This window comes from Diadema antillarum, unplaced genomic scaffold (genome assembly GCF_040938485.1).
Source record: "Diadema antillarum isolate AM-2024a unplaced genomic scaffold, OU_Dant_1.0 seq00000216_RagTag, whole genome shotgun sequence".
NCBI classification, from domain to species: Eukaryota; Metazoa; Echinodermata; class Echinoidea; order Diadematoida; family Diadematidae; genus Diadema; species Diadema antillarum.
In genome coordinates, this window is record NW_027271271.1 from 4,134 (window position 1) to 148,312 (window position 144,179).

Sequence of the window (144,179 nt, forward strand, 5' to 3'; positions counted from 1 at the left end):
TTTATTCCTTTTGCTTTCATTACTTATCTTTCAGTTATAAAAATTAGATCGTGTTACTTCCTTATGAATCTGATTTTCTCTCTTTGATTATATCTTATTGTTATGCGCAGTTGAGTATATACGCTTCATAGAAACTGCGCAATATAAATTCACAATTATTATTATTATTATTATTACATGAAATCACTTTTTTTTCTTCTTTTTACATACTCCTCAGATATGTAACAACACTTTGGACGATAACTACTTACGTATCATCGCCTATCTAAACAGCCCTGAGACTTCACGGGCTCAAAAATATCACAAAAAAAAAAATGATGATCGCATCATATGAACGAGCTTTCAAAACTCTGTCAAATCATGTCATCAACAAAAATTCGATTTGGGGATGAAATTTCTTGCAAAAGGGTCCTTCTGCCTGTATTCATTGCTCGTTGCTGGCCATGAGAATATCTTGTTAATTTGTTCAAGAAGACAATATTTCTATGGTTCAAAGGTCAAATACATTTAAAAATACATACATATATGCTTGCTTTGTGCTGCGTTCAGTTTTTTTTTCTCAGCAAATAAAGAGCTCAGTTAATACTGATTATGATTACCCTCCTTTTCTCTTCCCTCCCCCCCCTTTTTTTTTGGGGGGGGGGGGGGGGGGGAAGGGACATTTCCCATCCTCTCAGAATTACATGCTTGAAGGGCATCACAGACCTTCATATTTCACAAATTAAAAATGGGAACAAACAGTAACCCTACACACACATATATATATCTTGTCACATGCCAATATAAAAAATGGAGTCCTTGTCTAAATCTCAAATAACGAGTACTGCTAACAAACAATAAATCTATTTTCTCGGCAGCTCTAAATATATACACGGAACCATAAAAATGTAAAAGCTTGTTTATCAGTACTGAATTTCTTTGCTATACAGCTATACATATACAGTGCACCAAGAGCACAAAATGCAAGTAAAAAATGACACATACACAAATATTCGGCCTAAAAGTTCAGAGTTCAGTAAATTTGCCGGCTCACTACGAGGAAACAGTATTGAACTTTGGCTCATTTGTTCAGATGAAATCATATAAAGCTGTTTAAATGAGACAAAGAATTACATTTATTTTGTGAAGTCTCACTAAGCCACAGAAGCTACAGTGTCAAGAAATCTACAAAGCAATGTGAATGAGAGCTATACATGCCACACATTATTTGCATCATTAATGTCATTTTGTATTTGACTTCTCAAAGCATGATTTCAATATCAAATACCTCAGAGTGGCAACACAGAAATCTAACTTAAGCAGGGCACCATTGCCCGGGAGAATAAGGCAAATGAATAGCCACAGACTAAAAAACACTTCTTCTTGTGCCAATCATCAGCATCAGCTGTGAGGGTTAAATCATGGCCTTACAGCCTGCCTCATGCAACAAATGTCTCGGGTCATGGGTGATTTGTGTTTATTTGCTTGTTGTGTGCATCCGTATATCATTAAAAAAAAAAAAAAAACAAAAAACATTAGCAAAAAGGTCCAAACTAAAGATGCATACATGTATGTATGGATGACATAGGAGAGGCTTGAATGATTAGAGCTGTGTATTGCTTTCATAACTGCTCATTTCTGCAGCTCCTAAATGAGTGGCAGTCGTTGATCATTACATCAACTGTGTCATCTGTCACGGTACGATATGAGTCCCTGAATGTAAGAATGGCCCAAGTCCAAGTTTGCCCATCCCTCTTTGAAGACTCGTTGAAAAGTAATGCAATTACAGATAATCATTCAAATGATGGTTTTTACATTTCAGTTTGTACACAAAACATTTCCAAAACTGAAAAATCGAAAGTATTAGGGTGTTATTTGTTGTCTTTTTTCCCCTTCAGATTCCTCATAATTTTCTCTAAAAGACCTGCTTTTTTTTTCTTAGAGTCAAGTATTCAATTGTAACTTAGGCCTATGAACACTTATTAAGTTGGGTTGAAGATTGGTATTACTTTTGTATGTTTTTTGTTAATCATAGTGTAGGCCTATAAATTTTATTATTCACTGATACATATGAAAAACATGAACAATTTATGTGACTATTGAGTGTATCCTAATACAAGATTCAGCACCACAGTGAAGAACACATTTCAAGCTCTTGTTCCAAGTCAAATATTGCTTTTGCAACAAAGCAGAGAAAGCATGGGTTGTGACATACTATCTAACAAATGTAGAAAATGTTTAGCAAGGTTGTAGAGAATTCCTGGCATCCGGGCCTGGCAATGACCTGGTGAAGATACCGAGTTAAACCATGCACAGGGGCGGATCCAGGAATTCTGTAAAGGGGGGGGGGGGGGGGCAACTAATATTCCTGGTGCCACTTCCGGGTTTCATTGAATTTTTTTCTTTTTATTTCTTTTGTTTTGAACGAAAATAAAGGGGGGGGGGGGGGGCGTGCGCCGGTTGCGCCCCCCTCTGGATCCGCCACTGGTGCAGGTGTCTTTGGGAAATGTGTGTTACAGCAAAATCAGCTTGTCCTCAAGTTGATACCGGATAAACTTACTTTCAAAGTAACCAAGTAGGGTCTGCTGGAATGCTTCCATGAATTGGACTACCTGAAGTGTTTTTCAAACAAGTAAGCTGATAGGGAATGTTGATCTGCATGACAGCACATAAAATACCACAGGCAGCAGCTTAGTGAAGATTTGGGGAAGATCTGATTCCTACTGTGGAAGTTCTGACAGCTGGAATGAAAGCAAGCTGTCTACCATTACGTGAAGGGACTACAACATTCCTCTAATATATTGATAAATTGTTCACTTCCCTCCCCCTCTTTGTCCCTTTGTTTTTTGTTTGCGTGTCTGTTTTGTTTGTTTGTCTTTTGTGGCACTGCTTGCATTCAAGTAAACATTGTCATTGGAGTGCACTCTTCTTGACCGCCGTCAACTTTCCATTCAAAGGGAAAGGGTCATGCCAATACAGTGTGTCATATGGATACCTACTCAAACTATAGAGGGCAGACTTCATCAAAAATCGCTGTGCCATCATGGAACAAAGATATGCAGCAGAAGTGAACCGCCTCATTGTAAGGATTTGTTTAATGACCAGAGTGAACTGAGAATTAATTTGAACGTCTTTCGGGGGAAAAAAACCCAAAATATCGAAGCAGGACAACTTCATGCAGTACATCTTCTTGCACTGACACAACATTTTGAAATTTGGAAGCTGGTGACTAAATGAAAAAAAAAAGGGGGTGGGACTTCAGATTCCATTACTTGTACAACATTAAAAGGGGATGGCCTCACATTTCCTCAATCTTAAAAAGGATGGGCAATCTTCCATGGTTAAACAGAGCCATTATATGAGAGCTTATTGAGAATTATGATCTGATTCTAGAAGAACTCTTAATGCAATCAACATACTTTCATCAGATTTAATATGTGTAAATTCTTTCCATCTCCCTCCCCCTCCCCGAATCAAATACATTAATAAAGTAATACTCATCCTGAAGAGTTAATTTTGCCCTTCACATTGATCACGTTCTGTTTAACAGTTTTGCAAAATTTAGTACAAATGGAATGTATCTACACAATGCAAAATGGGTTATGTACTTTCATACAAAGGTTGGAAAAACCACACTCACTATGAAAAAGTAAGTCATCATCAGCCCAAGGCGAACTTCTCATATAAGTTAACCACAACTGTCTGATCCTCATCATCATACAAACATCATGTGAACATGATGAACAAGACTTTTTCAAGTTACCTTGCTTTTAAGAGCTTATTGAAAATATACAAAGCAGAACACACAGTACATCATCTGAAAACATGCTGAGACATGGGTGAAATACTGGCTAGCTGTACCTATTGCACCAGGAACAACTTTTGACTTCTCAAGTTGAATTATTACGGCTGGTTCTGGTCTAGAATGGCAGTATGACAAATGGTGAATACTGATGAATATTTATTTATAAGGAGGAAGAGATCTAGAGAAAGCACAACCTAAATAGGTAATACGTATGCATTTTACAGGGGCGGATCCAGGGATTCCGTAAAGGGGAGGCGCCTTGAGAAAATTAAAGGGGGTGCACGAGCCCCCCATTTTTTGATTTATTTCTTTTGTTTTAGCAAAAAATAAAGAGGGGCGCGCCTCCCAGTGCACCCCCCTCTGGATCCACCATTGTTTTATGCAATAAATACTTGAGGAAGAAAGCATATTAACCTAATAGGCTGTTTTTGTAATGTATATTCAACTTTATGGCTGTTTCATTCCTGGGAACACAGAGATGATCTATGCCATTAACCTGCTCTTTTTAAATGAAATTCAATTGCTGGAATCCAGTTTGCACACATTAATTGTTGCTATGTTGGACAAGCCTCAGACAAGCCTTCAGGTTGTTAAGAGGAACCTCTGTTTAAGAGGTATGCGTAAAGTTTGAATATGTTCGAAAACTGCCCATCAGGTAACATGCATTTTATGCAAAGTCAAATGCATTTAGTTTCTCATAAAGAGGCATTTGAAGGAGCATAGCTTCCTCCACAGTACTTGCATCCACAATGTGAACTTCTATGCCCTAGCACACTGGCATTTTCATACCTGTGCAGTTATCATCCTCTCCTGCCCTCGATATTAACGACATATTACCCCTTTTCATATCATTTCATTGTGCAAAGTTTGATGAAAAATGATTATTTCAAATTGTTTCTTGTATTGCTTCTTCAAGAGAAAATTTCATCACCATTTCAACACCACACCCTGGTCTCCCCAAGACTATTTCTAAAAATCTCAAAAGTCCATTTCTCAGCTATAATACATCCATGTAACCTGTTTCATTAATCTCTGATCTCTTGTGCAAAAGTTTAATGAAAATAATTATTTCAAATCATTTCTTGTATTGCTTCTTCAAGAGAAAATTTCAGGCATCGACACCACACCCTGGACTCCTCAAAACTGTTTCTAAAAATCTCATATGTCCATTTCTCAACCATAATACATCCAATGTTCCCTGTTTCATCAATCTCTGATGGCCTCTACTTGAGTAATCACATCAACGGAACAAAAACCAACAACAACCTGGATGGATAACTTGAGCAGAGCATGAAAACTTCCTTCATGTAGTTGTAAATTCAGTCTGACACTAATGATAAATCTACATTGCAGCCCAATGCTGGAGCTACTTTGAATCATTTCATGAGCCACAATGAAAGACAGGTCACTAGTCCATGTACATACTGCCTAGTACACTTCTCAGTGAGAATCTAGCTAGACTGTTTCTATTGGGGCCTCTTAGATCAATCACGTTCACCGGTTGAATTATATCAAACATAAAATATACAACATCGTACACTGTGCACCAACAGACAGTAGGCCTACCACTAGAAGCACTACCTTACTAGAGTTGACTGAAGGAAAGATCATTTCCTGTATCGAGGGATTCAGACCAAGCAAAAAATGGCTGGAACCATCTTTTAAATCATCTCCTATAGGTTGTGCAAACTAATGAGTTTTCAAGCTTGCCTTTGTTGATTCAACATCCTTTGCACTGAGCATAACTATTCCTATGCTTAAGAAAGGGAGTTGCACTAAGTGTAAGTGGGTTGTCAGCTGATGTAGTGACTCACAGTGAAACACATTCATTATTTTATTTTGAATTATAATTGGCTGCAGTTTCCTATTGCCATATCACCATTGCTCCATATAAGCAAAATGTTTTTGCATCACTTTGCAGGAGGAAAGTATTTTGAAATGAACTAGAAATGTCGCTATGGCGACTGGTATGCCTCCGCCATAATGCATGGTTCTCCAAATAGGTCTATAATACAACATCTTTACAATGTGTGATGACAGTTTCACATAATTGTGGCAAAATCTTAAAATGACAGGTTTGTCACAAATGTGTTGAATGTTCACTTTCCTTGAACTAGGTTTGATTGGATGGATGGCTATACTGCCTAAGAGTGCACTCGCAGGTATTTGGGGATTTGAGGATCTTTACTTAACTTTTGACTCTTTCATAAGTCTATGCATTGAATAATTCACTTTCAAGGTATGGAGAAAAAGTGAAATTTCAGTATCAAAGAGTAAAATTTTTCCATTTTAACTTGGTCTTTGACCCTGGACCTTTGACCCTAAAATTCCTGAGAGAATCACTGTCTGGTAGAACATGCATAAATATGTACTAAGGTTCATGATGATACCTTGAGTCACTTTCGAGATATGGAAATAAGAAGTGAAATTTAGCACTTTCACTTAACCTTTGACCCTTGGGCAAGAAACTTCCCAGAGAATCTCTATTGGGTGATACATGTATATATCAAGTTTCAAGAAAAATCTGAAAAGTATTGCATAAATATGAGGGGAAAAGTGAAATTTTGAGGAGTTGACCTTGACCTTTGACCCCTGACCCCTACATTCCCTAGATAATCACTGCTAGTCAGTACATGCATATGTACTCAGTTCCATGAAGATATCTTGAACCATTTCCAAGATATGGAGAAAAAAGTAAATTTTAACATTTTAACTTGACCTCTGACCTTTGACCTTTGACCGCATGACTCGAAACTCTCTCTGGAGAATCTTTATTTGGTATTACATGAATACACCAAGTTTCAAGAAAAAACTTTCAGGCCTTGTATAGATATGGGGAAAACAGTGAAATTTTGAACGTTTGACCTTGACCTTTTGACCTTTGACCTTGAGTATGAGCACCCAAAGTTGGTAGGCACAACTTTGTCCACTCATGCATATACATATCAAGTCTCATTAGGATACCTCAAACAGTTTTTTAGTTATGCTGTCCACAAAATTCATAACGGACGGACGGAAGGACGGACAACCCGAAAACATAATGCCTCCGGCATAAAAAGACTAAAATCAAATATTCTGCACATGATTCAGTATTGAGAGCACTGGTCTGGTGTTCACAGTATTATTCATTCTCTTCTCGCCATGTTTGTACAACACTACTCTTGGCATCGTATATGAATGATCCTTTCCAACCAGCAGCAGACCACATCAACCACTGGAAATGTTGACATAGTAAAACTAGTATCTTCAGTGATATGTTTTCACCCATTCGTGATAGTCGGTCTTCTCTCAAATCAATCCCAGGGCTTCAAATCCTCTCTTAAAGGGATGGTATAGTATTGGTGGAGATGAGGATTGGGCTTTTAACTTTTTGCGAGATACTGAGAAAACACTAGTGAAATGTAAGTACAGAGCATACCATTTTAAGAGGAATTCAAAGTTTATTTGACGAAAATTGGTGTTGGAATGACTGGAACATCCGAAACAAAGTAAAACAAAGCGATTGTAATAAAAGGTGGGTCCCACCTTTTATTACGATCGCTCTTGTTTGGGTATCTCAGCCATTTCAAAACCAATTTTCATCAAATACATGTTGAATTCATCTTGGAATAATATCGTCTTTCACATTTCATAAGAGGTTTCTCATTATCTCACAAAAGAAAAAAAATGATAGAAATCTGAAGTTAGGTCTCAACCAAAAGTATACCATCCCTTTAAGATATTAGTCTTCTTTTGTGGTGTTTGTCTCGATTACTCCACAGACTATTACTTTTACCTTCGCCCTCCAGGATCCCACAGTGACATTCTGGCCTTGAGTGTCTTTTAAAGTTCACAAGAGAGGCTGTTCAAAATAAAGCTGTTCACAAAGGCTTACAAAATGCATAATTGTGTCTCAAAACTGTCGATCAAAAGTGTACAGATAATTGGGATGACCTCACTGCTGCAATATCCTGATTCAATACGTGAAATGATAATGGTATTGTACTGGAAAAGCCACATCTGGGGAAAACTGCATGAACGTACTGGCCTACACTTAATGCTGAAGTGCACATCTACTTACACATTCAAATACCTCCATGGCTCTTTAAACACAAGTGTATGCATCAACATTCATTGAATGATTGAAATTATGGTGGAATATGGGGAACAGCTACAAGAATATTTTCATATATTCACTGATTCTCTGATAACATTTTCATACCAAAGGTGTTGTCAAACTACTCAAAATAAACACTTGTTAAGGGACAGACTCCCTTGAAAATCTTTGTCTCTTAAAATCCAAGGAAATATATGTCACCACATCACAAAATATCTATCACCAAGGTATCTGGTCACAGACATGTGATCTCATTTTGTATAATCTTGTTAATCTTGCACAGATTTTTTACAAGACTAGAGAGAATGATTGTCAATGAGTAACAATCACATTTTAATCAAGCTCAATAACTGCCAAGTATTGCTACTGAACATTGAAAGGACAGGGTTGGTTGAAGGAAAAAATCTTGATACGTCAAGCCTTATCTTCAAGCACTGTAGAAAAAAAATCAATCAATCAATCAACAGCAGCATAAATATTGATTTACAGAAAATGTGAGCTGCAATAGATTCCCAAAAGTCAGGAATCAATTTTCGAAATGAGAATTCTCAAACTGTTGAGAAATGCCACTACCAATTACAGCTACACCTACTGACACAAGTCTCAATAGTTCTATTGTAGAAAGAAATAAATCAAACCTTTTTCATATCTTACACTTTTGCACAATGAAGCGTTCTTTCAATTTTTACACTTGCAAAAACAGCTTTTTTACACACTCTTCATGAAAAACAACACTTGATCTCTATATTTCAGGAAAAAAAAACAGCAATGCCAACGAAAAGAGATGCATATCATTATAGATTTCAAATTTGAACATTGGTCCCTCTAACTCTGCAAAACACAGGTGCAAAATACTGCCTCAACCATCCATACAAGCTTTCTTTAATAATGCTATGAAACAAGAAAGCTGTAAGCTTTAAATGTCAGCCCCACCTAAACAGGCTGGCCTTCCAAAGTTTATCTTAGAAGTACTACATAAAATATCCTTTGGTTCCACATCAATGTCCAATGCAGCGACTTATTTCTTCCAACTTTAGCCAAAACATCTGCACTGATCACGTCTAATCTTGGTCCCACATGTTGAATGTTACGAGTATCCACGCCATCAGCATAGAAAGTTTAAAGACATTGGTCCAGCGGGGGAACAATGAAATGGGCATTCGTGTCTGTACACAGGGCCTGGCATTACAACAGGTAAAATAAGCTGAATTCAAAGTGTAGTCCCTTGGTTTCTCTCTCCCTTGCACCAACCCATCGCTGAGCTTTTTACGGGTGAAGACGCAATCGTCTCACTTGGGATTTTGTCACCGCTGTGCCACCGGCTAGCCGGCCTTGTAGAAAATGTTCCAGAACACCACAAAGAGAATGAAGATGATGTAAGCGACCATAAGGAGCCACATTCCCAGTCGTTCGTGGAGGCGCTGTTCATAGTTCTGCAGGATGAAGAGCCCTATCGTCACTCCCATGATCACGCCTACGATGTGGGCGACGTAGGATGCGGCTGTCCGCAGACCGGAGTACCGCCGATAGACGGCCAGACCGAAATCTGCGCTTACTGAAACGGGGACAGACAATTCATGCACAAACTACTTTACTGTCAGTGTCCACACTGGCTTTTAAATATAAGGGAATGTTTCTACAACAATATGATGTGGGTATTTTAACTTTAAAACTTGCTACATTCTCAATGTCTTCCCAAAATAATAATTAAAAAAAAAGATTTGTATTTGATCTACACATGTGACTGGTCCTTTAAAAAAAGAAAGAAAGAAAGAAAGAAAGAAAGAAAGAAAGAAAGAAAAAAAAAAACTTTTTACCAGCCAAAGTGGGACTCGGTTAAAAAGGTTAAAAAATGCAGCTTAATGGTATATTTTGCAGTGTTTTTTTAATATCTGCAATATAATTGGGAGAAATTTTGCTTCTCATAACAATGAAGACTTTTACATCGGATCCAAGGTGATAAATCGCTAATTCATCTCTTGAAAACTGGTAAAATAATTCTTTCTCACTCTGATGACAAGGTTTTAGATCACATATTCAACCACCTCCACAACTGTCTTATAACTCCTAACTGGAAAAATATGTGGCATATAGGGCTATAGGGCATAGACTTCTATGCTACAAAATCAGATGAAAAAATTCTAATTTTGTGATGTAATTCACTGGGCTGGTGCCGCTGACGCAGTCACCTGCCTTAAATCAGCATGCCAGCATGGATCTTATACTGAGCAATCAAAAGTTGTAACCTTTCCTCGTCAAAAATTTTCTCTAAAAATACACTGATATTCATAATATATGGTCCTAATTCACACGTCCAAAGCCATACTCATTTGCACCTGTGCAGAGTGTATTGAAGACCTGTACCAGTACTTCACTTTACACGCATGTAAAACAAGACTTCTTGAGGATAATACAAAACATTAGCTGTTGTGATAACACTGTTATTTTCTCACATATCATTATAATGAGCCAACATGGGGAGTCCGTTTGAGACAAACCAAATAGAACAATAGGACACTCATCGGAATAAGTGTACCTTCGTTACACTGTGAAACACTTACCACATACTATTACAACTGCTATTCTCTGTGGACTTAATTTAGAATCTGGAAAATGCTGTAGAAGAAAACAAAGAAAAGGACCACAAATGTTGTGAAAGGAAATAACTCAGTAATATGTAAACATAAATGCCCCCGCCAAAAAAAAATAAAAAATAAATAAAAGGAACTACTAGTACACTATTAGATTCCTTTTATGGTTGAAGTGAAGTAAATCACATTACTTGCAAGGTATCATACTACACGTATTAGTTTCTCAACAGCACATCAGTTAGTAAAGCAGTCAATGTGAAAGTACATATCAAGTGCCTTTACGGGGGCCTGGCACACTTGAGTTCATGTATTCGAATGCCCTGTGTTTGAGGACAAAAAGCTTCTTTGCAACTTATTAACAAATTGCCCTACATCGACGTAAATAAGCTCTTGTAGTCAATTGTTCACCTGGTGGTGCTTAGAGCATTCTTTATGATCTTGTTGGGATTTTTTTTTTCTTATTGCCTTTCAAAAGGCTAAATTTCTGAGTAGTTCACTCTACATGCAATATACAATGTAGTCAGAGCTGTGTCAAGATGGTCATAATTACTCTTTTATGATTCCTTTTGATATTTCTGGTGCAAGGAATCATGTAAAAGTAGATCAATGTATTTTCCAATCTGTTTAAAGGGGATGGCTAGTAACTGATCACTGGGAATCAGTGGGAATGCTGAGGGATGATTGTTCCAATCCTTGTGGGATTCATTTAAGAGTACATTATATATCTATTCTTGTGTGAAAATTATTTGCTTCAGAATGGTCTCATATTTAAGTAATGTGCAGTTTAATGTTTCCAGGTAAGCGTCCCTGGTCAGTGATGGGGCATTAATCTGCACATTACTTGAATATGAGACGGTTCTGAAGCAAATAATTTTCACACAACAGTAGATACATAATGTACTCTTAAATGAATCCCACAAGGATTGGAACAATCATCCCTCAGCATTCTCACTGATTCCCACTGATCGGTTACTAGCCATCCCCTTTAAATCCCCCCCCCCAAAAAAAAAAAAAAAAAATTCTCAGCATTTCCCTAAAACAATTGTTTTCATTACCCTAACCATGTTGTGCCAGCCAGTGATCAATACACCATTCTTAACCCGTTGAGGATGGTTTGATTTTGCTACAACACGCATTTCCCATAGACGCTTGCCCGAGTATACTTGAGACTCGTCCTCAGTGGGTTAACTTCCCGACTCACACAATGTACTGGTACTACCCAAGAAAATGAAAAAGGCCTTATTATACTTACAAGACCTACATTGGCAAGGTGAGCAGATAGAAGGGCGTAGGAACCAGCCGACGCCCCAATCAGAAAACTTTTCCTGTCTAATAAGGATGTGCCCATGGAACCTATAGGAGAGAAAAAAGAAAGGGCAATGTGATACAAGAGAGGTTCTTTTCCCTGATACGATTGCAATCTTTTTTGCCATTGTTGCGCAATGCATTATGATTCATTCAGCAGATTACTTATTCCATTTCAATACAGGGCGCTCCCATGAAAATGAAAATGGCCCTGGTCATTGTGTTCGTGCAAAAATAACAAAAAACAACAACAAAAACCCACACATACACCTGCAAATACATACAGATGCACATAAATATATACACACACATGCTCCTGCATACACCTAATGAGTCTCGTATGTCCATAGTGTGTCCCTGACTGTCTCGTAGTGATATTACGACATCATCCAGTCACTACACAAAACACCGCTAACCAGCTGCTACCACCATGATTCTACGTTTGGGCATCATCTGGTTACCATGGAAACGCTACTCACCAGCTGCTATGCTAATGAGGTAGAGAGTGCCGATGCGTCTGGTGCCGTGGACCATCTCCAGGGGGACTCCGAGGAGCATTTGGACAGAAAAGTTGAAGATTATATGTTCGATTCTGGCGGACACGAGTGACAGACCAGGAAGGAGAAGAGAGAGACAGAAGCAAACAACATTAAACCTTTAGCAACTGAAGATTCCGTACATAATGGCCTATTGTTCCCTGAAAGGTCTACAGTAATATTACTCTCAATTTGACAACTTTCTAAATTATGCAAAATAGATCACTGCATGTATATTTTTGTGTATTATAAGTTACGTTTATTTGAAAGCCTATCAAGACTTTACCAAGAGACTTGTGTGTCACAGAAATAATTCTGACATACTTTTGACCTTTGTCCTCTTTCAAATTACATTATTATATATTCTATATAAAAGCAATAAAAATAGTAAGGCACAAAACTATAATAAAGCAGACGGGCGTTTTCTGGCAGTTTTGGGCAGTTCAGTTACTAATGGGTTAAAGGGATGGTATAGTTTTGGTTGAGATAGGGATTCAGGTTTTAATTTTTTGCGAGATAATCAGAAACTACTTAAATGAAATATTAAAGAGCATACAATTCTAAGAGGTATTAAAAGTTTGTCGCAAGAAAATTGGTTTTGAAATGGCTGAGATACAAAAACAAAGTAAAACAAAAAAGTCCTAATGAAAGGTGAAACCCACTTTCAGTAGGCCCATTTTGTTTTGCTTTGTACTAGAATACCTTAGCGATTTCAAAACCAATTTTCATCAAATAAACTCTTGATTCCTCTTAAAATTGTATGCGCTTTAAGAATTCATATAAGTGGTTTCTAATTATCTTGCAAAAATTTAAAACCTAAATCCCTATCTCAACCAAAACTATTCCATCCCCTTTATGGTTTCATGCATATGAGAGTATGGTTAAGGTGAACATTATTGCTATATAACCTACAAAATATACATAAATTTTGCATATTTCAATAAAAACTTAACATTAAGCACAAGAAACTGGATTTTTTTTTTGTTCACTTGTTTTTGTCTCCATAGAGCCTCATGTCGGTAGGTTATATGGAAAATAGGCCAAAGCCCCCAATCACATTTTCCCTATTTGAGGAAGACTTGCAATCTACGTAAGATGATAACTTAGTAAAGAAGGGAAAAATTTCCCTCCTCGAAATTGAACAGCAATTTAAGTCGATGGATGCATATTTTTGAACAAAATGATGCACAATTCCATGTAATGAAGTTGCTAAATGAATGACATTTTGTATAGCAGTCATAACAGAATGCATAGCGAATTGTTTCATGTGTGTGATACCAGGAAAATCATTCTCTGTAGTGTGTATATGACAGTGACAAAGGGCAAAGAAAACCTAGAGTAAGTTTTTTCTGGGAGATATAATTGCGTAACAAAATGGACATTTCCATTAAAGCAAGGAAATAATGTTTGATCCAGATGATTCTGACATTTGGCGTGAAGAGCCTAGAATATAATACAGGATGATGAAAATCAAGTACAGTTCGACCTCGATTATCCGGCCATGTCGGGACCGGCGCTCATCCGGATAAGCGAATTGGCCGGATATGGGAGACACAATGTTAATGTATATAGCTGCCGTCCAAGCTGCCGTCCCAGTGCACTGGCAGCTATAAGGCAGGTAGCGTACCCCGCAACGGTGGTGTAATCTATGCTAGCCTGCGCAAAATTGTAGTCCCTTCTTCACAAAAATAAAGTATATCTTTATGTGAAAATCATACATGTTTTACCTCGTTAGATATTGAGAAACCTATCATGCACATCTTATGAAATTAGTGAAATAGATCCAAGAAAAGATGTTAAAGTCACTGTTTTTTTCTCAATTTTTGGATGAAAAAAAAAAGTCCTTCACTGCGTGAACGCGTCCGGATAATAGAGATTTCCGGATAAAAGGAGGCCGGATAATCGAGGTCGAACTGTATACTGGAATGGTAGATCTGTAACTGCAGGTGAATGTATGATGAACAACAATGATGTATTTCCATAATTAGATATATTCTCTGGATACAGCACACTGGTTTGTACAGGATATTTTTAACATTACAGAATCATGAGAAGGAAAACCACTCACCCCCCATGCAAAAGAACGTAGGATAAAAACCTCCAAAACTCGAGCTTTTTCGCTGGGTTGTAGACCAGGGCACTTTGCTTTGGGAGTGGACCAGTCCAGATGTCTACCGCCACCGAGGACGAGTTTGCGTCGGACCGAGTCGCGTTCACCGTCACTCCAATGTAGAAACCTAGCTACGGAAGGATGGGGGGATATATTGAGGGCGCTGTAGAATATTATCTCTGAACTTTTCAAGGTTCACTTTTTAGTAGAGACTTTCACTCCAATTGCTTTCATACTTTCAGTAAACTAGGCAGTCTTCTTTCTGCCAAAGGTATCTATCTCATTTTCAAATATGACTATTAAGAATCAATTTACACAGAGGAAAGACAAAGGAAAAATTGAGAGGATACAAGGAAGAAAGGAGAAAGATAATGAGGGACAGATATATGTAAAGATAATATGCTAGCAAGCTACATTCAAAAGCAGATGATTCAATAGATATGGAGGTAGGAAGGTAGATGGATAGACAGATAGATAGAACAAGAAAACAAGATAGGAGAAGACCAATAGAGAAAACAGCAAGCTTGCTAGCTACATGTACATAGATAAAGACAAATGAATAGACACATAGAGAGATCAGAAGATAGATGGATAGGTAGATAGGTAGATAAGTAGATAGGTAGATAGATAGATAGATAGATAGATAAATAGATAAAGAGAGACAGAGAGAGAGTGAGAAGAATATCAACAGCAGCCCTAGGTCACTAAGGGCATGTCCGTGTGCATATATATCAAAAGAGCGAGACCATCTTATGACCGTTGAGTTATGGTACATTAGGTTCAAAGCTATAAAACAAATGAGCTGTGCAAAGTGGGTGAAATTAGGTTCTGATTAGAAACCAGGGGCACATTTGTTCAACGCCAGCCTCAAATTCACTGGAAGTATGATTAAGGATGAGGGGAAAAAATGACCACTGCTTTCACAAGGATGTGTCAGAATTAAGATTTAAAAAAAAATCATAGAACTTATGAGTTTATTAGAATGAAAGCAAAATTTCATTTCCCCAAGTAGAGTTTGCACAGTTGGCTACACCATTATACTAAACTAACAGTGAGCAAGTTAGACAGAGAAAGTTGTCAAAAGAGAGGATTAGTTTAAAAAAAATCCTCTGCAAATATTGATTTAAACTCAAGTTAATTGTCATAAAAATTATTTTAACAATTATGCACAGATTTACTTGATATATTTTTGTAGTATTGGGTTGAAGTTAGAAGAGAAGATCACTTTCTCTTGGTAGATTCAGCCATGGTTTTATTCAGGACTTCTTTTTCTTCATAAGCCACAATACATGTATGTGCATGTTTGACACCATTTGCAAACTGTACCTGATAATCACCTGGTGAGAACTACAAGGTGCATGTAGCATTTTAAAGGTCCGTAGCATGGACATGTCATGGAGAAGGAAGGCTAGCCTGGTGTAGATATATTCAAGAATCCCCATAACAGATATTGTGTACAGCTTTATCACAGCTGTCTATGTAAAGCTACGGTCACAAAGATTCGTACGAATGTCTGGAGTTCGTAGAGATTCGTAGACGGGGCACAGATTCTTACAGCCTTCTTACGAATTTCGTACGAACGCTGTTTAGTTCGCAAGAACAAATTGTGTACCTACGCCTTACGAGTCCCTTACAAACGCCTTACAAACTCGAAGAGTTGTTCGTAAGAACGCCGTACGAATCTCTGTTCGTAAGGCATTCTTACGAAAGACGTAAGAGTCCTCTATGAACAACTTAAGGCGTTCTTACAATCATTGTAAGAATTTAAGGCTTCAAGAATTGTCTCTCAACCCTGCAAAATCTTGCGTAGTTGTTATGATGTTTGTACGTCGCCTTACGAAGAGAGGGTTTCGTACGAAGTTTTAAAAAAAATCTTGGACAAGACCATCGACCAGGCTACGAACTTACGAACGGTCTACGAACGGTCTACGACTGCTGGTTTCGTACGGCCCTCTTAAGAAGATCTTACAAAATTGTCTACAAATCGTTCGTACAGCGTTCGTAGCAGTTCTTAATGGTATTTGTGACCGAGCCTTAAGTACATGTACACAAACAGCTGAAAAATCTTGACTGGGGAGTCTACTGTATTAAGATACTCTTTGATGCTCACATTTGCTGACTGGTGCTATTTGTTGTTTTTGAATGTACCCAGTAGGCAGCGAATGAGGATTGATTCTATCCTCCATGTCTCCAAATGCTATTTAGTCTTTCAATTCAAAGTGTGTGTGGGGTGTGAAGGGATGGTAAATTCAGCATGGTTTCATCTTGCTCTTTGGGGGAGGTGAGGAGGGTCAATTTATGCTTGTAATTTGTGACTCTCTCAAACACAGGACCTCTCTGAAATAATCTACCAGTATACCAGGCCTCACAGGTTCTGGTTGAAAGTATGTGCATGACTGGAGGTGACTTCAATAGCACCATTTTCTGAGGGGCACAGCCCCGAAGAAATTAGTGCCATTGAAGTCACCGAAGTCACCGTAGTGTGACGTGATACGTCTCATGGACTAAAAATACACGCTTGTGTTCCTTAGGGAAATAGTTGGACTAGGATTTTCATGGTGGAAATATGTTTTGTCATTTTCAATGCCCTTGACCAATCAATTGACAAGAAATAATTTGTGAGGGATATAATAAATCCTATCTAAAGGTCAGAGTGTTTTGTCTCTTACTATAGAGGGGACAGAAATTATAACATTTAACTCCTCTACGCTGGGCTCACTGGGCCTCAAACATGAGTACTCTCAATTGCAGCGCAGGTACACTATGACTCAGCCAACCCACTACCGACAGCACGATGCCGTGTTCTAAAACAAGATAAGACTCATCCCTCACTTCTGTCGACTAGCATCAAACATTGAAAGCACAGCCTTACGGGTGATTTCATTCGTATCCATCAATCTTCGACAATTCAGATTGCAAGGCAAGAACATGACGAAGGGAGAAAGTTTGTCAAAATTTAAGAAAAGAAAGAGAGTAAAATTGGATGGTGCATATGGTAAACATGTGTGTGTGATACATCATTATGAAAGCCATGAATATCTCGGGAAAATAATTTTTGGTTGTTTGGCAGTTCTGTTAAGCTTGAAATTGATAGACAATTTGCCCTACTTCATTCCAAGGAAAATATCATAAAAAAGAATCAAAAGTTAGAATACTGTAAGGGTTACATCGCCAAAGTGGGCTTTAGGCACATTCCCCCCCCCCCCCCCCCTTTTACAATCTCCAACTTCATATGGGTGAGATTATGATGCACCACATATATCATGAAAAATGTCTTCACAGACAGATCGGGGGATGATCTGAAAAAAAAGGAGAAGAATGTAGCATTTCAGGTGAAGAGGTACTGCAAGGGGAAAAAAAGGGGGGGCAGGAGCATTTATCACCTCAACCCAGGTGACCAAGAAGATGAGGATGGGGGGAAGACACCAGGAGAAGTTGCAACGGAAGTAATTCCTATCCGTCTCATTGGTCAGGATCTCGTCGGCCACCATTTTCAGGAAGCGCTGTCTGTACGTCAGGTTCCGGTAGTCGCTCTTGCCGTAGCTGGACCCGCCCCCACCACCGCCGCCGCCGCCTCCACCGCCGCCGCCGTCCACTTCACAATCCTCGTACCGTGACCGCACAGCGATGGAAAAACTCAGCGATCTCTTGTCGCTCATCTGTGAGACAAAGTGAAGAAAGAGGAAGAAGATTCATTTGGGATTTGGGGACAAACTGTGAGATTAATGAATACCTTTGGCCAAGTGTTTTCTTGTTTTTTGTTTACTTTTCTTTATTAGCCTTGCAATCACGACGCTTTTTTTTTTTCCTGAGCAGCAGCAAACCATTTGATTAGCCTACTTTGGTACTCTCTTAGGCAGGACCATCTGAATTAGCTATTATTTGCTTTTGCACAATATATACAACCCACCCCCCCCCCCAAAAAAAAAAAAAAAAGAAAAGAAAAGAAAAAAAAAGAAAGGTACAATTAGCAACTTGATACAGACAGGATATGATTTACAGAAAAGCAAAGCAGATTTATAGTAGTCGTGTATTTGCTTTAATATCCAGTTAGAGTGTCATTGACCAAACCATCAATGACTTACGTGCCACTCTCATGAGAAAACATTGTATCCTTCTATTGTTGATGGATGCAAAAGAATGAGGAGTACTCATTGTGCTCAATGAAGATAGAGGCAATCACTTCTGATTAAAATCTCACTAATTTTGTGTGTGGCTCATAAAAAGTATATCATTTTATTGAAACCCACTGTGATCATGTTCAGATGAATAGAGTCTTGTACAGTATATGATTGTTGCAAGCCACTACTGACTCTGCTGATGGTGGTTTTAGAAATTTATGGAAATACTCTACCACCATGACCCAATTGGGGAATTCCTACAGACAGAAGGTCGGATAGACTGAGGATCCGAAGGACCAAATATTTAAAAGGGAACCATAGACTAAAGGTCCAGTAGACTGAAGATTTCATTGAATATCGCACTAAAATATGTAACTTAAAGGACAAGTCCACCTTCATATACATGAGGATTGAGAGAATGCAGCAATATTAGTAGAACACATCAGTGAAAGTTTGAGGAAAATTGGACAATCCGTTCAAAAGTTACGAATATTTTAAGTATCTGCGCAGTCACTGCTGGAAGAGAAGACTACTACAGTGTATGATGTCACATGCGTACAACTATATAAGGAAAATAAAAAGAGAATTTCACAAAACTTTACTTTCTGAATAAAGTGCACATTTCTTTGACTTGCTACTGACATATGTTAAGGGTAATATTATTCCCCCTGCCTTCTGAAAGAGAGAAGTCGAGTGTTCTTTTGTTATGCGAGAAAAATTGAAATATGTTGAATTTTCTTTATTCTCTCTTTATATCGTTGTACTCATGTGACATCACAAGCTATAGTAGTCTTTTCATCCAGCCGTGACTGAGCAGAAACTTCAAAAATTCATACCTTTTGAACGGATTGTCCGATTTTGCTCAAATTTTCACTGATGTGTTCTACTAATATTGCTGCATTCACTCAACCCACATGTCTATGAAGGTGAACTTGTCCTTTAATTTGTACAAACAGACACACTACTCACCCCCCCTCCCCTTCCCCCTCCCCCCGTCACACATTCAAAACCTTCATCACAGAATCTGGTGCACATCATTAGTAGTCTGCCCTCAAGCTTACAAACCAACATAAACATGCACGCCTACACACACAAACAAGCACTCATCTCCAACATATTATATGGTTTAAATCTACACATACACACCATACAACTCATAATATGTGAGTGTAGCACTTTGTTATAGAATTGGGGACATATCTAACAGTACGTCATTACTATTCATTTATTGATTAATTCTGTTTGAACATTTGATCTCCTGAAAAAATGTAATTTAACCAAAATTGGTGGATTGCATTTTCCTTTGCCAGTACATTGTATTCTTGGAAAAAAAAAGGTGCAGAAATAAATTGAAATTGAAATTGAAAATTGAACAAAAAAAAAAGTATTTTGCCAACATCGGTCTGTAACAGAACCTAAAGTCTATCAGACCTTCCAACTAGGGCTGTAACCATGACGACTGACTCACGATGTTGACAAACTCCTGGTAGCTGATGACCCCGCCCGTGTTCTCCTCGATCGTCGTCTCCAGCACCTCCCGTTTGTGGGGGTCCAGGTCCTCGCGGAGTCCGTACTTGTAGAGGATCACCTGAAAGGCCTCCATGCTGATAACCCCACTGCCATCCACATCAAACTGGACACAGGGAAAGATTGGAAAAAAGAGGCCAGAGCTTGGTAAGAATGTGTCACAACTATTTTTTTCAGAATTCTAATTCCTACCACATCTTCAGTTCAGTTCAGTTTATTTTATCTAATCACGGCAATTTCCTTCAGCAAAGCTGTTCTTCTGCAAATCCATGAACAACATAAAAATGGTAAAAATACATACAATTTTTTTTCTGTGATACAACTGCAAAAAAAATCAATGTGATACAAATATATATATCAACATACTGTAAAGCCAAAAATGTTTGCAAAAATCAATGTTATACATTTATATATATATATATATATATATATCCTATGTAGTTCCCAATACCCGCCTAAAAATGTATGGGGATAGAGCCTTCCCTTCTGTTGCGCCACGTCAATGGAACTCTCTACCAGTCCAGCTTCGGAATTGCAACAGCCTCAATACCTTCAAGTCTGAACTGAAGACCTAGTTTCCAGCAACTTTGTGAATGATGTGTGACACTTTTTGGGAGCTGGGCGCCTTTGAATGTTTCTACAGATAAATGGCGCTATATAAATGCTGTTTCATCATAGATATATATATATATATATACATATATATCAACATACTGTAAGGCCAAAAATGCTTGCGTGCATTTTAATTTTGCAAATTTTCGCGAGAGCCAAGATTCATGAAGTTAAAATGCACAACAAAGTTCTCCTACATTATATGCATTGAATGCCAATGGCAATTCATGAAAATGTCATGCCGCGAAAAAAAGGCCATCGGTTCCAATTTGCGAAAATTTCATGCCATGAATATATCTTGCTTTACAGTACATACCTGTATGCATGAAACTATTTGTTTTGAAATCACTGAAGATTTGGGAAAGGGAGGCCCACGTAAAAGACAAGCTTGTACAGATGTGGGCTACTTAACAAATTGGCCTTAGAACCTTATGGCTCAGTATAATAGAATTGTATTTCTTCTCCACTCCTCGCCATCCTGACAGAATTCACCACCTCCAAAAACCAATGAAATATGCAGAAATGATATAAAATAAAAACATCTTACCAGCAAAAGATTATCACAGAGAACGGTCTGAATTGTCACATTCCTTTTGAGACACAGCATAATTATGTACACAATCTGAGTTTTTTTGCAAGTTTTTGAAGATGGGATATCAGAACAAACAAGAAATCATGAAAGGGAGGCATAAAAGATGCTAGTTTTACTTCAAAATCAATGACCATTTATTTCAGTCTCATTTGCTTTAATAGTAAAAGCCAGCTGTTCATCTCTTACAATGGGAAGAAGAGCAAAAGGATGAAACAATTTCTCATGACAAACGAGCAACGCTCCGGGTGCTGAGTACAGAAATTCAATGTTTTCCCGACTTTCAAAACCATGACAAGTCAGTATCACATGCCAGCCAAAGAAAATACAGTTCCGGGGTTTGAAGTAGTGTTTATCATAGTAATGTGGTAGATGCGATGTGGATAAACTTATACCCGAAATGCCAAGAATTGCCTAGGTCAGCAACATGATGAATACTGTATGCACTACATATATTGCATCCCACAACATAAATGCCTTAGATTGTATTACAAGTCTAAATTTGTGAGATATCATACCGGCAAAATGTATGGCATGTACTGTCAAATATATCATCTTAAAAGAAAAATAAATATCAATATCTACAGTTAACTGCTTTACTTCAGATCATACTCTAGTTTTATGATACAGAAAAACTGAAAGGATTTTGGTAACAATCTTGAGTTGGGAAAAAATGTCTCATTTATGTTTGGCCATGCATGCATGGAGGTTAGAGCATGATTTTTTTCTTAGCAGAGATTAATCACAAAACAAAAACTTTGCTTAAAAACTGTTTTTTGGTTTTTTTTCAGTTCCATATAAAAAAACATTATATGGTACACCCTGCAGTGTTTTTATTTTGAATGAGTTTCACAAGCCAATTGATATTTTTATTCATTCACTGGTATACAAAATATTGTCTTCTGCAACACCAAGGCGCTATTACATCTCATCATCTCCTAGGTGTACGATTGCTAAGTTTTTTTGTTTGTTTTTGTTTTTAAAGGAATGATATTAATGTCTGATTCCATCGGGGTTTTGTAGTTCCACACCAAAAATTTAATACTACTAGCAAATTTGTCTTACAAGTCCCAATTCAAGAGATATCATACTCACAAAACGTATGGCATATAATATCATATATAGCACACCATATATCAATAATACAGGGGTTCTGTCAGTCCACATACCGGTACTAGTATGTGTCAGAAGGTGGGTCTTCATCAGCTCGAGCTTGAAGAATAGCCAGCTATTTCTGATCCAAAGAATTAGCCAAATCAGAAAATAGCCAGCTAATTTTGCAATGAAGACCAAAATAGCCGGCTATTCCGATCAGAAAATAAGCCCAAAAAATCTTGGACTTATTTGCAGAATAGCCAGCTAATTTGCAAAATAGCGCGCTAATCTTAGCGCGTCTTCATCAGCTCGAGCTTAAACATCGGCACTGCATGCGTTGCGCACCACGCAGGAACATAGGCAGTCGGGTGGGAGTGTGTTAGCATTGAGCTTATAAACCCGACCGTGCCTGAAGCTCGAGCTGGTGAAGACGCGATTGCACATTTCAGCTGACTTCGGGCTTATTTCTCTGATCCCCCGTAAGCGAGCTATTCTTCAAGCTCGAGCTGATGAAGACCCACCTGATGTGTGCTGGTGGCCTATAATGACCCTGAAACATTACTTTTATTGCCATTTTCTCACAATGAATAACATTATCTATCTCCCTAGATAGGTACAGGAAGAAATTTCCCTAAAGACAAGATGAATTTCACATCACTTTTTTTTTCTCTTCACAGTGGACACATTTCTTGATATGGCGTAAATTCAATACATTATTTGTGTACTTTTCTGTCTGATCCGGTATCACATCTCAAAATGATTAAAATGGGAATATTTCCACAAAGAAAATTTCCCACATTTTCAGGGATTCCTATCCATCCTTTTGTCAGACCTCAAGTAGTGGGGGGGGGGGGGGGGGGTGACATCAGGGGGGATATATCAACACTAACAGCAACTGCACTTGTCAATAAATACTTTATATGTGCTTGAAGGGTTTATTTGTCTGATTCCATGAATCTCTACTTGACAAAATATCAGTAACCTTTGTTTTAAATTCAGTATATCCACAGCACCGTATTTTTGCCACATAAAGCAGTATTGGTACTTCTTGGCAAACGGAAAACTCTGCCAGCAATGTCCATTTGAGGAAGGAAAAGTAGCCTCTTTAATTCCTGCTTCTCCTTAATGCACAACGAGAGCTGCGAGTCCCATGAATTATACACATGAGGAAATTATTATAATCAGAATCATTATTTCACAGGAACTTGGACATACTGGACGTACATGTACTTGCATGCCCTCTCCAACTATTCCCAGCGGTGACCGTGAAGTAGCAAATTATGATGGAGTACGTCCTGTGAAGTTTGGCGCTGCCGGGATATCATCAAAATTTACGCGTGCCGCAATGTGGTATCGTGGGGCTTGACAATCATAGGAACGTGTCTTGTGGTGTGTTTGAGGAAATGCTTAGCAGTGCTTTTGCATGCTCATTTTGAGGTCTTGACTGTGTACTATGAAGTTCTTATCTCTAATGTGATGTCATATGTCAAAGATGAATCTACTTCAAAACAGCTTTTGATACTTAGATTTAAGCTCCTTTACAAGATAAAGCCATTTCCCTAACACATCAGGGAAAAGCATGAAGCCTTCATTTGATATACAGTAATAGAGATACTACACAAAACCTGTGCACTCATTTCAAATAATCACAACTGGCAAGACACACGCAAAATGTAAATATCATACATTGGATAAAAACTTATTTGAAAACTAAAATATAGATACCACGTATCAAGTAAACTTTTATTCACAAGGTAAAATGTAGATAACATGGATCAAACAAAACTTTACTTTGCCATCTGTTTTTTTAATGTTTTTTAATCAAAAGGAATGCTTTGTCCAACATAACTGTATTTTGAAGAAAAACTTATGTAAAATCTATTCTGAACTACAGACAATGTAGAAAATATAAGTCATCACATATACCAGAGTATTGATGGAATAACTAGACAATCTTGCAGTGTGCTTTGTGCATACTTGAAATTGAAAGGAGTTTACATCTACTTTGCGTGGGCACTACGAAAAATACTTGAATGCTTTTACTAAGTAAGCAAATAACCACTGGACTGACCACTAGGTAGCCCCCTACTGGACTGGACATTGAGGAGAGAGTGTCATGCCTCAGGCCCTGCCCCTGACTGCCAATAGGACTTGGATCGCAGACCTCAAGTTTGAGGCTCTGTGGTCTCATCCTGTGAGACAAAATTGCTTTTTGAGCTAAAACACCACCAAGTTCTAAAAAAAAAAAAAATCCACAAAAAACCCACCACCAAAAACCACTAAAATATCCTTTGTGCTTTTTCTCATCACTTCTGCTCATGCTGGCAGCCCAATTCATACATAATGTACCATCTGAGCTTCTAAGAAAGTGCAAAGGATGTACACGAATGGAAACAATTTACAACTTGGTACAACACACATGTGGCATTATCAGCTGATGGTACAGTATAAGTACTGTCACATGACCTTTGGAATTTCAACAGAAACCACAGGCGAGTCAACCTGTAATTGTCTCGGACATAGCAGAACTATCAATTTCCTGCGCTGACAATGACACTCAACTTGTCTTTCCAGTGATGAAGGAAAATATTCCTTGTCTGCCATTTCCCTCCCATTTTTCTTCCCCTCAACCTCCCACTCCCTCCCCCCCCCCCTGTACTTTACTTGTCTAATCATGTATACGAGGTACATGTATTGCTATTCTTGTAAGTTGTATACCGGTACTTGTTTTAGACTACTTATCACTAAATCATACCTCCTAATCTGTAGAGGGACTACAATCCCCCATAAATATTCATGTTTTCTCGGCAATATATGTCATGTGCACAAAAATACCCAAACAAACAAACAAAACAAAATTAAAAACCTATTTGTGATGGGTATTAAATCAGTGACGTCAAAAAAATTGGCATGACGTCCTTTAGAACAAATTGTTGTCACCTCATACAGATTTGTTGGTAGTCACGCTATGATGTCAAAAGGAGTATCTACCCCACAAAACAAGTGACATCACGCCAGGAAAAGAGCATGACGTGCAATTCAGAGTCTCCACGGAGCACTTTTCTCTAAGTATGACTCGTGATACCCTTTGACATTCAGACCCAAAATAGATAGGGGAGGTGAAACAGAACCCCCCCCCCACACGCACACACACAGACACACACCTTAAATTCTGCATGTTATTTGTTGTGCTTTGATGTATAAAGAACGCCACATCGAAGATTACCCCCGACATCGACACGCCTGAAAAAAGCAGCCGCAGCAATGGCAGCGACAACATCAGCACCGACAACTTTGCCTGCATGGCTGCAAGATGGAGGCATCAGCTAGTTTTTTGGGCATTGCTTATTCACGGCCATGTGTTTGCTGGAGATTGGCTTAGTTTGAATATAGATTGCATCTGCCCGCCTCACAGTATCTCAGCCATCATGCACGTTGACTCTTTTGGTGCTCATAGCCTGACATTATACCCCGTTCCCCTGGAGGACGGGACGACTAGTTAATCATTCTCTGCCACTCCTGGTTCCACCAAGGAGAGGGATGACATCAACGATGCCTAGACACCCTTTGACCAGTTTTCTTAACAAAAATTTTCCTTCGCATCGACTCCTTTAACTCGTTGAGGACGAGTCCCGAGTATACTCGGGCAGGTGTCTATGGGAGATACGTGTTGCAGCAAAATCAGTCCATCCTCAATGGGTTAATCGACAAGAAAACCATAGATGATCCAGTCATTATCTGAGCTAGAAGACGGAAGTGGTGCTATCGATGGCAACTCGTAATGACAATGCAATGCCATGGAACTACCAGTAACTACTCAGAGAAGGGGCAAAAGATGAAATTGTTCAATAGCAGATGAGATGGATAGGATTTCTATTACACAAACAGTGTAAAATCCATAATTTAGGTGCTTTTGTGAGATGTTTGAACAGGAATGATGCCCTTTAAATATGGATATGTGCATTGAGTGAATGCAGCAGTATCAGTAGAACACATCTATGAAAGTTTGATGAAAATCGGATAATCTGTTCAAATGTTATGCATATCTAAAGTTACGGTGTAGCCATTGCTGGATGAGAAGACTTCTACGTTCATGACATCACGAAAGGAAATGATATAAAGATAACATAGAGAGAATTCCACAAAATTTCACTATTTTATGAAAAGAACAAATTCCTTTGACCTGTCACTGACATTTTATGTTACGGGTAATATCATTCCCCCAGTTCTCTGAACAGGCAAGTCAAGTGCTCTTTCATTATGCTAGAAAAGTGAACATAAATTATGTTCACTTGAATTCTCCTTACATCCTTGTTCAGACATCACAAAACACTGTGCAAAAGATTATGTAAGCCCTGGCAAAATGAATTAAAAGTGGCTAAAAAAGAAAGCGGAACACCTTTGTGTTTTTAAGCATATCATTATTAGATGTTTGAACAAGGCAAACCTGTATAACTTTGTGCTGGACTAAAGCACACTAGATTAAGCTGCACAAGAATATATAAGAATCAAAGCCTTTCTTGAAATGAGCAATATGAAGCATTCCCAGAACTAATCTAGTAATTCTGAATCAATTAATATAAATTTCCTCCATCTAGTCCAGTCAGATGATTTTGGAAGTATGGAGAAACGTCAGAAAACACAACATGAACTTACAGGGATAAATATTTTTGGTTGAGATGGGGCTTCGGGTTTCCATTCTTTATTTTCTTTGTGAGACGATGAGAACTCTCTTATGAAAAATGAAAGAGGATACAATTCTAACAGGAATTCAAAGTTTATTTGATGAAAATTGGTTTTGAAATGGCAGAGATATTTGAAACAAACATGTCCTCATAATTAGGACCACTTTGTTTTACTTTGGTTTTCGATATCTCAGTCATTTATACCAATTTTCATTAGATAAACTTTGAATCAACCTTAGAATTGTATGCTCTTTAACATTTCATATTTAGTGGTTTCTGATTATCACACAAAAAAGTTAAAATCTGAATCCCCCAACCAAAACTATACCATCCCTGTAACTTTCTCAGCAAAACCAACCAGAAATCCTGCTGACACTAGACCCATTCGCACTTACAGTGAAATACCGCAGTATTTGAAATACTACAGCATTTTGCATGTTATTTTGTAATATAAACGCAAATACACACTCTGTCAGGTAAATGCCACGCAAAACCGACGGCATAAAATACTGTGGTGTGCATGGTGGTAATTCAAATTTAGTGTGAAACTAGGCATGCACACTTTGAGAGTGAATTGTGCCACAAAATTCCACCCACCACATTGCGGTATTTCTCACATGATCTGACACACTTCCTGTTCTCTCCCCATAGAATATATGCATATGTACAGTTCTTACCTCGAAGAGGCAGAAATACCACAGTATTTCATGAATGAGGATGGTACAAACTGAAATACAACAGTATTTGATTACCATTGATAGTAATTTTGCCAATGAGAACAATGACAACAAGCTACTATGGTTGGTACATTTGTATTCGATAGTAATTCTAATGTGAATAAAATTATTGTATGTTTGCAAACATAATGATGGTCTGAATGAAAAGGGTAAGCTGCAATTCCATATCAATCTCAAGTTGGTCTTTTAATATTCAAGAGTGTAGCATTGGACAAGGACAGGGGCAGAAGTTTCAGCAAAAATTGAACCCTACATGAGAAAGTTATGGGATCCTAAGTTTCACATGTGGTTCATAGGCCTACAACAGTACTAGTACCAACCACATAGCCTACACAAATGTGGTGATAATGTCATATAATAGTCTCATCAGTTTCATCCTGACCTACTCAAAAAATCTTCATCAAATTTTTCAATTTGATGCACATATTTCATTTTTCTCCTGAGGAAAAAAAAATATTCAGACCTGTTTTCTTGGTTTATAACTAGAGTATAACAACACATTTTTGTGTGCCTTCCTCAGTAGATAAGTTCTGTCTGTGCCCAAATACTTGAGAAAAAGTTAAAATTTGTGAAAGTTTATGCGCAAAAATGAATGTAGAGCTACTCAGCATCTGTATCACACAGTTGTCAATGCAAACTTTAACAATGCACCTTTTTTGATGTGTCTGCTTTTTTTCCCAAGAAAATTTTCTCTGATCTCCTTCTTTAATTCATCTGCTTTCATACAAAGTAACATGAAATCGAGAAGAAATTTCCCTTTAATTGTAGCCTACAGTTGTCTTGAAGGAGAAGCAATAGCTGTAAGATCTTTGCTGATGGTGGCACTACTTCTGGTATACTATAAAAGCTGTTATATTTGCATGGGTTTAATTTTAATGAATTTTGTGAATCAATGTTGGGCCGTAAATTACATGTGAAAATATTCTGAATGGACAGGCATGAGTGCCCTTACGATTTTGAAGGGTGCTGAATCTGAATCTGCATGATGTAACTTTTGCATCCTTGAGGGTTTTGAGATATGCAAGATGGCCGTCTAAATGGCCGCCAAAATCTGAAATTCCTATATACATGCATTTCCTCGTATATGGTGAAAAATGGACACAAAAATGGAGTTTTAGTATATTTTGAGGGTGCTGAATCCGAATCTGGATGATGCATCTTTTGCATTCTAGAGGATTCTGAGATACAAGACAGCCATCAAAAATTTAAATTCCTTTAAATTTCTGCTTACATAATGAAAAGTTGAAAAGATTTGATGGTTTTGCCCTATTTTGAGGGTGCTGAATCAGAACATGGATATGGCAACTTTTATATCCCTGAGGGTTTTGAGATATCCAAAATGGCTACCAAAAATTGAAATTTTAATATAAAGTATTTCCACACGAGTTGTAAAGATTGAGAATAAATTAATGGGTTTACCCTATTTTGAGGGTGCTGAATCCGAATCTTGTTGTTGCAACTCTTGTCTCAATGAGGATTTTTTCATATCCAAGATGGCTACCAAAAATTGGAATGCCAATCCAACTGTTTCCTTATAGATGGTGAATAGATCAAAACCTGATGATGGTGTTGCCCTTTTCGAGGGTGCTGAATCCGAATCTGGTTTATGCAACTCTTGAATCCTTGACAGTTTGGAGACATTCATGATTTTTAGAGTCCATTTTGGTGGCCATCTTGAATATCTCAAAATCGTCAATGATGTAAGAGTTGCATCAACCAGTTTCAGATACAGCACCCTCAAAATAGGGTAAAACCATCAAGTTATTTCCAATTCACTCACATTTTAAAAGGAAATGATTAAAGACTAATCTTGTCCGTAACATCTCTGAGACACTCTAAAGACCTTGCAGAGACCTATGGCAACCTATCAGCAGCGATGTGGAGACATTGCAGAGACATCTCCATGGCTGAGAAGACGTCAGAGCAACATCATGGCGACATCCCCGTGACTTTCGAGGGAACAGGTTGCCGCCATGATCATTTGGAGATGTCTCGGACGTCGCCCTGGAGTTGCCTTCTTGGTAAGAGCTCAAGCCATTTTTGGTCTTCCAAGTCGTACGAGTCGCAGCGACATCTCCTCCAGTGGGATAGGCCCTCAATCAGCAAATCCACACTCAGCAAGAAAACTGAACAGAATGCTTGCTTCTTGTTTTTGTTTTTGCTTCCTCTTAAGTTTATTTCCATTGCATGATATGCATTCCTCAAAGAACCAAGATAGAGAGAGGAAGAATAATTGTATGGCATTGAATCTCCCATTGGTCCCTTTTGATCCCCATTTAAGGAATCACCTCAAGGCGCGAGGATGTAAAAGAGGGGTAATTCATCAGAAACGCAGACTCCTAGCCGGTGGGTGCACTCGCTCCCTTCCTCCCTGTGTCAGTCCTTGGGCAATACACTTTATCTTCTCCTCTCAGCTGGCCTCCGCAGGATAATTCCCGGCGACGTCGCTGCACACCAGAATGATTTAGAGGTAACGGGCATCATTTACGCATCTTTCTGGAGGCCCTTGAAATGGAGCATCCAGTTTTGTGTTGGTGTGTATTTTCGAATGATGATTCTATTCTTTATAACAGCATTGGAATGAATTTGAATGTTACATGTTTTCTCCTATTTACGCCTGATTTGCTACCTATTTCTATCAATGTGTTTAAAAACAACAGCAAACTCAGTCCATTTGTTTTTCTTGATAGTGCTATAATTATTGTCATCACAAGCTAATCATCAAAATCATACTTTGTTCCTGAGAAGCTACGATGTCTAAGGATACAATAATCCTAAAGGCTTCCTTTTGTCATTTTGCTGTTATTCCACTATCCAGTATTTAGAGCTAGGGTACAGTCAAACCTTCGTGGAGCAGCCACCTGCCGTATACAACCTCTGACAAAAAAAAATCCTCCCCCCCCCCCCCCAGAAAAGCCACACTAAAGACCCTGTGCATAGTGGCTACCAATTTTGTTTCCCATTGTAGATTTTAACCTGTGTATAGTGGTCACAGACCCATGCTGAGCTGCTGGAGAGCCAGTAATGCAGCATGTTTTTCTCCTTTATATGGAAAATTGGAAAATCTGTTAAAAATCTATGAATTTTTAAAGTTTCTGTGCAGTCACTGCTGGATGAGAAGACAACTACAGTAGTGTACATTGTCATATGGGTAAAACGATACAGGAAAATATGGAGAGAATTCCACAATTTGTACTTTTATCTTTTTAAAGTATGCATTCCCTTGACTTGTGAATGGCAAATATGTTAAGGGTACTACTATTCCCCCCCCCCATGCTTTCTGCAAGAGGCAAGTCAAGTACTCTTTCATTATGCAAGAAAGCAAAAATATGTTGAATCTTCTGTATACTTTCTTGATATCATTCTATGACAAAACAGGCTGTAGTAATCTTCTCATCTAGCAATGGCAGTACTGAAACCTAAAAAAAAAAATCATAACTTTTGAACAGATTGTTTGATTTTCCTCAAACTTTCACTCTTGTGTTCTACTAACATATTGCTGCATTCTCTAAATCCATATGTACATTGAGGTGAAAACTATCCTTTAAGGCATTGTAATGAACCCATGAAAAGCTTGCTTGCTGTATGCACGCTATCGTGTCCAATTACTCAATGAACAACATCGTTCAATGCATGAAATGTGTGAATACGTATGCACTACATGTACACATGTAAGCACTTAGCAGCCATCTCTCCATAATGGCCACTCTTTTTGTCTCTATCAGGTGGCCGTTAAAAGAGGTTTGAATGTGTATCTCCTCGAGATAATCTCCTAACCAGTGTTATGATGATCACTTTAGCCCATCATGTCCAGGAATTTTTTTTTCTTGTTTAGTGCTAATCTTTTTAAACTTTTACTTTTATTCTTTAAAGGGTGTGTACAGTTCTGGTTGAGGTGAGGATTTAGCTTTTATCATTTTGCGAGATATTCCGAAACCATTCTATGAGATGTCAAAGAGCACGCAATTCTAAGGGATATCAAAAGTTTATTTGATGAAAATCGGTTTTGAAATGGCTGAGATATCCAAAAACAAGGTGAAACAAAGAGATTCTAAAAAAGGCACGGCCTGTCGCCTTTTATTATATTATAATATTATAATCACTTTTTTAGATATCTCAGGCATTTGAAAACCGATTTTCATCAAATAAACATTGAATCCTCCTTAAAATTACATGCTCTTTCATATTTCATAAGAGGTTTCTCATTATCTCACTTATGAATGTTCAAAACATGAATCCCCACCTCAACCGGTACTGTACAGTCCCTTTAACTTTTATTTCTCATTGGTAATGTTTTACAAACTAAGAATAAAGACAATCACAGGCATACGAGAAGGATGATCAGTGGAGTCTCAAGTACACCTCAAAGAAATATATCTGTTTTATGTGACAGCAGCATCTTCAAAGTTCATTTACCTCATTTGACTGATTTATCTAAGCTGTGGTCTCAACTGGGAAGGTCAATCAGCAGTCTGAGATTCACTGACAACATTGACCTTGTTGCTGGAAATAGAGGAGAGCTAGCAGAGCTGACTTCGCGGCTAGACACTGTCGCCCGCCGATATGGCATGGAAATTAGTCATGAGAAAAGCAAGATAATGACGACTTCAAGACAGAATAAACAAGATGACGAAGCACAGGAGATACGGGTGGACGGGCACGCACTAGAGGAAGTCCACCAATTCAAATACCTGGGCACCATGATGAATGAGGAGGCCACTTCAACAACAGAAATAAAGACTCGAATGGCCATAGCGACTGCTCAGTTGGCCAAGTTGAACCATGTCTGGAGAAGCAGAGAGGTGAGAGAGAAAACAAAGATTGAGCTCATGAAGGCACTGGTGACCTCGATAGCCCTATACGGATGCGAATCATGGACGCTCACCAAGAATCTGGAGAAGAAAATAGCCACTTTCGAGATGAGATGCTTCCGCCGCTTACTCGGAAGCCAATGGCACCAGTGCATCGGTGCTGGAAGAGATCAGGAGGAAAATCGGGGATTATGAACCACTGCTGGACACAATGAAGAGAAGGAAGAGGCAATGGTTCGGACATGTCACTCGATGGCCAGGCACACTAGCACATACGGTAATGCATGGTCGGGTGGATGGGCAGCGAGCTCAAGGAAGACCAAGGAGGAATTGGGTGGATGATGTGAGGAGATGGGTGGAGAAGCAGGCGGAAATTTGTATGAGAATGGCACAGGATAAGGAAACCTGGAGAAGGACATCTCAGTGCCCCAACTGCAGAAATGCTACGGGTGTGACCTGATCTGACCTGACCTGTGGTCTCAACCTCGATATCAGCCTGCCTAGTGGCCAAGCAGTAAGCTTTTTGCTACTTTGGTCCAAGCAAGGAGCTACTACAGTTGTAGCTCCTTGGTCCAAGTACTTCAATCAGCAGCTGCCTGGGCACTGCTGGCTTTTCGAGCTTTGCACTGTCACCACTTAAGTTTTAGCACAAAGTTTAAACTTCTGGTGATGCTTACCCATTCTTTACACTTGGTGCCAGACCAGTATGCCTTCTGGTCATCTTCAGATGCCATAAATATCACTGGCCAGCCACTGGTCAATTTTAATTCAAAATCAGTCGTTGGCCAGAAGGAGACCACGGGGGTGGGGTGTGGAATTGGTGGGTCATTAGTCTGTCACTGTCCTGACATGTTGTGGAGAATCTCTCCCAATTTCACCCAACGTTGCCCTAAAATTAACCTGGCATCACTAGCCCAAAGTTTCAAAATAGCGCGCTATTTTGCGGTTACAAAACTAGCCCGATGTCAAAATAGTGTGCTATTTGTAGAGTGAAGACGCATATAGCGCTCTATTTGATCGGTAAATTTTCCCCAAAAATCTTGGGCTAGTTCGTGAACTAGCGCGCCAATCCGTGGAAATAACATGTTATTTTGTGTGCATCTCCATCAGCCCGAAAATTTCTCGATCCCACCATACATTCCGGGGGAGCACTGGCTGGTGCAGCAGATGTTACGAATTGTTCCCTTCGTTTTGCTTCCCGGCGAAGCCCCCGTCTACTTATCACGGATACCATGTCCCCTAAATTGTCAATGTTGATACGATTTGCACACTAATGTGCCAACAGAATGGTAGAAAATAGACCTGAAAGCTCATTATATGTACTAGTTGTGTGCACGATCGAGATTGATGCGATAGATGTGAGTCGATCCAGCTTGTTACTTCTGATACCTACTGTACCCAAGTAAATGTCCAGACCAGTCTGTTGTGTAAATACGGTGATACGAGAGATTTCGAACTAACCAGTGATGCAAAGTAGGCCTATGTATACATCAAAATTTTAGGCTAATTTCCCCAAGCGGGCTGTTTCAAACTGATGAAGGTGTACATTCCTAATGTCAGGCTATTTTCAGGCAAAATATCCCGCTAGTTTGAACTTCGCGCCGATGAAGACACGCCTACTGGGCTGATAAAATTGCCGCCCAATTTTTCAAAAGAATTGTTGCATGAGTTCTAAGCTCTTACAGCTTCTGGGCAGGCTACAAATTGGTCAGTTGCTGCTTTAATTTATGACCATAGCCTTTAGCAGTATCACTCATATCTGAATTTTCTAGGGAGAAGAAACATATTCCCCCAAAAGATTGAATTATAAAACCAAAACTCCTTGTGTTCACATGAGATATCCTATTCTGTTTGAAAACAAATACAACTGCAACATCACAATTACAATTCATCTTGTGTTTCAGTCCCTCAGGTACGTAACGGATGAAGAGTATCAATCACAGGAATGAATCATTTCCTTCATCAGTTTTATTCAAATACCTGCATCATTTTCTGCAACAGGTCCCTTGTGACTTTTCAAAAGGACAAGCATAATCATTGGGTACTGACTGACTGCATAAAGATGGACTCTCGACGCTGTGCAGATTGACTTATCACACGGACACACTTCTTCAGCCCCATGAACTTTTCAGCATGCTCCTAAAAGAAAATAAGACCATGCCTCTCTTCTGGGTATGAGGTGGGTGTGTTCAATGTGCCATACTGCAATCTTCGAATCAATCACCACAGTTCTTGCTGGTTTGGGTTATTTCATTTGTTCATTGAAATGCTTAACTGGCTTGTGGCATGTCTGGTATGATTCGTCGAATCTCGTCTATCCCCAGTGCAGCTGAACTTTGTGAAAAATAAATGTCTTCTATTTTGTCAGGTTCTCTGCACGAATAAAAAAAAAAAGAGGAAGTGGTATCTTGACCTTTTCTCAGAGGGCGGTGTCTGAACTTCCCTCGTAGGGCCATACAGGACAATGAGCATACCCCCTCAAGACTCGGAACACTGGCGCTTGTCGAGGAGACACTGGTGATAGAGCTAGGACTACGTGATAGAACTTTGTCATGAAATTTCCATGCAGGATTAATTGCTCTGTGTATGACCTTTTCCCCAAAATAATCTACGCCACACATCCTCCTCAGATCCACTATTTTGTCTTCCTCCCCGAGGCGCGGTGAGAGTTATGGGTAAGTGCGTGGGGAGAGAGCTTTCGCCTGGCCGTTGCGATTCAAATCCTCCTGAGCTTGTGCATGCGCGATAAGAGATGACACATAGATATGAGATGTAAACTGATGTAAACTGATGTCTTTGTTTCACCACTAAGGACCAGGATAAGCTCAACTTCTGAAAATTTAATTCTACCAGCTCCTCCTTAGGATGGGGTAAAATGAAAACAGAAGAGAACCTTTAAGTGACTCTACACAACAAATATGCACCAATAAGTATGCACATCAGCTCTTCAGAGACTTACAATTTCATGTAGTTGCATTTGCCACACATGTCTGTATTCGTGACATCTAAAATGAATCAAACATAATTTCCCCAGTCATTAGTCTTCCAACACCCACTTACTAGTCTGATAGTATCACATCTTGTGACACTTCTGGCCTGTTATGGCAAAAGTGCTAGCAAGAAATAATAAACACAATAATGTTCTTACACATTAGATTATACATACAGATATACACATACAGACACGGAAGAATTGATTCCACACCCTCTGTCTAGGAGAGTGCCAAAATTTGATTACCAGTCTGGGAAGTTAATTACTCTAAGCACCAAGTGGCCGACATCAAACGGAGTTCTTGTCGCTTTCCCTACATTCTAATCTATGTCAGGCATGAGACGACATGTTGCTGAATATCACATAGGAGGAGACAGAATTCACATCCTTCTCCTTTGAAACCAATGCAAGAATTTTTAGATTGCAGAGGTAAGCTATGGCAAAAGTTGTGAAAAGATTAACTGATTGGCCTAAAACTTTGTACACTTTTTCATTTTCTTTTTTAAATCATGATTTTGTTTAAGTATCAGAGCAACAACTGACTGATTCTTATAGCTACTTCAGGGCTTCCATTCCCTCTTTCACAGGCATGCATCATGGGCGGAACTGACAAAAAACAAGGCAAGTGCCAAATTGTGTCTCGCCCATTCGCGTACAAGGTATTATTACTTTTTATAACTCCCAGAAGTTAATTGACCTGCTTATAACCTTTGACCTTGTGGTGACCTTCAACACCCCAAGGGACATTTACCATCCAAGCTTGGTCACAAACGGACGAAGGGATCAAAAGTAATGAGCCATAATCGAAACGCGCCATAAAAACTTAACATTGGGCCCTAAAAATTTGTTGACCCCTTTCTGTGACCTTTGACCTTGTAATGACCTTTAACTCCCCAAGGGACATCTACCGTCCAAGTTTGGTCACAAACGGACATAGGGATCAAAAGTTATGATCCACAATCAAAACGCGCCCTAAAACATAACATTGGGCCCTAAAGGTTTGTTGACCCCTGTCTGTGATCTTTGACCTTGTGACGACCTTCACCTCCCCAAGGGACATCTTCCATCCAAGTTTGGTCACAAACGGACAAAGGGATCAAAAGTTATGAGCCATAAACGAATTGCGCCCTAAAAACTTAAAGGACAAGTTCACCTTCACGAACATAAGGATTGAGAGAATGCAACAATGTTAGTAGAACACATCAGTGAAAGTTTGAGGAAAATTGGACAATCGATGCAAAAGTTATGAATTTTTAAAATTTTTGTGTTGGAACCGCTGGATGAGGAGACTACTACAGCTTGTGAGTCATATGCGTACAACAGTATAAAGAAAATATAAAGAAAATTCAACATATTTTCACTTTTTTCACATAATAAAAGAGCACTTGACTTGGCTCTTTCTAGAGGCAGGGGGAATAATATTACCCATAACATTTGTCGGTAACGAGTCGGGGGAATGTGAACTTTTTTCATGAGATGAAATTTTGTGAAATTCTCTTTATATTTTCCTTATATTGTTGTACGCATGTGACATCTAAGTTATTCACACACTGCAGTAGTCTTCTCATCCAGCGGTTACTGCACAAAAACTTCAAAAATTCATAACTTTTGAACGGATTGTCCGATTTTCCTCAAACTTTCAATGATGTGTTCTACTAATATTGCTACATTCTCTCAATCCTTATGTCTATGAGGGTGAACTTGTCCTTTAACATTGGGCCCTAAAAGTTCGTTGACCCGTCTGTGACCTTTGACCTTGTGGTAACCTTCAACTTCCCAAAAGACATCTACCATCACCCAAGTTTGATTGCCATTGTAGCAACATGTGCTGAGTTACGTGATAAGAGAGTCTTGCAAGTAAACTTTAACGTATGACCTCAAATGACCTTTGACCTTATCATGTGACCTCCTATGGCACCATAACATGAAGGTACCCCCAGTGCATCTATCATCCAAGTTTGATGGCCATTGTAGCAACATGTGTCGAGTTACGTGTGATAAGAGAGTCTTGCAAGTAAACTTTGACGTATGACCTCAAATGACCTTTGACCTTATCCTGTGACCTCCAACGGCACCATAACATGAAGGTACCCCCAGTGCATCTATAACCCAAGTTAGGTTGTAATCCAAGCAACTTATGTGAAGTTATTTGTCAAAAGAGAGTCTTGCAGGTAAACTTTAAAATAGAAAAGTGAGTCTTGCACATACTCTTTAATATATGACCTCAAATGACCTTTGACATCATCACATGACCTCCGACAACACCATGACATGAAGATACCCCTAGTGCTTCTATCACCCAAGTGTGGCTGCCATTGCTGTAACAGTTGCCAAGTTATGCATCATAAGAGAGTCTTGCAGGTACACTTTAACATTTGTGACGGACGGCGGACTGACGCCATTTGGATCCCTTAGTCTCGCCTTCACCTCCGGTGGGCGAGACAAAAGAGGCTCAGAGTCCGAAAACAAAACAGCATTACGAACTTTTGGAAACACTAAAAGGATTATTCTGCCATAAAATACTAAAACCCAAACTCTGCATTCAGCAGAGTTGACCCCCCAAAATGCAATTTTTTTGGTTTCATTATGCAGAACCATATTCATCATCTGACTATAGTCCAACATCTGTGCATCCATCTATTTTTCTATATTTCTAATTCATCCTTCTATCTACCTGTCTGTCTATCTATCTAACTATCTATCTATCTAAGTATATCTCTCACAATATACAAAAACATGTATATATTCATACATATGACTCAGATTTTGCTGCCTGCTCTTGTCATGCAAAAGTAATGCAGTGTGGCTTGAAATGACGACATTTTTAGCACTGAAGGGGAAATTTGATGGATGGGGTACAGGTAGAGTGAGCTTTCAATAGCCAATCAATTAGTAATGAATTCACCAAGATACGTTTCAGATTACTATGGGTATCTGAAGTAGGAGGTATCCCGGAATATTGAAAAGGAGGAGGAGAAGGAAGAGGAGGAGGAGGAGAAAGTAGAGAAAGCAAGAGCTAGAGATAAGTAATAAAGGTGATATTGGAGAACAAATGTTCGTTGTTCAGTTTTAAAGTGAAAATTGTGACTGAAAAGCCATTTTCACGCTATCACATCCAAAGAATATCTGGAATTCTTCGCCCAAATATGGTCTCAAAAGCAAGTAGTTACATATATAGTACGGTACCGTTCTCATTGCGTTCAAAACAATGTATTATTTTGGGTTGAAAAGGACCACGACCCCAAATTTGAAATTTTTAGTTGAGAACTGAAATAGCTCATTATTTCACGAAATTTGGGTCACAAGCCAAATCGTAATACTTTGTTTGATTTTTTTCAAAAATATGTGAAGAGAGAATGGTGATCGCAGCAAATGTCAAAATTTTATGTCCCAACAATGCACCACACATGTCACTCCTTGCAATTTTTACCAGCTGCAGCGCACACAGTATATTGAATTGGCCCCATTAGACTAGTGAGCATACCATTCATAGCATGCACAGGTCAGCTCTTCGAAAATAATTGCAAACTAAAAGTTTTCAAATTTCTTACAGTGAAAACACTGAATCAAAAATTCCAAAATGTTTGCAATAACAGCACTATTGTTGGCAAGGGATTTATCACTAATTGACTTTCTTTTTCTTTTTCTTACCTAAGGAAAAATTAACTAGCTTATAAGCAAACATGAAACAGGTACACTTTCTATACTTAGTGGTATACCAATAAGTAACAGAATAAAGTAAAATAAGCAAGAAATCCTCGAACAACCCAAAACCATTAGTTAGACATCCATGACTGATGTGGAAAAGTTCAGATCTGTCTTATTTATTTATTTTCTTTTTTTAAATTGGGAAAGCTAATTTAGGAAAAAGCATCAAAGAGGCTTTGAAGTTTTTCAAGGATTATAAAAGATATAATATAAAGTGGGAGAGAGGGAGAGTATGAGAATCAGAAGAGGTGAGATGGCAGAAGGAGAAAAGGGTAGAAATGAAAAGCTGAGAAAGAGAGAGAGAATGAGAGACCATGGAAGTACATTTTAGCACCAAAACTTTGGACATGTAGGAAGAAATTTTGAAAATCCCCCAAAAAGGGTATAAAGAGGGTTCAAAAAAAAGAAGAAGATGAACACAGTGATAAGGAGATGGAGAAAAAAAGACAGACAGACTGACAGACAAATAGAGATAGAAGCAAAGGTGATAGACTTACAGAGAGGAAAGGAGTAGAAAGGAAAGGAAATTATAATATATCTGCATAGAAATAGAGAAGAAATAAAAAGAGAAAGAGAATGAGATAGAGAAAGGGGGGGGGGGGGACAGGAAGAGGTGTGAAGTGATAACGATAAAGAATCTTGTGCACTTGGCATCTCATTCATCAATAGTCGATGCCCCTGACACCCCCTGCGACGCAGTGAAAGAGATCCCTCCAAGAATGGGGTCAATGCCTGTTAAATAAGGCACGACCTCCAATTTGACACCCTCCTTCTCCATGAATGGACTGGGACTACGGAAGAGGAGATAGATGATACGGCAGATCATTGCTCATCCCCGAATCTCGATTTATCCAGTCAGATTGGATTCCGAGCAGGAGTCGGCATCGCTGCTGCATTGCAACTGGTGTTGCCTAGTTACAAGTATGTATTGGTAGCCATGGCAACCAAGAAATGGGAGGCATGACCTAAAACCCTAGCTTCTGTTTTGGCAGTGACTCTGGTCATTGTTCAAGGGAAATGCCTTTCAACATTCAAGTTGAATTTAACCCTTAAAGGAAACCAAAACCCAAAGAGAGATGTGGATAGAGTGAAAGCAGCAACATTAGTAGAACACATCAGTAAAAGTATGAGGAAAATCAGACTATCGATGCAAAAGTAATGAATTTTTAGAGTTTTGGTGTTGGAACTGCTGGATGAGGAGACTACTAGAGGTTATGGAGTCATGTGTGGACAACAACATAAAGAAAATATAAAGGGAATCCCACAAAAATCATTTTTCATGAAAATGACACATTCCATCAATTTGAAACTGACATATGTTCAGGGTAGCAATTGTTTCCCCTGCTTTCTGAAAGCGGCTAGTTAAAGGACAAGTTCACCTTCATTAACATGAGGATTGAGAGAATGTAGCAATATTAGTAGAACACATCATTGAAAGTTTGAGAAAAATCGGACAATCCATTCAAAAGTTATGAATTTTTGAAGTTTTTGTGCAGTCATCGTTGGATGAGAAGACTACTGCAGTGTATGACGTCACATGCGTATAACAATATAAGTAAAATATAAAGAGAATTTCACAAAATTTCGTCTTTTGAAAAAAGTACACATTCCCTTTAATCGTTTCTGACATATGTTATGGGTAATATCATTCCCATCATGCCCATTGCCTTTAGAAAGAGGCAAGTCAAGTGCTCTTTTATTACGCGGAAAAAAGTGAAAATATGTTGAATTTTCTTTACATTTTCTTTATACTGTTGTATTCATATGACATCACGAGCCTTAGTCTCCTCATCCAGCAGTTCCAACACAAATGTTTTAAAAATTCATAACTTTTGCATCGATTGTCCAATTTTCCTCAAACTTTCACTGATGTGTTCTACTAATATTGCTGCATTCTTATAATCCTTATGTTAATGAAAGTGAACTTGTCCTTTAAGTGCTCTTTCATTATGCTAGAAAAGTGAGTTTTTGTGGAATTCCCTTCATGAAACCAATGTGAATGAAGGGAATATAGCAATATTTATAGAACACAACAGTAAAAAGTATGAGGTTAATCAGACTATCTGTTCAACAGTTATGATTTTTAAAGTTTTGGTGCCGACATAACTGGATAAGAAGACTACAACACTTTGTGACATCACATGTGGACAGCGATATAAAGAAAATACATAGGAAATTCAACATATATTCCCTTTTCTAGCAACATGAAAGAACACTTGATTTACCTCTTTTAGAAAGTAGAGGGGATAATATTATTCCTAATGTCAGTAATGAGTCAAAGGAATGTGTAGTTTTCATTTGATATAATGAAATTTTGTTGAATTCTCTTCATGGATTTTCATTTTATTTTGTTTTCCATACATGAAAATATGAAGATATTAGTGTAGTTAGTGTTTTTGGTAGCATCAAAACTTTAAGAATTCACAAATTTTGAATGGATTGTCCATTTTTCCTCAAATGCCGCTGATGTGTTCTATTCAATCAAATGCAAATGTAAATGTGGGTTTCATCAAGGAGGTTTTATACATGGAGTTCCAATTGGCTGTAATTATTCAAACAGTTGTCAGATTTCTATTGATGTACAAAGGAATTCCACAGGTGCACTTGTGCCTTTGATGATCGACGTTCCTTGCCGCCGTCTTGCTGAGCATTCTGAAGACTAATTTTGAACGTTATCATTATGTTGGCCATATTTTGCTTATCTATTTATCAAATGAAATGAAATTTCACTTAATAATAAAGCATGTACAACAAAAGTCAATTCCGTTCAGAAATTTGTGCAAAAAGCGTAAATCAGAGCTGTATCATGTGAAAATGTTTAAAACTGTACCATCCTGGAAAGCTAATTTTATCACTTTTCTGCTTAGTTTCCGCAAATGAAACTAATATGGAATAATCTTTAAGTATAATTCTCTATTGATAGATATATCAGATTAGTGACCGGGTATGACCAGTGGAGTATTTTTCATCTTTATTTCAGCATTTTTTTGGCTCAATTTCTATTCACGCATCCTCATGTCTGTACCAACTACCGTTTATAAGAAGGGATAGCGAAAAGTAATTACCATCACAAAGAAATATCTTCCTTTGAAAGTGGCTAGTGATTATGCAATGAGACAAGAGTCAATTGTCTTCCTATCTGCGCGGCAGATCCTGTTTGGCACATGCTTCAAATATTTTTGAGCGGCGGCTTCGAACATCTAGCAGAGGAAATAAGACGGTTGTGACTCCATTCTCTAGAACCTCCTTGGTTTCATTGTCCTTGAATCTTTTAGCATCCAGATGTTACTGGCAGTATCAACCTCTCCTTGCTGAAGGAAGCATTAAATTGCACACAATTTTACATGACTTAGATATTAATCCATTGTGTATTTTACAGAGATTTAAGTACAGAGTAGGATGACAGACATTTGATATGAACCACGTAAAATGTCTATGCATCTATAAAGCACATTATATCCCACACTAGCACTCATACAGATGCACAAGAAGTGCCCCCAAGTCATTAAGGTGCTAAAGTATGATAGAGAATATAGGAAATCTTTAAGAAACAGAGTGATTGAAGCTTCACCCAAATTGAACTGACTGTAGAAAAATATACATTTTTGTCAACAGAATCTATGATACCAACAAGAAAGTAACCTGGCCTACCCCAGTTGCACAAATAAGAATGTTTTCATCTCATCACATGGAAGAAACATCCATGAAAAGTCATCTAGGAGGAAAGTAGGGATGCAGAAGAAATTAAAGGGAGGTTTTTTTCCTCTTCTTTTTTTTTTTGTCCCAAACAGTGCCTTAAAGGGATTGTACAGTTATGGTTGAGACCTAATTTCAGGTTTCTAACATTTGTTGGTGAGATACTGAGAAACCTCTTATAAAATGTGAAAGAGTATGTAATTCTATGAGGAATTCAACGTTTATTTGATGGAAATTGGTTTTGAAATGGCTGAGATATAAAAAAAGAGCGATTCTAATAAAGTGTGGGACCCACGCTTTATTACGATCGCTTTGTTTTACTTTGTTTTTTGATGTTTCAGTCATTCCAAACCCGATCTTCGTCATATAAACTTTGAATTCCTCTTAAAATGGTATGTTCTGTACTATATCATAAGTGTTTTCTTGGTATCTCGCAAAAAGTTAAAAACCCAATTCTCATCTCCACCAAAACTGTACTATCCCTTTAAGAGTTCGTAGTTCCCAATTACATTTCAGCATGACATACACATAATTGATTCTTGGAAGCAGCAAACCTCTGTGGGCTTGGCACACCGTTTCTTGAGAGAATGAAGGTCCCCCGTAACCATAGTGATGGATCTCCTGCTAAGTGGCAGTACTTCCTTGTATCAAGATGACTTCAAGAAAGGGCAGGGGAGGGGGTGGGGGAGAAGGATAGCTACGGAAAGATAGGCAGAGTGTGAGAGAAATATATATAGAGAGAGACAGATTGTTAGAGGGACAGCCAAAGGGGTGAGAGATGCAGGGCAAATAGTTAAATGGACAGAGAAGAGTAGAGAAGGGGGAGAGAGAAAGATAAGGATAGAAAGATAGATAGATAGATAGAAAGGTGGAGGAGAGACTGACTGACAAAGAGACAGATGCAGAAAGAGAAATAAAAGGAAAAGGAAGGAGAGATGTGAAGAAAGGGAAAAGTGGGGCATGGGATATTGTTCATGCAGGTAGGAGAACCAGGACCTGATTTTCACTCTTTCATGAAGGAGGTTATTTCAGGTGAAAGAAAGTGCTTGCCAGTGGTGTGACATCGTAGGGCTTTAATACATGGTAAGATCATGAATGCGGGATCACCGGGGAACATGTGCACTTTTCTGGAGCAATCAGTGCCCTCGTATGCTGCTGATTTTCTTCTTCTCCTTCTCCCTCTCTCTCTCTTGCTCTCTCCTGCTCTCTCCTGCTCTCTCCATCTCTCTCCAACTCTTTCTCTTCTCTTCTTGCCTAATGATCCAAAGCCGGCACTGCTGATGATGAGCTTAGATTTAGGATGCAACACCAAGCTCCCACCTAGCTTGCAGACCCCACATAGATGATGCACCTCACACTAGTAAATTGCCGGGTAGAATCAGAATGTACATGATTCAGCTCACGAAGATTGAGAATCATTATAACCCTTAAGTTAAAAGTCAGGAGTTTGAGGCCCTAATCTACATAGTAATGTGGGGTATGAATAACTGGAGGCACTTAATGTCTTAATAACTCATAAATAAACATACATGTGGTACATCATTAAACTTCATTCTGGGTAACATAATCCCATGTATACAGATGGAGCGGAATTTATTCTCCTCTTTCCCTTCACTCTATTTTCTTTGTACATTTATATGTCTCATGTGTTCTTACTCTGTTCATCAACTCCTTTACAGTACTGGAATAGTTGATATGATCATGTATGTGAAATGCTTTTAAAATCAATGAATCCTTTCTCTTAAAATTTATGATTATCTGCACACTTTACCTCTGCAGCTAAGAGCAACTCAAAGAATTTCTGAGCAGAGAATAGAAAACAAAAGAAAAGTTAACAACCACTTTCCTACTGGTGCATCATCATATTCAACAAGACTGTACATAAAAAATACTGTTGCAAAGTAGATATAATACAAATATTGACTACTCTGAGGGGCACAGTTAAAACTATTTGCCCGAAGGTGATATCTCAACAGTGCTGTGCCCTGTGACGAAGTCAAGGGATAAATATGTAAATAAATATATAGCTATAACATAATTATGCACATAATGATGGAAAAATAATATTTGTGTCATATTTCTAATAGAAATGGGAATATTTGTACATGTTGCACACTAAATGAAATTTCAGGGGGAAAAACACCACATTTTCATTTAAACTGCATGAAGAAAAAATACACAACATATCATATTGTAAAAGCATATTTGCTGGCAGTGCTGATAAGGTCATTGCAAAATTACGTTGAATCATCCAAATTCTGATACCAAAGACCACCTGGAGACTGATTCTGGTGAAAGTTATAAGATCGCACCTGAGGAGGTAATCATGAGCCAAAGAAAGTGTACATATCATCTCCTAACCCTATACTTGCTCTTGATTCTACTGTGTATCTAGTATCTAAATTGTATTTAGTATCTAAATCACTTGGTGGAAAAGGGAGATAGTCAGTTAGAGACCATGTACATGGTCCCAGAATACTATATCCAGCTATCTCTCATTCTGTGTCCCCATCACTCTTTCATATATATTCTTTTGGGCATATATACTTAAGATACATCTTTGAGTGTATATCTTTCTGCTCTACCCCTGTCTCTGTATAATGTGACCGCAACAACAAAAGGATCCAAAAGTCACTGATGGCTGAGCCAAGAAAATCGTGTTTGAAGTCAGATCATCAAAATCGGTCAAAACCATCGAATTTCTATTGTTGGTATAATGTAGTAGTAGTCTTATGCTTCATCTATCATCTGCCGAAATTTCAGAGCTAAATGATCAAAGAAAGGCAAGAAATTAGCATTTTTCTGGGCCATGATTTTCTGACTTTCAATGGAACATGTCCGAAGATTTGGGTTTAGTGCTGCAGATAGACGCTGCCCCTAGCAACGAGGGAGTGATCTTATTGGTCAGTGCGTGGCATCCTGGTTACTGACTGGTCGTGCGTAGACCGTTGGCGCTAAGCTTGAATGAACATCGCGGAGGTTGCTAGGAGCATACCTTCTCTTGTCAAGAGATGAAAACTAATACCTCCCCTTGATCACGATTGCGTCGGAAAGAAAGCTTGGAAGGCGTTTTTCTCGAAACGCTGATTTCCTAGACCACTCAACATGATTTCATAAAATCATCAATATCTCTGCAACCGAGTACTTTTATGAGTCATGTTATATATGAAATCAAAGTGGAAGAGTAAGGGAATGATGTCATATCATTTCAGAAATCAACCTCCCCCGACTTTCAGATCCTTTTGTTGTTGCGGGTCACATATATCTTCTTTTGGGCTTATAAATCTGGGCATACACATCTGAGCATATATCTTTCTGCTCTACCCAGAAGCATCTCTGTTTGATATATACACACACACATAGCGAGGCATATATTTCTCAATCCTCCGTCCCACTTTATATTCCTTTGTTGAATGTACACTGTATCTTTCTGGGCAAATCTCTCTAGGCATATATTTCTATATTCACTGTCACAATCTCTGGACATTAAGTTCAAAAGGGTAAGTTGTGTGCCTTCATTCACATCAAAGTCATTGCGAAGATTCCATCTGCAGCTACACTGTACATCAGAGAAAAGAGGAAGATCCTTAAAGTGTCCTCTACATTGACACAGAATGAAAATAAATTCATCTTCAGCTCAACCTGCCATAACACATTACACAATTCATTCTGCAACCAGGGGCGGATCCAGGAATTCCGTAAAGAGGGGGCGCCTTTACAGAATTAAAGGGGACGCATGCACCCCTCTCCCATTTTTTTTTTTATTGCTTTTGTTGAAACAAAAAAAATAAAGGGGGGGCGTCCGGTGCGCTCCCTCCCCCACCCCCCCCCCCCCCCCCCCATCTGCCACTGCTACAACTGCTGTTGGATGAGAAAACTGGAACAATAAGCAGGAGTCCTACTGCATCAAAGTGCAATCGCACTACGGGACTTTCAACAGCAATCTAGATAGATGGGTGAATATAAACTGACCTTTTTCATTCAAGGGCAACTAATATTTATTTGTTAAGAAAATTGAGTTTGGGCCATTTGGACAGGCACTGTGTGTTATACTGTCATTTGTCAAATTCGAAAATAAAGCTCTGTGGTCATAACTCATGATTGAAGTCGGACAGATGCAGTGATTCAACGGCTAATTCTTGTCCTATTCCTTCATTCTTTCTCAGTCATTAGATTGCGATACAAGCCATGCATTCTGGGACGCTTTATTTGTTGTGTTCCACGTAGAGCTGTGCATTGTTTAGATTTCATCTGACCAACTCTTGACTCAGGCACTTTGAATTCATTAGAGAGTGTGCTGAATACAGAGCAAAATACCGCATATATTGAACTACTGTACAGAAATGATTGGCTGGATTGAATGGCTCTGCTCAACTCTGCCACCATTGTAATTCCCGTCACCTAAGGTGTCCAGTATCGCTTCAAACAAATGAATACTAATGAACAGGTAAACAAGAAAGGTATACCTGAAGTACATGTTAGACAGAAGCTGAAAATCCTGTTTCAAATTACCAAACAAAAAGCTCACTAAAACTATGACCTCTGAACTTTGCCTACAATGCACACAATAATGACACATTAACCCGTTGAGGGCGGACTGATTTTGCTACAATACGCATTTGCCATAGACGCCTGCCCGAGTATACTTGGGACTCGTCCTTAACAAGTTAAAGTTTTAGTTTGCAGCAGTGACAGCATTAAGTTTCTCATGGGAAGGTTTCTCTCTCTGTTTAATCAGTGAACCAAATTTGACATAAAATGCACTCTGAGACCTCACTTCACACTGAAAAAAAAACCAAAAATTTTTCTCCTCTGGACCAAATATGCTGCCCAAAACAAAAGTGGCAAAGCTTTTTACATACATTTCTATCAAAACAAAAACATTAAAGGCTCACCTTGTCAAAAAGAGGTTTCCACTTCTGCAAGCAGGCCAGGGAGTCGTTGTGGTCGATGTGGTTTGCCGTAGCATCAAGCAGCCGCGTCCGCGTGTCGTGCATCGCAAAGGAGTCGTGGGCGGGCATGATGGACGATGGCGGTCAGCAAAACGGATATGAAAAAAAAGGGGAGAAATTTTGGGTGTACCGGGCAGATGGAAATATACACCAGAAGAATTAGATTAAAACACGTAACAGTGTTTAAGAGGAGTGCCTTTTGGCGTTCTCTGTGTCTGATTCTGTAAAGTTGGAATATCCTATTTAGACAACAATGATAGGCTTAAAGTCTGGTATTGCGTTCTTGTTGCTTCCACTTTGTTGCCCGAGGCAAAACTCCTGGGATGTTGTGGTCACTGTTAGGCTCCTCAAAGCACCTCCAAGTTTAAGTTTGCATCCATGAAATGTACTATCAGTGCAAGAAAGGAGGCAAAATTTTCAAAAAAATTCAATTTCCCACACAAATAAAATCCTCTCAGCATCTTCCAAAGCTTCTCGACTGCACCATTGTATGTCAGTTGCTACAGGCACAGGATGCTGCTTCTAATGATCGAGATCAAATCATTTCCACTTCAGCAGGCACGAAAAGTGAGACATTTATGCGATGCTAGTGGTGAAAAAAGCCTGTCGGTTCAACGTTTGTTTTTCATTATTTCTCCTATAAGGCAGCATCAGCCTCTGTAACAGTTGTGGTCACATCCACTGACCATTATCCTATACATTCCTTACGGTCTCCGATGGGAATTTAGCTCACACATTTAGACTTGTGTCGACCTTTCGGAGGTGCTATCTTATTTCTACGTCCCTGTTTCCAGTTTAGTACTCTTTCATCTCATCTGTCATTGAAAAGGAAAGTTGGATGCATGACATCATACTCCGCAACGGCAGTCTCGCGTCATCATGCTCATTCATGATGTAACAGCCTCTTCAAAATGAATAAAGATGGAGAAAGGAAAACAGTCTCTGTGATGACAGATCACATCAGCTGCAAACTCCGGTGTTGGGATGCATGCAAAAGTAGACCAAAAAGCTTCTGCAAAATGGCCCGAAGCCAGCGACGTGAAGTGAAGCGACTCTGATACGGATTTCAAGCATGGAATGACGGTGAAAAAAATGAAAAAGTCGCAAAGTAACATGAATGAACAGACTTCCGCATCCCTTTAGAAATCATTTCTACCGCAAGCAGTTGACAAGGGCTGTCTATACAGATGAGGCCGTAATATCAACTTGGGCGTGGATGAGTGGCTGCACTCACCGTACTGCAAGAAGGTAGATGGGGGGGGGGGGGGGGGGGGGGTGTTGATGATGTGGTGCAACTGGCTGTGTTAGGATAAGGTACTGTTTTCCTCCAAGCTACTTAAAATTCAAACTGCATCGGCCTGACTCCAGAGCACAGGGCACACAGAATATGTGCTCAGCCATGCATGAAGATTTTTCCCCTTTTTTTTTTGGGGGGGGGGGGGCGGATGGGAGAGAGGAAGTGGGGAGATGATTATCAGGTAGTGCGGGTTTAAGAAACACGGTGAGACTCTCCAGAATGGAAATTTGCTTGGCGACGTAGAATACTAAATTGCTATCACCAGGATTCAATAACGCCGGCACAATATGTATCATGGCTATGACGCAAATGTCCCGACATCTTGGGTAGATGGCAACATGGCGAAGTGGACTTCTCTCCAGCAAACAGTTCAGCACACCACAGCAAAATGTTAAGCCGAGAAAAGACAAGACGCATGAGACGTGAGAGATAATGTTGCAATAGGATGCGAGGACCTCAGCATCAGCAGTTATAATGATATTATAATGGCCTATAGTATTATACCAGGGTGATTCATATTTGAATAAAGGTGGCGACGTGATATGAGTATCTGGTTTCCTGTAACAAAAAAGGAAATCAATGCACATGGCAACTTATGTGGGGAGGTCCAAGGAAAGTTACCTGAAAGTCAACTGGTGTGAACTAATGCATCATGGGACAATTTCAGATTGCATAATTGACCCGTTCCTTACTGGAACCTGGTGGCCTCTGTAATAAGTCAATGGGGATTTAAGACTTCGGTATGGAAAGGGTTAATCACGGACATATCACGGTACTGATCATTCAACCTTTTAGCACTTTTATGAACTGAAAACTTTGTTCACTATGGTATCGTACATTAACCCTGCATGTGTACAGACATTTAGCTTTTAACGACACAAACTTTTTCACTAGCATTCAGTAATTCTTCAGAACTTTGTCGACCTAATCTTAAAGTTAACAAACCCATTCAAGTATTGATGCATCTATGATCTTTGTCTAGCATAAAGGCCATGGTGACACAATAGTTATTTTAAAGGCATAATTTGCCATTTGCACATGACACAAAAACCCAGCTAAAATGTGAGCTAAGGATAGAAACAACCAATGAAAAAATTTGAACCACTATAATTGATGTCAAGTATGGTTTATATACAAAATGTGAACAGTAGTTATAATAAAAATGTTTCCAGACTAAACTGTCTACAGTTATGGTTTAATGAGAAAAATAGTAATATTTCCTTACATTTCAGGCTTTATTGCAAAAATTTCATATGGTAGGATGTTTTGTGATACAATTGACCTACACATATGCATCAAAAGTGATATCTTGAACATTTTTAAAATCATTGCTCCCAAAGGTAACCAGGACCTTTAAAGGGACTTAGGATATTTCTTTTCATTAACCAATAGTTTGCAGACATCTGTGCCAAATGGGCAAAAACAACACTCCAGCATGGATGCCAGCTAGTGAACAAAGCACTGTAAGCAGGGGTGAATCCAGGAATTCCATAAAGGGGAGGCACGTTTACAAAATTAAAGGGGCGCATGCAACCCCTCCCCATTTTGTCTTTTTATTTCTTTTGTTTTAACAAAAAAAAAAATAAAGAGGGGGTGCACGCCCGGTGCACCCCTTCTGGATCCGCCACTTGTAAGGGTTAAGCCTACGATGTATAGTCTGTCAAAAATTATGCTATGTTTACAGATCTTGCTTTTCATGGTCTGAATCCTTTAGAGATAAATCTTCTGAGAATCAACAATTCACACATACATGTAATAGGTGATGGACACTTGAGCACACAAACTAACAGATACACACAGTCACACAAGGTCACACAAGGTCACACACACACACACTCATTTTTCTGTGTCAATGCTCTGCAGTTCCAAATCTTGACCTCTAGAGTTGTGGAATAACAATAATTGCCAAAGGATATAGGGACTGTGAATGAAAGTACACTGTAAAAGCTTAAAACCCTTAAAACACACACGCAGAAGCAAGCATTCAACAAGAATATAAAAAAATAAACTGTTGTCTATTTTGTGCAGTGAAAATAAGCATCTTTGTTTCTAGAAAAAGCAGGAGGGACACAAGGGTCTCTTGAATATTGTAGACAACTATTAATGGCTAGTCTTTGGTCTTCATATTTGCTATGTGCTTGTGAATATCTGTGAATAAATTGTGTCATAATGTAGATAACACAGTCTGCAAGAATCTTCAGCTTTTTGAAGGAGGCAGTACATGTACTTAACCAGAAATAGAAGAAGAAAATGTAAAGAGAAGGAGAGACAAATAGAGATATATGTGTATATATAGATAGATACATGTAGACAGAGACAGATAGAGATATATGTTTATATACAGATATATACATGTAGATAGAGAGAGACAGAGAGAGATATATGTGTATATATAGATACATGTAGATAGAGAGAGACAGAGAGAGAGAGATATATATATGTGTATATATAGATAGAGACATGTAGATAGAGAGAAACAGAGACAGAGACAGAGAGAGTGAGAAGAGAGAGATACACAGACATATAGATAGAATACAGATAGAGAGAGAGTGTGTGTAATGATGGTATAATTGTGCATTTACAGGCATTACTTCCCAGCAATTCAACGTAATAATCTCATTTTATCTCCAACATATGTTCCTTCCCTCTCCCTCACCACCCACAATTTCAGGAAATTTAGTTACAGTACACCCAAGACGAGGGTTCATCGTACCATGAGTGATAGCTCCGTCAGACGGCGGAGGGGAGCTGCAGTGTCAAGTAATGACACAGTGGGGCAAATTCTAGGCAAAAAGTTCAATTCAAGAATAGCACCCAACTCACAAAATTTGGGAAAATAAAACCAATGGTGTGCACATTACAATGTATTTAGTTTAAGTTCCGCAGTATGACACAGGATATCGGATAGTATTGACTTTCTTGTCTTTTTTTGAGTTGTGGTGAAACTCAAATGTGAGTGGTGATAAGCACAATCAGGGTATGCAATCATGGTTTTCTCACTTTAAACTGTTGTAACTTCTAAAAGAATGCACCAACCGACTTCAAAATTCACATGCAGCGTGCCTAGACATCAATGATCACATGTGGTAATACACTAGCTAATCTCTTCTCATGTACTGTTAATTACCAAAGATTAATCACCAAAAAGTCCCCCAAAACCCATGTAATGCATAAAAAAAAAAAGCATTTTACAACTTACGTAAAATCAAGATTTGAGGTCCGAATTTGAAGTCTACCCCTATGTGTTTGGTATCAAATTAATGGATTTTTTTTTCCTGGCATTGCTTGCATGCAATAAAAAACAGTGGTCCTTTCTGCTGGAGAAAGTTATGAGGTCTGAAGTCCTGTCATGGTAGGAGTGTAATGCTGGCTAATTTTTGTGACATTGTGACCTTTTAACCCATGCTGTACAGCTATACATGGAGAAACAGCTTATTTTTCTGCTTTTCCTAAAAGTACTGAAGATACACTACAATATGGTGTGCTGTTTGCCAATAAATGTTCAGCCAGTTTTGAGCCATTTTCAAATGCTGAGGAAAATAAGTGCAGCCGTCTTTTAGTATTTTCAATGAGGTACATGTACATGTATATCCTAATTTGACAACTTAAAAGAATCTTTTCCCCTTATTTAATATCCTTGGTTTTTCAGCCATGAATTGTAAATATGTAGTAATCTATTGTTTGAAAATTTTAGCAAATTTGAGCAACAAGTACTTATTTTTTATATATTTACAAATTGCTGAGGAAAAATAAGACTGATCCAAGCCCATCTTCTACTGTATGAAGGTCATATGATAAATGTTCAGTGACCTTATTTCAATACTTTTTCATTTTTTCTAAGATATCATAAGCAAAACATAGTATTTTGGTTTAATATGTCATTGTTTGAGTGTCACAGCTTGGATATCAACTCAAGTCAACATAAATCTCATATTCATTCCTCTATCTGTGTTTACAAATGTGAGAATGGATCCAAACACTATGCGCACATATATGAATATTCAAGGTCAAACTGTAAAGATAATTTTCTGATGAAAAATATCATATCTTCCAATATACCAGCCCTAATTTCATAAAAGCTTTATAACAATGGCCAGCATATGTCTGTTACCTATTCCTGAAAGTTTCACCTCTTCACTCTTTGGCAAAAGTGAAATATTATAAAATATATAAAAGTGGTCTAATATGAATTCAGAGTAGTGCCGACGAAACTGATCATCCATTTTGAGTAGTGAAAATTTGACATTAATTCATATTTTGCGATATGTCATGGTAATGCGCTAGTAGTGAACGAAAGGAGTATTTATCAGGAATATCTAAAAGCAATTTCAGATGAAAAAACATTTCTCCTTTTTTTAATGAATTTTTCCAATATTTTAGTCATTTTAATGAAATTTGACATCCCTAATTAGAATGCTAATTTGTGCGCATTTTAATGCAAAATTTTGACTCTTTGTTTACATGAAATGAAACTTTGTACACTACAACAAACAGCAAAAAACACATTTTCACCAAGTTTTCTCATTTTTCCCCTGTTACACATTTGCATACCCTGATTGTGCTATTGACCAAGTGTACTCACAAACAGTCTTTATTCTGGCACAACTACTTGAAATAATAGCTGTGGTCACACTGGCAAAAGATTGCAATCTTTGATATTGCACAGTTTTGCCGGCGTGAACACAAACTCCCCATGAAACTTCTTGCGAAACTTCTCATGAAACTTCCCTCTCAAACAAGGGGTATTTCCCAGACCCCCGCCAATCCTCTCCTTGATCTTTGGGCAGTGTTAACGCTAGCAACTAAAATACATGGCGCATACAGTATCTACATGATGATAAACATCCCAAACATACAAGTCTAACAGGGAATCATCGGCTTTGAGAGAAAGTGATAATATTGCATAACATATATAACAACATATAATATTATTATATGTTGTAGCTGACATTTTGAATAGAATTTGTTCAGCCATACACTGAGTATTTTGAACAAATTTGTTGTTTCAGCTCACATAACAGCCATAAAACTACTGCAGGGCATTCAGTAGTGACAAATTAGGATTACATACAAACCATTAACTCTCCTACCCATCATTGCTACAAGAAACAAACTCTCAAAACTGACTGGCCACTAGCCCACTCTCTCTAATCTCCAAGCTGCTTCTCTTCTTCCCTCATTGAGTTTGCAACAGTTCAGTGGTGATAGTCTATGCCAATGGGACTTACAAAGGTCGGAAATAAAAGCATACAGGGTGAGGAATGGCAACCTCTTGTGGTACTTATTCCGGACAGATGTCCCTATCAGACCAGGAGTAAAGCAGACTCCCTACAAGTGCATCATATCCACTTGGATGTCTGCTTTATCATGCAAGAATACAGCATTAAGTTAAACAAATCACATATTCTTTCCTTTCTTTTTCTTCTGTGTTCCACTACCTGTCAACACGCTAACCATCATTAACCTCCTGCCAAAAATGTGTCATGGCAAAAGGTGAGAGAAGAGACAGACCCCTCCCTAAATAAAAGGTCAGATTCATCTAATGTCATCATTATTATCAGAATCATTTTCATCATTATCACAAGTATTTTTTATTGTGAAGAGAGAAACTGATTACACATACATACTATGCATGTCAGCAGTTTTAATACTCACAATACTGCTTTTTTTTATGAGCACTTGCACTTTCAAATTTGGTTTTGAACACAATTAATATCCTAAAACTATGCAATAGTTTTATAAGTATGTACAGTTCATTTTTACATCATTTTTTATGCCATTGGTATGGTGTAGTTTAGCAACTAGCCATTTTTGGCAAGAATCTTAGCAATGGTCTGAGTATATATATGCATGTTCTGAGTTTTTTTGTGTTTTTTTTTCCTGCTTCAGATACATTCTGGCAGAAAGCTCCCAATATGAATTCACTGTATCATATTCCTAATGATGTTTTATAGTCAACATGCATAATCAGCAATGTGTCTGTCTCGGAGGAGAGAGATGGAGAGGGAGAGAGAGAGAGAGAATGAGAGGGAGAGACAGAAGAGATTTATGATCAGCTCCTGTATATGTTTTGGTTACTCTACAGCCGAAAGCTGCTTACGCGCTTTTATATAAATGCTGAAAATCCTGCGCCTTACGACTAGGCCATACTCGGGCTGGGAATCACCTTCCCCCATCACAAATCATGCATGGCCTGTGATTAGCCTACTCAGGCATGTCATCATCATCATCCTATCTACCTCTCTCTCTCTCTCTCTCCTTTCTATGGGACATATCCCTCCATCATCTCCTCCTTCATCTCCCCTATTTCATTCTATCCTACATTCAATTGCTTTGCAATCATCTCCACTATTCCTGTCTGAAATGGTGCATTATCGTGTGTCCCCACGTAAGTTTTTTCCCCCATAATGAAAACCTATCATGAAAGAAACTGACCGAGATTTTGCTCAAAGCAAGAAAGCAAATTTGTGACCCACCACAACAAAAGGATCTGAAAGTTGCTGATGGCTGAGCCAAGAAAATTGAGTGTGTAGTCTGATCATCAAAATCGGTCAAAACCATTCAATTTCTGTTTTTGACTTAATTTTGTAATCTGATGTTTTGGCTTTTATGTGCTGAAATTTTGAGGCTAAATGATGAAAGGAAAGACAAAAAATGAGCGTTTTTCTGAGCTGTGATTTTCTGACTTTCAATGGAACAAAAAGTTGTCCGAAGATTTGGATTTAGCGCCGTAGATAGACTCTGCCCCTAGCAAATAGGGAGGGATCTTATTGGTCAGTGCGTGGCATCCTGGTTACTGACTGGTCGTGCATAGACCACTGGCGCTAAGCTTGAATGAACATTGCAGAGGTTGCTAGGAGCATACCTTCTTTTGTCAAGACATGAAAACTGTCTTACCTCCCCTTCATCACCAATGCGTCGGAAGGAAAACTTTGAAGGTGGGTTCTCAAAATGTTGATTTCCTAGACCACTTGACAGGCTCTCACAAAATCATCGATATCTCCGTAACCGAGTACTTTTATGAGTCGTGTTATATATGAAATAAAATCGGAAGAGTAAGGGAATAATGTCATGTCATTTTCAAAAAAATCGACTTCTCCCAACTTTGAAAACTTGAAAAAATACCTTGAAAAAAAACCATGAAAAATATTGACATGAAAAGTTTTGGCATGGCCCATTACAATTTGGTGAGGATTGCTAGTTAAGCACTATACATCATGAGGATGGGACAACTTATAACTGATATTGCTTAATGCGTAGTTTTTTTATCAGGTGTGAAGGTAGATTAAAATCATCAAACTTTTATTAATATGTCTTCACCAATAATCTATCATCCCATAAAATGTTTCTCAGGCTCCTTTTGAATCAGCATTTTACATCAAATAAACAAGGCAAGTGCCAAAACATTGGGCCTAAAAGTTCGTTGACCCCTGTCTGTGACCTTTGACCTTGTGATAACCTTTAACTCCCCAAGGAACATCTACCATCCAAGTTTGGTCACAAACAGACATATGGATCAAGAGTTTTGAGCCATAATCAAAACGTACCGTAAAAACTTAATATTGGGCCCTAAAAGTTTGTTGACCCCTGTGTGTGACCTTTGACCTTGTGGTGACCTTCAACTCCTAAGGGACATCTACCATCCAAGTTTGGTCACAAACAGACATATACAACAAAAGTTATGAGCCATAATCGAAACGCGCGGTAAAAACTTAACATTGGGCCCAAAGTTCATTGACCCCTGTCTGTGACCGTTGACCTTCAGGTGACCTTCATGTTTAGTAAAGTGTGTAACTTTGTATAACCGCTCTTCCCTCCAAGTTTGATTGAAATTGAAGTCCTCAGTAGAGAGTTATGCAAGTTTTTGTAGCGTTACGGATGGACGGACGACGGATGGACAGACGCCGCAGGCGATCCCTTCGTCTCTATAGCACGCATTTCCCATAGACCCCTGCCTGAGTATACTTGGGACTCGTCCACAACGGGTTAAATGAATTCCGAATTTCCACATGTTTTAACAGCAGCGTCAATCTCTAGCATAAACAAGGCAATCGCCAAATTGTGTCTCGCCCATTCGCGTACAAGGAATTAATATTTTTTATAACTCCAGAAGTTAATTGACCTGCTTATGACCTTTGACCTTGTGATGACCTTCAACACCCTAAGGGACATTGACCATCCAAGTTTGGTCACAAATGGACAAAGGGATCAAAAGTAATGAGCCATAATCGAAACGCGCCATAAAAACATAACATTGGGCCCTAAAAGTTTGTTGACCCCTGTCTGTGACCTTTGACCTTGTGACGACCTTCACCTCCCCATGGGACATCTTCCATCCAAGTTTGGTCACAAACGGACATAGGGATCAAAAGTTATGAGCCATAAACGAAATGCGCCCTAAAAACTTACCATTGGGCCCTAAAAGTTCGTTGACCCCTGTCAATAACCTTTGACCTTGTGGCTACCTTCAACTTCCCAAGGGACATCTACCATCACCCAAGTTTGATTGCCATTGTAGCAACATGTGCTGAGTTATGTGTGATAAGAGAGTCTTGCAATTAAACTTTAACGTATGACCTCAAATGACCTTTGACCTTATCATGTGACCTCTTACGGCACCATAACATGAAGGTACCCCCAGTGCATCAATCACCCAAATTTGATTGCCATTGTAGCGACATATATTAAGTTACGTGTGATAAGAGAGTCTTGCAAGTAAACTTTAACATATGACCTCAAATGACCTTTGACCTTATCCTGTGACCTCCAATGGCACCATAACATGAAGGTACCCCAAGTGCATCTATGACCCAAATTAGATTGTAATCTAAGCAACTTATGTGAAGTTATTTGTCAAAAGAGAGTCTTGCAGGTAAACTTTAACATAGAAAAGAGTCTTGCACATACTCTTTAATATATGACCTCAAATGACCTTTGACATCATCACATGACCTCCCACAACACCACAACATGAAGATACCCCTCGTGCTTCTATAACCCAAGTGTGGCTGCCATTGCTGTAACTGTTGCCAAGTTATGCATCATAAGAGAGTCTTGCAGGTAAACTTTAACATTTGTGATGGACGACGGACGACGGACGATGGACGGACGACGGACGGACGACGGATGGACAACGGACGGACGCCATTTGGATCCCTTAGTCTCGCCTTCACCTCCGGTGGGCGAGACAAAAATGGATCAATGCAGTGATATTATGGTCTCACATGTCCCTTTTTGCTCCACAAACAAATCTTCATGAAATTCCCCCTTTTTATATTGATTCCTTTAAAAGAAACCTGTACTGACATTTTCTACTTGTCTGATAATTCTAATCTACATTTTTTGATGCCTACAACTGGAAAGAGAGGATTCTAAAACCCAGGACAAGCCTGTAACTAGAAATATCACTGAAGGTGATTAATACCCCCGCCCCGTGACGACAGTCTTACGCAAGGAATGATCTTTCCTTGATCTTCTGCCATTTAAATGTCGTTACCATGGCAACGCACCTTCCGACACGTCCGATAAATATGTCTTGCACATCTTCCCACCAAGACTATTGTGTGTGCCACATTTCATAAGCTTTTGTCAAAACCTGAGGAAGTAGTTCAATCCACAAGATCTTTCCTTGATCTTCCGCCATTAATATGCCGTTACCATGGCAATGCAGCTTCCGACACGTCCAAAAATATGTCTTGCACATCTTCCCACCAAGACCAATGTGTGTGCCACATTTCATGAGCTTCAGTCGAATACAGAGGAAGTAGTTCAATCCGCAAGATCTTTCCTTGATCTTCTGCCATTTATATGCCGTTACCATGGCAACGCAGCTTCCGACACGTCCGAAAAATGTCTTCCACATCTTCCCACCAAGATCAAGGTGTGTGCCACATTTCATAAGCTTTGGTCAAAAAACTGAGGAAGTAGTTAAATCCGCAAGATCTTTCCTTGATCTTCTGCCATTAATATGCTGTTACCATGGCAACGTACTTTCGGGTACTGTCAAAAAATGCGTCTTGCACATCTACAACCAAAGGCACACATCTGTACCAAGTTTCATGGAAATTGGGCAAAAACTGAGGAAGTAGTTTGCAACACAAAATTTTCCATCATTTTGGCTCATAATATGTGAGCTGTTACCATGGCAACATACTTTTTGTCACTGTCAAGAAATGTGTCATGCTGACCTATATCCTAAGACAAACATTCAATATGAATTCCATGAGAATTGGAAGAACACTGATGAAGCAGTTTTGCCATGAAGCATTTTGCCCTATATTTTACCAATAACATGCAGTCACCATGGCAACGCACTTTTTGCCACTGCGGAAATATGTGTCTTGCACATTAACATATTCAGATGAACATCTGCACCCAATTTCATAAAATTGATCAAAAACTGTGGGAGGAGTTCGCGACGCAAGATTTGTACCCATTTTTGCCCATAATATGCCGTTACCATGGCAACGTACTTTTGGGTACGGCTGTCAAAAAATTATGTCTTGCACATCTACAACCCAAGGCACACATCTGTGCCAAGTTTTATGGGAATCGGTTGAAAACTGAGGAAGTAGTTCGCGACGCAAGATTTGCAACGGACCGACCGCCCGACCGCCCGACCACCCGACCGTCCGCTGATTCCTATATACCCCCTTCAAACTTCGTTTGGCGGGGGTATAATGATTTTTTGAAAAAAATGAAAACGAGCAAGCCAAGGAACGATCCACACAATTTGGCATACGTCACAGGTGCCAACCTCCGAATTTAGCAAAACGAACTAGAAAGGTTCTACACATGTCAATTTACTGATGAAATCTCACACAAAGTACTGCAAAAACTGTTACTTAGTAAAATTGCAATATGGAGCTGAAATAAACAATATTTATTAATTCTTAAAAGGAATCTCTTCAAAAGCTTTTTATTTAGACCAAATTTGTGGGGAATATTCCAGATATGCAAAATGAAATTGGCATCATTGTCCGAACGTGCTGCCCATAGAAAACTATGTGTAAAAAAAGTGACGTTGCACTAACGATGCATTGATGATGAGCGATAATGGTTCGACATCACAGTTCAAACTATCTAACGAAGATGAGGACTGAGTGATTCTTAAAATCTAAATCCAAAAAATAGTCAACGGCAATCACGGTTTACGCCTAGTTAGAAGAAAACGGCACTCAGTACATATAGACTCTAGACTAGAAGTAGGACTAGGACTAGTGAGCAGTCAAGGACCGAGAAGATTCTACTCGCCGCTCCGTCGACAGCTGTACGTGCACAGCGCTAATAGTCTCGTATGCAATACATACCCTGAATGGCCCTGCTGCCAGAACTTGAAGAAAGTCCAGACGAAAGTCCAGACTCCAAGGTCTAGCGTTGCCGCTAGAGGCCCTTGTGCTGCAGGCCCTGTTGTTTCTGTGCTGAATTTTGCAGGTAAGGTATCTGCTTTATGGATTTTCAATGTTTTTGTGGTCGAGATAAATCTCATGGTGGTCGTATTAACACCAAGGACTAACTTAGATCTAGTTTTAGTAGGACCCATACCTCGGAAGAGTGGCCCGACCACGTAGATACAAACAGGGCCACCGCTTCGCGATCCAAGCGCTGGTGTAGGCATAGTGCTAGAGTACTTCCGTATCCATGTAGATATCTCAAAATTCACCCAAGCAAATTGCACCAAAATCACAAGAAGTATTTTATGACTCATGTCCACTTGCTCACGCTAATTGGAACCAAATCGCAAGTTGAGAAGCGTAAGTGAAGTTGTCGACTTTCCTGTCGTCGCTAAAAACAATCTGCTCTGTACGACTAAACAAGAGTGATCGCGGCATAGTAACCCTACTTGCCTGCGCACGCACAGACTGAAGTTAGCCATCTAATATCATGAGACAAATCTTTCAAGTAATCGAGAGCAAGAAATCAATTTATAAATTATTTGAGCTACGTTGAATGAAAAATAAAGTTCGTAAATCACACAAATCGCTAAAATCATGACATTTTTTAATTTAGTTCTTGCGTAAATTCCCCGTTCGCACGGCACTAGTCGGCTAACTTCAGTTCTAGATTGTGCATATCGCGTTTACCAAGATCTCTCGCGAAGTGTGAGGGTTTTTTTAGTGACAACTTTCACTTCAGCGTCAATATTGACACTTCTCGATTACCGATTTCGTTCAAATATAATACGGTATTTTGAAATATGCTTAGAAGTATATCCTGTAATTTTGGTGCGATTTGGTTCAGCGAAATTTGAGACAGCTGCATGGATAGGACAGTACATAAGTGCCGCCTGCTAGCTAAATTGGGCCTCAGCGTCGTCTGCTACTCGGCACGATTTAACGCACGCGTATGCGAGGGCTTGTAATCAGTGAAACATTTGGCACCTGTGACATCACAACATCCGGGCTCGTCAGCTCATCAGCATAATTCTCGCCAAAAAATTTCCATTTTCAACATGAAATTACGGACTAAATCGTTATGAAATTTTGATTCTGTTTGCACCGCTGGGTCTTTTAGAATTAAAAGAACAACATATAAAAAAATAAAAAACCGGTACAATGCCCTTTTAAAAGAAATCATAATCATAATCATAATCACAATCATCCTACACGGAATTCAAATGCTTATTAAAATGATTGAGAGGTTGATGACATTTAAAACAGGGAATTACAGTAGACCTATGGATGAAGTCTGCATGATGCTTTTGTGCAGAGAGCATCTAGGGAAAGTTTTGGAGTCAAATTGAACAAGGACTTGAGTATCCCTTTAAATCTAATCTTCCATGGGTGCGATGTCTCCAGCTATGCAAAGTGTAGGATAAACATTCTAACCTAATGGTGAGTATTACAATGGGAAGCAATGAACTAATCGGATTGGCATAGTTAAGACCCTTTCAAAGGGATCACTCGCATGAACAGTTGTGAATGAGTCTTGATTGTTACAGGTACGAGTCAAACCTGTCTATAGTTGCCACCCAAGGGAGACGGAAAAAGTGGCCGTTATAGACAGGTGGCCGCTATAGACAGGTTATATAACTTTGTGTGCATTGCTTACATGTACAAGTATGTATCATCGTTGCATCCTTACATGTACATGTATGTGTGTACGTATGCACACACTGTGTGTTTCATGCATTTAACCATGCCGGTGTATATGAAATTGTTGCACAGTAGTATGTGTATTGTCATGAAGAAAGCTTAATACTAGTGCATTATTATGACTGAATTAGGGATGAATGCAGCAGGGGCGATCACAGAACGTTGCCCGCACGGCTACAAAGCAGAAAAATACGCTGAATTATCGACTCGGCTATGGCTCCATTGGGTTTTTGGCCGCTATAGACAGGTTAAAATCTACCGCGGGAAACAAAATTTGTGGCCGCTGGCCGTGTTAGACAGGTGGCCGCTATACACAGGGTCTTTAACAGGGCTTTTCTCTCGGGGGGATTTTTCAGTGGCCACTATAGACAGGTGGTCGCTATAGACAGGTGGCCGCTAAGACAGGTTTGATTGTATACTGTACAACTGTAGTATCCATTAGTGGCAACAGTATCAACAAGATAAGAGAAAAGAAGGCGGAAAAATGCACAAGGCCCAGAACATGGCTTTTCTCACAGGGGGGATTTTTAATTTGCACATATGTAGGCAGGTGGCTGCTATAGACAGGTGGCCACTATAAATGGAGGTTTGACTGTACATACAGTGTCATGTGACAATGTTAACTGGAAAGAGGATGCACTATGTAGGATGCACTCCACATGTTGATAGAAGAGTTGTAAGTACTCATGAGTGATAGAAACATTTCTCAATCCTGGAATAACCAGCTAGATTGATTTGTGTTTCTACGCATCCTTCCATCTGCATGTTGTAACTGTACAATATTGCAATACTTTTTTTTTTTCTGACCTTCAAGAGTGCAAACGGCTAAGCTGATTTTATAACAAAGTCCTAGGACTATCAAACTGTTGTTATTGAAGTACTGAAATAAATTATTTAAAGATATACAGATGGTAATTTTGAGACCCGAATTTTTACTTTGTTGTACATAGAAATTTCATCATAACCACATTCTTTATAATGGGAATGTACTGTATAATTAGTGTAGTCAGCACCACCTGTATTATAGGCATTATTTGCCAGTGGTTATAACTACTACCATTTATTGTGGATGCACAATACCTTTGCAGGGTTATCAATTTTGTGAACATCAAATTGACTTGTAAAATAAGACCATGATTGTTCAATGAATAATACAAACAGTATGACATGCAATATCTACTCATCTATTTATCTATAATGACTGTATATTTGTCTGTATATGTGTGAGTATATGTATTTCATGTATTACATTCTCAGAATCTAGATTATCAATACACTTCAACTGAAGATACAAAGTGAAGGAATGCATCATGCTGTAGTCTCTTCCCAGGCTCCCCCTAAACTCTCTTTCCAAGAAGTCCCATTCCCTCCACCCTCAACCCCCCCCCACCCCCCCCCTCAAAAAAAAAAAAAAAAAAAAATCAAATCCCATTCCTCCATTTCTGGCTCACAATTTTCCACCCTACTTCTCCATAACAAACATTTACAGAGAGACAACGATGAGAGATGATGATTTATGGTCCTGCCATCCACCCGATCCCGCCATCATTACGCGGCCCAGCTTCCCAGTACCCTCCGGCCATCGTTTGGGCTGAGTCAGCGTAACAGGCCTTGCCCGATTGCTTTTATGCCCTCCTGGAACGCCAAATGAAGCATGTTGATTAGGAAATTGATTCCTGCAAAACAGCTTTTTGTTTTCTTTTTTTTTCATTGCTTTTGTTTGATATTATTTCCCTGAAATCAGAACGTAATGAAGAGGGGAGAAAAATGAGGCTATCTCATTTTGTAGTATGAGTGAGTTCTCAGCTTTTCAATCCATCGTACAGCTAACACGCAGACAAACGTTTGAGTAAACCTTGATGACTATTGTCCCACTGTTACATCTGGATGTCAGAGCTGGCCGCAGAATTGTTTTCCCCTTTGGATCCACCTCCCCCCCCCCCCCCCCCCCTCATCCCTCACTGCTTTTGCTTCTTAAAGGACAAGTTCACCTTTATAAACATAAGGATTGAGAGAATGTAGCAACATTAGTAGAACACATCATTGAAAGTTTGAGGAAAATCAGACAATCGGTTCAAAAGTTATGAATTTTTGAAGTTTTTGTGCAATACCCGCTGGATGAGAAGATTACTGCAGTGTATGAATAACTTAGATGTCACATGCGTACAACAATATAAGGAAAACATAAAGAGAATTTCACAAAATTCCATCTCTTGAAAAAAGTACACATTCCCCTGACTCGTTGCCGACAAATGTTATGGGTAATATTATTCCCCCTGCCTTTAGAAAGAGGGAAGTCAAGTGCTCTTTTATTATGCGAAAAAAGTGAAAATATGTTGAATTTTCTTTTACATTTTCTTTATACTGTCGTACGCATAATGACTCACAAGCTGTCGTAGTCTCCTCATCCAGCGGTTCCAACACAAAAATTAAAAAAAAATCATAACTATTGCATTGATTGTCCAATTTTCCTCAAACTTTCACTGATGTGTTCTACTAATATTGTTGCATTTTCTCAATCCTTATGTTTATGAAGGTGAACTTGTCCTTTAATATGCTTCATAAATGTATTTGTTAAGGGTCTTAATGGCAACACTACAAAATTAGCCATGACATAGGCCATGTTTACAGGATTTTGCGTACCGTGTAACACAGTTTTGAAACATGGTTTTGAAGCATTACTTGACAGAGGACTGGTTATTAAGAGTTTCTCCCGAGCGTGTTTCTGTCTCGCTCAGACTGTGCCATTGCACATCACATAATGCACAACCTGTCCCTCGGTAATTAGGTCAAACAGGGTGCGTGCTTTTCAGTCTGTGACTTCATTTAAACTGTGTTTGAAATACCATTTGCTTATCCACAAAGAGTTTCAAAACCTTGTTTCTTGTGAAACACAGTTTAGAATCACACCTCCATGGCAGTTAATCTGAAAACCATGTTTCAAACAATGTTTGTAATCTCTACTACCAATTATAGCAAGATGTAAACCACATAACATAGTTTCAAATGCATCCATACATATCACAAGAATTCAAAAGCTATTAACTGACATTTAAAAACAATTTGCAAGCAGTCATAACTAGTACACGGTTTTGTAACAATATAATATTAAAGGGGATGACTAGTACCTGATCAGTGGGAATCAGTGGGAATGCTGGGGATGATTGTTCCAATCCTCGTGGACTCATTTAAGAGTACATTATATATTTATTGTTGTATAAAAATTATTTGCTTCAGAATGGTCTCATATTCAAGTAATGTGCAGTTAAATGTTTCCAGGTTAGCATGCCTGTACAGTGTCGGGGCGATCGTTAACGAAGATGGAACAACTCTTTTCTCCCAGCTATTTTACAGAATTTTTTGAATTTTTAATTTATTTTAAACACACGTCTCTATGGGGAATTATTTACCTGTGTGAGCCCTATATCCACTACCTATTTCCCACGATGTATCGCAGGTGAGTGCTACTAACGTTGAATAATACCCGTCGCTATGATGCCATTCACAAATCTGGAGATGAGGTTGTGGTTGGCTGTTTGGTTCTAACATGAGAGCTATAAATGCACAGTCCAGATCCTCACCTCAGCTGTGAACTTCGACTAGTTTTCTATGGCTATTCTGGGCTGGGCTGGGCTGTTGGGGGGGGGGGGGGGGGGGGGGAGAGCGATGGGTTCACACTTTGGTGTCAAGTGCATGAATCTTTGATGAAGAGAGTGCGCATCAAATGTACCCAACATTTATGCCTGTCTGCCTCGCGTAAATCAAGACATCGCATACAAATATTTGTACACATATATATTTCCGCATTCGCACCACTGCATTTCCATAAAATGTTTACACAGTTCGACATAGCGCGGAACACTCGAGCCGGCATCAATGTGGCTGGTACGACACTTGATATTCATGGCTGCTTCTTCCTTTCTATCTTGCGATGACTACATGAATACGAGAAATGGCCGAAGGCGGCCATAATCATATCAATAATCCTTTCTACCGCCACCATAAGAAACACAGTATTATGGTTAATCTATTACCCATGACTCTGACAGGCCCTGTGCAGAGACTATGGGAAATTCAGAACCTCACAGAAGCAGGCTAAAATGATCCTTTTCTGCTATAACGAATAATTATGCACTTCTATTTGAAGACAGAATGCTGTCTGCACTTGCAATTCACTTTATCAAAACTGTATGGTATTGAACATAACTTTCCCATAGTTACATACCCAATGTGTACTATTTCCCAGGCAGAATTTAATTTACTTCAATTAAGACTTAGTTTCCTAATCAAGAACCACTTAACGTTAAGTACGCATGCATAAGTTATGTTCAATACCTTACAACAGTTTCGGAAAAAAAAATAATATGACAGTCTAGTGCTACTTAGACTTGTGCTTATTATTGCTTAAATAAAAAGATGATTGGATCACTGGCTAAAACTCCGGCAGGGGGGTGGTAGGGAGGATAGAGAAGGAAGTGAAGAAGAAAAATGATTGTGTAAAGCTTAAAATGGAGAAGCGAAAAGAGTCTGGAAAGTTATTCCTAAATAAATACAGGGATGCAAATAAGGCCGGACTAGCAACTGGCATACTCATGTCATTGTTGTCTGAATTTATAACAGCAACCAGTATATCAGTGTTGCAAACAGGCGATGCATGTTATTGTCAAGATGCGACGTTTCGAGTCTGAACGAAGCAGACTACCCATCTCGAGGCAGCGGTGTGGGAAGTATGACATGCACATAACTTGAGTTGAGAATTAAGTGAGTAAGGGAGGACTGTGAGAAAAGACTAGTGCAGGAACATCAACATGAGGAGAGAAAAGAGAAAGTTGTATGTCATCGTGATCACATTACTGAGACATGGCAGCAAAGGAACATCCTAGGGCACAATCACATCTCCTTCCCCCCCTCCCCCTTTGACCCCCCTTTTAATTTTCTTCTTTCCCCCCTCATTTCTGCCACCAGTCCTGGCCTGGGCAGCAAAGGCTCTAGCCCCGCCATCCATCAAGACTATGAATTTCTCATGGCGAGTAAGGAGAGCTCAATATTTGATGGGTAACCGCTCGCCAGTGTCCCCAGCGAGATGGCGGGCTCATCAACAGCTGGGACTGCCTCGCGCCCGGAAACCGCTGCGCCGCATTCCCCCGGCATGTGGCATGCATACGAATGCCCTCACTCCCCCTCTCTCGCTGGTTCTCTCCTGTCTAAAGTTTCAGGCATATCCACCAGACTATGGGTACATCCTAATCCATCCATGCAGCAGCGAATTTCAGTGTTTTCCTGATGCTTGCCGGTTGTAAAGTGACGTAAAGATGCAGCTTTTGACATAATATTTCTAAAAGACTAATTTTTTCATATTGGGATCTTTCTATTTCACAAGATGCTACATGCACTGAGTGACTATTCAGAAAATACATGGCCCTAAAGCAGGCATGGATGTTGGATTATCCTATGAAATAAGGCTACCCAATATATCTTAATTTGATAAGTAGGAAGGTTGTCATGGTGAATGGTATGCCTCTGCTATTTTGCATATTCTCCCTAGTATAGGTATACAGAGCATGTTGCCAATGCAATGTGAGACAATGGTTCCATATGATTGACAAATAATTACTATCTGTGTAAGACACCAATTTTCACTACAATACTTGAGCCATTTTCCAAGAATACAGTATGATAGACAAAAAGAGAAAAATGTCAGCATTTTCTCTTGACCTTTGACTCTATGGCCCAAATCTTTTCTACATAATCATTGTCCAGTATACTCAAGTTTAATTATTGAAGGCATAATTTACCATTTGCAGATGAAACAAAAACCCAGCATTAGTGCTTAAAAATAGTTCTAAAATATGAGCTAGGAATAGAAACAACCAATGCAAAAAAAAAAAAAAAAACCAAACAAACAAACATTTGAACCAGTATAATCGATGTTAAGTATTGCTAAATATATAAACTGTGAACAACAGTAAAATGTTTCCAGACTAATTAACTGTCTACAGTTATGGTTTAAGGAGAAAAATAGTGATATTTCTTAATATTTTAGGCTTCACTGCAAAGAATTTGTATGGTAGGATGTTTTGTGATACAACTGACCTGCACATATGCATCAAAAGTGATATCTTGAACATTTTTTAAATCACTGCTCCCAAAGGTTAACAGGACCTTTAAAGTGTATAAAACACAAAATAATTTCAAAGGCACATCTCTGTATGGAGCAAATAGTGTAATTTCACCATAAGTAGTACAATTTTTGCATTTTAACCTGACCTTTGACCCTTGACCTTCAACCTCATGACCTAAAAAACCTACCAAGAGAATCATTGTCAGGCAGTTCACGTATACCAGGGTACATGTGATAGGTTCATGAATACAACTAGAGCAATTTCCCAGATAAGGGGAAAATGTGAAATTTTAGTATGTTCACCTGACTTTAGAACATTGTTCCCATGGCTTTTATCTAAAAACTTTAACAAAAAATCTACAGAATCTTTACCTAGTTACACAAACACATATACACTGAGTTTCATGAAAATACCTTTTAATAGGCATTAGAAATATGGGGGAAATGGTGAATTTTAGTATTTGACCTAGACCTGTGACCTTTGAACTTCAGCATGTGCATCTAAAAGTTGATAGGCACAGCTTCATTCACTAATGCTAACATAATATGCCAAGTTTTATTTGGATACCTCAAACAGTGCTTTAGTTTACAACATCCACAAACTTGATTACGAACAACAGGCAGACAGACAACCTGAAAACATATGTCCGGTGGCACTTTGTGGATGAGGCTCAAAAAGAATTACTAGTAATCAAATTGTATAATGCTATGCCAGAATATTAACCAATGAGCTAATTTGTATTTTTAAATTAGCTTACATGGACATATCCAAATTGACTATTCTTTGTTTTTTCTAAGTTGGTTAAGCAATTCATTCATTTTCAAAGTGACATAATGCATCTAATAAAGTTTTCATGTTCAAATAAAGAATGAACTTGCATAGACAATGTGACCAGAATGGTGTGTCAGTGTTAATTAATACTTGGGGAAGAATCAAGACAAGTTAAAAAGGGAAAACATGTAGTTGTACAAGTGCACAAATATGATAACTTATTATGAATAACAATTCACAAGTTTTAATAACCTTTCACAATCATCATTCCATATTATTAATGCTACACTATACTGTTATCAGAATGTATCCCATGGGTACACATATGTATATTTGAAATGAGATAGTAGAATTGACTTATGAACACCTGAGCCAAGGAATGCCAAATAAATTGAAAATTATTGAAAAAGATAGTATGATCTAATATCATGGGATACAATTGGGCTGTAAAAGAGGTGGCCTGGACTTTCAATGCTGTGAGTGTACCATGAGATAACCATTACTTTTTGGTAATAGAGTATCCAAAATTTGACAAGGAAAAGTAGAAATTACGCGGTGCGTAATATATGTGACACTGCACCTCGAAACAAACAAAAAGTCGCCAGACATGAATTTTTAGTTAAGACCATATTCTGAAAGAGCAGACTTTAAGCTTTAAAATGATGTATAACTCAAATCAAATGGACTCTCCTAACATACCTAAATATTGGAAAGAAAGCACAAACTCAGGAAAAGTGTGAAGTGAGAAAAGAGGCTCTGAAGTACAGTGTCTATTCAAGCGCTTAATCTTTACCAAGCCGTACTGGCTGTGCAATGAATGGGACAAAAGACAGGAAGTAAACCACCAGAGTAACAACAATGAAGGGATTATTAGATTAAACTGAAATTAAGCATGCCTCATTAACACATTCTGTCCATACTTAATGCCAACTTTCAAAGCAGTAGCCCTATCCTTTCAAAAGTTATTAGAGTTGAAAGTGAAGAGTGTGGACAAGGTTTTTCAGAAATGAAAAAGGGATTCTAAAGACACACCTGATCACACTATTCTACCAAAAATGTTCGAGATGAACTGCTTTAAAAACACACTTTCTTGCCCGTTTTATGATACCAAATTTTAGCATAATGTAAAAGAAGACCCGCTCTTTCAGAAAATATGAAAAAGTCAAGTTTGGCTAGGTTGAGCCATTTCACTTATTTTCAGTCCTCACGCAAAATCAGTGTGTGCGACTTAATGTTCGTTTTGAGGTGCACGGTCACATATGTCCCCGCCGGAAGTAGCATTTTGTAGCAAACTGTACAATACAGGTCACAAATCAAGGTCAAAGGTCAAAATTCTGCGTAGAAAGTTTTGAAGCCCTCACCTGCTGCCATCACATAAAGCAAACGGAATCGAAATCGGGTTAGAAATGGCGAAGGAGGAGCATTTTGTAGCCATTGTACAATATAGGTCAAAAATCAAGGTCAAAGGTCAAAGAAGTCAAAGGTCAAAATTCTGTGTAAAAGTTTTGAAGCCCTCACCTAGTGCCATCACATAAAGCAAACGGAATCGAAATCGGGTTAGAAATGGCGAAGGAGTAGCATTTTGTAGCAAAATGTACAATACAGGTCAAAAATCAAGGTCAAAGGTCAAAGAAGTCAAAGGTCAAAATTCTGTGTAGAACTTTTGAAGCCCTTACCTAGTGCCATCACATAAAGCAAACAGAATCGAAATCGGGTTAGAAATGGGGAAGGAGTAGCATTTTGTAGCCAATGTACAATATAGGTAAAAAATCAAGGTCAAAGGTCAAAGAAGTCAAGGGTCAAAATTCTGTGTAGAAGTTTTGAAGCCCTCACCTAGTGCCATCACATAAAGCAAACGGAATCGAAATCGGGTTAGAAATGGCGAAGGAGTAGCATTTTGTAGCAAAATGTACAATAAAGGCAAACAAATCAAGGTCAAAGGTCAAAGAAGTCAAAGGTCAAAATTCTGTGTAGAAGTTTTGAAGCCCTTAACTAGTGCCATCACATAAAGCAAACGGAATCGAAATCGGGTTAGAAATGGCGAAGGAGTAGCATTTTGTAGCAAAATATACAATATAGGTCAAAGGTCCAGGTCAAAGGTCACAACTGAAATTCTGTGTAGAAGTTTCAAAGCTCCCACATAGTGCTATCATATAAAGCAAACAGAATCAAAATTGGCTCATAAATGACAGAGAAGTAGCAAATTGAAGATTTTGATCACACACGGACGCACGGACACACGGACGCACGGACACACGGACACACGGACACACGGACGGACACACACACGTACGGAGCCCGTTTCATAGTCCCCTGCTCGAACTCGTTCGGCGGGGACAACAAGCTTTCAAGAAATACTTCCTTTGTGAATACACTTGCCATATATATATCATTATGGTATCATGTTCATGCACATCCTAGACAAAGAACGTCAACTCCTTCTAAGAAATCCAAGAAAATTCACTGATTTTACCATTTACTTTGAAAATTAGCTATGATTGAGGAAGCCATGATCACATGATCAATGCCAAAGTGATGTCAAGAGACCAATGTGATGCCAATTTGGCTGACATAGCATCATTCACATGATCAAAACTTCAGAGCATTAGGCTAAGGATTAGCTTTTCGTATATACAAATAGCAATTTATAGAATTACCTATAAACATTAACTTTCATCATAAACACAAACAAGACTGTGATTAAATGCATGCATTTAAACTTTGGCAAGATTAGAAGTTTGTCCATAAAACTACTGGAACAATGAATCTCAAAGAAAATCAAGATCAAGGAGAAACAAGCTATGAAGAATTCTTTGGTGAAAAAAGGGGGAAAAAGAAAAGAAAAAAGTGATATACATGCAGGTTTGATGCCCTCACATTTTAAAAGATCTGTTGGTATACTTTCACTGCCTTAATGTTCAAATTAAAGCCAGTATTTACCATTTGCTGATTAAAAAAACCCCAAACAAACCAGCTTTTAAGGGCTTTAAAGTAGTTCCAAAATGTGAAATAGGGATAGAAACAACCAATGTATTACGGTAATAAGTGTAATCAATGTTACATATTTAAATATACAAAATGTGAACAACAGCTTTATCAAAATCATTTCTAGGAGTAGAATAAACGGTTTATTGAGAAAATTAGTGATATTTCTTTATAATTGTAGCTTTATTGCAAATATTTTATATGGTAGGATGTTTTGTGATAGAACTTAACTATATACAATATGCATCAAATGTGATAACTAGAACATTTTTTATTCACTGCTCCCAATGGTAAACAGCTTGGCTTTTTTCCTTAGAAGTATTTTGTGAGTGTATGTCTGCGTGTGTATAAATCCTCCTCTACTTTTTGAAAAGTGATATGAAATTCAACCAGTTAAATTTCATATTCATTGCAGAATGCTGCACCCGTGAGGAAGCGTGACCAGTCCTGCATTCTGATTTTATAAGCAATAACAACACATTAAAGAGATGAAACTTGAGAGAAATGCAGACTGCAGAGTTTGTGAAAGATGCCGCCACTACTTTCAAATACTAGAGCTGATCTGACCATCTGTCATTCCTATTAACCCATTGAGGACGGACTGATTTTGCTACAACATGCATTTCCCATAGACACCTGCCAGAATATACTCATGACTCATCCTCAACGGGTTAAACAAGGACTCCCTCCTAAAGGAAACCAAAGCCCAAATATGAACGTGGATTGAGTGACAGCAACAATATTAGCAGAATATGTGAGGAAAATCAGACAATCCACTCAAAAGATATTGATTTTGAAAGTTTTGGTGCCCAAATCAATGGAAAAGGAGACTACTACACTTCATAACATTATCATGCAAAACAATATAAAGAAAATACTTTAAGGAGAATTCCACAAAATTTTGCTTTTCACAAAAAGTACACATTCTATCTAACTGTTAAGGGTAATATCATTCCTCCTGCTTTCTGAAAGAGGTAAGTCAAGTGCTCTATCATGATGCCAGAAAAGTGATAATATTGAAATCTATTTACTTTAAATTTTTGTAATATCATTGTCCATAACGACATTATGAAATATAGTAGTCTACTTATCAAGTGATGACGGCTTTGAAACTTTAAAAATTCATAATTGTTGAACTGGCTCTCTGATTTTCCATGTAGCGTTCACTGATGTGTTCTACATACTGCTTTCACTAAATCCACATAAAATTTGGGCTGCGGTTTCTTTTACCCCTTTTAGGACCAAGTGCATCTTTAATTACCAATCCCTATCGCATATCACTGTAAACATTTCGTTGCTAGCGGTCGGGACTGAACGCTGGCTGTATGCCATGCGCACATGGATGAGGTGATCTTACGCACCGAAGCACAACACTGGGAGGTCATGCAGGGGTCACACTTTTGGTATTTACTTGAGCACTTTCAATAATGTCGAGTTCCAAACAATATGCAGTAATCACACTTTACTTTCTCCCTTTTTACTATGACTATTAAAGCGTCACATAAAAATAGAGAGATGGGCAAGTCCATAATTAGAACGACATGACATGAATAAAGGAAATGTACCTCTTTCTGTTAATCTTTGATTTAGGTACCACCTAATGCCATAGATGTTCAGAATTAATAAAGGTCTTTGAAATTCAGTAGAATTTAAATTTTCTGATTTTTCTGATTTTTGCGAGATGTCAAACTATCATTTAAAAACAGTACATGTGAGACTGGGGACAACTGATTTCATTTAAATGCAAATTACTATGGGTTCTTTAACCCGTTGAGGACAGTTTGATTTTGCTACAACACGAATTTCCCATAGACACCTGCCCGAGTATACTCGGGACTCGTCCTCAACGGGTTAATATTTTTTAATAAATACATTTCAATATTCCAGATGTCATGTAATATTTCATCGATTACAAATGGGCAAAAAATGACCTGCAGAGTTGCTCTGAACAAATGTTACCGTAACATTACTAAGTATGCTTTTGGGGGTCTAGCTAAAAAATCATCACTTGACTTACATCAAAAATATTTGACAGAACATTTGTCATGAAGCTACAATTGAAATTAACATAACACTCTGTTTGTTGTAACTTAGATTTTTGCAAACTTTTGTCATAAGACACTGATTATTTCTTTTCCATGTCCTTTTTTGTAAAGTTAATAACCAACCCTGCAAGTTACCATTTGTTCAATTGTATTCATTCTCTCCCATATCATGAACCTGGAAAGAATGAACACGCTGAAACATGATTTTGACTTGAAATGAATAGATGGTGATTTAGTAGTAAAAGAAAATATGTAAATTTGCCTTAACAAACTGCAGGATTGCTCAGATACATGTTCAGAACTTACAGTTGAAATTTCTTTTCCCGACAAGTGACAATTGTTTAGAAAATCTATATTAGTTTAGAGATAGAGATGGTGCTCGATGCATTTTGCGTATGACCAAATAGAGCTTCCGATGGGGGCTAACACAATATTATGGAAATTAATAGCACAACTGCTGTTGGAGCTTTTACATTTATCATATCTATCATTGACAGTAGCCAGTGGTGATAATAGAGATTAACAAAATGTCCAACTTACCAAGGAAGTTATCTGAATGCAATTAATGAACTCGAGAAGCAAGAGATTCATACAAAGCTTGCAGGAAATTGGATATACAATATATAAGCATCGCAACAGTTTTTCTCTCCACATTGATTGATCTCTTCTATACTTTGCTTTAAATTGCTTTTGTGCGATGTTGATGTCTCCTTGGTGTGTATTTTCCTCTGAAAAGTAGCACACGAATTAGATGGAATCGAGCTAGAGACACAGATAGACAAGCACAAACACAAAACGACAAAGAGCACAAGGAAGTAGTGTGAGACGTAAAAAAAATATTCTGATCAACTCTAGAACTATTAAGATGTCCTCTTCTGTGCACATAATCAGAGATTTCACATTACGGACACGATTGATGAGCAGATGAAAATCACGGGAATGAATATCTGGAAGTAATGTGGCTCTGGGGGATGCTTTATAGAATGTAGCTGGGACGGTCTCCTCCCTAGTAATATCATTGTTACTACTATGCTGGCAGCAGGAGGCAGATGTGTCATCATCCTGCTTCCAACATCAACACAGAATTGGTTCATTGTAAAGTCTTGCAAATAATGCCGCCACAATTATGTGCTCCCTTCATCACGTGCTTGCAATGGGATAAGTATGCTAGAAACCTACCGTAAACATAGGCAGGCACACCAAAAGGACCCTCAATGAAAAGCAAGGAAAGCACCAGTGGTAGAAAAGGTAGAGCTATAAACCTCTTAAAGGAAACCAAAACCCAAAGAGTAATATGGATTGAGTGAAAGCAGCAACACTAGTAGAACACATCAATGAAAGTTTGAGGAAAATCGGACAATCCATGCAAGAGTTATTCTTTTCTAAAGTTTTGGTGTTGTAATGACTGGATAAGGAGTCTTCTAGAGTTCATGACGTCATGTGTGGACAACAATATAAAGAAAATATATAGAGAAATTACACAAAAATTCCCCCCATTTTTCATGAAAATTACACATTCCATCAACTTTATACTGACATATATGCTACGCATAGTAATTATTCCCCCTTCTTTCTGAAAGCAGTAATAGTGAAGTGCTCTTTCATCATGCTAGAAAAGTGAAAGCATGTTGAATTTTCTTTATATTTTCTTTATATTGTTGTCCACACATGATGTCTAAACTCCAGTAGTCTCCTTATCCAGTGGTCCCAACACAATATTGTGGCTTACCCGTTTCATTTCCATTTCCATGGTACTGAAAAAGTGGAAATTCTAAGGTTGTGGAAATTTTCCACAAAAATTCATTTTCCATGAAAATTACACCTTCCATCAACTTGCACTGACCTATGCTAAGGGTAGCAATTATTCCCCCTGCTTTCTGAAAGCGGTTAGTCAAGTACTCTTTCATTATGCTAGAAAAGCGAATTTTTGTGGAATTTCCTTTGTATTTTCTTTGTATTGTTGTCCACACATACGTCATAATCTCTAGTAGTCTCTTCATCCAGCAGTTCCAACACCAAAACTTTAAAAATTCATAACTTTTGCATCGATTATCCGATTTTCCTCAAACTTTCACTGATGTGCTCTACTAATAATGTTGCTGCTTTCACTCAATCCACATTTCTCTTTCCAAGGGTTTGGGTTTCCTTTAACCCTTACAGTGCTTTCTCTACAAGTTGGTAAAAAAATTAGTTACATCATGGTTATTCAGTTCACAGACAGCTATTCAAATTTTCAAAGCATTAGAACTGCTTTCATAGCTTCACCTTGACACATTAGCAAAGACACTGGGAACGTAAAAGGATCATGTCACTCAGATTTTTCAAACTGGCACCAAGGTAAGTTTTACAATGCCTCTGATTTAGCTTACCCCATCATGTGAATATGATATGTTCAAACAAAGATGAATGAAAACTTACATATTTTACCAAATTATTACCGCAAAAGTGAAGTTGCTGTGTTTGTAACATCACTAGTGAACAACACAAAAGAAAGAGACAATAGTGTCTACTTGAGTTTGGGTATCAGCAGAAAGAAAATGTCTGGACACTTGCAAATAACATGCAAAACAAGGAAATACTATTCAAACAACATTTAACCAATAGGATATGTCTGTGAATTAAGCTAAATCTAGATTAGACATATTGAATGGAAGTGCTTTGAAAAGAAATCCTTTTTTTTCCCTAGATTTGAAAGTACTATAGCTTGGGCAGTTTAAAGTAGGTCGTCAGGTAAACTCAGTCGTTTGACCGTTGAAGCTGCTATCAGCTATACACATCAAGATGATATTCTCAGCGTGATCTATTGTGGCACGCATTTATCCGCTCCTCTTGTTTTCTTAAACGGCTAATGATCCCCTCATTGAATTCCATTAGGCCTCCTGCTCACCGGCAGATAACGTCTGAAACACCGCACACTGAAGAATGAGACCTGGAGACCTGATCTGCACTTTGCATTTAGCGGATGCAAATTGTGAGCGGCCAATTCCTTTCCTCGGAACCCATAAAATGTGAATTAGAGAATGCTCTTTTTCCTGTTCTTTTTTTCCCCCTTCATCTTCTCCTTTTCAAAGAGAGAAAGTGGCCCTTGACAGTGAACCCTTGAGTAATTTCACTGCCACTTCACGACTCTGGCATCAAAATAGCGTGTGGCCCAGTTTGAGGTCAAGCTACCCCTTTGTGTCTTCCCCAAGGGTGCAGGGTGAGGGGAAGACCTTTTACACACTCATATTAGGGCTTCTTTTTTTCTTAGTTTCTCTTTTTTTAAAGAATGACAGTTCTGTCTTAACCTATTAGTAACTGAAACCGCCTGTCAGATTGCTCCCTAAACCGCCCGAAACCGCCCGAAACCGCCCATCCGCTTTTTCATAGTTTTACGCTTTACTATATTTATTGTTTTCATATAGAATATATAATTACATAATTTGAGAAAGGTCAAAGGTCAACAAAAGTGTGTCAGAATTATTTCTGTGACACACAAGTTTCTTGGTAAAGTCATAATAGGCTTTCAAATAAACGTAACTTGTAATAGACAAAAATAAACATGCAGTGATCTAGTTTGCATAATTTAGAAAGTTGTCGAATGAGAGTAATATTGCTGCACCTTCAAGGGAACATTAGGCCATTATGTACGAAATCTTCACTTGTTAATTGCATAAGGGTTTGGTCTGCAATTGCCACTGCTAAGAGTATATATAGTCACTCTGTTTTCTCCTTTGACAGAGTTTGAATGCATAATCAGATACGTGTGCCATTTTCACAGTTTTTAAGCAAGGTCATCAAATACAGAACACTTCCATCTTTTCAATGATACTGCTCTCGTTATGTACCAAGAAATATCTTTGAATATAGTATTATCAAAATTATCACATATATTTTAATCATTTTCTTTGTTTTTAGCACCTTCATTGTCAAATATCTCAAGTTGATGAAAGTAGAGTGTGTTTGATAGTGCTTTTTGTCTTTAAACTCTTCATATGTATGTACCTTGATGATTTAAAAATTACACTGTTTCTCTTGTGTAAGTGGGTAATTCCGTGAAGTTGGGGCACAAAGTTTTACATTTTAGCATAACTCAATACTAATTATGCTATACAAATATTGTTTATAGGCTTTACATTTGTATTGAGACCATACATTTTCCTGGAAATTTTGTGCCATTCAGACTCAATTTTGATGAAGTTATCTTAAAAAAATGTAACGGTGTCCTGTAGCATCGTGACGTGTCCATGTAGCATCGTGATAGTTAAAATCTGGTCCTAAAAGACAAATTAATGCAATTAGCTTGACCAAAATTTGATATAATATGCATAATTACTAGATTAGTCAGATAGCTAAATATCTTAACTTTCCTTTCCACAGTTTTACTTTTACAAGAAAATTTACACAATGTGTCACTATGCTACGCGGTGTCCACCAAATGTAACAAAAAAGGACACCACGTAGCATCGTGATACATTTTGTAATTTTCTTTTAAAATTAAAACTGTGTACAGGAAATTTGAGATATTTAGCTATCTGACTAATCTAGTAAATATGCATATTGCATCAAATTTTGGTCAAGCTAATTGCCATAATTTGTCTCTTAGGACCAAATTTTAAAATATCACGATGCTACATGGACACGTCCCGATGCTACAGGACACCGTTACATATTGTTTAATAACTTCATCAAAATTGAGTCTGAATGGCACAAAATTTCCAGGAAAATGTGTGGCCTCAATGCAAATGTAAAGCCTACAAACAATAAATGTATAGCATCATTAATATTGAGTTATGCTGAAATGTATTTTTCAAATATCACGATGCTACATGGACACTGCCCCAACTTCATGGAATTACCCAAGTGTAAAGCAGGAGATTTAAAATGCATCTGAAGCATCTTCTTTCATTTGTTATCATTTCACTTTGAAGCTGCAATGGAACACTTAAAAAATCATACAGCTATTTTATTTTTGTAGGGATGGTGAGGAGAAAGGAGTTTCTTTTTCATACACTCATAGAGATTAAGAGAATTGGCGAGAGCGAAATATTGTAAATTTCCAAATATCCAACAGGGACAAAGGACATATAATAGTTACAAGTCATTATCATTTATAGTGAGTTTCTGAAACTTGAGGTTCAGCGAAGCAAAAACACAAACAAACAAACAAACAAACAAGAACTTTGCTACTTTTGCACTCAGTGGCAGACAGCAAATATGACATGGACTGCTGCCTTGGTCAATCCATTACCATGTGTGTGGAGCACAATGAAATTCATTCCTTTCTAGAATATAAATGCCAGGGAAGACGTTTATCATCACATATCATTTCTTTCTGTGTCATATGAAGTTAGACAAGAAGATATTCTGTGACAGGCAATGCATAATTTCCCAGAAAACATTTCAACAAATTTGAAGGAAACTGAACACAAATTCATCTAAATCCAACAAGAAAATGCGCAGTTTGTAAATGCCGCAGTGTTTTACATAAAAGACGCTGGAAGAAAAAAATGCTCAACCCGATCTGAATAGAACGTGACACCCACATAAATAGTTCATGGGGGATTAGTCCACATATCAGGACACAATCCGGCATAGCATTACGTCTGCTCTCCATTTCGTCCCAATGAGGCTCTAGCCAAAATCCCTCTGTCTCTACAAATTCTGCTCATCACAGGGAAATGGAAATGAGGAATTGTTGCAAAGTTCCTTTCGAAATGGCCTTGCATGAAATGACTGCACGCTCATACACAAGTAAACATGCAGTTTACCTTGATGCAATGCTGCATTTCCATAAACGTATTCTTTTCTCGGAGTGCTCTATGAAAATACACATTCAAGTAGACTTTCGATAAACAACACAGCCATACACATGCAACTACATGCTATATACACAAATGTCTGTGTGTATCAATAGGGTACTCTAGTGTTTGATTAAAGTCAAAAGTCAATGGTAGTTTAAACTTGAAATCATCAGAATTGATTAGAAATGTTTTTGTTTGTATCCATATAAGCCTACATTGTATTCCATATTCTATGTGAAGAAATGCAGCAAAAGATGATGTAAAATGAAAAAAAAACACAAGAAAAACAAATCATCATTTGTCTCCTAACTTTCACAGTTACCTGATAAGCAATTAGCACTTGTGCGTAGTCGGACTATTAACCCATCAACTTGTGAATTCTCTAGTTGCCAAGTTAACACAACATATCATTCTGGTGTGAGGATCAAGGGGTTAAGTGAGCATCATTCCACTTCTCAAACACTTTCTGAATCAGAAACACCTGCATACAGACCACTTTGACACAGCCATGTCAACTGACATACCTCCACATACTACTGTTGTTTATTTAGGGGCATACCCTAGTGACTCTAACCGACAGAGCCCTGAGGGAATTTTCTTGCAGAAATGATCATCTTTCATCATCAAATTGGCACCTCTTAATTTCACTGCATATCTTTCTTTTTTTCTTTTTTTTTTTGTCTCTCTTGGGTGGCTGCTATAGACAGGTTTGACTGTGTATGCTATTAAAAATCATTGTCATATAGAGTCACATATCTCAAAAGACATTCTCACAAATCTTCACTATAAATTCTCACTATTTTATGTTCAAATGATGAAAACTTGTATCCTCTGCATCAAAATTGGGGTCTGTTACAATAACCTAGCAATAATAATTTTATTAAAGGGAAAGGGTTGTAGTCACTACATCAGAGATCAACAATTGTATGATTTTTATTATCATTTTTTTTTTGCACAAGTTGATAGGAGTGTTGTGAGGTGATATCAAAATTTCAGCTTACATTTCATTTTTATTGGAGGTTGTTACTAAAATGACTATTCCATGAAATCATGTGACACTTCACTATTCAATGATTTTTCCAAGTTGTATTCTCTATGATTTTCATTAGAATCTTATCATAACTGTCTGATTTCGTCGTTTTCATGAAAGTCTACCTGAGCGTACTGTGTATATGTGCTCAAATCAAATTTGCTCAAAGCTTGAATACACCACTGAAGTGTAATAATCTACAACAATATGAAATTTGATGAAGCGCCATCTTACATCCAAATACGCATTGATTGATGTCATAAAAAGCGAGCACTAATATTTTGACCTCGCTCCGTGACCCAACATTGCAACCCATGTCAAGGAATCAGTTGCCATGTCCTCCTACAACCATAGTTACCAAGTTTGGTGAGATTACAACATATTATTCACGTTTCTATGTTGACAATGAAATGGCAGAACCTTTGACTGCGATTTTTATTCTCTCAGGTTACTTCCATGTTGCAGAGAAAGGCAACCAAAATCATCACTCTTCAACTTGTGGTTACTGCCCTAACCCTTCACCATCTGATTTCTACAGATGAAAGATGGTTGCTACTCCACAGCCTCTACCGTTGGTCATGATGACTTGCAACGATGTCAGCTAACTTGCTGTTCGCACATGTGCACCATAAAAAATCACAGCACATGTTTTCCCCTAAAATATGAAGAATATTGGACACTTGTAAACTGTAAATACATATGAGTGGGGCATTCAGAAAAGTTTTACTCCGTTGTTCTATATTTCCTAGAACTTTGTTTTTTAAATTGTCTACTGATGAATCTAATAAAAACTTATCTTGATAGAAGGCAACTAAAAATCTATAATTTATCCTTTTTAATATCATGTCAGATGAAATGAATACAGTCTTCAAATCAGTTAGCCAGATCTATGATTATTGGGAGTAATTTAGCTGCAATGCCACTGGAGACATATGTACCCACTTTTGTATTCATCATGGGCAAGAATGTCTTGGGGCAATATTCACTTCATCACAAGTGGAAACTGCAAAACACGCAGCTTACAGAGGGATTATTGAACACTGCGTGGTTAACTATCTCCCTTTAAGCCCATCAAAAGTCATTACCTCAGATCCGTCGAGCTTGAATGGGCCAGGGTGACGAGGGAGAAAAGATCCCTCTCTGCTTCTTGGAACACAAAGCAAACACCAAGACTGCCAGAAATAATAAACCCTCAAGAGACAGTGATTGTCTGGGAGGAAAAACGGCTCAAAAAATCTACCGTACAAAAGACCACGCCCGCTGCACACAGGCACATGGCGTTACCGAAACCCGCTTGTCGCAGATACTTTTACAGGATGCTGAACTAGACTTTGAATGCCGTGAGATTACAATTGATACAATGCAGCTCGAAACCCTCGCAGGCTCGCCACCGTAATTGATCGCCGCAATGCACAACAAGGTACAACTTCTGACTTTTTGTCCCGTCATTATCGTTAACAGATTGGCGGCACTTCTAGTCTTTCAGGAGGAACAAACTTTGGGGAGTGAAGTGAGAGCTAGAAAAAAAAAAGATATATTTCTTCTAAACCAAGGACAGCTGGGGATTTGGACTGATTAAATAGACCCTTCCCCCTAGAAATTCTCAGTGCAGTCAGTTGAATACATCACTACCAAATCTTCCAATACTAACACTATACAATGAAAACTTTTTATATAATGAATTATTTTGTGCTAACTAAATTTCAGAGAAATTCACTTGTTCATAATCTTACTTATATCTGTATAAATATCTTGAGGGAAACACAGTGTCCATGTATGTTAGTTTGATGGATAGACCGTATTTGATTCTATTCCTATGCTAAGTGTATTCCAGTCATTCTTGCCTGGCTAGGTTGATGGGATAGCATGGTCTACATTTTGTTATTTCAAATTTGCCCCCCCCCCCAAAAAAAAAAAAGCAAAAAAAGAAAGAAAGGAAACAAGTGATCATAACAACTTAGTTTGCAAAATCTAGAACATTGTAAAAAGTAAAGAACACTCACCCTTCTTTCAATGATACAATGTATCATGAAGATTACACTGATATCATAATTTTGAATGAAATAAACATGCCCAGCTATTCATTCACTTGTATTCTAATTTCATGAATGGAGGCCAATATATTTATCTATTCTTTGAGGTGATGCCAGTAGTCCTCTCTACATATGTATCTCATTTGTACATTTGAAAAAAAAATAATTTGAATGAAGTTTCAATAGGGCAATTCACACACACAAGAGTTATCTTCTTGGATCACAGTGCAAAATTTGAATTTATTTGCTGCCATGGTAACAAACTTCACTGCAAGCAAAGCACTTAAAATCTCCTAATTCAAAGCCTAGCCTGTCAAGTTGCATCATCATGAGATTTTTCAAAAATCTTTTATTTTGTGTCCAGTTTACAGACACTTTACAAAGCAAAATTATAGCGAGGGTCTCAAAAAAGTCTGAATAGACTGATTTTTGCATCACAGATAGTGATAATTCATGATATTTTTTGTTTGTTTGTGTGTGTGTGTGTGTGTGTGTGCATTTATACACAAGATTGATAATTTTTCACATCATGTCAGAAAATATTGATGCTTAAAAACCATTTCTTTCGGGATCCCTGAGAACGGGCTTTAATAAAATGTCCTCCCATCTCATCTCTTTGAGGTCAAAGCTGATCAGGTTTTTGAAGATAAGATAATTCTTTCACCCAGCTGGGGCATTTATTGACTAAATCATTCATCAACGCCTTTTAGCAGCCTGCTTACGAGTTATCCTTGGCCCTTTACCTTGGCCCGTGATTGGACGGATTTCTTCGTTTGACATTGGAAGGTGTGATGGGTCTAATTTCACTTAATAAGCAGTGAATCTGGGTGGCCTTAATTCCCTGTAATTAACCTTTGCTTTAATGAAGCACTCTTCTGCACTGATCACAACTAATCTCATAATTGGTGGACGGCGCATTTCTCAACGGGAAAAAGTACTGCGGCACGAGCTCATGGTGAGATTTGATTTTAGCCTCGTCTGGGCCGACGTGTGATGAACAAAGTGTCTTTGATGCATCTCCAGTCTTTGTAACGATAATGTGTCTTTTGAGAGAATCCGACATTAGTGACATTTTGCTCGCAGAACGCATGAATTATGACGAGCCTACACTCCCTGTCACATGACCCAGCCAGCTGCTCTAGGGTCCTTCTCAGAGGCCATAAAAGATGACTCAATGGCATTCAAGCGACCATCACTCTCCTTTAAATATGTTGGTATGATTTCAAATATCTTCACTTGAAAGTACTGCGACACGCTGGTTGAGACTCTGAGTGTTCAAAATAGAAGATCCAAGGTTCAAGTATTGCTTGGTGCATGCAGTCTTAGACCAAAAAATTCAGCTCTAGTCTTGCGACATAAGTCTCTCTTGGCTCAAGCATAAATATCAGAGTACTTGCAGGAAGGTGCCCACCTCTGAAAGGAATACCCTTGCTGGATAAGACCATTCTAATATTAGAAAATACCATCAAAGTATCATTACTGTTGTTATCATTACTATCATCATTTTCATTATCACTGATTTTATTTTCATATATCATTATCATTATTACTACTACTACTACTAACTACTATTATTATTATCATTATTATTATCATTATTATTATTATCATTATTATTGTTGTTATTATTATTATTATTATTATTATTATTATTATTATTATTATCATTATCATTACTATTCTATTATCATCATCATCATTATCATTATTTTATTTTAACAATCATTATGAACTGCTCTATTGGGAACTATCACTTGGAGCCATGTACTCTGTGGTGCACATTCTCCTAAGATATTCATAAAACACATCATTCAGACAAACCATCGGTTCATGGCCTGGCAAAGGAACTTTTCCATTTGAGATACCCCATAATGCATTGCAAATGTGAGCTACATCCTCCGGGAATGCTCCGAAGCACACACTCCATTTGTGTCTCTGAAACATTCTTTCATGGATGTCTTTGACTTCATGGAAATGTTTGTGTTTGTTTTTTGTTTTATTTTGCCTAGACACACCAACTTTCAAAGAATGGAACAAATTAACCTTAGATTTCAACCTCTACATGTCCTCCTGCTGGGACATTTCTCCACATATCTGTATTACTTTTGAGGAAAGTGTTACTAAGGAGGGTGAAAGAACGAGTACGTGACGAGAAAAAAAAAACAGAAAAAAAAGTTGCAAATATTATGTTCAGCACGAAAGAGGGAGAGAAGAGACAGACAGACAGACAGACAGACAGACAGACAGACAGACAGACAGACAGACAGACAGACAGACAGACAGAAGGGAAGAAGAAAATAAAGCAAATATCAACAACAAAAACACCACAGGTGGTACGGAGACAGTGAGGCGAAGGCAAAGAGAACTAATCAAACGCTGTTCCAGGAACTTTCAGTACTAATTTCAGTCCATAAATTGGTAACAGATTTCATGCATACTTTAAAGGGCTAGTTCAACTCCAACCCCGCTGGGGTTTCCTTTACCACACTGGCACATGTCTCGTTCATCACACTGCCCATGATAATGGGAGGGGGATTCTCTATGTAAGTGCTGTATAAATGTCTCTGTAGCCACCAACATTTCTGCTTTTAATAGTGGATGGGGAAAATGACTCAAAGTAAAACATTGTTTTGTTTCATTTTGTTTGTTTGTGCTAGTTCAGTAAATACAATGTTGACTTCTTATATTTTGTTGTATTTGTTTGAGAGCTTTGAAGCTTTTTTGAAAAGGCACTTTAAAAATAGTGGTTATTATTATTATCATCATTACTAAAATAATCATTATCATTTCATTATAACCATTATTATTTAGTAGAAGTAGTAGGAGTAGTAGAAGTAGTATTGTTACTCAAATGTTACCTGTTAATGATTGAATGTCAAAATGCAAGCATTCTAATAAGTGATGATGAAAATGAATTGTATCATATCATCTGGCAAGTGAAAATTTTGTAGAATTGGGCAATAAATTGGAATAAACTTCTGGAACTGTCCACATTCTGTGTGATCTAAAGGCTAAAGGAGATAATGATTAATACAAATATGATTAATTTAGCCCCCTAGTCTGAATCTTCTACTTTGTAAATACTGTATGAAAATAAAATTTACCCAACTCCACAGGAGCCTAAAATAGTAAGAGAAAATGAATGAAATTGACTGAATTTGGTAATGTTGAATTCTCCAGACTCCATGCTTTTAATCATATCATATCTTGTCAACATCAATTCCCAAAAAGCTGCCACAGATTCAGTAAGACAAGGCAAGCGCCAAAATGTGTCTCGCCCATTCGCGTAGAAGAAATTAATGTTTTTCTAACTCCCAGAAGTTCATTGACCCCACCTATGACCTTTGACCTTGTGATGAACTTCATCTCCCCAAGGGACATCTACTATCCAAGTTTGGTTACAAACGGACATAGGGATCAAAAGTTATGAACCATAATCGAAACGCATCGTAAAAACATAACATTGGGCCCTAAAAGTTTGTTGACCCCTCTCCTTGACCTTTGACCTTGTGATGAACTTAATCTCCCCAAGGGACATCTACCATCCAAGTTTGGTCACAAACGGACATATACATCAAAAGTTATGAGCCATAATCGAAACGCGCCGTAAAAACTTAACATTGGGGGCCCTAAAGTTCATTGACCCCTGCCTGTGACCTTTGACCCTGAGGTGACCTTCATGTTTGGTAACATGTGTAACTTTGTATTTGATAACCACTCTACATTCCAAGTTTGATTGAAATTAAAGTCCTCAGTAGAGAATTATTCAGGTTTTTGCAGCGTTACGAACGGATGACGGACGGACAGACGCCGCAGGCGATCCCTTTAGTCTCCCTGCACCTCCGGTGGGCTCGACAAACACTAATACCCAGATATCAGCAGAGCTGAGAAAATCGTCTTTGAAGTTTAGCTCTGCTGTCAAAGTGTGCAGAATGCTGTATCTGTTTTTTCTTGTCTTAAAGTGATAGTGCCTATAGTACAAAAGGCAATGTGGTACTGTATACACCATATATTCACTGGGTTTGTATTTTTGATGAATTTTGCGAGTCAGGTGCTATTGACAAATTTTAAAACGTGCAAAAAACTGATTGCAAAATGGATGTAATGTGCACACCAATACATTACTCTCGCACTGTCTATTGCTGTACTCCGTGATTATGCAATCTCTGGAAGGTCCCGATTCATGAAAAATGGGACATGCTATAATATATGGCCTATACAGCATTCGCACAGGTCACACACATACAAACCAGGGGCGTCACCAGCTTTTTTTTCAAGGGGGGTGCGTTTTGACACTTTTAATGTTTACGAGACTTTTTGGACAGACATTTGGAATATAGGAAGCTCTCAATCCCTAGACTTTTACTGTTTTTTGAGGGAAACCATATTTTTTCGCTTTGGAAATAAAGGAGGGGTGGGGGCGCAACGGGCGCAACTGCCGGTAATTACTGGCAGCAACATCAGGAGAATTGCATAACAAATGCGAGCGAGCGAGTGAGCGAGCTTGAAAATTTTGACATTTTACAGTCCCAAAACTGCCATTTGTAGCCATATTTTTTTTTGCTTTGGCAATTAAGGGGGGGGGGGGGGGGGCGCACCGGGCACAACTGCCGGCAAGTACTGGCAGCAACATCAGGTGAATGGCATAACAATTAAATGCGAGCGAGCGAAGAGAGGAGCTTGAAAATTTTGACATTTTACAGTCCAAAAACTGCCATTTGGAGCCATATTTTTTCGCTTTGGAAATAAAGGAGGGGGGGGGGGGGCGCACCGGGCGCAACTGCCGGCAATTACTGGCAGCAACATCAGGAGAATTGCGTAACAATTAAATGCGAGCGAGCGAGCGAGTGAGCTTGAAAATTTTGACATTTTACAGTAAAAAGCAAAGAAACTGCCGTTTGTTGCTCTATATTTCTTCGCTTTAGAATTTAAGGGGGCGCATCGGGCGCAACTGCTGGCAATTACTGGCAGCAATATCAGGTGAATTGCATAACAATTAAATGCGAGCAAGCGAAGAGAGCGAGCTTGAAAATTTTACGTTTTACAGTTCAAAAACTGCCGTTCTTGGCCATATTTTTTCGCTTTGGAAATTAAGGGGGCGCACCGGGCGCAACTGCAGGCAATTACTGGCAGCAACATCAGAAGAATGGCATAAAGATTAAATGCGAGCGAACGGAGCGAGCGAGCTTGATAATTTTGACATTAGTTTTACAGTCCCCAAACTGCCGTTTGTAGCTATATTTTTTCGCTTTGGAAATTAAGGGGGGGGGGGGCGCACCAGGCGCAACTGCCGGCAATTACTGGCAGCAACTTCAGGAGAATGGCATTACGACTAAATGCGAGCGAGAGGAGCGAGCGAGCTTGAAAATTTTGACATTTTACTGTCCAAAAACTGCCGTTTGCAGCTATTTTATTTTTTTTTCGCTTTGGAAATTAAAGGGGGGACGCCCGGTGCGCCCCTCCCCCTGGATCCACCACTGGTAGTCAAGGGAGTGGGTTTATGTTCATGACTGGGGGAGGTATGACCAGCGAGGTGGCGTCGAAGTGACCAAGCGGGGAAAGACTAGACTATAGACTAGTATGTAAAGCAACACTGCAAAATCAATGATCTAGCTTAAGTTTGATATAACGAAGCGTAAGGTACAATGGTGTACATTCTACATCACATTGCGCAACATTGTAGCGACTCTTCGTTCGGATGTACTGAGTACACTGCGCACATCCTGCTTATATGCAGAATGCCAACTAGGAATCACAATCTTTTGTCGTGTCCGGGCTTTTTGAACAATGTTTCACACTTTATACCTATTTAATTATGGTGAAAAGAAATCATAGAAAAATATCTTATTTCTGGATCAGCCTTTCATTCAAAAGCAGTTTACTAACACTTGAACTACTATTTCGGTAAATCTTTTTTTTTACCAGCGGATTGGGAGGGGGCGCACCCCCCCCCCCCCCCCCCCCCAAGTAGCACACGTACATGCAAACGTGTATAAGTGCTCCGTATCGTATGGATGTACAGTACGGTCGATTTTAATAGTAAACACTGTAGAATACTAATAGATTTGTATAAAATCAGTGCTGCCAGAACCAGGGGTGCGAATTGTTTTTGCCGACGATTTTGTGTGTGTGTGTGTGTGTGTGTGTGTGTGTCCCTGGTGCAAAATATTAAAAAAAAATAGAAAAGAATAATTATTTAGCGTCCGGCGTTGAGGTCGCTCGCAGACTGATTTTTTAAAATTTTTTTTTATTTTAAGGATCTGAAGCGGGGTGCGTTCGCACCCAACGCACCCCCCCTGGTGACGCCCATGCAAACAAGCACACACACACACACACACACACACACATACTGTATATCTTTGTAAGCAAATTTGATGACATTGAACAGCACTTCTTGGTTTATCATTTCAGCCTAGGGGGGAAGAAGATTTCTGGTTTGATATCAGTGTGAAATTCACTCGGCAAAATGGGCGCTAGTGTCTGTGCTTTCAAACCAATGTCTTGCTAAACCATGACAACTTCCATCTAATGAAAATCAGAGCAAGCTTATGTGACACATCCAGCTGACTGGACAGCAAAGGTGACACAGTTTGGCACTTTACGGCGCATTTTCTCATTTTCTGCCTAAGTGCATTCCAGGTGTCAGATCCCCCCACCATCAAACACCGCATCCTCGAAAGTTGAGTCATCTGATATTTAACACACCAGCCCATAACCATGGGAACACCAGATTAAAAGTACCTGCTGTGGTACGCCACCAGGACCAATGCCAGTTCTTACAAGGAAATACTCTGCAACCTGTTCGACTTTCAAGAGTTCTTTGATTTGAATCAATCGTTTTGACAGATGTCATCATGATGTACAGAATAATTATACAGAAAAATCTTGGTTTATATCATATCATCCTCACAAAAATTAGAATATTTACATTATGATAAACTTGTCAAGGATACTAGTCAAGTAGACGGATAAATCTGACCCTGCAACAATATGTTTCTATTCATGTCATCTCAAAGGGTACACTTCCATAAGACATTGGGGAACCACAAATCTGTTGGTTATATCACAAAGCCTGAAAGCTCAAATGAAATCACAGCTCCACACTGAATCAACAATACATTATATCAGATCATACCATATAATATCTTTCAAGAAAAAAAAAACACATTCAGAAGTCTACAAATAACTTTTAAAAGCTGCTAGTTTCACAAATTTCATGAATAGGGGCAATTTGGAATGTTACAAATGTTTACAAGCTAATCTTCACATTAAGACCCCGGCTATTGTTTACCTGTATTCGTGGTAAAAACATGGGACAAAGTTAGCAATTAAATCTGAAATTATATTCAGTGACAATAAGTCACTGTCGTTTCAGCACACAGCCCTGAAGACAAAATCAGCACCCTTTTTGATTTAACATGTGACAACAAATTTTGCTCAGTGACCAGATGATATTCTAATACAACACTATTCCCAAGTAAATTGGCTTCCTTGAGATGTGACACACTGTATGTATTGCTGACTTCCAAGGAGATAGGTTACCCACACATATAGTACAACTACCCTCATATGTTCCTAAAATTGCATTTGACACAATAGCCCAAATTCACGAAGGTGGTACAAATTAAACCATGCTTTAAACCATGGACGAAAACCATGGTGCGCCAAGTGTCGCACAGAATTTTCGTTACGAAATTGGCCATTTCGTGGACAAAATGACCATTTCGTCGACAAAATGACCATTTCGTGAACGCAATTAGCATTTCGTGGACTAAATGTTCATTAAGTTACAAAATGTTGTCATTTTGTTACAAAATAATCATTTGATCCCGACGAAATAACTGATTTCGTAATGAAATATTCCATGCAACACTTGGCGCTCTATGGTTTTTGTCCATGGTTGAAACCATGGTTTCATTTGTACCACCTTCGTGAATTCAAGCCAATGGGTTTTATTTTATATAACATTAGGCTAGCAGCATCATGATATTATGATTTCAGTAAGTTACAAAATCTGAACTATTTTCGCATTTCCAGTGCAACTTGTGAGAAGTGTGAATGACATCAGAGTGGTTCCAAAAATGTTACCCATTGCAGCGAGTGGCATAGATTTATGATAGATTCAGTATAAAAGCAGTACCATGATTACTGCAGGTGTTAAGCCAATGGGGTTGAAATGCTAATGAACAAATGTTGCAAGTCTAGAGATGAATTTAAAAGCTCTTAGATCCTATATTATGAAAAAAGTCTCTCCAACCAGTTCACATCTTTGCATATGATCTGCAAAGTTAGTTTGCAAACTGAGACATTTTAAAGTTGCACCAAATTCACTAGTTGTAAATAAGAGGTATTATCATCAAGGAACAGATGCAGGATCCATTGGATCTGTGGTGTCAAACGTCATGATAAAGTCTCCACTACCACACTACTACGAAAATTGGGGATTCAGGAACTGACTACAGTGTAATGCACCAGGTGACCCAGATGGTAAGGGCAATTAGAATGCGCCACTTCATGTATTAATGCAGTCTTGAGTATGCCGATTCCCAGCTCCAGAGGACATGGGAGAACAAGGAAGACCTGGGGTCCGTTTAATAAAACTTGTCATCACTGACAAGTTGTCATAGATGTGACAAGCTACTGAAATCCTTACATCTGATTGGCTGAGAGGAAATTTGTCATAGAAATGTGGCAGTTGCCACTGACGACAAGTTTTATGAAACGGGCCCCAGGTTTGAATGTGCCAGGGCCAAAATGAGGATGTCCAGCCTGACCCGCATTTGACCCGCCGAACAGGGTTGCATTGAGGGCTGGTATTAGACATTCTAGCCACCTGTTGCCTACCACAGAACCTGGGACACCCTATTAAAGCAGAAAACTAACATCAGGATCAAGCAAGCAAAGAAGACAGCAACTCAACCCTCTCCAGAGCATTGTCTCGTAATGCAATGGCCAGGATACAAGATCAATTCACCGTAAGCACGAATTGGTTATTAAAAGGAACACAAAATATGCATGTTGACTCTCATCGAGTCATGATAGCCTCAACATCACAAACAGTGTATGTGGCCAAATGAATATCTATATATAAGTTATGTGCCATATATCTCATAATAATTCTTCTACTCTTTTTTTTTTAAACTCGAATACAACCACACACACACACACACACCAAAAAAAAAAAAAACTCTTCCAAACCAAGATTCTGCCAGTGACATCATCTGTCAAATGTTGTTAAAATAGTAGTACTTATATGATTAACAAAAAACATTTCAGGGAAATGTGCAAGTTATGCTCAGTCTAGTGGGAAGGTACATTCCAATGTCTTTTGTTAATCATAATAGTACTAATTAACAATAATATTGACTTGGTTTGGAAGGTTTTTGTGAGCATATCCAAGTAATCTGAAGAAAAGTAGTGGAAATATCATTATAAAATGTATGGTACACATTTAAATATTCTTAAGGCCACATAATCGATGGTCAGTGTATGCTGAATCAACATGCATTTGCACTGCATAGTTCCTTTAACTTCAGATTCCTAGAGAAGGAAAAAAACTTGTATCTTTTTAAAGTATCTCTTTGAAACTCACATCAGCGATTCCTTCAGGGAGCGGGTCCAGTAGTTGGTCCGACTCAGTCTTCTGGCAGACCAGGGCATCCGACGGACCCAGGGTCCTGCTGTCATTCCCACTGGTGGTCTGGTTCAGTCGCTTGGCACATATATGGATGGGTGGCGGTGGTGCTGGCTTGTTTGGCACTGGAAGGTTGGGAGGGAGGATGGGGGGTAAACAGACATCACATTTTTATAAATGGCATTATAAATGTACTTCATGGCATAACATCAGGGAAAGTTTCATATCAAGAAAATATAATGTTATATATGACAAATCTTTTTCATGGGGGGGGGGGGGGATTTTCCAAAGTTTGAGAAGTCAAGATTACATTGAAATTATCTGAAGTCAGAATATTGCCTATCATGAAAAACACGCCACACATGCATTATTGTCTCCTACACTTGTACATGGAAAAATGTTCATTCCTTGAAAATGGATAACACATATTTTTCCAATCTGTTGCGGTGGTCCTTGATGGTAAATTCTGCCACTTGCAATATTGTCTCACATGTCCAGATTTGCAAGATACTGTATATATGCCATATATTTCGCTTGTCTAAATTTTCGCGAATCGGGAATTCCCGACGATTTCGCGAGTGGTTAGATTCGCGATCGAGGAGTCCTGAAATGTACATGCGTACGTCACATTCACATCGGGATCAGAGTCAATATTTTTGCATGTCTTTAATTTCGCGAATAGCACCCGATTCGTGAAATTCGCGAAATATTCGGCGTATACAGTATCACACACATGAAATTATGTGAGATGTACAGTAGGCTAATTGTTTAATGAAGTGACAGCTGACAGTTCACATAATAAACAAAGGCACTACTATATTCATGTTCTTTTAACCCGTTGAGGATGATATGATTTTGCTACAACACGCCTTTCCCATAGACGCTTGCCCAAGTATGCTCGGAACTCGTCCTCAAAGTGTAGAAGACTCCAACTTGGAATTGACAACATTTAAGGAAATTTGTACACAAAAAAAAAAATATATATATATATATATATATATATATATAGGATATCTTGATTTTCACTTCAAAAAGTGTTCTTGCATCATACAATGATACAAAACTCTATTGATCTGGTAGCAAATGCCTCTTAAATTTATCATTGACCAGAAATATTTTTGTCAAATTGGTAGACACTCTACTTTAAGACAAAACATCTATAGTTCTCAGAAGAATCCAAAATTCATCTTCTACCATTTGGAATTTGTTTGCAACACATTGAGAGGGTCTACCCAGAAACTTGTCTGGTGGATACAATTTGACAGGGTAATGAGTTGCTACAGACTGTATGGAGTATTTTGAGATCAAAAGTATAAAATAATTCTGATGATATGCGTTCATTATTCCTAAAGTGCCCTCCCCATTCAGAAGTGGAAAAGTAGAGTGTTATGCGATGATTGATTGTGCCCTGTAGCATTCAAATTTCCAACACGCTACATGCTATTCACTGTAGCGCATAAGATCGGAGGATGCTGCTGTGGCCCAATTTGTCGATTATCGATAATCTATGATTAAAAAAATCACTTAGCAACCATGATCAGGGCCCCGTTGCAAGAAAGTTGCAATCAATTGCAAATAATTGCTAATTTTGAAACAATCATTCTGATTGGCTCAGGGTCTGCCCTATTAAGAAGACATGCATGCAACAAAGATTTTGATTGGCCAGTGACAATCAGTTGCAAGTTGCATTTAAACGCAAAGTTTCTAGCAACGGGGCCCTGGTATGCTCTGAGACTGCAGTACCTCCGGCGAACCTTTTTGGTTAGTATTTGTTACCCCGTTGAGGACGGTTTGATTTTGCTACAACATGCATTTCCCATAGACGTTTGCCCGAATATACTCGGGACTCGTCCTCAGTGGGTCAATATGGTGTTTTTGCACACATTTCTTATGCATTTTTTAAGTATACATTTCAGAGCAAAAATCAACAGTTCTGCAGACATATGAGAGCTAACTTTTTTTTCCTTTAAAGGACAAGTTCACCTTCATGTACATGTGGATTGAGTGAATGCAGCAATATTAGTAGAACACATCAGTGAAAGTTTGAGGAAATTTGGACAATCTGTTCAAAAGTTACCAATATTTTAAGTATCTGCGCAGTCACTGCTGGAGGAGAAGACTACTACAGTGTATGATGTCACATGCGTACAACTATATAAAGAAAATTAAAAGAGAATTTCACAAAACTTTACTTTTTTGAATAAAGTGCGCATTTCTTCGACTTGCTATACTGACGTATGTTAAGGGTAATATTATTCCCCCTGCCTTCTGAAAGAGAGAAGTAGAGTGTTCTTTTGTTATGCGAGAAAAATGGAAATATGTTGAATTTTCTTTATTCTTTCTTTATATCGTTGTACTCATGTGACATCACAAGCTATAGTAGTCTTTTCATCCAGCCGTGACTGAGCAGAAACTTCAAAAATTCATAACTTTTGAACGGATTGTCCGATTTTGCTCAAACTCTCACTGATGTGTTCTACTAATGTTGCTGCATTCACTCAACCCTCATGTCTATGAAGGTGAACTTGTCCTTTAAGTTTGGAATACAGACAATGAGAGTATTAGAAGTTATATCATTTATCTCATTGAGAGTTTTAAAAAGTACCTTTCTTTGCTTTACAAGAAGTCAATCAAGCTCTCAATATTTTATTTGTTAGCATGGTTTTGACATGACTGTAGTAATAAGTCCAAATATAGTACATCCCTCAGTTGTTCTATCGGTGTTAGAGTAATTTGATCTTGATCAATCACATTTATAACCAAACACAAAAACTATAAAAAGTGATCATTTCTGTCCAAAGAAGTTGATCATCTGAAGGGGACCCTCAGCACATGACCACTCTTGACACTCTTGCTGGAGAGTGAAATTGATAGGTGATCTAGAAGGACAGTTTGTGTGCCAACTCTGCCCTAAAGGATACATGAACTGCATGCATATACTTTGCATGCGTTCTGTAGCGTTCGCCACGCTTTTGAACACAAACGCCAAACAGAGATATCAATGCATCATGTTTGGGGCTTTTTCTGTTGTTGTTGCGACTAATCTTCTTTAGCCCCTATTTATTCGACTAATCTTACCTTGTGGTATATGCCACATTTGTTTGAATTGTAGCTAATCACACACATTTTTGTAAGGTGCTTTGGTTGATACAGGCACTCTTTAAAGGTCATGTTTACCTCTGGGAGCAGTGATTTCAAAAATGTTCAAGATATCACATTTGATGCATGTATGTTGTATCACAAAATGTCCTACCATATAAATTTTTTGTAATAAAACCTAGAATAAAGGGAGATATCAGTCTTTTTTCTCAATAAACTGTAACTGTAGACAGTTTAGTCTGGAAACATTTTATTATAACTATTGTTCACATTTTGTGTATTTAACAACACATAACATCGATTATACGGATTCAAATTTTTACAGTGGTTGTTTCTATTCCTAATTTACATTTCAGAACTATTTCAAAGCACTAATGTTGGGGGGGGGGTTCATCTGCAAATGGTAAATTATGCCTTTAAGACCAAGCTAGAGCAGGAGTAAAAAGAAGAAGGCCTTGTTTTCTCTTTCTGAATGCTGTTCAATCATAAGAACACTTTATCTCCATTCTGTTCTTCCAGGATACCAAGGACAGAAAAAAGATTGTCTGTGAACTACGACTAAATCGAAGAACAAACTACCTACCTTTGATCACCTTGATACAGGGACTGCTGGGATGGTTCGCTATCCCGCTGGTGCTGCAGCTCGCCATAGTCTCAGCTCTTCAGACCTCTTTCCAGTCACAAGCCATCGGACATGTTGATCCAGAGGACTTGGGTGGATCGCAGAAAGCTTGCTCCTGGATGGTGGGGAATGGACAAAGGGGGTGAGAAACAAACGATTCACAGAGCTCCTCCGGGGGGATCACGGAGGCGGCTTCGACTTTTGTTCTTCTGCTCCAAACAAATCGGCTGTCCGGCAAACTTGACAGTCAGCCACTTTGGGGGATATTGATACAAATGCTATGGAGAAATCGCCAAAGCCAGCGATAAATAATAACAAAACAAACCAGAGTAGGCCTGTTGATGGCATGGAAGAACAGACTATATTAGTAACTGTTACAAGAAAGATGGCTGCAATCTAGTTTTGCTGACTTTTTAAAGAACTCAAAAAATGACAGGTACGGAGAAATGAAAAACGTATTACATTTGAAGAAAATTTCATCTTTCCCAACTCCAGCACTGGAGAATGTCATGGCAACAAATAATGTCACTTCTTCGAGACATGTTTGACCATCATCCTACCAGAGTTTACAATGCACAGTTGACTCAAAGTATGGTCAATAGAGGCAACACTGAAAATATGTATTTTGTTTTATTGTAGCAAACGATCACTAAAATTGATATCATATCAATTACTGCAAAGCCATTTCTGTTTATGAGCCTAAAATGTGGAATAGTATTCCCGTTTATATTTGACAGCCCTAAACCATGGATGCATTAAGGAAAAAAAAAAAGCTCAAGGAGTAGTACTGTAGATATGTTATGCAAGGATATAATAATATGATAATATAATTATTATCATCCAAGGATTACAATATATATAGCAAAACAAATTGTTGGCAACGGGTCTGAAAATGTTTTCTTAAAGGTAGAGAGATGCAAAAGTGACGAGGTGATTTAAAAGTTATCTAAAAGACACATGCACACACACACACACACACATACACAGGCACAATTCATGAAGAAGGAAGATGGGATTTCTGTGCAACGATATGCTTACAGTACACTTAAATGTTTACACAAAAATACCTATAGCATACAATACCATCTCCCTGGCAGAGCTCTAAATGCTGAAGCCTAACCTTTTATCGGCCGGTAAAGAGAATGCATTACGGCCTGTCAACTCGCAGATGAGTTACGACTACAAGTTCAGCTGTGCACAGCGCCTGGCGCACCCGCTTAAAACAGAAGCGGCTAAATGATTTATTTGTTTGCCTACAATTTGCATGACAAGAAGATATATATTACACCAGGCGAATCTCAAATGCACCGGAGACTTTCCAATCTCTATCCCCGAGAATTTCGTTTCCAAGTTTCTCTTGAATCGTATCTGCTTGACGGCACCAGACAGATCTGATTAAGATGTGCGCAGTCAGCCTATCACGCAGCACACTAGAATACTACCCTTCCCCAGGGCCAATACGCGCACTCTATCTGTATGTAAATAGCAATGTTAAAGTTTAAAGCTGTACCAATACACTATGGAGCTTTTGTCCCCTCCACTCCATCAAATTAAAAAAGGGTAATAAAAAGAAATAAAAAAGAAAGTGGATACGGGAAAAAAAACCTCCAGACGTTCTGGAAATGTAGTCTGCATGTTAGTCACTCCAGCCTGCGTGCTAGCCTACAGTATGATCACTGCATTCATTTCTAGTCATTCGAGAGAAGAGAAATATAAACTCAAATTGTTAACTCAGGGCTTGTCCTCCCCCCCCCCCCCCCCATCGCAAAAAAAAAAAAAAAACTAAAGCAAAACTAAATAAAATAAACAAAAAAATTCACGGCATCACCCCTGACTATACTGCATGCATACAAATGAAATTTCATGCTGTATATGGCATAATACATGATAAATATTCTATTTCCATTGAAAAAAGAACAGTAGAGAAGAAACTGCCTGTAGTCAAAGTGCAAGAAGCCACACTGCCACTTCACTTGCATGCTGAAAACTCACTTTCAAGTTGGAAATAGACAGTCTATGAAAGAATGATAATTTCTACCTCATACAAATGTGTCAATGCATCACATTTTGTATATACATTGCACTTGCCAGCATGTTACAGTCACCGTTGCTAGCTCAGGACTCAGAAATATGGGATACCCCTTTAAAACGATGCTACAGAATCACGGCAAACATTTCCATGGCATATATATCATTTTTACCACTGTGATGGGACGAGAAAATTATAAATCAATAGGATACTCTTCTCCTCACAGTTTGTTGCTTTTTACAGAATACCAATTTTCTATTCATAGTAATCTTGAAATGGAGGAAGAAAATTCAATAAATGAAAGATACAGTGTTGCCATGGGTATTCAAAATATCTGTCCCTGTCATGGAAACTATCAGATGAAGAAATCATAGTCAACCCTGGGAGTAGATTTCTTTGCCAGACAATGTATTATGTAGTCCACCATCACAATGAGAATAATATATTTTTTTGAATTCACAGCCCTGCCAACTATGGTAAAAACATACCATCTGGCACCTCTGCTCAAGGCTCCTTACGGCTGATAGTCAGCAACTTTCTCATTTAGCTATGAACTGTGTATTTACAGGGCAGTCTTCTCTCACAAGTGTTTCAGCTAAAATGTATGTGATAAAACAGGATGTGGTTCCACTCAAGCAGAGAAAACAAGACATAAAGTTTGTTATGTTTAATTTTTGTTGCCTAGTAATGATGCTCCGACTATTGGGTGAGCACTGTATTAATCCATTGAGGACGAGTCCCGAGTATACTCGGGCAGGGGTCTATGGGAAATGTGTATTGTATAGCAAAATCAGTCTGTCCTCAACTGGTTAAGTACAGGTAGTAGATACTGTATTAAAGCCAGGATCATACACCTGACTTGTTTCGTAACACTCGTATATAATGACTGATACTCAAAATTTCAGAAGCTTCTCTCTCTTTTTTTGTTTTTTTTTTGTTTAACCCATTGAGGTTGAGTCCCAAGTATACTCGGGCAGGTGTCTATGGGAAATGCCTGTTGTAGCAAAATCAGTCCATCCTCAATGGGTTAAACTGTCATCAACATCAAAGTCCCACAGGAAATAGGGGAGGGGGTGGAGGTTGAAGGGTACATATCTCAATTAAAATGTTTCTGAACCTTATATTCCTGCTTTAAAAAAAAAAAGAAAAAAAAATGAACTACATGTATACATTATGTTAATTCACAAAGAATTTTAGCAATCCAAACTGGAATGATTCCAGAAGATGAGCTGAACCATGTACCACTAAATGCTCAAGTTGCCTAGTACAGAGGTATGGTGTAAATTGAACATACAAAATACCATTATTAGATATCTGTCATTTATGGCTAAAGCAGTACCCACTGAGATCACAAACATGTTGCTGTGGTCCAAGTGATTGTGATGCCATATTTGAAATGAGATGGACTAATAGAATCTTAAAAAAGAACAATTGATGTCACTGAGGATATATACATTTTTTCTTTTTAAAGTCATTTTCAAGGCAAGGTAATTTAATGAAAATTGTCTTGCAAGCCAAATGGAGACTTCCATTGTATTTTTTCATTCACAATTTGCACCTCACACAATGGCGTGTGTTATGACTGATCTGTGAAACGCAGTACATGTCAAGCATTTAAATCGCAATAATCTTTCGTCAGATGTCAACAAATAAAAAAGAAGAAAGAACTTTGTTGTTCATGGTTCTGGAATTTTCTTCTCCTTCCGATTCTTCTTCTCTGCCTCCTTCAATTAGCTGAAGATTCTTGCAGACTGCAAGAATCTTACAGTACGATTTTATTCAGTATGTGATGTCATATAGTCAATGAAACATGGATATCAGAACTTCACCCATCGGTCTGTTCAGCTTGTTTACTACTAAATTTATTCAAAGTTATGGACATTTGTATCTGACAACATCTACAGGCAGCACTTATCACATAGGCCTACTCCTCGGATCACAATCACAATTCTATACTTGAAACCTAACTTACAGACTACTAGTACTATGTGTTGCCATGGTACTTGGTAGGTAATTAGGCTAATAGGATAAGTTGCTTGGTTGTTGGGAGCAACCTGAAATGTTGATATATGCATACAATTTTAAAACATCTGTAAACCAGATTTTAACAGAATGTTATGTTTAGCAGAATTCAACGTGATGCAGATTTAACACACAGGTCTGCTTGCTAACCTTATCCAATCCAAGTTGTATCAATTATGTTTGCGTAAAACTATATAATGTCTTTCAAACAATCTCATTAGATCTAACTTAGAACCGCTATTTATCAAATTGGATTGGTTTCTTTCATTCGACAAGATTTTACTCAAGGAAAATGACATGATATCCCGCAGTATTACTTCTTTAAATCTACAAGAAGTAGGGGGTGAAAATGAAAGTAAATGTCAGTTATTAGTTTGAACCATGCATGCTGCATAGTCAATAAAAAGCTTGAAGTTTGATAACCAAGTCTGAAATCTCTTGTCATTCTCCATAAATGAAATGTTGCTATGTAGCTAATCAAAGTTCAAAAAGATATGACTGAATTAGGTAGAGGCATCCCAGCATATTTTGTCTTTATGTGAACCGAAAGTCTTGGTAAATTCTTGCTCGACTCCAGTGTGTGCATTAGACTGAATTCGACCGTTGGTTGCATCGTGTGCATGCGATACTCATCCAATATCGATGCACTACCTTTGCTCATTTATCAAACGCCAACAGATGGCTCTGCATGATGATAACACTCCCTAGCCTAATGCCATGGTAACATAAACTAGATTTGTATACAGTCTCATCAATTTTGCATAAACCCATCATGCTAATCTGCCGCTAGTATATCCCAAGCGGCCCCTGTGTACTGCGAGCTCCAGCGAGCGGCGAGCACCGATTACTCCACGGGGACTTACCGGGCGTCAAGCCGGCTACCTCACGTTCGTTTGGAGCCCGGTCAGCGTGGCGAAGGTACGGCAGCGGCCTCGACGCGCGAAAAGAACAAGGAGAAAAGTGACCTAGTGCTCACGTTGATTTTCGAAATAGGGTGGCCTGCCGATGCAATCAGTAGCTAAATCCAATCCAGCCTCCGAAATGATAATGGATAAAACATCCGCTCATGTGTCAGAGAGGGTATTCAATCTGAATTGCTTAGTACATCTCGAGAAAGACCGCATCCCTGGCCTGTTCTGTAGCACGTCGTATCGGAGCGAGAAGAGTCTCATTTGGTGGCTCCGAGATGAGAGAAGCGAGAGAGGGGAGGTTGCATTCACTTTTACAGTGGACATGTGGCGCTTGAACATCGATCGCCTAGCGCCCAAACTGTTCGGCTGGTGTTTATGTGTGTTCAGAACTTCACTGCACTGTATTCTCCTGCCTTGAAGAACATGCTGATCAGTCTACGCAACGCTGAAACAGTTCATACTTTCGCTTCTTTATTTGAATAATCAGTCAGTTTATTCTGTATCAAAGACCTATTGATAAAGGATATATAAACCGATGTGAACAGTCTGACTCTGATATTGACTTATAAATCTCATAGAATTATCAAACTGCAGGTGGACATGTATTACCGTCAATTCTCGAGGTTTCTGTTAACACCAGAAAGTATGTCTTGACTGCACGTTTGTCCAAAACGATGTTGCGGGCAATGTTGTCGGGGATCGTATCTTTGTGCGATACCCGGATGTTTTTATTCCGCATTAATCGCACATGGCAAGACGTTATGTCAACACACGTACCTGGGAATCCAATTACGGGGGGGGGGGGGGGGGGGGGGGGGGGGGGGAACCAAAATCCCTGTCCACCAACTAGGCGTACACCTGTATATTGTTAGAAATTATGACACTCGTGCAATATTCAGAATGAACAGGTACAAGAAATTGTAGGCCCTATTATTAAAAATCGTTTGATATGTTCAATGTTGCAGATTTTTTCACGGTGTCTTGGCTAGACGAATGTGCCTTCAACAAACAGATAATTGAAATGTGTTTTTTTTTTCCTTTTGTAGCGTAACTGGTAGTTATATCGTATTTTATTTCATTTCACTTAACTTCATTTCATTTCAGATTAAACATATTCACGCATAGGCCTAAAGCCTAAAGGCTTCCATTTAGTCGAAGAGAATAATACAAAATAACAAGAGAAGCACTCTGACAGCGCAGACCTCCGCCAAGCAGCTCATTTCCACAACTGATCTTGTTCTTCCAAGTTATAGATTCTTGATTTCCACCCATATGCGTGCTGAAAATCGCCCGATTTCCCAATATAGAAGCCTTTTGTTACGTCATCAATGCCATCTGCGCGGAGCGCCTCGCCCCACCAGAAACTAGAGCGCATAGTGCGCGTATGAAAACCTCAAAATGCGCAGCTTGAACTCCCAAGTTCATTGACCCTACCTGCCAATAAAATCCATGAAAGTTCCCGGATCACTACCAAAATTTAATCATCTGTTCCTTGTGTCATTATCAGCCTTTCCTGTAAGTTTCATCTTAATCCGGTCACAAGTTTTTGAGTTACATGTATTTTGCACACGGACAAACAAACAAACCAACAAACAAACGCCGATGAAAGCATAACCACCTCTCTTAGCGGAGGTAATAATTATAGGCCCTATATATTCTTTGCCTTGAGAGTTTCTGTTAAAAATATGGGCAGAGGTGATTCCAAAAATACTATGGGGGGGGGGCACAGTCCCAAAATGAATAGTAGGCCTACTTTTGCAGGCAATCTCGAAATCAGGCAGAGTATAGTTCTGTTATTTCTTGGATGAAAAAAAAAATTAAACAAAAGGAGGGGAAAATTACGAGGTGAAAAGTCGTGTGGGGACGATGCGATATGTTGAAGAATAACAATCGTATATACAGCAATCGTACAGGGACGGTACGAAGCAGTGCGCGATGTCAAAAATTGCTTTGTGATGCCACAATTGCTTCGTTACGTTAGTACATGTATCACAAAGTAGATGTCAGAATTTCTTTGTGATGTCACAATTGCTTTCTTACATTTCAAAGAGTGACCGTACGAAGCAGTGCGAGATGTCAGAATTGCTTTGTGATGTCACAATTGCTTTGTTACATTCTATGACTGTAAGAATTAAGCAGCGCGCAATGTCAGAATTGCTTTGTGATGTCACAATTGCTTTGCGACATTCTGTGACTGTACGAATTAAGCAGCGCGCAATGTCATAATTGCTTTGTGATGTCACAATTGCCTTGTGACATCATTTCACAAATGGTGCTCTGTTTGGAAAATTTATGAAGTGATGCTCTTTTCCAAATCGTATATAGTGGAGTGTCAAACAGGCAAATATTCTGAAATAGTTGAAATACGTTTAATCGTGTGAATCACTACAGGGGATTAATCTTTGATCTAAAATATAATATAGCCAATTCTAATTGTATGTATTGTAACAACACAATTGTTAGTGAATATATTACGTACAAACATTATTAGACAATCATTATTATAAACAATATATACAAACTTGGTAATCACTTATCAGTTATTTATCTATAAAGAGTTACATAATAAATCTTGAAGAGAGAGAGAGAGAGAGAAAGAGCGAATTTTTAGCTGCAAACTGGAAGGCAGCATAAACTCCATTGTAAGTTGATGCATGGGCGCCCAAACAAAAATATGACTCTCAAGATATACACGAGAAAAGAAGAGAAGCCGCTCTTGAGTTTGGAACATAATTTTTATTTCAAGAATGTTTATTAACCCTTTGTGTGATTTGAGAGTCGATTGACACAGGAAACCCGAGTGTCGTACACAATGTCCACCGCCCCTGGGGCAGAAAGGGTTAAATAAGAGATGGGGGAGGAGGGAGAAACAGATCAACCTGTAGTGTTCAGAGATAGAGAGTGACGTGGACAGTTTAATATTGTAAGTATTCGTTGCAGAAGGGGGACATAAGGGCGCGTAAGTGCAACTGCCGTATAATGTTGTATAGGCCTATATGGTAATCTTTCGGGTCGAAAAACTTGAAGGATTTCTTTAAAAGTGACACATAAAACTGTCTAAGCATTTAACGTATTTGTGGTGTTTCCCTCTTTGATATTGTATCATTTGGTGTTTTGTCTGTTGTTTTGTCACTCCAAAGTTGTATTAACTTCATATTATAGGGGAAATCCCTGCTGAACAGTGCAAAAATGACTTTTGAAACTTCAAAATATTTCTTGGAAAACACATGTCATGCTCTCACAATTTTTCATTCATTTCATGTTACAGAAATGACAAAAAAACCCTCATAGTTCAGCTGTATAAGTGTTAAACTTGCCTTATAACCAGCCAAAATAAAAAGAAGTAATGTTTACTCTGATATTTTTGGATGTGAATATGCTTTTACCATGTATCAGCTAAAAGTAACGATTTTTCCGAAGTTCATACGTAATATGCATGAAAAATTGTGAGGGCATGACATCATCAACTCGCTCATTTGAATATTCATAAGGACTGGTCAAGAAATATTTTCAAAGAAATGTGAAATTTCAAAATGTCATATCTTCCTTATTTCTTATCCAATTTATGTCATTTTTTTAACGTTCAATAGAGATTTTTCTCTCTTTCTTTGAGAGTATATTTATTTTGGGTTGAATTTCCTCTTAAAGTCTTTCTGCCTATAAATGTACACGTACATTTGCGTGTGTGTGTGTGTGTGTGTGTGTTTGATGGGGGCGGAGCGTATGTTTGAAAGGCATTTCAATGGTTCCATGACATTTGTTACTGCCGCACTTGCTCTCTGCACGCTGAGCAAAACATAAATTCTACCCACAAACATAACTTTATATTCCTACTCCTAATCCTCACAGCAAACTAAACCTAAAACCCTATCACAACCCTAAAATGCTCTCCCATGTCTTGTCAACCTGATTGAAAAGAATATAAAATCAAACAGAATAACTGGAAGTTGATCGAAATGGCATATGAAATGAGAAATGTAATGGAATCTTGCATTTTCATCCGCTTTCACGAGGCAGTGATAGCGGTCACAATACTAATGCAAATAGATGAGCAGATGATAATATCCAATTGCTATTACTTTTTTTACTTTTACTTGAACTGATTGCACATCAATATGATGATATTAATACCAAGTATTTCTTGGTTCGGAAATTTCTTTTTGACCCTCTAACATAGACGGTTCAAGATTATACTTTGCTTTTCAGTTTCAAGGTCGGTATGTACAGATGCACTATGATATATTCATGAATGATAGCAAAATCCATAAAAATGTAGGCATATTCCATTAAATTATTTTTTATGAATGACATTAGTGGTTTCGTTTTTTTTTTTTGATGAATGAATTGGAATGAAATTTGTGGTATGATGTCTATAGATTGTGCCCTTTGAAGCTCTTATTTGAACCAAGCGTGACTCAAAATATACAAGAGAAACTTTACACCCAAAACTAAGTCACACTACAGAAATTTGACAGATTATTGGAATTAGACTCTGGAGAACTAATAGGACATGCCCCTAGAAATACAGTCCAACTTTTTTGTGATACCCGTGTAGCTGTTTAAGATGGGTTCTGGTCCTCTGGAGTCGTATAAGAGGGCGCTATGCAGATTGTCTCTCTCCGCATCACAAAGTAGACAGCTGTACTTGCAGGCACTTTTGTCCTTATGCGTAATAATCGACAAGTAAAATTGACGCAGCGAAATTGAAGGTGGTATGAATAATGTGGTCACTTCATTGATTTGGATCATGCCATTTCAAATTGAACTGGTAATGTGTCTTCTTCTTACATGTTTTGCGATCTTCTATGACATGGCATAAATAATATGTACACCACGGATAAAAGGCCTATATGTAAATTAGAACTGATTATCATGAAAATAATACAAATATATAATTCTTAATTTGTAGATTAAAACGCATCACTTTTGCTAATAATTTCTTTATTTCACCACACTCTGTCCCTCTGCTTCAGATAGGATGATCAATTATGACAGCGTGTAATAAACTATTATTCTTAAAAGTATTTTTAGCGTGTGTAGTCTACCCCTTCATTAACAATACTAGGGCCTACCATTCATACTAATAAAATTTGGGTAAACTGTACAAAACTGAAAGATGACTCATTTACATTAGTGGTCTTGTTATTTGGAAAACAGCACATGAATCATAGCTTTGAGATATTATACAGACAATGAATCATATTACATATTCATATGTTTATATATATTCATACATTCATATATTCACATAATTCACATACAATATGTTTGACATTAAGGAGTGGATGTGGTACATTGTGCAGAGAGAGAGTATGTCGACTGAGAGAGGACAGACTATTGTAAGTTAATGATTGATCCCACTCGACACTGGAGGATCTGGCATGTCCCAATGTGATGTATACTAATCAGAAGGTGCATTGCAGAATCCCTGTTATAATAGGCATTTAACACCAAGGCAATGTTAGGGGAACACAATGTCATGCTATAAGGGCATCACATTGTGTTTCAGGGTTGCACGTCAAAAAATAGAGATAAACGAATCTGCCTTGATATCAAAGGAAAAATAGTTCACGAATATGCCAGGGAGGGGAAGGGGTAGCTGCATCCCCTCCCCGCACTCAATATTTCTTTCTGTTTGTTTGTATAATGGATTAATATTGCTAAATAAACCAGTGCACAACCAGGCAAGACTGAGGTTAAAGATATTGTTTATACAGGGCTCCACACTAACTTTTATTTTTGGTGGCCCAAAGGCAAACATCCGTCCTTTTTTGGTGGCCCGATCAGGCCACCAAAGTCTTCATTTCTGAAATTTTGGTGGCCCGATGTGCGTTTTTGGTGGCCCCGGGCCACCGAGCCACCGTTAGTGTCGAGCCCTGGTTCATACCATTGGGAGCATGCAGTGATTTAGAAAATATTCGAATTATTACATTTGATTCATATGTGTAGTATAGTGTAGTATCAGTTGTATCACAAAACTTAGAATTTAAGGAGATATCACTATTTTTCATCAACAAACTATATAACTGTAGACAGTTTGTTATAGAAACAATTCAATTATAACTATTTTTTCACGTTTTGCATTGATTATATTGACTAAGATTTTTACATTAATTTTGTTGTTTCTATCCCTGACTCACATTTTAGAACTATTTTGAAGCACTAAAGCTGGGTTTATTGTTTCATCTGCAAATGGTAAATAATGCCTTTGAGAAGGAAAAATAGCAATATAGGAATTCAGTTTATCATGCTATAAAATTTGTTGTCGTTTGTTACAAATATACAAATTCTGTTGTTTAAAAGTCAAGTCGAATGCGAGTTGTCTTCTTGTAAATGTAGATCAAAATGCGCAGAGAAAAGACGCTGGGTAACTTTATCTGAGAGATAGTGATACCCTTCTATGTAACAAGATCGTGGGTTTCTCTTGGGGAAAATGATATGCTCATTGAAACTTAGAAATAACTATCGAAGTAGCAGACATTTTTGAATCATTAAAGTAAATGAATGCCAAAACAAAACACTCGAATGTTAATCTAAAGATACGCTCATTATAAGGCGACGAAATTACTAAATCCTTACATGAAATAATAGAGATTCAATGATAATTATGTCTTCATTATCATTAAAAATGTCTGCTAGCTTCCATAGCATTCAAGTTGTAGAAGAACACATATGTTATAGATTATTGTCTTATAGAGCAGAATACGTAAGTTTCAGTCGTATTCTGGTGGGTACTATGAAGGAGGGAGTCTGAACTAGAGAGCTATGCATCAGAAAAATGGACATAACTTGTCTGATATACACGTTTTGATATTCTATCTGAGACGGGCCACTATATACATTGATGATATAATAAGGGTGTCTTAAGAGGTGCTAATTATGAACGATGAGGGAAAACACACTTCCATCTCTCCAAATATTTTCCTAGTCGACATTACATTAATTTGACGCAAAGATTCTTTGAAAGCGTAAATGGGTCGATGGAAACAATTTAAATATGAGTATAATGTGTAAAACAGGTGGGGTAGAAAAGGTAACTTTGCAGATTAGAGCCATAGGGGAGAAGAGGAGGGTGACAGAAAGTAATAGGGAAGGGAGATGGAGAGGGAAGGGGGAGGTATAATAAGAAGAAGAAAGAGAAAGAAAAGGATGAAAAAAAAACCCGTTCATTCTGTCTAACTTGCTCGACATAAGCATACGAACACGATTATACACGTTGAGCAATTACTATTTGCCTTGGATTTGACACGAAAGATACTGTATGCACGTACAACAATAAGGTAAAGGAAAATATTTGAGGATTTATGATTTCCGTTTTATTCTAATACAAACAGTGTGTTGTACAGTATAATAATCATGATGTTCTAGAGGTCTGTAAAGAGATTTCACATGACGCATGCATAACTTGAAGTGATTTTCACTAGCATGATACGGAAAATTTCTATCCGCTTTTCTTATAGGCGTTATTGTCCTGGGCTTGGTATTGCCTAGGAATGAAGGTGTTGCATTACACATCACTTGATATACCGGAAGTGCTGAATGATATGGGACGGATGGTATTACATAAACGACGCTGCAGCGCTGGGCGGGCAAAATGGCGCGGACGCGCCTCGAGTATCAAGTTTCCCTGGGGCTATAATCTCTCCGTATTCAGATCGCAAAATAGGGATAAGCACTGGATGGGATAAGCCATGTAGCCTATGCTGTTGTTAGGCTCATTCACACACAGAAAAAGCGCGAGTTGAATGAGATTCAAATCACGCTTTTTGCGCTCAGGTCAACAGGAACAGAGGCAAGAAATAAAATCGTGATATAAATCGCTGTTTTCTCTCTCTTTCGTTGTCCGTCTCCTTTGCTCTCATGCAGCCTAAATATATAAATGCCAAAACATTGATACAATACAGAGGTCTTAAAGGTCCTGTTTACCTTTGGGAGCAGTGATTTAAAAATTGTCAAGATGTCACATTTGATGCATATGTGTAGGTTAGTTGTATCACACAACATCCTAGCACATAATTTTTTTTTTTATACAAAGCCTAAAATATAAGAAGATATCATTGTTATTCTCAATAAACCATAACTGTAGACGGTTTAGTCCAGAAACATTTTTATTATAACCATTGTTCACATTTTGTATATTTAACCATACCTAACATTGATTATACTGATTCAAACTTTTAAATTGATTGTTTCTATCTCTAACTCACATTTTAGAACTATTTGGATGCACTAATACTTGGTTTTTGTTTCATCTGCAAATGGTAAATCATGCCTTTAAGAGAACATGGTTTATACTAATTTGTAGCAACATTATAGCAACAGCATGCACTATGCACTCCGACGCTCATCCTGTTTTGGAACAAGGTTAGGCATCCTTCGTTTTAAACACGTTCCTCACGATCATTTTAGACTTCTGTAGACTTTGAACACTGGATCCGTTGATGTTGATAAGCAATGGGTTAATTTCGCGTACTGCTGCTGCTACAACACCTTCTGAATAAGGTGCATATTGACCTTAGCACAACTTTACAGAAATACGGAAACAGCTTGACATTATTATATTGATATTTGATTATTTATAGCTTCCTGTTTTTCATTTAATAGAGTACAAAAAAGAAAACCATTGTCCCACCTCTTCGCAATTCACTGAAAATCTAACTTACAGTAGTATGATCTTATAGCATGAGTAACATCAAAATCTCTCCCTCTCGCTATCTCTGTCTCTACACAAAGTATCATATACATACATACATATACACATGTACATAGAATATGCGGAAGATCTCTATATCGCTAATAACATGCAGTATAGACAAAGACAGCCAGACAGGGAGAGAGAGAGAGATGAAACAAAACACTATACGATCATAGTAAGGGAGAGAGAGAGAGAGAGGGAGAAGGAGAGAGAGAGAGAGAGAGAGAGAGAAGAAACAAAGAGAAGATGAGAAAGTCGCTATCCTCTGCGCATACTGCATGCCTATTTTTTTAAAGTTTTTTTTTAATACAGAAACGTCCTCGCTATACGTTCCATACCATATGAGTAAGCTGCTGAGACAATTCGAAAATCGTAACAAAGGGAATTGACTTTATACAAAGTGGCATCTGGTCACTTCAGGTCCCTGGTCACGGTGTACATTATTCAAGTGCATCACCGTGACGGTATTGAGTGATGACGTTGACAATTAATACATTCAAAGTGATCTTTAGGGGTTTTTTTTAGATGGGAACTACAGCTTCTAACGTTTTTGCGAGATAATTAGAAACCACCTACGAAATACTAAAGAGCATAACAATTCAAGAGGTATTCAAAGTTTATTTGATGAAAATCTGTTTTAAAATGGCTGAGATATCCAAAAAACAAAGTTAAACAAAGTGGTCTCAATAAAAGGTGGGTCTCACCTTTTATTATGATCGTTTTATTTCTGGATATTTCAGCCATTTCAAAATAAGTTTTCGTTAGATAAACTTTGAATTCCTCTTAGCATTGTATGCTCTTTTGTATTTCATTAGAGGTTTCTCATTATCTCACAACAAAGTTGGAAAGCTGAAACCCAATATAATCTCAACCAAAACTATACCATCCCTTTATCAATGTATACTGATTTACTCCAAAGGTAAGTTTCTTGAAACCATATAACTTCAACTATTGATGTATCGATGAATCGCTAAATATGATATTAACGATATACCCAGATAAACATGCACGGGTAGAAGATATGCTGAAGAAGCTGTTACAGCACGTTGGTACAAAATGAGAATAGCTTCAACAACCGTAAAATTTCATAATGTATTGAATACACGAAGGCATATCTATAATTATTGTTAAAATTCAGCATCATTATTTCTTTTTTTTTGGGGGGGGGGGGGCGAAGGGGATCGTAAAAAAAAGGCACAGTTCGAGATAAAACTGAATATTTATATTATGTCTAAATGCAGTTAATGATAATGATGATGATGACCATGATGATGCTGATATCAATAATGATGATGATGATGATGATGATGATAATAATAATGATAACAACAGCAATCATAATGACAATAATAACAATAACAATAACAATAACAATAACAATAACAATAACAACAGCAATTATGATAATGTAATAAAATCAACAATAATAGGTCCTAAATAGTAATAAAATATGGATAATATGAACAATGGTAATCATCATCATCATTACTGTCACAGCTGTCATTGCACTACTACTATAATAGTTATCATCTCGACACAGCACCGTTTGCTTGCGGCAATGGTGACTTATTGTCAAAAATTTTCGAGGGGGAGTCCAGACGAATTGCATAATAATAATTTCATATCATGTAGTACATAAATCGACAGCACCATGTATAGATGTGTGGAATTAATTGTGGTCCTTGAGCAGAGATGCCAATGCTCTGAAAAACCCAAAACAAATCACACTGCAGTTGAACAAGGATGATGACATAGGAAGCTCACACATTTCATAAATGTAGCAATGCATTTCATTACAATACCGCCTTGTTATAACAGGTTCACTTGAGTATGTATAGGCCCTACACATGCTCCTCTTCTCTTGTTCTGCTTCCCTGAATATTAACAAGCCTCCTGAGCCTCGAATGCCTCCACTCATGCATTCTTATTGGTGAAGCTGCCATGTCATCATCCTTGTTCATTGTGATTTCTTATACATGAGTTTAGAAAACAATTTCATTCCTCATCCCAAGCACTTTAAATTCTGAAACTCTGTATACCAGTAACCAGATTTATAGTTGTATAAAAATTTAGAAATCATCCGGACAATGCCGGAGTCTCCTTCAATGCCCTCTACGTTGAATGTCGGTAGTTCCTTTGCAAATTTGATCCTTTCTCGAGAGCTAATGAAAGCGATGAAATAGATATCTTAAATTAATGATAATGAAAAAATACATGCTTACCCCCTCCCCCTATTGAAACGTTGTGAGTTTGTGATGTAGTAAAACGCCAAGTAGAAGTATTAAGCTCCTTGAGAGTATTTATTATTACATTTGTGCTAAGTATATGCAAATAAATATTTCATTAAATTTTCCTTTGAGTGGTTCACAATCTACAAGCTTGCTTTTTAGTGGACCTCTCAATTCTTGTTTTTTCTCAACTGAAGCATAACCTTGTATTATTTTTGCAAGCATGCATGCATTATATATATATACATATATATAACTTTATTTGTATCATTTGATATCATTTGTAAAGTTGTATGTATACGTTTGTGATATAATTCCTAATCTATACTGTGTGGTGTTCTGTTGGAAAAAAAGAGAAGAATGAAAATAAATGAATTGAATTGAATTGAATAGAGTATATGTATTGATATACAAAAGTGTACAATATTGTGATTAATTTCACGTTTCTTAATGCGTGAAGTGTTTGCGGGCATTATAAACTTTTTTTTTTGCTCGATTGAACTAGAATCTTTGTAACTAAAGCTCTGTAGCACTTCTTTTTAAAGTTTTACCTAATTATTATCAAATTCACGTATGTTGATATTAATTGAAATATGATTATTGAACATTTCGACTTTTAGCTCAGATTACGTCAGAATTAACAGTTGAGAACTGTTTTTAATTTTTTTCTCCCTTTTGTTTAGATTTGTAACCCATCTTCAAATTGCTTAAAGACATAATGACGTATGCTTCATTTGTTGTGATGTTAAATTGTGAACGCAAGATTTATTAGTCACAAGTATATCTTCAGGTATGTAGTTAACTCAAGGATAATCATGGGGTAAGTGAAGAAAATTATGATACTTGTACCGTATACACTAATGAAAATGCCATTCATTCGTTCGACTTTTTTGTCTCCTTATCATTATCATGATAATGATGACAATTGATGAAAAAGTATATTGCCAAGTGATATCACTCTGAAATAATGCGGAACCACAGTGAGAATTTAACTTACTCAGCATTAAACAATGAGAAAACAATACAGTTATAGTATTGTATCTGCGAATGTAATTATTGTCATCATTATTGGCAATAGTTGATTGATATCAAATTAGTGGTATGAATTTACAGTGTGCTTTTTTTTTGTTATCCCCGATGCGAAAATTTGGTCAGCTGTGACGTTTATAAATTCTTTAAATCAAATACTTCATGTCCACCGAAAAAAAGTGACACATCATACAAAGTATACAAGTAAACAAGAAATGAAGTACAAGCTATGAACGTGTAGTACAAAAATATATACGAAGGAATGCATAGTGTAAGAAAAACAATGCAAGCAAATAAAGCGCTAGAAAAGAGGGATCCACTCTCAAAAAAAAAAAAGAGCTGGTAGACATGCATGATCACGCCGATATATCATAAATTAGTACTTGATAACTATGAAAATTGTTTGTTTTCACATGAACGTTTGGTGTTTCCCCTGCACAGTGCATATATGAATGTTAGTTTGCTGATGGAAATGAAAGTTCAAGTAGGCCTAGGTAGATGAAATCATACGTATTCTGTAAAACGTGATGAAAACGAAGTGATATTTCACAACCTGTCTGTACCAAACAGCGCAATGTCACAATTGCTTGGCGACATTTCACGAAGTGACTGTATGAAGCAGTATGATCACGTGATATCACAACTTATCGAACTGACCACATCTTCTAAATTGTATACCATAGTGACAAGCATGTATCAGATGAAATTATAAAGTTCTGGTGTTAATTTACCCAGTAGAAGTAGAAGCAAGTACCAATAGTCTATAGCTTATAGACCTCAGTTCCCCTATATCAACTTCAATTGACAGGAGGTTTGATTTATTATCACCCTGCTAAGTGGGCTTATTATGTGTAATCACCCCTAGAGGCGGAGGCAGCTGCCATTCATGGTCATCTACCAGAGTTATCAGATTTATTCAAGCGGCTCAGGCGGCCAGTGCCAATTCCATAAAACAAAAGCTTATAATGGGCAGTCCAGATGGGATGATGATTCGCCAAAAGTATTGCCCTTAAGTATTTTATTGAGAATCAGCCAGACAGAGTCGAATACAAGTTATGTAATTTCGGCCACCACCATGAATGGGTAAAAGAGAACCCTTTTTGTCACCCCTCGTCTCTGACCACAGACAAAACATATAATAAGTTATGTAACCCAGGCATGCAGTCTGATTGGATTGAAGGAGGTTCTCTTTTATAAACCTTTATGCTATTGTCTTATCGTAGGGAAGGAGAGAATATACTGAATTGCTTATGAGCTCAGGTCTTTTCCACCCAACGTTCCCTTTATAAATAACTTGTATAGGGTTGCTGACGAAAAGGGTTGCAAAAGTATAACTTAAATGTTGCTGACGATCGATTCGGCACATTTTTACTGTGACTTTGTTTCGGTAATTCAATTGTTTGATTGATTATGCACACTGGAAGCCTCATTTTCCATTTGGGTGGCAGGGCAAGTTCAACAAAATCGTGGAGAACTGATAATTTTTCTGAGCATTTACAGCAGAGACACCATCCACTAATACAGTTATGTTACGTAAAATGAGAGTGTGTAGGCCTTATGATATACACGTATGATTTACGTGTGTATTATCATTTAAGAATCACAGTGGGTCTGAACTACTTAACAGCGTATATGACTGAAATATAAGTAAAAATTTCACTGAGGCGGTTTGATGTAAAGAAACGGAAAAGAGCACGGTGCAGTCGTTAAACCCATAAACAAAGGAAGATGAATAATACGACTTTACAGATCTCTTTTGCCAGATCCATTAACGTCAAACAGCACATCATGTAAAAACCACTTTGTCAGGTATATGAATGACTAATCTAATATGTAAATATATCGACCAGATGAAGAAAAAAAAAACCAGACAAAGAACAGGATTCGACTGCCTAGAAAAAAATCCAAAAATTTTTTCCCGCTTATCTACCACGACTTTAATGCTAATATTAAAGTACGCGGTATATTTCATATCAATATGTAATTATACATCAAATAAGTTGAATGACAGTGAATGAAAGGTCATCGGAACATGGCAATAAATTGAAAAGATAAACGGAAAGAGTATTAGCATGAATTACGATTCAAATATGTAACTGAGATGGCTTAATGCTTACAAACTTCAAGCGGATACGAAAAATCATCGGTACTATTATAGTATCCGTCATGCGCGACGTAACAAACGAAAGACTATATAGCATCATTGTATTCTTCGTACGTACTTGAGAAATAGAAGGAGAAATACATTGGAATTTCTATGAAAGTGGGACATGTAGGGCCTATTGTTATTATCCAAATGACAACTGAAGCTCAAAAGCTTGGGAAATGAAATGGAAATTGTGTGTCTGTTGCCAAGTGATGTTACCAGGAAACTACTAGCGAGAAAGCAATAACCTGGTATTGAGTATTACCCCAATGAGAGATATGCCCGAATGACAGGATCGTCCGTTCGTGACTAAAATCACAGCGACGCTTTTCAGCCTTGTCTCTTCAATTCAGGTTCTTGGCTCTTTATCGTATATGTGTCTAATCCAAATAAGACCATATCATCCTAAAAGGCAAAACATTCCTGTAAACTAATTGTCAAAATTTTCTTCTTTTCGATCTTTCTTTTCATCGCTCAAAAGCGAAACTCGCCTGCATATACCGCGCTATCCGCATCGCAGCGATGAATTTCGTTTGCGAAGAAGCAACGCGAGCGGCGTTGGTGGAACATACGACAAACTGATTCAGACACATTTTATGAAGTAATTTATCTAAATTGTCCTCATAGTCAATTTGACATCTCGTATTGTCAGCATATTTGACATTTCTAGTCCTTGAACGTCACTTTTTTGTTGTTTAAAGATGAAAAATTGACATTTAAAAGCTGAAGGTGTGGTTGATAGACGAGCTCCGTTGTATGAACTTCGCAGGCGGAGGTCACATTTGAACGTAACAATATGAAACATGTAATTGCTCTAAACGTCATCATTTTGCCATAATCTTCCACGATTTCAAGTTGTATACACTTCAATATAACTATCTGACGTTATGTTGACGTTTGTTTACATAAATTATCAATATATTTTGTAAAATTCTGCTTTTATTTTGGAAAAAATAAAACAGCAAGATGGCGGATGTGGCAGAATATGTGTTAGTTGGGGTGGTTTTACCCCTTATAGAATATTTACATTCAGCCCAATTCATTCATGTTTTGTTGAAATGTATAGTTGAAAAACTGTTCTTAGACAATTAAAAAGATGAGCTCGAAATGTTCATTAATTAGTCCATAAATAAAGGATAACATAAGAATATCACTTTTCCTAAGTTTGTAAAGGTTTTGAAAAACACTCACGTTTTCTGTAAATTAGGGAAGGCATGAGCCTCGAAAACAGAGTGGTAAAATTTTGAATGTATAAGGTCTTTGCACATAAGAAAAGAAAGGAAATCAATGGATTTAACATTGCGCAAAAGCGAACCAAATCTGAGGTAAGAAACACATAGGTATCTATCTCCGCCATTTTCACGATTCGCAGCAGACTCTATTTACAAGCTTTCCCCGACGTCCGCAAAGCGACTATAAATACAAGTGCGTCCTCACCGGCGTTACTTTTCAGCTGAATTGCCCTTGTGGACAGACCTTCCAGCTCTCTGAACTCACACTCATTGACTAACGACGCAGTTTGTGTCAACGAGGTTGATCCACGTTCAAACTCACGTCTCACCACAATAATAACAATGGCTGATACTGCTGCTGCCGCTGCTCCCCCAGCTGCCCCTGCAAAGAAAGCAAAGAAGGCACAAAAGCCAAAAGCTGCTGCAACTCATCCCAAGTACAACGAGATGATCACCAGGGCTATCGGCGCTCTTGGAGACCGGAAGGGGTCGTCGCGACAGGCGATCCTGAAGTACATCTGCGCCAATTTCAAAGTCGGCGACAAGGCGAAGGCCAACGTCCACGTGAAACTCGCCCTGAAGAGGATGGTGTCGTCTGGAGAGCTGAAACACGTGAAGGGCAGCGGTGCGTCAGGCAGCTTCCGCCTGGCAGAAAAGGCAAAGGCGACGTCGAGCAAAAAGCCCGCCAAGAAGGCAGCTACGCCGAAAAAGAAACCGGCTGCAAAGAAGGCCAAAAAGGCTCCAGCAAAGAAGGCACCCAAGAAGCAAGTGAAAAAGGCAGCGGCAAAGAAAGCTGATAAGAAAGCCAAGCCAGCCAAGAAGGCGAAAGCATCTCCAAAGAAAGCAACAAAGGCACCCAAAAAGAAGCCAGCGAAGAAGCAAGCCAAGGGGAAGAAAGCGAAAAAGTAAAGAGAACTCGCATTGAAAAAGGCTGCAGTGGAGTGACATTTCAGACTTGTATGATATTTTTGTAAGGAGATTCAAACCCAGTGACATATCCATTCGTGTAGTGTTCGTGTGACAGCGTCTTCATATCTCATGGTCAACATGTGGATACCCCCATTCATTTGCTGTTTATGTTTATGCTGCATTATCATACAACTGTGGGACATATGAATAGCTGACGCTGAAATAGGACCAGTTCCAAGTGAATCGCGTCTCATCATGCTATCAGTAATCCGACGAACTTCTCGAGAACTTGCCATTATCTTTTTCTTGTTAATCAGCGATTTCATCCGACTCGCGACAGCCCAATAATGTGAACAACTTATGGACATGATGGAGGGACTTTTGCATTGTCATATCGTCTTTGAGTACGTGTACATAAAGACTTTATAAATCTATTTATGTGGATACTCCAGATGGAAACTCAAGAGACTTTTAACGTTATATAAATCATGGATTATGAACCAACCTTTGTAATAAAAAAAATTAAAATCCCATATTTTTGCTGCTGAATGTTTATTTCTACGCGAAACTAGCGTGCGCTGATGTATCACGGACATAACATTGGTGATGTATTGGACAGAATTTTTGTAACTGTCCGTGTTTCATGTGCGGTTGGGGTGGCTGAATGGCATGGTATTCATTGCATGACACGTAAGATGTGAGAAGCGCTGTTGTGTTTTAAGAGAGAGAGAGAGGAATGTTATGTACATTAATATATATGTTGTATATATATTTAAATATATATTTTGTATATATATTTATGTACATATCTCAGGTGACATTACCACATTCCTCTTGAGAAAGAGAGGAGGGAGTTAATAGACCAACATTGTACACATAAATGTTAACTGAGATATACAATGTGTATGTATTCGTATACATTATATATATATATATATATATATATATATTATATGATTATTTATATATATGTATATATATATTCATACTGTATATGATATTAGATTCATTTATTCATCATAGACACATGCAACATGTTCACGTGTTTTTAGATACATACTTGTATATGCATTCGATCACACATAACACAACATAAACCTGTGCAATACTCGAGCTTCAAAACAATTTATACAATCATGTTCTCATTATTGATCCGATTGGGAGGAAAACTTGATGGGTCTCATACGGCGACATGGGAAGAAGCGTATAACTCATGAGAGAGAGAGAGGGAAAGAGATAAAAGTTACACACACTCACACATACATATATATAGATATATATGTACATGAATATATATATATATATATACATGTATATATATATAAATATAGATATCATAACAAAACGCACTCCTCTTGGAGTTTGAGAAGTGTGTTGATAACTATTGTTCATCACAAAACATGCTTGTCATGGAGGGATATCCTAGCTGCATGTCAACGTGTTTTACATGCATTCGATCATTATGAGAAATATAGAAACTTCTACAGTACTGCAGCTATGTACCACAACACAATTATTAAGTTGAGGGGGTTCCATACACCGACATGGGAACATTGGAAGAAGAGGTGTATTCCTCTTGAGCGAGAAAGGAAGGGAGAGAGATAACTACATGTACACGTGTATAAATATATAAACATAATAATATATACATGAATATATATGGACATAATTATTACACCAATAGATATATCACATGTATGTATGATATATGATATGAGTGGGGAAGGGAGAGCGACAAAATATTGTTATATCGCACACAACATTTCTATATATTACATTATATATATATATATATATATATATATATATATATATGTATATCCATAGGCCTATATATGCCTTTGGGGCGTCATAAATGCATGCAACACGTCTACGTGTTTTACACGCATTCCTTCATATATTCATTAAATGTTAACAGATAAGTCATAATTGAAAAAAGGCACATGCCAAGAAAATGGGCACAACTTCGCACCTTTACTACAATACACTGTATAATCACACTTGGGAGCAGTGTCACAGTGGTAGCAGCTGTGTATACCTTCTGGTTTGAAAGGTGCAAAGTTGCATCCGTAAGGTGCTCCCAGTGTAGACACTGGTAAAGGTGCAAAGTTGACTCTATTTTTCTTAGAGTGCACAATCCGCCTAACATCTCCATTATCAATAGTGACAATTAAAAACCAGCTACAAAAAAACAAGCTGTGCATATTTCTTCCCAGGAAGTAAACACGTTTGGCAACAGTAAATGCAACATAATATCAACAGTAACTTAAGAAGAAGAAGAAGAGAAAGATTACCAACTACAAAAATAGCTACTCACATAGAATACCTATTATGAGCAAAGATTTTGGCGAATATATATCACAATGATAGAATAATAGACGTGGTTTACGACATGGTATATATATATTACAAGAATAATGATCAGTATGATATAGATATTCATGAGCATTAAATCCCTGTACTGGGCAACTTTTATACGACAGCACTGTGTTTATCTATCAATAGTACAGCCGGTATAATTATCTCTATCTATCTATCTATCTATACACCTGTCTATCAATCCATCTGAATATACTGGGGCCTAAAATAGCAAACATAACTATAAAAGCAATCACTCCATACTCTTTATAGGTTTGGCACTGGTAAACGTACGTCTGAGCATGGGTGCATTGATCAACAAAGAAAATGCTAACAAGAGGATATAGGATCAATGGTTAATTACAAAGATGGCGAATAAACCAATCCCTAAGCACTGAATACACTTATACTGTGCACGTATAGCTTGTCATGATACTCCAATCCAGGCATAGTTGTGCAGAATCCAATTTCGCGGGCGGCCAAGAAGCTTTCATTCACGAGAGGTAGGTGTACAAAATACACACTAACATCGAAATAGTTATTCCTTGCATTATAATGTAGTATTGAGATTATACTACTACACGCTGTGGTGACCACTATTAGTAGCTCCATGCTGTGACACTACCTTGTCAGTTCAATACGACCAATGAAATCAAACGCAAATTATTCAAATACACTACTAGTATGTCGAAGTGGTGTGGATAATTACACCCTGGCTTTTAAACAAACCCCGCCCTTGACAAAGTGGAACAGTCCGTTCACGATTGCCCTGCAGGGCAAGTGTCCGGATTGAATTGCGCATGCGGGCAAGTTCCTCATTATGCATGATGGACAATCGGGCAGAGGAAGCGTATGGCTAGCTCGCTGTTGCCCGATCGACTGATAAAGTTGTCATCGCTTTTGGGAAAAAATGGTGTGATATAATAAGTTTTTCTTTCAGTACTACCCTCTAGACTATCTGCAACACCTGTAGAACAAGCTGGTAGCACTAGCAGACAATGGATGATCACTCTGCTGCGGGGAACGGAGCGAAAGCTGACAACATCCACCGGAGTGGAGCTGGCGACATGGACATAAACACTACCGTACAAGCAAGCGTATGCGGTAGTGCTATACCCATTGCGGAAGGGGGCGAATACGAACGAGCTGCAGCAACGACCAACGCTTTGGACTCGGCCCAGAGTGCTCAAATGGCCTTGCTAGCTAACAAGTCACCGAAAAGCTATATCTACAAAGCCTACGACAAACACAAGCGTACCCGCAGTTTTATTCCACACTGGGTAGTGGAATATCCGTGGCTTGAATTCAACCCGGATAAAGAATGCATGTTTTGCATGTACTGTCGCGAGTATCAGCGCACCCACGATCAGGAATTCACCAACACATTCGTTCATGGAGCTACGAATTTCCGCCTTGACTCTGTAAAGGCTCACGACCACAGTACGAAACACAGACAGGTCATGTTAGTCATGACAGGTAAGCTGGCGTCCATCCCCAAAGTTCCGGGGAAGCCTAGTCCCAAGGGACCGTCGGTAGCGGAGAGGCTGCGCATCGGCGCTTTTTTCTCGGGCGAACATGATACCCAAGATGACATGTCATTGACCTCCAAGATGCCCAACGCCAGACAAGTGTCTGATACGTTATCAGAAGGTGAGATCCGTACTGTCGAACCTTCATGATGTTTAAAATTTAGTGATCTTATGATTAATATCATAATAGGAAACATAAACCAGCTTAGCAGCCAGCTATTTGGAATAAGTTAAAAACTAATGTGCATAAAAAGATATCTCTCACCCACTCTCTCCCCCTCTCTCTCTATTAATCCATAGGCACTATGATATGTATATCTGTATATATATATATATATATATATATATATATATATATATATATGTGTGTGTGTGTGTGTGTGTGTATCCAAATATATGTTAATATGAGTTTACATATTTTGATATAATCAGGGGCGGATCCAGGAATTCCATAAGGGGGAGGTGGTAGAATTACAAAATTAAAGGGGAGCATACATTATTTTTAAAAATTTCATTTGTTTTAACAAGAAATAAAGAGGTGGCCCCCCTCTGAATCCGCCACTGTATATGTGTGCATGTGCATGTGTACGTAAAATATCTGATATATATATATGACAGGGCTCGACACTAACTTTTTTGTTTGGTGGCCCGATGGGGCCACCAAAATCCTCAATTTCAAATTTTTGGTGGCCCGAGAGAAAAATTTGGTGGCCCCCCCAAAAAACAATAAAAGACATTAAAAGTCCATTTTTTTTTTAATGAGTCAAATATCTAAGTTTCATCCAGTCATAGTAAGAATTGGAAGTTGGACATACATCTACTCATAAATAAACCTCAACAAACTCGCAACACTCACTCTCAGGCACTCATTCAGTCCTTTTCATCCATCCTTTAAACAAATATAACAGCTAATTTCCGGCGCAAAAAGTTACGAATTAATTGACGTACTTTTCAAAAAAATTTGGTGGCCCGAGGCGGGCCACCAAATTTGCCCTTTTTTGAAATTTGGTGGCCTGACTTTCAATTTCGGTGGCCCCAGGCCACCGGGCCACCGTTAGTGTCGAGCCCTGTATATGATTTATATATCAAATACATATAAGCTTTATGGTATGTAATTGTAGTACTCCAATCCAGATCGTGTAAATTCACATCTCATTTTAATATCTTTTTATATCTTTCCAGAACATGCGTTGCAAAGGCATGGTCTTCCATCTTCAGACCTGACGGAGGATCCTGTTTACACACCAAATCCCATGGGTAGGCTTATTATGTTGATAGAGTCTACCGCACTATATGCTTGACTGAAATCTTGATGAATAGTTTCTATGTGACCCTGCATCACCAAGCCAACAAAAAGTCTCCAGACCTTTGAGAAAGGGTAGCTTCTGATAGAGCAAACTCCTAAGTTTTGAAATAATGCATAGCTCAAGTGGACTTTCCAATCTGCCTAAATAAAGGAAAGAAGGTACACACTCTTGGAAAGTGTGTACTGAAAAAAGAGGCTTTGAAGTTTGGGGTCCATTCAAGTGCTGTGATTATCTCACCAAGTTGTGCTCTGTGCAGTGAATGGGACAAAGCACAGGATGTAAAACTCTAAATAGCAACCACGATGAAGGGATTATCAGATTAAGCTAAAATTTGGCACACTATTGGCTCATTCCATTCATGACTACTGCTAACTTTTAGAACAGTAGCATCATTCTGTCAAAGGTTTTGAGAGTTAAAAGTGAAGAATGTGTAAAGAAATAAGAAGGGCCTCTAAAGACATACCTTACTACATGTATTCTACAGATATGTGTTCTGGGAAAGCTGTGCAAAACACAATTTCCCATTTGTTTTCTGATTCCAAACTTTTGAAGTGCATAGCAGAAGAATTGCTCTTTCAGAATATAGAAAAATAAATCTCAAGATCGACTAGGTTGACCTGTTTTGCCTAATATGAGTCCTTAATGTGAAATTGGGTTGTGCAATTTTTGTTTGTTTTGTGATGCATGGTCACATATTTTCGAGTGATAAACATTTAAGACATTGAGAGATAAAAGTAGGTGCATGAATGGAAGTCCAATGTACCCGAGCAATTGCCGAGTTCACTTATTGTTGGTAACACAGAGGTAAAGATCATAGATATCAATAATGTTTGAATTATTTTTCTATGAAATGATGAATGTATGCTTTCGGTGACTGTTGCAAACTTGTAAATACATTGTTCTCAGATATCCCTGAGATTCTGACATGTTATTCTGTCATCATTTACAAATATGTTAGACATTTTCTAGAGTATAAAAAAAGCCTCTTCCTTTGTAATGATAATAATGATAACAATAATGTTAATGATAATGATAATAATAACTGTATGATAATGATGATATCAATAATCATTATTATAAATAGTAATAGATTAGTAATGCCATATGTTGCAATCATGATTGTCATTGGTATGATTATGAATGATATTAATGGCTGTCATCATGAACAATAAAAATTCAAATAAACATGATTTTAGCACCCATTCATTGTTGAATATGACATCATGATTATGTTCTTTGTTTGAACCCACTTAGCAAATTATCTGCAGACCCTCCATGGTTTGTATCCATCTGCACCACTTGGGGAATTGGATGCATCAGAGCCACGCCCATCAACATCTGCATCTTTGGAGGGAACCCTTCCTCCGGCAACTTCGACCCTCCCTGCTTCGACTGGGGTAAGTTCTGGTCTTCAGCATCTCAAGGATGAGCCCCTCTCTCCTGAAGAGTCCTCTCATCAGGAAGACTTCAATCAGGAAGACTTCAAGAGGAAACGGGATGAAGAGGAGGCGGGAGAGGAGGCAGAGGAGGAAGAGAAAGAGGGAGATGAGCGGGAAGATGATGGCAGGGTGTCGTCATCTGGGTCGCTGTCTCTTCCAGACCCTAGTGTGATTGGCAAGATGGTGCCCAGGATGAAGCCAGTGTGGCAGACAGGCAGGGAGGAAGAAGGAGAGGAAGATGAGGAAGCTGGAAATACATCCAACTCATCAAGTAAGTTTTTCTTGTTCTCTCTGTCCTGCAGTAATGTAACCTTACGTCATGCACAGTGAGATTATTACGGGAGGGAGGAAAATATTGGTGGCACAACAACTTGTCTCACGTATCATTTCTGACAACAAACAAATTACCACCACCATACCAGACTTAAGTAACAACAAAACTTTATTCTTCCCCTTGCATCGAGCACCATCATCCCCAATCTCAATCCTTCCTTTGCCCCAACATGGGCTGAACATGTGCTTTTTTTTTACTTTGCATAAATGCATAATGTTCATGACATATTCCCCCACATAAGAAAGTTTTGCTTATCTTTGATGGTCAACACTTTCTAACAAACTTGAAATGAATATGTGCTACTGTATTTGCTTTACTTGCTGATATCATGCATGTGTATAGTATATACTGATACTGGTACTGGTACTTTCCAGTCTGATTTTCAAACGATTAGAATCATTAGCTAAACTGAGCTGTGCACATTTCAATGAAATAATAAGAACACATGAAGAACTGATACAGTCTCGATCCTTCCGCTACCATTTTTTTTTACTTCGCATAAATGCATATTCATGACAGAGAGTAAGACACCCCAAATGCTATGAAATGAAGAAAAAGATAAAAGACGAAAAAATAAAATCTTCCAGCACTTCAAATAGAGGCAAAGAAATATATTTTGATAAGTAGATGTCAGATGGATATATCCATATAAAAGAAAGAATTATGGATTGCAAGAGAAAAGGATAGAAAAGGTTGTGGAAACAATCTAGGTTCGTTACATCTTCTTTCCTTTTTTTTTCCACAATTCTCAGTACAAAGGTTAAGTATAATTATGCCAGATGTGAGATGGACTCCATGTTAATTTCGAATACAGCATCACACTTTCAAAATACATGATGATGGATGTTCAGGGAATTATCAATAAAGGACACCAAATTAAGGCTAGTTCATCTGGATGTAAGAATTCAGGAGGGATAATTTCATGAATTTCTGCTACCGTGACTTTGTATTTTTACTAAATTAAAGGATGATTTTCTTTGGTATCTGGATGAATCCTGTAGCCTATGCCTCCGGTCAGGACACCATGGATCAAGCTGCAAAGATGGCCGCCAGACATCCCAGACTGGATCAAGGCATTGCTGAGGGTGGGTCATCCCAGCGGCATGAGGACATGGCAGACTACATCTTTGATCCGTCCGTTGCCATGGTGCGGCAGGGGAAGAGAATAATCAGGCAGCTTCCGCGGTCAAAGAGAAGGAAGCTGGAGAAGCTGATCGCACAGCAGATGTATGAGAATGAGTTTGGCATCGTTGATGATACCAGTGCAGGTAATTATGTCATTTAGGGTGCAATTACCTTTATATCAGAGGTGACTGTCTCACTTCAGAAAATTTGTTTAGAAATAATGTATACTCTTAAGATAGGCACAGCTATTGTTTGTAACACCAGTGTGGTGCATTTTCATGAAAAACAGTGATACGATTGTCAGGGTAACTTTGGAGGATGTTGTAAAGATGTGGAGGGGAAGATGGAAAACTCATGGCTTTTCGTTTTCCTTCTCACAGTTAGATCTGAGCTTGATTTCTTATTTTGATACCATATGTTTTCCAGAGATGAAATTTTGTGGTGAAAATTTGGATGACTTGGAAAGATGAGCAGACCTAATGGGCTGCAGTACTGTCATTGATTTTATATAATAAATTTGTTAGTGATATTGGTTTGGTAAATCTGGGCTTTCCATTGCCTTTATTAATGAACCTGCAAGAAATACAGGGCTTGACCCTTGAGCTGAAAGAAATGCATAATACATATACTCTCATTACATCTTTAAAGAATTTAAAAAGTGGAAAGAAAAAGTGAAAGTTAAACTTGAATTTGTAGTGTGCAATCTGATCATCTTTTCAGGTTTTGATGTCAGGGAATTGCTGAACTTGTTTGAAGAGTTGAATTGCACATTTAATTTGAATGCTGTTACCCCATTTACCGGTATGAGAAGACAGTGAAATTTTGGGAGTTTCAAATGTTTGGCCATCGCTGACAATCACCATAGTAACAGTCAGTGACTAGAGCTTCTCAGCCAATCAAAACCAAGGATTTTGCTGAAATTGTCAGCGCTGACAAATGTTGATGAAACACCCCCCTGATCATCTTTTGCAAGCTGTCATTCTCTGTTCTGCCCACCTGCCCCAACAGCCACACCTCTGTGTGATGATGTTTACTGCATCTTCCTTTGATTCAGCATCATTGCCTCCTGATTTCAGTTATTGTCAAAACAAAGAAGAGAGATGAAGAAATGGAGTCAACTAACCCCTAATAAACTTCCATAGCTTCTCATCTGGAAGACTCTTGGTCCTCTCTCATTTTCATTGCCTTGATAAATCTTAGCTGAAATAGGCATTTCCTGATACAATCTCCTGTTACAATGAAGTCCTTGGGACCTGCATTTTTCTTTTGTTATATAATTTTTTTTTATAGTTGAACAATAATGCATATAAAGATATGTAGATACTGATGTTGGGACCTGGATTTTTACTTCATTGTAACAAGAGCTTTGTTATAACTGTGTTTGTTATAATGGGAGTGCACCATATATGCATACAGTACAGACTAATCTTGTACAATGAGTTTGGCTCCCTCTCTAGTTCATTTTACCAACATGTTATCATCATATCTGAATGGTTTGAAGCAAGTCTCGTGTACTTTTACTCATGGCAATATATTGATGAGCTGTGACGTAACTTGTTTCATTGTCATGAGAATCTTATTTGGCAAAATTTGTGACCGTATTATATGACTTAAAGTAGCGATACAATATTTTATTGTGAATGATCTTGGTGTCCAAATCAGGTATGATGTTAGAAGGTTTGCTGTAGCTATTAACCAATATCTAAATATTTTTCACAGGAGATGGCTTGATACTACCTTCAATGGAGACTGAGAGTGAGGTAAGTTGCATGGGAAATACTCCACTCTGTGTCTGGTAGAAAAGTGTTTTCTGTGGCATAGTGGATGAGACTCCCGACTCCCAGTCGGAGGACCAGAGTTTGATTCCCGCCCAGAGCTTACGTCCTCTCAACCCATGTGTATGAATTTGTACCTGGCAACGCTAGGGTCATAATAATGGTAGGGCCTTCTGGTAGAACAGTGGCAACACTGAAGAGGTTACCCTAGATAAAGAAAACCATCTATTGATATTATTATTATTATTATTATTATTATTATTATTATTATTATTATTATCATTATTATTATTATTATTGTTATTATTATTATTATTATTATTATTATTATTATTATTATTATTATTATCATTATTATTATTATCATCATCATTATTATTGTTATTATCATTATAATGAGCTTCAGACAGACATGTTGTAAAAATGGTAATGGTTCCAATTTAATATTGCAGAAAAAAAGTGGAAACTATAAAAAAAAAGAATTGAGGTAGCTCCAAGGATCCAAATACTGCCCTTCTGTTGTCTGTCTGTCATTCATCATGGATGTAAATAATTTACCTGTAGAATTGTTTTGTGACAAATAACTTTCCTATCATTTACTCTAGATGCAGTCTTATGTAGTACAGAGGTATGATTGGGTGATCTTAACTCTTTATGTGCCACGTTCGCACGTCCGATTCATGCCAACTTCGCATATTCTGCTCAAATCCACAAACCCGCCCAAACCAATCGATAAATCACCAAATGCCGCAGGGCAATGAAAGCTTTTTCTCCCATTTCCGTTGCTTATTGTGTGGAGAATGACTATCAAGTGGTGTTCCCCAATTGATTTGCATGTCAATTCTAAGTTTCTGTCACAGTTATGTGTGCAAAGATCATGCCTTTACGGTAATTTCGCGACTGGTCATTTGAATGAAAAACCATCATCGATTTGTCATACAATTATCATCGAAGCAAAGCTTGGCATTTTGTCGACAATTTTGCTCACTGCATGTCCAGCTTAACAGAAATCTGTAGACGTTACATCGATTTGAAAAGCAGAAAGTTTTTTTCAAAGCATAACTACGTTGGTGTCTCAGAATAATGTGGCACACCGGGGGTTTCGACCATGGCACATAAAGAGTTAACTGTGATTATGCTGTTCAAGGTAATGTGCAGAGGTTATAGGTCATTAAAGGTCACATAATAAAATCTGTCTGTAAAATGATAAAATCTCCTGAATTGTCATGGAATTGGCATGATACACTTTGTCAATTGCCTTAATAGTTGTTTGTGTGTTCCATATAATATAATATAAATAGATAAATATATATATATACATATATATATTCTATTCTATATATAATATTCCAAAGATAAGGGTATAATTATACTCATTGTCTAACAACTAGTTTGTGTTCCGTTACAGTATCCATGGCGGCAGCTGGCAGAGTCTTTTGCCTTTAAGTACCAGCAGCTGAGTGAGGAACATGCGAAGGAGCTCAAGTCCATCCAGGACACTGTGACCAGCCTGGAGAAGAAGTGTCAGGAACTGGATGCAAAGCTCCAGGACCAGACTAAGAGCTTACCGTCAAGTTCCAGTGCAGAGGTTGGTACATGACTCTGTGTGACTGACTGTAGTCTGGTTTTCAGACCCAGTACCACTTTAACTCCTCCAAAATGTTGATGCACTTTTCTGCATCATATTATTCCAGAAGCTTGTAAGTGAGGCGAGAAGGGGACTTGTTTGAGCACATCAAGGTGCCCATTTTAGGATGAGAAGATTCGACAACATCTTTTCAAAACTTGCCTACGAGGCTCTTTTCCCCCCTTTATTGTTTTTTGTTTTTTTGTTTTGGATTAAAAGACAAGAAAGAGATTTGGTTAAATCCCCCAAGGTGTGTCATTGCCTCAAACATACTGTATGATCAGAAACATTCACAGCTTGACATTTTTTTTTTTGGCGAATTGGAGCCAACAACCTCTTGTTGCATTAAACTTTCACAAATTGCCACTGGCATTTAACCCTAAAAAGACTGGGGAGGGGGGCCTAAAAGGCCCCCCCCTTGACATTTTGCGCGATTACTCTGCAACACGCAATGCTCTCGCCGCGATGCTCTATGACTTTTTTCTTTCAAGTTTCCCGCACATTTTGACACCAAATTTGTGACGCCCGGGGGTACGGTTCTGAAGTTACATAACTTTTTGTACATGCATGTGAGACCGAAAATGGCTCAAAAATGTGATTTTGTGTGCAAAGTCAATACAAATTGATTTTTTTTCACATGGTTCATATAAATATGCTTATTTTTACTCTCAATGGCTAAAATTAATTTATTTTAGTAGTATTATGCTTCAAAAAGGGTCTGCCACAAATTTTGATGAAAAAAACAACAAAAACAAAAGGTCGAAAAAAACAGAAATACATAAGAAATTCATAAAACAATAAAATAAATAAGAAATTAATTTTGATACCGAATTTTTTTTCAAGTACATTTGCTAAGAATGCCACAAAGAATATTTAGACCCAAAATGAGCACTTATGAAGCTTTATTTACTGATTTAGATCAAAAAGTCTGATTTCTCGCATAAATTAGCGTAATTAATCAAAATAAAATAAAAGAAGACTATTTTGGAAAATTTAAACATATGATCTTGTAGATTATATCGCACACTACCATTGTGCAAATTTCTGCGGCGATCGCGCGATCGACGGCCGAGATCTTAAGGGGGGCCCTTTAGGCCCCCCAGTCTTTTTAGGGTTAATGCACTGTGTAGAAAAAAACAAAACAAAACTTTCATATGCATTTATACTTTAGCAGATCTTGGCTCCTGGTGAAATTTGCAAAAGTTTCATGCATGTGAAAATATCTGGTACTAGTAGTTGTCTTCTCACCTTCTTGTTCTGAAAAAAAAGTGTGCCTGGGTGTTACTTCAGCTAGTCATCCCTTCATTGATCCTCACTCTTCACTGATGTGGGTAAATTCATACATTACTGCAATTTTTTTTTGGACCTTTTCTCAGCAGTAAAACAAATGTGATTATAGTCATCTCTCAAGTTAACCAATAGATAGACAGATGAATAGATGGATATAGATAGACAGACAATGAGACTAGTAAAAAGGATAGATTAAAGATAGATAGATGAATAGATATGTAAGTGACTAACTAAATAGATAAATGAATGGATAAACAAATATATGATAGTATGTACCTGTTATGTGAATGATACATTGCTTTTGCTATTCATTTCATACAGGAAACTCAACCGCAAGATCAGAGTAATAATTCAAATACAGTGACTGAGGGAGAGTCTAGTGGTACTAGAGACCCATCTCCTAGAATCAACATGTACAGCTCTGTAGTGATCTTACAAATGCCTGGACAAGAGCCAGTCAGATTGGGCGGGAACTCGAGGGCAGACTTCAACTCCGTAGAGCGGGACCTGGCACGATGTGGCATCCACATCAACCTCAATGGAACAGGCTTGCCCAACATAGCAGGTGTGGGTGGAGAACCACCGGGGCCATTCCTGCACTCCTCCAGAGTGGATGCAAATCAAAGTCCTAATGGAGCTGTTGGTAGGAAGGATGCTTTCCCTACACCGGTAGTTGGTAGCCTACCCGAAGTGGTCAATGGACTTGCATGCGATGAAATGGCTTCGTCGAGTGATACAATATCCCCATCAACCGGGAATCATTCTGGAGTGAAGCTTGGCAGAAATCCACAACTCGAGGATGCCTCTTGCATTCAGACCAATGGCACATCTTCATTATCCAATGATAAGGGTGATGAGAGCGATTCAAACAGTGGTGCTGATAATGCTGTGGTCGCAAAGCCTGATTCTCTACATGGCTCTCTGGCGGTGTCTAGTGATGACAAACTACCGGAAGATACCGGTGGAGAACAGCATTGCATCCAAGCTGCAGTGCCAATCAAAGCTGAGGATCTTCTGGAAAGCAGTGAATGTGAAGACTTGGTGATTGATGCCGAAGGAGGACTGACTGATGAAACTGCAGTGCCTGATGCAGGTGTTGTGACATGACCAGCGGTATCAATGCATCACTGACAGGTACTGGCTGGGAAAATGATACACATTCTAGTGGTGTCACGGTGGTTTTAAAGGTACTCATGGTGCTTCTCCTTTAAAGGGGATGGCTAGTAACTGATCAGTGGGAATCAATGGGAATGCTGAGGGATGATTGTTCCAATCCTTGTGGGATTCATTTAAGAGTACATTATATATCTATTGTTGTGTGAAAATTATTTGCTTCAGAACGGTCTCATATTCAAGTAATGTGCAGATTAATGCCCCGTCACTGACCAGGCACGCTAACCTGGAAACATTAAACTGCACATTACTTGAATATGAGACCGTTCTGAAGCAAATAATTTTCACACAACAGTAGATATATAATGTACTCTTAAATGAATCCCACAAGGATTGGAACAATCATCCCCCAGCATTCCCACTGATTCCCACTGATCAGTTACTAGCCATCCCCTTTAAGGTTGTTATATGGTTGTACTTTATCTGCTTTTCCAATGTTATTCTCCATTAGCAATTGGTGGCGTTTGGAAAGATACACCTCATTGTAACTTGTACATTTACTTCATTCCAAACTTGCCATCTTTGTACTGTATATGTAACATTTGTTCAGAAGATACAACTCAATCACTTCACTCGATTGCAATCACTGGAGCCTAGATTTGCTCCCCTGCATTTTTGATGAGCATAAGAAAAGATCAATATTTCAACCAGTAACTGCATTATGATTCAGGCAGATTTCATTGGGTGCAGACAGGTGTCATTAGGTTCAAACACGTGTGACCATTGGCTTAACAGTGTAATATCCCCCCAGTTAACCATATTTTATTATGATATGCAAAGGAATATGAAGATGGTGTCCCTGAAGGGTATATTTCAGTTTTGCCAAATTTTACCCTGAAAAGACTGCACATTGAAAAGCATGTTTACTCTATGATTGAGTTCAGTCTTGGAGTGTATCTTATAAATACCGGGACATTTTCTCTTCTTTTCCTCAATATGCTGTAAATGTTTTCAGCTTAGTTTTATCACTTCTGTGTACCATAATGCATAATGAATAGCCGATACCTCATGAAAAACACATACACGTGTAGTATAAACAGAATATTGTATGTACATGTATACACAAATCTACACATGTAAGATGTGTATGATTGTGTATGATAACCTTTGATAACTAAGTAGTGATGACTATGCATTGAAGAAGTTTTCATCTACCTGGTATAATTCATTGCTGTGCATATTATCTTACCAGAGAGCATTTCTTGTGATTGTTTTGATGGTACAAGTGGGAAGATTAACTTGTTATCTGTAAGGTATGGCAGTTGCCCATCAATTATACATTATACATCTGGTTAATGCAGTGTGTGGGTTGATAAGTTGCCTTCAGACCTTCAGAAGTATTTTTGTGTGATTTATTTGATATACATACCACAGTTTCAATTTGTTGCGAATGCTAATACATTGTATCTCAAATGTGGAATGGATTTTAACAGTATGATGTGAAGCACACAAGTGATAACTCACACATTATGAATGTGCCAACTGTGAAGAAAGGAAGTACATGTATTGATTTTTTTTAAATCTATCACCAGGAGATTAACTCATTGTTTCAATTCTAAGGTCAGCCTGCACCATCATTGATTTTACTGTATGACGTGTTTGACATGACGTTACAAAGCAGAAATCCAAATTAAGAAAGTATGTAGCATTCAGAGCTATGCATTACCTACCATGGCCCAAGCAATATGTTCCACCATGTTAGATACAGGTCACTCACATTATAGCATAGTGCTCGGGATCAGCAGTTTTCTTTTGTTATATTGAAATTTTGTTACAGCAGAACAGTAAAAGTATACATGTGAATAAAGATGTAAAGATAATGATTTTGGAACCTGAAATTTTACTTTGTCGTTTTGAAATTTCATACCGAGTTAGTTATAACAGGAATGCACTGTAATGGTGAAATGAATCGTAAAAGAAGTTACCATTAGTTTCCCAGACACAAACATACAGGTGTACAATCGTTTGATCAATGTCTCAATTAACACTGTGTCTGTTCCCTCATCACACTCCACGTCCCGGACTGCACACACTGCGATTTGCATGGTTTAATCCTGGTTGAGTGTTTAGGCAGGGCTCGACACTAACGGTGGCCCGGGGCCACCAAAAATGCACGTCGGGCCACCAAAAATTTAAGAAATGAAGAATTTGGTGGCCTGATCGGGCCACCAAAAAAGGTCAGATATTTGCCTTTGGGCCACCAGAAGTAAAAGTTAGTGTGGAGCCCAGGTATAGGCATAGCTCAACTTAGGAAACATTGACCAATCTTCCACTGTGATTTCTATTAAAAGGATGCCAAATGCCATTCTCCCACAAACAGCCCATGCACATTTCTCGCATTTTGAATTTGCCTCATTAGGCGCGGTCAGACTGGCAAAAGATCGAGAATTTTAAGATCGCGAAGTTTGGGCCATTGGTACGTGCGCAAGCAAGAGTGCGCCATCCGATGGCTGGTGATTGTGACGTAACAATGCACATCTGTACATGGCAATGGCCTCGCGCTTCGGAGGCAGCGCCTGCAAACAGATTGAGAAGTTTCACGGGAAGTTTTGCGGGAAGTTTGCGGTCACACTGGCAAAACTTCGAGATCTTAAAGATCGCGATCGGTCTTAAACTTCTCGATCTTTTGCCAGTCTGACCGCACATATTAAGTCACGATGTTTGATTTTAAGGGCACAGGTATAGAGGAAAGAGTGCATGCATTCACATCTAGTGATGAAACTTGAATAATCCATCACATCTGTAAACCATTCCATTCATTCTAGGAGGAATTTATTTCTGACCAAAGTTGAAAAAAGTGAACGAACATTCCTTATAATTGTGAAGGACACCTTTGCTGGTTTGATTAATTTTATTATTGTTGTTGTCAGTGGCAGATCCAGGGGGGCGGGGAGTGCACTGGGCACATGCCCTCTTTATTTTTTGTTAAAACAAAAGAAATGAAAAGAAAAATGGGAGGGGGACATGTGCCCTCCTTTAATCTTGTAATGGCGCCCTTCCCCTTTACGAATTCCTGGATCTGCCCCTGATTGTTATAATTATATATGGATATTAAACTATGATTCCATTATCATCATTATTATCATTATAATTATTACTCAATAACTACTACTACTGCTACTGCTATGGTTATCATTTCTGTTGGTGTGTTTTTTATTCCTTAAGTGCCAATTGTTTTTTTTTTCTGCTTCATAGATTTTAACTCAAGAATCGAGCACAATTACTTCTGAAGGCAAGCAGTGAGTGAGTTGAGTTCTTTGCAAAATTCTGAGGAAGTTTGTTCAGTACACTTAGAAATATAAACATATTACAGCATGGTATTTCAACAGTACCATGTCAAATTTGCCTGAGAAAACAAGAAAGTTGTAATTCATTGAGCAGATGACAATTGAAGCTATTATGCAATAAAAGAAACAATGTTATACAAGATGGGATGAAGTCTTAACTTTGTTATTTTGGATATTTGCATACTTTGTGACATTTGTTGAATTTTACACGTGTCCTTTTGATTTCTATTTTGTTCTTTAATTTCTTTGGTAATTTACTGTTAAATTTGGACACAGAGTGCCCCTCGGATATGAACATTTTATATTGATTTTGTCAGAACATAGAAAATGTGAATAAATGTGGATATAGAATGTATTTTAAAAGTTCCATCTCAAGTTATAAGCAGACTAACAATTTCCCATGTCGGGATGACATTTTATTATTAAAGGTAACTAACTTCCTGATTGTGTGTGTATGTGTGTGTGTGTGTGTGTGTGTGTGTGTGTGCGTGTGTGTGTGTGTGTGTGTGTGTGTGTGCGTGTGTGTGATATTCACCAAAGCAGAAAAAAAAAACCCTTATGGGAAGGTGGCAGGATTTAAAGATGAAAATGAATAGATACACAATATCTATATAGTTATCGGCGTCTGCTTGAGGAGATTTTAAATGACATACAATGTATGTCTGTTCTAACTCCCACTGTTTCGTCTGTCATGAAATTCTGTACATGAGGTATACATGTATTGACAATACCAACATCTGTTCACAAACTCTTCTACGTTCGTCTGTTTCCATTTCTCAAACAGTGTAGAGATGCAGTTTGTCGATTTGCAAACGGAACATTTTATCTGTGTTGAACTCAACTGACGTTTACTATAATAACCTTTGTGTTGAACTGCAGTGATAAGAATATTATGACGTAAGAGTTTTCATCAGAAAAGAGAATTAACTCGGCATATTTATGTGCGATGAAAGTAAGTGACAATGAAACACCTTCATACAAGCAGAGTTTATGTTTAGTGGAAGTGAATCATACATGTATTAGATATTATCACATACACGTAGTTGCAAGCCAATGTACGCTTGTTTGGAAACATCAACGATATAGCTTAATTTCATAATGTACCTGAACAACTCTTGCCGTCTAGATTTTAAAGTTTTTATCACAAGCAACTCCATGTCAGTGTTGGTGCACTGATTTCTATACACGCTATTTTGATGCTTGAGTTTGTTATTCTTATCTCATACCGAGTACAGATTTACCATAAAGAATTCCACAAAAATTCACATTCCATCAACTTATTATTGACATATGTTAAGGGTGATATCATTCCCCCTGCCTTCTAAAAGAGGTTAGTCGAGAGCTCTTTCATTAAGCTAGAAAAGTGAAGGTACTTGTATGTTGAATTTTCTTTATATTTTTCTTTATATTGTTGTCCACACTCGATGTCATAAACTGAAGTAGTCTTCTTATCCAATCATTACAACATCAAAACTTTAAAGATTCATAACTTTTGCATTGATTGTCCGATTTTCCTCAAGCTTTCACTGATATGTTCTAACACTGTTGTTGCTTTCACTCAATCCGCATTGCTCTTTGGGTTTTGGTTTCCTTTAGGTATAAGGCAAACACATAAACACATCTTCCAGTGTTCGTCTTTTCGCCCTTGCCCATGTTATAACCCCACCCCAATCATTCCCTACCCTCACCTATTTTGTTTCTCTTCCTCATCTGTCCTGGGTTAGCCATTTTAATTATAATAACAATAACAAGGGTATTTACAATGCCCTTTACCACCAGAGTCTGAGTGCTCAAAGGGACTTGAAAAATCTCTCACGATATTGCACTAACTTCGCGATTTTGCTCCACGATGATTACTTGTAGCCTTTGTTAGTGCGTTAATGCCTTGACTGTGCTCTCCTGTTTGTCTTTCTCCGGGCCTTGGCGCACGTTTTCCTTCCTCTCTTGGATCCGATCTTGAGCAACCATCTTCTCGAACATAATATGTCCATCTCTATTCACTCTAGGTAGGTTCGGAGGTGGTAAACCTTCTTGCCAATAACCGTGGCCTGGTCCTTGACTTTCTCACACGTCTGGGCTGCTGTTTTCACGGTCTGTCTGTGCGGGAGAGTGGAAAAAAAAGTTAGATGTATACGAAAAAAAAAGGTAATCGGTTTTTGAAGTATACAAGTACCTATATACTGAGGTAAAGCATCAGATAACGATGCTCAGGATATACAACACTCTCTTACTCAGCATTACATATGGGCATGGTTTATTGAGTATATTATATCAGTGTCTTGTGTGACAAGATGTGAGTTTGGCATGTTGTTTCATTTTGCACCAACGCATGATACGATCCTTAATTCAAAGCATAATATGAATAGGAATTTCTAACGCGTTAGACATCTACATGATAGTATATGTTACTTAGACGCACCGGCGTAGCCTGGATAATGATCTTGTGATCTTTGGAGGGTGGCGGTTACTGTGCGAGGAAGCCAAGCGACCGAACCCGAAGGGAAGGGGGAGGGGGGAGGGTGTGAGAGGGGGATGTTCCCCCTCCCACGGGGAGAACTTTTTGCATTTTGATGTTGTAAATGGTGCAATGTGATGCATCTTTTTGCGTCTTTTATCGACTTGAAACCCCACGCTTAGACGCACCGGCGTAGCCTGGATAATGATCTTGTGATATTTGGAGGGGGTGGTTACTATGCGAGGGGAGGGAATGGGGGGGGGGGGGGGGGAGGGTGTGGGAGAGGGGTGCTCCCCCTGCCATGGTGAGAACTTTTTGCATTTTTATGTTGTAAATTGTGCAATTTGCTGCATGTTTTTCCGTCTTTTATCCACTTGAAACGGCCCCACTTGTTTAAGGTAGCAGGATATTTTGATGTGGATTATTATTGAACAATTTGTCTATAAAGTAGTAGCATTTAGATAAACGTCTTGTATTAATCTATTGTTACAATTGATTTCATGATCGTTGTCTGTTAAGCAATCAAACAGAAAAGGCATGCTCACGAGGGTGTATATACAAAAGGGATATTTCTCCTGCCACACGGAGGTGATTTTACATTTTCAGACCTGAAATTCAGCGATTTGTTGCAAACTTTTGGTGCAATACTTGGATTTTTTTTCTAGCTCCCCCACCCCCCCCCCAAAAAAAAAAAGAAAAATATTTCTGGAAATAATTTGGATTTTTTTCAGGAAAGTGTTAATAGCAAAATCACGGCATTTAGCTCTTATTCCGCGTGTGCATCATCTATGTGTATGTACAAAGTCTAATGAGGTAGAGGGGGAGGGTGTGGGAGGGGGATGCCCCCTCCCACTCGACGGAGCTTTTGCGTTTTTAAAATCAAGATAAAGCGATCTCGGGTAGTGTGATTTTTCCCCCGATTTTTCCCCTTTCTTTCTCTTTTTTTTTCTTTTTTTTTTTCACGATCCCAAACTGTGTGTGTGTGTGTGTGCCCCCTTCCCGTTCCGCGGCCCCTGGTTTGTTCTCGTGTAGAATGAAAAGAGAAAGGGGGGGGGGGGGTGAGAGGAAGATATTAAAGTAACACGTTACTCTCTTGAGGTGGACTGGAAATGCAATCACAAAAACAACAAAAAACTAACCAAAATGAAATAAAACGCCACGAGAACAACAAAGCAGAGGGCTGCTTGTTGACGCCACATCATGATAAAGTACTTGTATATTATCGTTCGCTAGTCTCTATCCCGAATCAAAACTTATTGATGCATGTCCTCTTTTGATCTTGTTTCAAAGAATTGAATAACTTTGGGTATAGATAAGTTCTTTTCATATCTGACGGATAGTGACGAAGTGAGGACATCACATTTCATATTTAAAAAAAAAAGAAATGTGTCTGCTTGTGCTCTCGTGTAACTCCTCATTAAAGGAGACCTATGGATGATTTTCAAACTTTTATATTTGAACAACTGTAAATTAGTTTTACTAAAAACAGAATTTATAGTGACTAGGATATTAAAGGAAAGAGAATATTATCAAACTTTATAATGAATTGCAATGAACAAGGATGATGACATAGCAGCCTCACCATAAGAATGTATGAGTTGGGGGCAAGGAAGCAGAACAAAAGAAGAAGACATGCATAGATTATACACAAGTAAACTTGGTAAGCAGGCAGTAGGCCTATTGTAGTGGAATTACACTGCTACATTTCTTGAAATTAATAAGTGAGCCTCCTATGTCATCAGCATTATTCATTGTAATTTGTTTATGATTTTTGACTGATTTTTTGAATATTGGTTTCTGTGCTCAAGGACCACAATGAATTCCACAAATCTATACGTGGGGCTGTCGATTTATGTATACAGTAACCTGAAAATCGTCTGGAATGCCCCTTTAACTGCTAAAATACTATAAGGATTGCACCTTACAATTTGTGAAAACAGTGTCAACATACAACATATCACAATTATGACGCTAATTCACTGACTATGAGTATTAGGCTATTATAGAAAATTACCCAAGGTTGCAAATGAATTGATAAAGAGAGATGAAAATAATGAATGGAAATTAACTGAAATAACAACTAAAGAATGCTATGCACACCTGTGTCGCACCTCCTTGATTGCCAATAAGCAATTCCTTTAACGGTTTGCCATTGATGGTAATACTCTCCATCTGTATGTAACGTGTATAAGGTAAAAAGAAAGCAGAGCTGAAAGCTACATTGATATAGATATGATATTATAATACTTACGTAAGTATTACCAAATGTTTCAATGAATAAAACCTCATGCCCTGTGTATATACATGTAATACTAAAGTTATTATGCTTTTATGTCCATCCAGCCGAAAGGTAATACAGACATTGCAACTGATTGACAAATTGCCCTGCATCGACGTAAGAAGAATTTCATGAAATTGAATACAGACATTATATTGATAATACTGTTAACGATCTATTCGTAAGAAATGTAGGTCATATCGCTTCTTTCAAAGATATAAGAACAAATGAATAGAATAGAAACACAGCACGGATAAAATAAAATTATATATATACATATATATATATATATATATACATATATATATATATATATATATATATTATGACAAACAGAAAGTGAATACTATTATTCCACATGATTGTGATATCAATGCTTGCAAAGTGTAAATGATGTAGCGGCAGTCACCCACACCGAACTTGTGCAACATACCTTGATATAGCCCTCGCCAATTACTATAGTGCTTTACTTTTTCCCCTTTCTTGCCAACTATTAAACACTTAACAGTGTAAGATTTTACCTTGCAATGCATGGGCGATGAAGCAATGGTCGTGAAGAATACCCCAGGCAGATCCTCACATCTAATTTCGGCTTTTTCAAGGTGGGTCAAACCACACACAAATTTAGACAAGTTTGCTGCCGATGTCGGTTTTGGAGTCCAACCTCTGAGAAATATCATCGTAAGTTTGCGGATCTGACGAAGGAGAAAACAAGAAAGAAAAAGATCAAATACAATGATTTTCAAACTACCATGTCTACGAGAGAGGAGAGAGGGGCGGAGGGAAAGGGAAGATGAAAAAAAATGCAAGAAATTGAATAATTTTGTTTGAAGCTAAAACATAGTTCTAAGAAGGGCTTAAAATTTATCTTCCACCATTTGAAATTTGCTTACGATCTGTCGAAGGGCTCCAACAAGAAACTTATCTGGCTGACGTGATTTGCTCGGATAATATGTAACATACACATTGAATTTATAGCATGTCTGACATCAGAATTTGAAATTATAAAATATGTGACTTGTATTAGGTTGTTATACATGTGTACAATTGTATCGGGATTGTATTATCATTGATTATTACTCATTAATTATTATCTGTTAAAATCAGCTCGAACAAAAATGATTTTACTTTTCTACAGATAACTAAGTATTATTGTAAGGTGCATGCACATTCACACACTCATCATGCACCTTACACAATTATCGGCATAGTATTTTCCACTCTGTTCCTCGTTATATTTTTTGGATTTTGCACCTGACCTTTTACCCCATGCCCAAGAAATTATCAAGAGAAACATTGACAGGCTGTCCATGTATATGTAAGTGTTATGAGGATATGAACCTTTTCCAAAATTGAGAAAAAGGTGAAATTTTAGCATTTTCACCTCACCTTTGAACTTTGACCCCATGATCTCAAGTTTTGCGTAGGGAATTTTTACCATGCAGACAATACATACGCTAAGTTACAAGAAAATACCTTTCGCCATTGCACTTGCAGAGATATGGGCAAAAAGTGAAAAAATGACCTTAACCTTTAGCCTCTCCCAAAAGTGGGTTTCACACGTTCGTCCACTCATACATACATAACACCAAGTTTCATTTGGGTACCTCAAACGGTTCTTAAGTTACGCTGTCCACAAAATCGGCTGTGGACGAAAGGACATCGGACAACCCGGAAACATCTGGCAAACACTGCGAGGGGGAGGCATATAAAACTTTCCAGCGTATACATGTATAATTATAGCATCCGTCTTCGCCTAATGATGCTTTCATCAGCATGATCAGGGACACAATGTGTTATTTGAAGATAATACCAAAAACAAATATGCCTATGGTAGGCCTACTCGAATATTCGACATATCAAACTGCACAGACCTCGAAAAGAGTTGTACACATCACAGACCTGTAATCCATTTGATGTTGATTAAAAATAAACAACAAACTAATATCTTCAATATATGAAAAGGGATCTCGACTTACGACTTGTTTATAGGTTGTTAAAGTTTATTTATCATACCTGGCACGAAAGGATATCTTATTCTGTAAACTGACTGTATGACATTATTACAAGTAAGATCACCATTCTTGATATAGTGCAGCGTTGTCTAGTATAGCACTATTGTAGGTGTATTTCATATTCTTTATTAAATCGCGCATTGCAAGTGACGCATAGACAATAAAATGTGTATCTACATTAAAACAAAGAGATTAGAAAGCAAAAAAAAAATACGTGTATGACAATTATATAGAAACATACAAATCAATAGCGGAAGACGAAATAATACGAACTCACAACTATTTTTTATTTCGAATGTTAATTTTGGCTAGTCAAAGGTGATGTACCTGGCATTGTGATGCTGAGACAGCGGCTGTCGAGTAGAATTCATCAGGCAAGTGGACGCATGTCAGACTGAGGGTCGAAAGACGTGGCATAGTACAGACCCATCGGACAAAATTATCCGACGAGGACTGCCTATCTGAATCCACATTAAGTTCGTGAAAAGCCAACATCAAATCTTCAATCTGTGTAAACAAATCAAAGATGGAAAGACATATTGGGGAAACGCAAACGAAAACCACATTTCAATGACGAAAAAAAAAAATACAAGAGATGACTAAATGTAACTACGTAAATTTTACAAATTAAAACTGAGCGGGGAAATGCAAACGAAACCACATTTTAATCACAAAAACAAAAAACAAAAAACCACCATACAAGAGATGACTAAATGTAACTTCGTAAATTTTGCAAATCAAAACTTCGGGAACCGAGCTAGCCTTTTCTCCTTTTCCCTCTCACTCCGAGTTAGCAGTGCAAGACACTTCTCATTTCATCAATAAAACAATTATAGATTACTATTGTTTATAGAGTTTGCCGATATATATCATGTGTGTGTTGTGCGTGTGTGTGTGGGTGTGTACCTGTTTTCATTCAATTTTCATGGCGCATTAATCCTCCCGTTTTTAGTGGTCGATTTCTTATTCATTTGAGTGGAAGGTAGAGGACTGTCATAGTACTTAAATTAAAAAAGTGAAATACACCACTGTATACTTCCGACATATCGCTAACACATGACCTTACCCTCTTTTACATACTAGGTTACCTATGTATTTTTTTTCCTTTTTTTTTTTGGGGGGGGGGGGCTAATGATAGAGGGCATGGTGTTCATTTGTTTATTCAACCACACTGACGATAATTCCCGCCAAGGCTGATGAAAATTTGACCAAGCATTTTCCCCCCCAAAAAAAAGTAACTGGGAAACTTCTTGGTCCTGGCCCCTACTTGTCCAAGGGAGCAACCCCTGAATCTGGTCTAAACATAAAGATACACTCCGTAATTTATTAACTCAGATATTTTATTCTTTTGGGGCTTTGCCTTTCCAGAAAAAAAAAAAGTGTAGCCAGTGGCGAGTTCTGTGACTGAGCCTTCCTCTGCATTCCTAGTCTCACTGGGGGCTGCAACATCAATATTGTAGCGTGACAACTCTTTGGCAACCACGACTGTTCTCAGTTGTGGCCTAATTACTGCATCGTCTCTGTCCAAGACGGTACGGACATTCCATGCTCCTAAAAACAGTGTTCTTTACCTTTTCGTGATTTCGCCGCAGAGTTGGATCATCTTGTCAGTACCGCGTTGTACGTAAACTGGCCATATGTGACCGTGCACGTCAAAACGAATATACCGTAAAGTCGCACACACTGATTTTGCGTGGGGACTGAAAATAAGTGAAATGGGTCAACCTATAGCCGAACTTGCGTTTTTCATATTTTCTGAAAGAGCGGGTCTTCTTTTACATTATGCTAAAATTTGGTATCATAAAACGGGCAGGAAAGTGTGTTTTTTTAGCAGTTTATCTTGAACATTTTTGGTAGTATAGTGTGATTATGTGTGTCTTTAGAATCCCTTTTTCATTTCTGAAAAACCTTGTCCACGCTCTTCACTTTCAACTCTTATAACTTTTGAAAGGATAGCGCTACTGCTTTGAAAGTTGGCATTAATTAAGCGGACAGAATGTGTTAATGAGGCATGCTTAATTTCACCTTAATCGAATAATCCCTTCATTGTTGTTGCTCTGGTGGTTTACTTTTTTTTTTGTCCCATTCATCGCACAGCCAGCACGGTTTGGTAAATATTAAGCGCTTGAATAGACATTGTACTTCAGGGCCTCTTTTCTCAGTTCACACTTTTCCTGAGTTTGTGCTTTCTTTCCAATATTTAGATATGTTAGGAGAGTCCATTTGATTTGAGTTATACATCATTTTAAAGCTTAAAGTCTGCTCTTTTAGAATATGGTCTTGACTAAAAATTCATGTCTGGCGACTTTTTGTTTGTTTTGAGGTGCAGAGTCACATATGTGGTAGGGCAGGCAATGTTTAGGCCACCTTTTCTATATCGGCCCCTCCCTTACTAGTCGAGATGTTGTCATTGCAACTGATCGACAAAATGCCCTACATCGACATCGACGTCGACGTCGACATCTCGACGAAAGAATTTCATGAATTTGAATAATTACGCAGTACCAGCTGCATGCTATAAAGA

General features: G+C 38.2%; 2 protein-coding genes across 2 annotated transcripts; one reads left to right on the forward strand and one right to left on the reverse strand.

Moving 5' to 3' along the window:
- Nucleotides 1–9,202: 9,202 nt before the first annotated feature.
- On the reverse strand, nt 9,203–96,511 carry LOC139729021 (rhomboid-related protein 3-like). Its single transcript, XM_071639944.1, has 10 exons — nt 96,424–96,511; nt 92,700–92,866; nt 47,891–47,914; nt 20,012–20,176; nt 17,806–18,081; nt 14,381–14,553; nt 12,256–12,368; nt 11,724–11,824; nt 10,442–10,496; nt 9,203–9,435 (listed from the first exon to the last, which is right to left on the reverse strand). Exons 1-10 carry the CDS (start codon nt 96,488–96,490, stop codon nt 9,203–9,205), a joined length of 1,374 nt encoding a protein of 457 aa, XP_071496045.1. The 5' UTR covers nt 96,491–96,511.
- Nucleotides 96,512–117,000: 20,489 nt separating this feature from the next.
- On the forward strand, nt 117,001–118,198 carry LOC139729022 (uncharacterized). The gene has a single exon (XM_071639945.1). The coding sequence runs from the start codon at nt 117,097–117,099 to the stop codon at nt 117,661–117,663; it is 567 nt and encodes a 188-aa protein (XP_071496046.1). The 5' UTR covers nt 117,001–117,096; the 3' UTR covers nt 117,664–118,198.
- The last annotated feature ends 25,981 nt before the right edge of the window (nt 118,199–144,179 follow it).

Excerpts from the sequence above, each read along its gene's own strand:
- LOC139729021 (XM_071639944.1), bottom strand. The coding sequence starts at position 96,490 with ATGGCGAGCTGCAGCACCAGCGGGATAGCGAACCATCCCAGCAGTCCC. Across the intron at positions 47,915-92,699 it reads TCCCTGAAGGAATCGCTGAT|AAGTGGAAACCTCTTTTTGA; the intron begins GTGAGTTTCAAA and ends GCCTGCTTGCAG. Across the intron at positions 10,497-11,723 it reads ACCTTGCCAATGTAGGTCTT|CATTTTCCAGATTCTAAATT; the intron begins GTAAGTATAATA and ends TTTCTTCTACAG.
- LOC139729022 (XM_071639945.1), top strand. The coding sequence starts at position 117,097 with ATGGCTGATACTGCTGCTGCCGCTGCTCCCCCAGCTGCCCCTGCAAAG.